A 144,179-nucleotide genomic window follows, 5' to 3' on the forward strand; every position below is an offset into this window, starting at 1 on the left:
GTTTTTGCACAAACAACTCCAGATAATCTGCACGCATCACTGTCAGCTCCTTCACTGGAAATAAATACTGTTTGACCATCGCAGGCAAAGCTCCGTTCACCTCCATTTTACAATCTCACAACCTTGACACATACGCTGAGCTGCTGAGTTTATTAGCTGAAACTATCGCGGTCTAATGCAAGAGCCCTGCAATAAAACATACCGACATTAAGGGTACAGCATTGAAACCGTCTTATTTTGAAGCTGTACCGATCCATGCAGCTGGATAACGTAAGGTAATTTGAGTGACTTGACCCTTTGACAAACACATGTGGAAATATCATAATAATGTGTGGCAAGAAACTTTGTTTATGTGGGTCTTTGCCGGTAGGAAAGTTCTAATGAAAGATTTTTCTAAAAACTGGAGGATCCTAAAGAATCTGCTGCTTGCTTTTTGACTTTATTTTTTTTAATAGTCCCCAAACTTTATTGAAACTAACATGCTGGAATATCCCTTACAGAGTAAGAATCCAATAAAATATATATGTGCTGTCACACAAAAGCATCAAACATGGTGTCATAATTGCATCAGCTTAATTGTGGAAGAGTTTGGAACTGGTACATCAAATGTAATTTTTTTCAGTTTGTATTCTTCATTAATGCCTCCTCTTGTCTATGTTCTTAATCTTTCACTGTTCTATCACTTTTATTGTCCACTAAGGTCCATATCTTAAAGCTTTACTAATTATTATTTTTCAGATTCTGTTTCAGGTTAATGTGTGACTACCTGCTTGCGTAGCCGCTGGCCGTTAGCATAGCATTAGCCACTGTAAGAGAAGCTTATTTGCTGATTTGTGTTTCTTGTTCAGTTGTTGCTGCTTGAGAGACATTTCAGAGATCACAGTGATGGCAGAGAGAGAGGAGGCTGCATCAGACCTGAAGTAGAGCATTTCATTTATCAGTAATTGGTCATTAAAAATGCTAATACCGATGATCTGAAAAATGCCAAATATCGGCCACGATAACTGGCCAGGCCGATAGTGGGTCTATCCCTAGTTTTTGTCCTTGGAACGATGAACTCCGCATTTCTACCAGGGTATGAACAGCAATAAAACATACTGACATAAAGGGGGCAATGTTGAAAACATCTTGAAGCTGCAACTGTCTGTGTGACTGGTTACTCTAAAGTAATTTGAATGACTTGAACCCAAATGGGAAGATACAACAAACAGATACAGAAATGTCATAATAATGTGTAGAAAGTGAGTGAAATGTGCTCCCATGACTGAGCAGTAATAGCAGCAGGGCCAGATAGGTAGAGAGGAAAAAATACCACAGGGAGCGTTGGGCAGATAGGCCATCTGGACCTCTGAGCCGACAGCCTGACATGTTCCAAGAGCAGCAAACGTGGAGCAAATTCGCTAAACAGTTCCCCCTCTTGAGATATGCAACACATTACAGAGGGAGCGTGGGGCCTGCAAGCAAGTGTCACCGTGAACAGAACGGTCGAACAGAGATCAATGCTCTGCTCTCTAAATTAATGAGGCTAATGTTGACGTGACAGCCTCGTCACCGCAGATCTGCGGGGACAGATTTCAGCGGGTGTGGATGGAGATGGGGAAGCAAGCTTATTAAATTACAGCGGGCAGCCAGGAAAATGCTTTATACACACTCAGAGCTGGAACGAACACAAGAAAAAAAATGATTAATGAATATTTTAATTTGACCAATTCATATTGCTCACCAATAAAGTCATTATTTTCATTATAAAACATACTGTTGAAAGTGAACAAAGAATACAGCTGCTTACTAAATATCAACAAATTCAAGGAAGGGGGTTTGGGGGTAGGGGGAAGCATAAATTTACAATAGAAAATTATCATTTTCCGGTGTAGAAAGATTATGTTTAAAGGTTCAAACAAACAATCCACAACTCAGTGTGTGTCTCAGATATAATTAAGAACTCAAATGAAACACAAGCACACGCAGAACCGGCAAACATCTGCAGTCTCCTCCAGGTGGAGAGACGTGCGGATTATTTTAAAGGAAGGTGAAGCGTGTTCTCAACAGAAATGTATAAAGCAGTGCTCGGAGTTATCTTTCGGACAGGATCTTCCTAACGAAGACCGTCGCTGCGAGATCATTTGTTCACAAAGACGTACACGTTTACGCACATGAAGAAAACAAAGAGAAAAGAAAAAGCAGATTCGTTAACAGAGAGCACTGCTGGACATGAGAGGAGTTGAGGCTTCTTTTTGATTTCTCGTGGATTTCATTTTAAGACAGCAAATCCTGGATTTTGTTCATGATGTGTTTGGGAGAGCCATATAGGATCCATTTGGCTCTTTTGGTATTTGGTGTTGAAAATGGCAGGAACACATATTTATAAAGTACAACATTAACAACATTATAATTTTCAGAAAATTACATTTTTACCTTCGATTAGAGTTTCTTTTCTCCCTTTTTTCCCTTTCGTTCTTTTTCTTTTGCTTCTGATTGCCCTTGTCTGACCTCCAAATCAAACTACATTAGTCGAGGTTTGATTGCAATTAGAAACAACTTAGAAAAACTCCTCCTTTTTTTGGAAAAAAATAAGCAAAGAAACAAACAAATAACTTCCACGAAGATAACTGACTTGGGCATAGTTTGCTTTTTCCTCTGGCGAATGTTTGACAAGCTTCAAACAATATTCCAGCTGCTGACTTCCACCAGATGATTCCTCTTTACTGACAGGTGCACAGAAACCCAGCCACTCATTTCAGAATGTTTCCGCTCCAGTGAGGCACATTTACACCATCATAGCCTTTGATTAGTCTTTCTTTTTTTTTTTTTTGCTTTAAAAAAATAAAATTAAAAAAAACATTGAAAAAAAAAACGATAGAAGATGGAATCGAAATATGCAAACCCACTTTAAATTATACACAGCTGTGTTAGCAGAGCGGTCAGAGCTACTTGTTCAGTGCATTTTCATTAATGATTCATTGCTCAGTTTTACACGTTTTTTTTTTTTAAGCCTCTTGAATTTGTACAATGCCTCGTTGTCCTCATGGAGACAATACACTATTATAGTCTATACAATAAGCTCCCATGTTGGTTATAATCATCCATTAGTTCTCATTAGTCTTCCTCCAGGGCTCTGCTGTTTCTGTGACGGTGTTTCCATGACCATCAGTGTCAGTGTTTGTGTGGTGATGAAGTGCAGCGAGATGCAGCAAAAGCCGATGACCAAAGACCACAGGCCAAAAAAAAAGACTTTATAAAACCTTAAGAAAAAAGAGGGGAAAAAAGACAGTATTATCTCCTCTGTGTCTTAGTCTGCGGTCGCCTTCGTTAGCATGGAGAACCATCGTAGATGTATCCTTGAATGTGAATTATGAGATTAGGATCCTGATGGGTGCTCTGCATATGTCTCTTTCCTCGATTCATTGCTGTACCCTCCAATAGCAGTTCCTTTTTGATGGGTTAATGGATGGTAGGCACGTCTCCTAGCCAGGCACCGGGTAAGGGGCGTGGACACGTATACTCATTCTGCAAGGATAGAAAAAAGAAGGGGGGGGGAGAGAGAAAACACAATGAAGTTAAAACCACTTAGCGGCTGCTCTGTGCCAGTTACAGAGGTGGTGGTTACAATGTAAAGTTAATTACAGTGCCCAGTGATTTGATAACAGTACAATGGGGCTGTGACAGTGCCAGCAAAGCAAATTAGGGTAAGCAATTAAGCAGATGATGAAATCCCATGTGCTTAGATTAGCTCAGGAAAGGCTGAGGTGGAGAGACTTCCCCTTATGTCTCACAGAGATTAAAAAAGAAAAGCCCAATATACAGAACTCTCACAAGTGTTCATTTAACATAAAATCTTAATTAAAGCTGAAATAGTCAAATAAAAAAAGTTAACATTCCTACCTGAAATTTATCACTGAACTTATGTGGAGTTTGCTACAGTTTTTCAAATTTGAGTCATCATGCAGTCAAGCATTCATGAACAGTCATGAACAAAAGTTTCCATATACTTTTAAAGACCATGTGTATCGCGGCTGTCTTGAGTTTCCAATGACTCACATAACTCTAAATTTTCTATGACGGAATCACTGAAAGCCATGAGTCTTTGTCACAAAAAACAATCAAAAAAATATAGATACAGAAATATTTCGTTAATTGTCCTTTGGCCATTTTTACCTCAACTAAGCACTTTTGGTAGCTGTCCACGAGCTTCTGCGCATATCTTTGACCCTCCTCTTGACAAAATTGATGCAATTACACTAAATTTGTTGGTTTTGTGACACAAACTTGTATCTTTATCACAGTCCACAGGTTCTTGATGGAGGTTAAGTCAGGACTTTGGAGACACCAGTGAAAACTCTTAATTCTTGACACATTTAGCCATTTCTTTGCCCCTTTTGACACGAGTTTTGGGTCATTGTCTTGTTTAAACCCCAACTGCCTCCAAGACCCAACCTTCTAAGTGATGATTTTGGATTTTCCTCAAGAACTTAGAAGTAATCCCCCTTTTTCTTTATTCCATTTACTTTGTGGAAAGCACCAGTTCCACTAGCATCAAAATGGCACAGAGCATGATACTGCCACCTCCATGCTTGACAGTAGGTTTGGTGTTCTTGGGGTTATGGGCCTCACCTTCTCTCCTCCAAACATTTCTCTGCTCATTGTTTCCAGATAGCTCAATTTTTGTGTAATGTGAGCACAGAACTTTCCTCCACAAAACCTTTTCTTTGTCCATATGACTAGTCGCAAACTTCAATTGAGCTTTAAAGTTCTACTTCTAGAGAAAGAACTTGCTTTTCCATGGCATCTTCTCAGCTCATGTTGATGTACAACACTGTGAACACTGACATCTGTGTTCCAACAGCTTTTAATTCATTGAAGACCTGCTTTTAGTGATTCTCTTGACCATCCTGAACAATTGTCTCAAAGCAGCAGGTGATAGTTTGCATTTACTTCGTGATCTTGGCAGTAACACAACTGTACCTGTGTACTCGTAAACAGTGGTTTGCGCAGATGATTTGGGGATCCGTAGCTGCTTTGACATGGCTCCAAATGACTTTCTTGACTTATTCAAGTCAATGATTGGCTTTTTCAGATTTGTACTTACTGTAGCTCCTTAGACTTTGTCATTGTAATGTTTGTGGCTGAGTCTAATTAAATTGTCTCAGAGGAGTCACCAGCTGTAGTCAATCATAATCAATCACAAGAATTTAAGAGGTCACTAAGAAAATTTGATTAACATAGCTTTCTACATCAAAACTGATATTTCAACTTCTGTGCGCATATTTTTGACTCAGCAGTCATATTTCCAGAAGATCTATAATAATTCAGACTTATAGGGGTCAATGGAAAACTCAAGGCTGCAATGCAATGCCTTTAAACTTTTGTTCACAACTGTAAATGTACAGCAATCAGTATTCAAAGCTATTTTAGTCAGTACAGTAGAACACTAAATGAGGATTTCAAATGAGCCAGCTTGCATGAAGAGCATTTTCTTCATTCATGCATAAAGCAATGCACAAAACAGGTGTTTGCATGTTTAATTTGTTTCCCAGCATAATGCACAATCTTTATATGCAGCATTGGCTTGAGGTAAACAGATTTGCTCCTGTCAGATTGAAAAAACCTGATTCACGAGAAAAGGCAAATTGGAAATCATCACAAGTGAATAATTTAGGACCTTTAAATGTCAGTGCTTTCCCACAGGTCAGGTCAAGCTTGTTGAGATGTTGTTGCAAATTAGCAAGAGATTTTGACATTTTACTCTCATTCAAGAGACGCAAGCTTTGAGCTGATCTCCAAAACCGAAAGCGGCAGAGGCACACTCAGCCCTCTTATCCAAGTTTGCCTCTGAGCATTTGTGCTCTGAAAACCCTCTACTTTACAACTTAACCTTTTAAAAGAGCCTATTGCGACTTGGCTACAGGTAAATCCACATTGCCTTTAATAACACAAATGCTCAGAGTTTTTGCCGGGCTAAGCAATTTTTCAAAGCTTTCAGACTCTGCTCGAAAATTATCCCAGCTCAACTTTTTTTTTCTTTTTCTGCTGCTCAAGCTGAGATTGTTGTCAGACTGAAGCAGATCTCTGTAACATAGGGGCTCAGACGAGTATGCCCTGAGCAGAACTTTGATTTAAACGTTATCAAACAGGCTGACAAGTCTTCACTCAACTCTTTATCTACCTCTCAGGTGGATGTGAGGGAAGTGAAGACAGCTGCACAAATTGTCATTCCTTGGACAATTTCAACAGAGCACGAAAACAGAAACAACTCGCAGAGAAAGCTCAGGTGCTGCTGCCAACCCATGTGCAGCAACACAGAGAGACAATAAGCTGAATTGCATCTGCACAGGCAGACACACACGCACACTTAAACACTGGGAAATCATCCAATGAGGTGGTTCAGAAAAAGCTAGTGCATCATCTGTACAGTAATTTCCCTCATCGCACATTGTAATCAATATTATAGATGCAATTTACCGCACTGCAACTGGTAATGGAGCATGTACTAGGAATGACAGTCTTGTTTATCTTGTATAACTATGGAGGTAAGAAAAACCCATCACATATGCAAAACATGGCAAGCTGTATGGACACAAGTGTTTTTTTTTTTTTCTATGCTACAATGCTACATGCTTTGAAAAAACCTCAATCAATCTGGCGAGTGGTCAGTTGCAGCCACATGCCTTCAAAGTCAAAGCGATTCCAGTCACATCTCTCACATCAATATTCAAAAGATGTTCTTCAACATATCTCACTGAATGACGGCAGGAGTACATTGCTTGTAAGACAGTAGCCACAGGACCGACTGCTGTGTGAGCCACATTATTACTTATTTGATGATAAACGCCCACAGTTTTCACAGCTAATCCAATGCTTGACATTTTTATAGCATTTCTTTTAGCTTTATTAGATCCAAAGCGCTTTGCATTTTGTTTCTTGTCGCACCGGCATCCCATCGGAGCAACTTGGCTTTGCTTTCTCTTGCAGAAAGTCGCTTCAGCATGTGGACAGGAAGAAACTGTAACTCAACATACAACTAGGGGAAAGCTCACTCTCCTACCTGAGCCACAGCCGCCTCCTTCTGGTATTGCTTCTTGTTGTTTCTCTAGTTTTGTTATTGTCATTATATACATCGCCATTCAAAAGTTTGGGGTCACTTAGAAATGTCCCTGTTTTGGAAAGAAAAGCTGTTTTTTTCAATGACGACAACATTAAATTAATTAGAAATCCAGTCTAGACATTGTTAATGTGGTAAATGACTGTTCTAGCTGGAAACGGATGATTTTTAATGGAATATCTCCATAGGGGTACAGAGGAAGATTTCCAGCAACCATCACTCCTGTGTTCTAATGTGTCTAATGCTACATTGTGTTAGCTAATGGTGTTGAAAGGCTAACTGATGATTAAAAAAAAAACTTGTGCAATTACGTTAGCACATGAATAAAAGTGTGAGATTTCATGGAAAACATGAAACTGTCTGGGTATAGTAGTTATAGTGTATAGTAGTTATTTCAGCACAGCTCCTTTTTTTTTTGCGTCACTGACATGGATGTCTGAGCAGTTGTTTGCAAAATTCATTATACCCCTTCAATGTGATTTGCTTCAAGTGTGTGTGCTTGGGTGAATGGAGATTATTGTAGTATGCTCTTCTGCTCACACCTCTTCAAACACGTGCATTTGCAAACAGCCATTAATCGCTTAATGGCTTCCGACCATAAACTAGAAACAGTATTTTCTTTTACAACCTCAAGGTCTGAATGGCTAAGGATGTTTTCTGTCCCCATACTCCACCAAACCCAATCACTTCTACTTTTGGAACAAGTAAGCGACCATTAGAAGACAACAATGAGGAAGCTTTGTCATTGGTCATCAGGGACACGGGCCTTTTTTCTGCAGATATTTTCTCAGAGATGCAGCTAAAACTCTGCTGCTTCTGTAAAGCTGTTTACCAGGACATTTGGAAGGCACATAGTAACAAGTAATATATATGAAGGAGTCCTTATTCTCTTCCACCTGCCTGAAACCTCCTCTAAAAGCACTGCTACTACTACCTCTTCCATAAAAACAACACATATGAGTAAGCAGAGAAGCTTTTCCTTTCTAATAGGTTCTTCACCTTCAGCCGATGTGGGAGTTCCGACAACCTGGCAAAGGCCCAGGATAAACTTGGCAAACTTTATGGTCAGGGGTCCTTCCCTCCCACCAGTGCAGAATGGCAAGACGTGGCAACAGTATAGCTGTTTATTTACTGTTTAGCATCGCGGAAAACCGACAGTATGTCGCTGTGCCACAAGGAATCACCTCTGCCTCCAAGCACATTCCAGCTATTCAAGCTGCCAAACTCAATGTCCAGAGACGTGCCAATAAGTAGCAGGTTATATCTTGAAAATATGAAACTGATTTGGAATTTTGGAATGAGAAAAAAGACGCATTTACCTCATGGACTTACGCCTACTATGTCTTTTGTAGATCTCTTTCCAACCCTTAACAAAACACCCTCTTATAAGTCACGTTTGCACTCTGCAGCTATTTGTTCAGAAAAGGAGACATGTGAAAGAAGCTGGCGTTGATCCTGGTGGTTTCAAACTTGACAACTTCCCCTTAATACTCAGAGATAACTTGGCTGATGTAGTAGCAGCTTTGTCAGCCCTCTTACACGTTTTCACAAGGGACAGGCTGGACATGTGGACCCTGGGACAGCCTCGAAAGCAGTGAAATCCTGAGAGGGATTGGCCTGTAAAGCTAGAACTGTCCCCTGTAGCAGTGTGCATTTCTGCAGAACCCCTGAAAGTTCCTGACACTGTTTGAAAGCTGTAAGGATTTAATGCTTATTAATGGAAGCCACATGTAGATTCTAGTACCCAAACAGTTGTAGATGATATTATTGATAAGTACGCTAGCCTAACCAAGTACCTCCTCTCTTAGCAACAACAAATTGAAATTGGAGATGTACAGTTATGGCGACGCAGCCCGCCAGCTTAGTTTCATTTGTGAGTAGAATTTGTGGTGTAACATTATCATTTTTTTATAACATCTATAAATTCAACAGATAATCTGCCTTATCGTACTTGAAGCAAGTAGCTATCGGAAGTCAAAAGGTTCCAAAATCAGCAGGCTGTTTCCTTGTGTAAAGACATATTTAACCAATACTTAATGTCTTCTGCTGCTATGTATATATTTGTTTATTTTACCAACTTCATTGTGCATCTTGGAACAAAAATGAAGGACCGGATGAATTATGTTGTATTGTTGTCTTACAATCAGCCTTTTAACCCAACAGATTTGGAGTTCTATTTTTTTAATCGTTTTAGTGTTGAGTTCAAAACTATCATGCTGTTTATTTTATGTGCAAACTGTGTCAGACATTTTGCTATAGCAGTCCTATGATTATTCGTGTATGTCTGGTACCACTAGGTTATTAGATAATGTTCTAAGTGTATGAACAACATATTAACACTGATCGTGCCACAACATTACCACTACTATGTATATACTGCTAATACAGTATCGCCCATCTCATCTCATGTTCACTGCTCAAATTTTATAATGAATACACTGTCAGTTGAATGTATGTGCTCCATATATCCTCCCTTTCATATTCACCTTGTGCTACCAAAACAGCTGTGATGCATTGGAAAATGGACTTCAGATGTATCCTGAAATGTCTGGCACCAGGATCTCACCAGCAGATCCTTTAGTTCCTGAAATCTGGAGACTTCGTAGGCCAAATCACTGCCTTAGGCTCTGTTGTGGTCCTTGAGCCATTCTTGTTTTTATGGTGTGGTAGAGCACATAAAGCGGCTCTAGGAGGCTGTTGCTGTTTGGTGAGTTTTGAGTTTGTTCTTTTTGAGGGGTTGTGCATGTTAGTGGCACATGCTAAAGTGACATCCACAGGAATGCCAGGACCAAACTTCAACAGTCTGTGGTTTAAATCTTAAGGAAAACTGGCATATATAGGTTTACAAAGAAGTTTGAAGAGATTCAGAATAAATAAGTAAATGAAAAATGAATAAAATGCTGAAACTCTAACCAAAGACATTCATAACATCAAAAAGCCAAAAAGTAACTCAAAAATGTTTAGTTTGGAATCACAAGCACTCCAATGTCTGGAGGGTTGTTATAAATAAGAGAAATAAGCAAAATTAAAAGTGGTTTCTGTGATTTTTTGAAGGTAGTTGCTTGAGGTACGGACCTGTACCCGTAGCCTGTGGCCTACGGATACGGCACTTTCCATTTGCCAATCAGATACATGAGATCTGGTCACGCAGCCCGATCTCACGAGGATTCGTGAAACTGTCACGTAAATTTTTGTTTCGGCTTCGTGCGCACCAACACGATTTCGTCATGTTTTTCGTGCCGCTCACCACGAAATGCACACCAATGTATTTTAAACGGCGGACTTTTCGTGCCACTCAGAACGTATTTCAAAAGAATGTGTGTATTATATTTTTAATGTAAAACCGCGGCGAATCCAACGCTATATTTTGCATGACATCGTCCCTAAACATAACCCTAATCATAATCCTAATCCATACACTTACCAATTTGCATAGGAATTTCAAGAATGTCCGGCGGCCGGCGGCCGCAAACGCGATCACACAAGCAGTATACGCCGATGGACAGCTTAGATCGTCATGAATCCGCCGGTATAAACCACTTTCAGATGTGATCACCACAGCGAAAAACATTTCGTGGTGAGCGGCACGAAAAACATGACGAAATCGTGTTGGTGCGCACGAAACCGAAACTAAAACTTACGTGACAGTTTCACGAATCCCCGTGAGACCGGGTTGGGTCACGTGACTCCCGGTAGACGCTAGAGGTACGGACCCGTAGCATCGGTACTACAGGTACGGACCCTAAACCTAACCCTAACACTAACCCTAACCTTTGCTTACCTTTCAACAGTTTGAGGTGGTTAACAGCTTCTTGACTCGCGAGACTCGTGTACGGGTCCGTATCTGATTGGCAAATGGAAAGTGCCGTATCCGTAGGCCACAGGCTACGGGTACGGGTCCGTATCTGTAGACACTACCTTTTTTGAAGTCTCTGTGTACAAACTGTTGGCACCTAATGTGAAATGGACCTGTGCTCTGGTGTTTGCTATATAAGCAGAAATGGAAATTTTACAGTGCAGTGACTCTAGGACAGAAGATCAGCTGAACATTTCTCTTCAAACAGGGTGCAAACTGAAAAAAAGGTGACTGTTCCTAGTAAGAATGGCATTATGCTGGCATTTTCACTGGCCTTTGTGCTTCCACTTTTCACAAAATTAGTGTTAGATTGTGCAACCGGTAATTTAAATACCGGATATCAGACTTAGCAGCTCAGACTTAAGTTTTGTTAAGCTGTAGCTTCAATTTTAATCAAATTTAAAGATAATTAACAAGAATAAATGTGAATTTAATGTGTGTTGTATACATTGTAGGAGTTGGTTGACCAGTTCACCAGTTGGTTGCCATTAAAGCACTGGAGAATAAGTGCAGCCAGTGCAGCATAATAACATGCGTGTTAAGCTGTATTTGTTGGAAAATATGTCAGAAACACTATGAAAAGATTGCATTTGTTTTAATGTCAAGTATTAGTTTGAAGATTGTAACAGTTGCCTCAATGCACCACACAAATCTGAAGTTGTCTGCTATTTTTAGTCTCTTCAGTGGGTGTTTAAGTCCATGTATTTAATTTCCTATGCTATGTCTGCTTTTTGCATTTTGCTTTCATGGATAAAGTTTTCCATCCTGGTGAATCATAGAAACATAGACTCAGATATTAAACCTCAGATATTTAGAGTTTTTTGTTCAGATTTGCCAGGTTTCACTCATGTTTTCCAAGTCTAAAATAAAAATGAGCATAAAGCAGGCAGATGGAAACAAACTTGAGACAACATAAAAGGTAATTTTCTGCAAAACTTGACATTTTCATGAATGCCATCTCAGTCAGTCCAAGCATTAAAATTATGTGACAGCCAGCCAGCGGCAAAAAATAAAAACAGCATCTCCACGGTTAGGAATATTAAGCCCTTGTTTTCTGTAAATTCTGGTGAATATGTTCCTTTTGCAGCAAGAAACCAGCATTGTGAGTTTAAGCTGACACATCTGTGAGGAAATGAATTCAAAAATCTCCGCTTCTTTTGAAAATCCAGGTGTTTCCTGGTGAAAAGCAGTATGATGTACTTTGATACAATTTTTGTGCACAACAAAAAGGCAATAAACATAATTGAAAGGAACATAATTATAAACCCCCCTGCTGTGGAGGCACATCAGAAAGGAGAAACATGCACTTTCAAGACAGAGTTCTGCTCTTTTCAAGAACACAGGTTGCATGTCCAGCGCCATCCCTCCTCTCATCCACCCCCTCTAACGCCTTTATGTGTTTTTAATTAGGGCTGCTAATTAGCATGGTGCAAACATGATGTAATTAGCTTGCTCTCAGTCAGGACATCTGGAAGTAACAAAGACATATGTCTGCCACTCTCAAAGGGATTACAAGCCTCTTACTCCACTCAGCGCTCCCAATTATTCCATTCTGATTCCCCACCCTGTTTGTGTGAAGTTGCGTGTTCCCTTGTTTCCCTCAAGGCCACGAAAAGAGAGGCACCGACATGATTGGATGTGTCAATTCTTTGTGAAAAATGAAGTTAATGAAACAATATTGTTTGAGCGGAAATCATTAACATATCAAGGTTTGCGGGTGAAATTAAGAACCCCCGCGTGAGCTCGGTGGCTGTTTCACATATGTCAGTGTAACAGGTCTAATCTCCACATAAGATACAGACAAAGAATGAAAAATGAAAGCATCACATTCAATTGTATTGTATTTTTACTGAAAGAAAAAAACAGCAATTAAACAAGGAAAGTCTTCCCGGGGAGCTGATGCCTGCATAAGCTCTTGATCTCCACAACACAGATACTTAAAACTTCTCTTCAGCTCCGACTGTCTCTCTGCCACACAAGCGCACACTCTGTCCTCTCATTATTTAAGACCAAGTGACATTCCTTGGTTAATAAATTGCAGTATTGATTCCCTTCCGTTTGAACATAGTGGTGCAAAAGCCACAGTGAGCAAAGATGTCTATAGAAACGTCTGTAGATGTTTGCTTGCTGTAATTGGGATTCTCCGTTTGATAACAAGGCAGTGCTCAGTGGAAAAATAAAAGGTAAAATAATGGACTCTGTGCTAATGGCCTGACAAAATCCATTCATTAAAGGCTTCTAATTTTGTTTTCGGCAAGGTCACTGCAGCCACGGCTGGCTATTAGCATAACATATTAATGACGCCATGCATGTATCATGGGACAATTCTATTATCTTAATTATCTTTTCATTTTGTTGTTTATCTTCCTAATGTGACTTGTGACTCAGTGGTTATTTCCACAAACATCTGGAAGGACAAAGACAGAGATTAATATACAAAATAATGCACTGAATATTTCTCTTGGTTTGTGCTTTTCCAGTTCTTTTTATATGCATAACTAACATGTACCCAGATTAATATTTGCGCTGAGAGCATGAATATATGAATATATAAATCTTGACAGCAAGTGCTGTATTTTTCCTCCAGTCATACTTTATGACTTAGAGTTAAAATGCCAACTTTGCAATGACAGCAATCTCAAATTTGCAGGCGACCGATACAGAAACAGAGATAACTGTGTGAATAAAATTCCACAAATGCATCATTATAGTGTTGGTAATCTGCATGTAACTGCTGGATGTAAAACTATATTAAAACAGTCTCTTATCCACTTACATCCAGCGTGATTTGCATTGAAAATAATGGAGGCATTATTGTGAAAAAAAAAAAAAAGTCTGATATACATAACCTTATGTCATTTTGCTGGATGACTTTATCTGAAGGGAAAAGAAATAAGTTTAAATGAGCTTAAGAAGGTTTACCCTTTAGTGCCTCCATTTCTTTAAGACAGCAAACTGTGTTTCATTAGAAGCGAGGATATACTGACCCACATCTAAGAGGGCCAGTGAGAGTAAGCTGCTCTTACATCATTTGAAGTTAAACAGAGCGATTTTCTGCGTGCATCCATTAGGCGAGACGCGCAAGCCGCGGTCTGGAGGTAGAGCTCAAAGATCTCCCCGAGGAAATCTGATCCAGTTGGTTGTGGCAAACTGATAAACTGAAGAGCCATTTCAATTACATTTAGCGACAAACTGCTCCATGAAACAACAAGACAACAAGTGGCGCGCATGTCACATCATCCAGATTTGTTTCTCAGAGCCACCCTGATTGTAACAACTCGTATTTACCTCAGAGAGGGTGTGATTATATCAAAGAAGATCGCCCGCCCTTTCCTCACCGCTCACAACTCACGAACTTTCCCTCTCTTGCATGCAGAGGCTCACTCCTCCTCCACCTCTTTTCCCTCATCACAAACTCAAGAAAGTACACTCTAGCTTCCTCTCTGTTTTTTTTTTTTTTTTTTACTATCTTACACTTGAAATTGTGAACTCTCTTCATTATCTCTACAGCGAAAGACATGGTAGTTTCAGCAAAAAAAATCCCTTTGTGTTCCTCCAATAGCTGTCCTTCAAATCTGCAGAACACCTAGAGATCAGCAGCAATTGAGCGAATTAGTTGCTTTTCAATTTATTCTTGTTTTTAAATTTTAGTTACAATTGAACTGTTGAGAGTCTGAGTAGTTTTTAGCTTTTTATTCCCAGCAGAAGCCCTTTCAGTTTCTGATTAGATCTGTTGTCAAGAACAGTTTGAACTCCATCGACAAGTATGCTGATGATGCTGTTGTGATATTTCAGATCAGCAACAATGATGACAGGACATACCTAGGAGAGGCAAGGGAGTGTAGTGCACTCTCTTTGTATGTCCTTAGCCTTGTCTAGTGTATCAGCGTATTGTTGTCATTGACCTTGTCGTATTGCTGTGCTCAGTAGTTGAATAGTTGCTTCAGCTCTACTCCACACTGCATTTGCGCATGTGAGGTATGCAGTAAATGCTGAATCTTGAATTCAAAGGTTTACGATTTATAGAATCGCTGAACACTTTTCTTTTTGGACAGTTTATTGATTTGCAAATTTAATCTAGGATGAATAAAAATGCTGATTTATCCGATATCCCATTTAATCCATGAGCTATAAGGGCAAAGTAGAAATATTTTGGGGGAAATTTCACAAATTTATTAAAAATCGTAAATCGAAATCTGCTATTTACAAGAAGGAGCATTCAGACATAAAATGACTTTCTGCTGTGTTCAGGTTCGCGTTGTTAATATTTAAGATGTGTACTTAACTGGAGTTTCACTGTGGCAAACTAAAAGGACTTAACATAGTTTAGAAAGGCACACAATCGAATATATAAGGTCCCATATTCACACTGTGAGTCTGGACAAAACCAAAGCCATAAAGTTCAAGGAACTCTTTGCAGACCAACATCATAAATGCGTGGAGAGGCAGAGATTGGGGCAAGGGTCTAGAACCATTTCTAAAGCTTTGAGTTTTTCGAGTGGCACAATGACTTCAGTAATTGTGAAATGTAAGAAGTTGGGAACAGTGAAGTATCCTCCTATAACTGGCTGTCAGAGTAAACTGAGAACCAACAAGAACTGCCTCGGTCATGTATGTGACCTGGAACCCCATAGTTACTCTAACAGAACTTCAGAAGTCCCCTGCAGAGATGGGAGAAGGTGCTGAAGTGTAAACCATCTCAGCAGCACTCAGTCAATTAGGCCCAGATGGCAATGCAGCCAGATGAAAGACACTTTGAATGCATGGCGTATGCCAGCCTTCAGTTGCTCAAATGACATTTAAAGGCCTTTGGGAGCACAGAAAATGACTATCTGATCTAATGAGTCAAAAATGAACTCTTCCGGCACACTTCCGAGCACTATGTCTAGTGGACACCACACATTACTCATCATACCTCATAAACTCATCTCTATGGTGAAGCATGGTGGTGGTAGCATCATGCCATGAGAATATTATAGGGACATAGACCCTGGTCAGAAATGAGAAAATAATCGATGCAACAGCTCACCTTTCAACACAACGGGATGAAAACATACAATCAGGCAAAACTCAAAAATAAACCTCACGAAACACCTGTGAAGAGACCTGAAGATAGCAGTTTACACATGCTTCAAATCTAATCTGACAGAACTTGGGAGAATCTGTCAGGAAGGAAGTGACACACTGCCATAGCTATACTACACACTGAATTTGGGACAAATCAGATGTCTCCCTGGTATAACTGTTTCAACATCTCAAGTGCTGAACATGTTTTGCACAGTTCTCTTGATGCGCAACCATTAGCCACAATTTTAAACTGACAGGTGAAGAGAATGAAATTGATCATCTTGTTACCATGCAGTATTCTGCTGCTGGGAAATCTTTGGTCGTGGCAATCATGTGGATGAATCATCTGTCTAAACATCACTTCAGACCGCTCCCAATCTGATACCTGATACCAAATGGACCCAAAGAATCTGCTGCAAAGATACACCTCCAGAGGTCCTGTGTCCATATTGGTGGCACAAGGAGGACCTTAACAATATCAAACAGGCGGTTTTGATGTGGTCAACTGATCATATTGTTTTCCTACACCCTTGCCATTGCCAAATGCAACCAGAAACAAAAGAATAATCATAAGACTGCTACAGCACAATCTCTGACAGCTGACAGCATTTTTCTCATAGAATATACAGCATTACATCGCCCAGCCCCTCTGCGCACTACGCCACTACTAAGACTGAATCTATGTTTGAATCAAGTTCTCCTTCTTTTCCTGCATGTCTTCTGAGGCTCTGCTGGAAACTGAGCAACGCAGGGTTCAGCTTTGGTCATGTTGGCTCCCTGCAGATCCTCAGATCTCAGCTCAGGACTTTCCCTCAGCTCTTTTATGCAACTCGCACTCAGCTTCTCCAACTGGGTTTCTATACTTCTTTCAATTAAAAAAACAAAAAAAACAACTGTCCTCCTTGAAGCGATTTTACTCTTACTTGAATGAGTTGTATCTGAATACAAAATAAAGCTGGTCAATATGTTTCAATTATTGATAGCTGCAAAAGCGATAAAAGAAGGTCGATGAATTTTACATTTGAAATAAACCGATGTGTTTCATGAACTGTGATGACTTAATGTATCAAATGGAAAATTAATCAAGGAAAGTGAAAGTCAGCCTGAATTAGACATCATGCGTTTCAATTCTCTGGTCAGAGACAGTTCAATTAATCAACATTTCATAAGCATGAATAACTCATTACCAAAGTCACACGAGGGAACAGTCTGTTCTGTCATTTCATGTATTAAAGGGCAAAACTGTGCAGTGGCAAGTCTTTTCAGTCCAGCGAAACATTTCGAAATCCCATGATGTGAGATATTGTAACTCGTGACACTGGCACATTAAATATTTTTATGTGGAAACAAAATATGTTCCTGTTGACGGACTGAAATCCAATTCAGGACCGTCTCGAAGCAATACAATGCATTTTAATATGATTGAGTGTGATAGAGATGTTGTAAACACTTTTATTATTCAATTATTTCATCTGGACAGTATTTTGGCCACTGTTTACAGGGGAGGGAGGTTTTTGGCATCAATGAGAAGGACGGACGTAAATTAAAATGGACTTTTTCATAATGTAACGATCAAGATAAAAACCTTTTTAGATGATTGATGGCATTTAGTTTGGACAGATATTGGTAGAGTCTCATTTTATAAGAGGTAAAACAGAAATAAGTCAACTCAAATTATGCCTTTAAAACAGGCCATTGTTTATCTGTACTATCATGCTGCTGTGGTTTATGTACTCTATACACATTGTCTTCTGTAATTGATTTTGGCCATGCTTGGAGAGTGTGGCGCACCATTTGGCCAGAGTTTTAGTCCAGACTAGCCTTTTTGTTCGTCAAGCTTGAGCAGATTTAGTTTGAAATAAAATGATGGATACGACATTAAAGTACCAAGTCTCAGCATTAATTTGAGTAGTTGTATAGAAGCAAGAAGAAACACTTTTTGGGCAGATTTTTAACCCATAGTTGCCAAAGTTTTCAAAGTTTAGAAGCTCAAAAGTAATTGGAAAAATCCATATGGAGTCAAACAAGTCATTTTAGTTGGTATTTTTTGGACTTTTTGTAGTTAGTGTCTGTAAATTATGGCCCACAAACGTGAGCAGACACTTTGTATTTTCTCCTCAGTGCAACCACCTTTAACTCTTGTTGCTGTGGAGCCTCTTTAGTCTGATCTCCAGTGAGTGGAATGCAGCTTAGTCGGGTTGGGCTCAGTTGACTGATTCAATTAGTCAAAGTTATTTACCTCTTCATGACATAGAGCTCTTTGGCGCATGTTTGCTGAATGATGACATGCCGTCCAATGAATTTTGATGCACTCGGGTGATTATGTACATACCTCTGCATTCGTCCTGTTACTGCCGTCACCGGCAAAATCATCAACAAATGCAACTGTGCCGGCTCCATTAAAAGCTATATGTGTCCAAGTCATAACAGACCTACCACTGCGTTTGACAGCCAAGGTGGGACAGTGCGCTTTGGGGTATGGGCTGTTTGTATGTTTTGTTTTGTTTTGTTTTGTTTATTTCAGCAAATTGCCAAAACTGTCCCGTTGACTCTAAATGATTGAGTGAATGACAACAATGCTATGCAACTTTTGGGTGCAGAAATCAGCAACTGTTTGGTACGTTCCATAAATCACATTTAAAGGTTATTATATGACAATTTTGTACTCAGAACTTCTTTCTAAACCAAAAAAAAAAAAAAAGAATAGGTACAGCTCTGGTTACTTTACAGGACTTTAATTCAACTTATGTCATCAATTATTGGCCCCAGTTTCCTCAGTACTTCCTTACACCGATGGAATAGCTACACCATTCCAAAGCTGGAATGCAAATAAACTCAATATGTGTTTGAGATCTGGTGAAAGTTGTGATTAAAGCTCGTGTCCGGAGTTTGAATCGCAGCGTCTCCCAAAACACTGTTGGTCCCTCCCTCCCTCTGATTTCGCCCCTTTATTTGTGCACGCGCGCAGTACCTAAGAGGAGTGCCCGGAGTGCTGCAGCATCTCGCCTGTTTTGCTGTTTTCCACTCCACATTTAGTAAATAATAAAGGAATTACATTAGAATTCTGTATTGAGTCTAACTTGTCCTAATACCAAAATAACATGAATCTGCTAGGACGAATGAGTAAAGTTTCAATATGTGATTACACTCGTGTATCCCTCTCGATGACGCTGTTTATCAAACTTAGTGCATTTACGCGTGTATATGTGTTACATTGTTTATTTATTTCTATCTAGAGTTCAGAATTGCATGACTCCTCTGACGAAGAGTATGTCCCAGACGTCCCAACATCTTCCTCCAGAGGTCGGGCATCTAAACGAAGCCGTCAGGCGGGCTATGGAGGCCGTGGTCGGGGAGCGACGCGAGCACCCCGAGACAAAAACGTCCTGCAGTCTCTTGGCCTGACAAGCCGTGGGATTGGTAACTTTTCTGGAAGTTGCTGATCCCTGAAGCTCTCTCCTCCACAAGCAAAACAAATGTGCGCGCGGTTGCGTAGTGCGTAGCTCGCCCACCTCTGCATGGGCTTGCTTGCTGTGCGCGTAACCGTTGATTGACAGCATGACAAAGCCGAAGCTCGAACTTGATTGGTCGGCAGCGACCGGCGCTTTTTGGAATAACATGGGGGTCTATGAGAGGAAGGTGGAGCTCAGGAATAAATTTTCATATCGCGTCATACTAACATTATATTATAGTATCGAACTAGACTAACACATTTAAGCTTTGTTAAACAATGATACATAAATTGAAAACAAACGGAAACTCCGGACACGAGCTTTAAGTGCAGGTGCATCCATTTATCTGAGACACATACATGAAATTTGCACCTTTCAAATATCTAAACAGTCTGAAGCATAAGAATGAAGTTCATATGAATGTCACTGAGCTGTTGTAAGTGGATCAGTCTGTATTCTTGAGGAAGGGACATAAATTGGAGCCAGTGAGGATTATAAGAATTTGGTCTCACTTGTAGTTTATAAATATAATTCATCCATGTGTTTTTGTAGCTTAGGGATAATTGTGAGCTAGTAAATCCTAGATTAACTGTCACTGTTGCAACTAAATCGCTATAGTGTGGAAGGTATTCCTCTAGGGGCAATTTTGGTCATTAGCAAACACAGTACGGGACACATTACCAGCACTTCTGGACGGGAGTGAAGTCGAGACTGATTGCAACACCTTGTGATCTGTGACGCATGTTTGACTCAGTAAAAATATATCAACGTAAATGTGACAAAGAAAAGTCATCTTGGCTTTCTCTCTCCGACTGAAGTGACTAATGTAATGGGGCCAAAATGTCAAATTTGTACCCATTCACGCCACCTTTTCAGGCAACAAGCCGTATCTACTCATCTCATTCATGTAATCCACCCTGGAGAAACAATTTTCTCACATATTGTGTTCAAGGCATTTGCATTTGAAGACAATGGTTGCAGATTATATAAAATCACAGGAGACCAGCCTCAGACTGAACATTGTCTCATTGCGTCGTATTTTCAGCGTTACTTTCCCTCCTCCAAATCTAAAACAGCTCTGACATTTTGATCAAAAGCCGGCTTGTCAAAAGATTTCTATTGGTTTGATAACAATCAGGGTAGGATTGTATCGGTTATTTTGAGAAACTGTCTACATATTTGACGCCATATAATTTTTGTCTCAGCACCGCAAAGGCAGACGTGTCAGTTCTCATGTTTTGTGTAACTGCGGGACAAACATCATGATCCCTTATTAGTTTCCAGGCTTCATCAAGACGATAAAACATGACATTGTAGCATTTGCATAATGCAAAAGAAGACAACAGTTGGGGCATACTATGGAAATATAAATGGATGCAAATATACTAAAAGTGTCTCTCTCTGAGTGCTTTTAATCTGACAACACACACACACACACACACACACACACACACACACACACACACACACACACACACACACACACACACACACACACACTTTTGTTTTTTGACTGCAGGCAAATCAAGTTTTCAGGATTTTCAGACCAAAAGCATGAGCATTTTTAATTATGTTTATTCTCTGACATTCTAAAGTGTCAAAGATGTGTTTTTCCATGTTTAATGTCTTTGCACATCAGTCGAAACCAACACATGTGACTGTTCTTCATGCAAATCCTGCTCACATGTTCCAGATCTGCTGTCACTGTCTGGTATAACAGGACTTGATGCCGAAGAAATGCCAAAGAGCTGCAGGAGATATTGTTTTCCTTTTCCTCCCCTTTCCACTGAATTGGCTGTTGACACATGCCACAGGGTGCAATAGTGCAATCAGTACTCCTCTTGCAACTACTCTTGACAGTGTCGTATTCAGCTGTTAATAACTGGCAGATGTAATGTGACATTTAAAAGAAAATTGAATGCAAATGATATCATGACCCAGAAAGTGATATGTTGAACTTTTCAAATGGTCTGCTATAAAACAAGAAAAGTAGTCAGAGAGCGCAGTACGACTCTAAGGCTGCTCAGTTGCTGTTTCATATCCGATGACTGTAATCTTGAAAAAATTCGTGGCAGGAATCACGGCACCATGGAATGTGGCCATCTAATATAGATGTACCCACAAACAGAGCACAGGCATGTGTTATGCATGTGTACGTTATGTACGGATACCAAATTGCGTGACCTAAATATGCAGCTGATGTCGGGAATTGTTGGAACTCGGAAACATCCCCACAATTTAATCAATTTGTTCTTTGTATCATTTCCAATTATAAGTCCTGATAAGTTTGCAGTGGTGGATTTGTAGTAGGGTCACAATCATGTGTAGCAGGCACCTGACAGAGCTTTCACTTGTCATAGTTACAGCGATGCCGTGCTGCTATCTTGCAATGACAAAGAAATCTTTAACAAATCCATGAAATCAAACCATGAACTGCATCACTGACAAAATCTAATCAATTGGTCCTTTTGCCATTTCTGACCTTCCTTGGAAATTTCATCTAAATTTGTTAATTCGCTTTCGAGTAATGTCACTAACAGACAGAGAGACAAAGCAATGGCAATCATCACATAACTCCACCGAAGCTCTGATTCCTTGGAGGGCATCACATTATTCCAGTTTATAGCGACAGAAAGTCTTTGCTCGTAATCTTAACTAGTAAATGTACAATTTATGCTAAAAAATGTTTTTCTAATCATGTTAGGTTTGTTTGTTTTGTTTCCAGGGCATTTCCACACATAAATGTCACCATTACAGTCCCGTGTTTGGCATATGCTACAACAATACAAGGCTTCATTAGCCTCTACAGTTTATGGGCTGTAAAGGTCATGATGGATTATCTCTTGAAGGGTTTCTCAGATCATTTTATCCAATAAACGATTATAATATGAGTGATAAATTAAAGGAAAAACCTGTGTGGAGGAACATGATGAATTCAGATGCTTCATTGCAGGTGCACTGTGTGGTAAAATTAAGCAATTAACCCCCAATCATGCTCCGTGGTGTGTATTAAAACTAATGAACAGGCCCGGCTGATTCTGCTTTTGTATCAAGATGGCGAGAGGGGAAATGATCCAAGAGACCTTGATGGAGGTTTCATCGTTGGGGCACTGATGGCAGGAGCTCAACTGGCTGGTGCTTCAATGAGAACAGCGACTAAAGCGGGGTTTTTCCTGCATACAGGAATTTTTTGGCAAACCTCTCAAAGAGGTTTTTGGCCAGCGCCAAAGGAAAATCACCAGCTCCAAAATTATAAGAATTAAGGATAAAAATATCAATTCAAATCCTCTCTGAATGTGTTCAATGGCAACTTCTCAAACAACTGTTGAACATGTAAAACATGAATTAAAATACGACGTGATCGACTCCCAGCAGTCGACTCCTCTCTCATCTACAGCCGCCGTGGTTTGCACATGAGGCTGGCAACGGATAAGTAACCTGAGCTGCATCATTTTGTTGTTTTGACTGGGTCTGAATGAGCTGTTGTGTGATATGTAATGGAATTCCAGCTTCACCGTTCAAATTCAGGCTCGACTGATGACTTTAGCAATAGCATTTAACTGAGTTTTACCAGCTAGATCAGTGGTGTTGAAGTCATTTTAGTTCCAAACCAGTCAAATCAGAGCATAATAACCCATAATAATAATTTCTCTTTTCTTTTAGTGCAAAAAGGTACATTCTGAAAATCTTTTTGCAAAACATTATGAACAAACTGATTTTTTAAAAGAAAAATTAGTGCAATTTCAACACTAGTATGCTTCAGTAAATCATTTATACATTGCAACTTACAGATCACAGTGTATCTACAAAGGCACAAAACATTTAGTCACAGATACCTGGAACTGAACAATATAGTATTTTACTTTATGATCAAAACAACTTTCTAGGAAATAGTTTAAACTTATGTACATTTCCATATCTGTGTAGTAACCCTGACCACCTGAACTGACACACCACATCATACAGACTAAAGTGGGAACTATTTAGGAAGAAGGTTCTGTTATCCCCCTGCCTTCTAAATGTATTGAATTTATACATAAAAAATACATAAAAGTTGTGGCAGTATAATGGACAATTTTAAAACACCTTTATAGAGAAATTGCAGTTAATGTGGTCTGTGTAATTTTTACACTTTGCAAAGTCAGCCTGTGGGCCGGATTGGACCCTCTGGTGAGCCGGTTTTGGCCTGCCGGCCGTATGTTTGACACCCTTGAGCTCGATCCTCATTTACTTTGCGATACAATTTCTCATCTATTACAACTTATTTACAGTAAAACTTTACTGCCATGAAAACGAAGTCTGTAGCAGTTTTACTTATAGTTTCACTCAATAACATTAAATGTAATCCAAATATAGAAAAAAACATTACCAGGCATTTTAGTTTTAGTTTAGTTGCTTCCGGCTGTTTGTAGGAGCCTTTCCTCTAAGTTCATTAAATACCTGCAGCAGCATCCATCTGAGTGTCTCCAAAGTGAGAAAGCTGTACACACACAAGCACACGGCACAACAGGATTGCTCTGGACAAAGCAACTAACGGCAAATTAAATCATCTACTTTTTTCACTTGAAACAGGTGAGCTGCCACACAGAGTTACAGTTTATTCGCTACAGTTGAATAATTTGTCCGTCGGTTTAGCGCTCAGCTTCATCTAGGACATTTTTTCTTCACTGTTCGCAAATGTCTCATCTGTTTAGACACTGAAGTCCAAATGCATTTTTCTGCCATTTTAGATGTTATATTAGGACAGTTCCATTTTAAAGCCTCACATCATTTCTTTTGCTGCAGGGACATTATTGTACATAAAAAATGCTTTCCATAACTACAAACAGTACAAAGTGTGACACCTCTAATCATTAAAGTAACTATGGCTGCCTGTTAGTAAAGAACACATATTGTACGGTGCTATAACTTTCTGTAAATAGATAAACTAGCACTACTCGTGTATTTTCAGTGCTTAGGAAACATTAAACAAACCAAAAATTAAAAATAAACAGATACAAGCTACGCAGTCAAAAGATCTGGGCTGAATATTCATTATTTACTTGGCGAATTACTGTTTTATGAGACGTTTACTGGTGAACTTTTTCCTTTCAAATACGCTGCAAATTCAAACAGGCTTCTTCTGCTGGTCTATTTAATACTTGTTTACCCAAATTACTATCAATTTTAACGACTATTAGGAATCAAAGTAAGCATTCTGTTATATTATGGTGTTATATAACCTTAAATCCATCCAATTTGTTTGTTTGTGTTAGTAGGATGGTGGAAACGATATTATCAACCATCATCCATCTCTTTCTATATTTATGTGAGATTTGAGCTGAATGCGTGTGGTTCGTCTCTTAACATGCAGACCAAAGTCATTTCCCCGGTGCTTTTATTTTCAGTAGCACAAAGGTTTAAGGTTGGTTTAGCACAATTTGTAACTGTCACACTGCAACTCTGCACAACCCTGCAGATACACGGTATATATATATATATATATATATATATATATATATATATATATATATATATATATATATAGTGCATAATGTATGACTTAAAAGTAAATTAGCAAATTGTGGTGAATATTTCAATATAAATGCAATTATAAGCAGAATTGTGAAGCCTGTCAGAGGTTTACAGACTCATTTAACTTTAGTGCTTGTTGTACTCATTTCCAAAATTGTTAGCAAAATGTATCATGGAAATACTTTCAAGCTAATTACATGGGTTCATCTTAGGCATTAAATCATAGAACTATTACATAGATTGCATAGATTTTCATCAAATAAGGTACCACAGGCTCACTGCCTTTACCAGTCATGCTCACCGTAGCGTGCAGCTCAATTGCTTGGCAGGAAAAAACCCTTTAAAATGACATCTGCGTTTATGCATCTATGGCACAGATGTCAGTAAACAGGGTCAGAAATAGTGGCTGACTGCACACATTTGATGGCCGTAATGCCAGTGCATTAGTGCAATATGTGAGGATAAACAAGTAGGACGTGTTTAGGGCGTCAGCGAGAACAGCCTGTCAACAATTACAAAGGTAGGGATGTTATGGTGCTGTTGCACTGCATAAGCCCCTCATCATAGAGATGAATGCACATTTGATCATTCAGTGGTGCACAAACCGTAGGTAGTGGTCTGCGGCTACATGGATAAAAATAAAGTAATATGATCCCATGAGTCATCTGTCACCATATTTTGAACAGGTGAGCAAGTACATATGCAGGCCTGAATGCTGAGAGCTACAGTGAAGGGATCCAGTGGCTTCTTTGTGCTGTGGGGACCATTTTGCTGGCAGGGTTTGGATCCATTAAGAGGGAAAGGTGACTGCAAGTCAGCACAACGCAGTTCAGGGTTATCACTTTTATCTTATGATTAAAACATTTCTATCCTGATGGGAGTGGTCTCTTCCACTCATAGGGCGCAGGGGGTCACTGAGTGGTTTGATAAGTGTGATAATGATGCAAATCTGCTATGGCCTTTACACAGTCAGATCTCAACCCAATTAAACACCTATTGGACCAACATGACGTCTACCAATATCATTCAAACACCAAATTGTGAGGATATCTTTTAGAAAAATTCTGTCCTATCCCTCCAGCAGGAATCCAGAGATTGGAGAATCTATGACAAGGGACACTGAAGGTGTTCTATTGGCCCAACACTTTACCTATACAGTTGGTTTTTCCCTGGAACAGCATGAAAAAAGCAAACTGGCAGAATAATCGGGACTGAACAACACTTCATCGTCAGTAACAGTGGACTTGTCCATTGCAAACTTGGAGAATCAATAACAGGGGATACTAAAGGTGTTCCATTGACCCAACACTTCACTTATACACTTGACCGTTCCCTTGAACAACCACATGGGACAAAAGTTTATAAACTGGCAAAATAATCAAGGCTGAACAACACTTCAGTATGGACTTGTCCATGACAAACTCAAAGAATCAACACCAAGGCACACCAATTTTGTCTTACTGGCCCAACACTTAACTGACCAGTAGTTATTTTTTTGTCTTGGGACAGGAACACTTAAAAAAGGCAATAAACTGGCAGAATAATCAGGGGCAAACAACACTTCATAGTAACAAAGAACTTGACAATCTTGGAAAATCAACATCAGGGCACACCTAAACATTTCACCTAAACACTGGATCATTCCCTTGAACAAGCACACATGCGACAAAAGTTTATAAACTGGCAAAATAATTATGTCTGAATAACACTTCATAGTTAGTTACAATGAACTTGTCCATGGCAAACTTGAAGAACCAACACCAAGTCACACTAAGGGGCCGTTTACACGAGAACCATCTTAACAGAAAATGCAAAAGTGGCGTCTTGTCATTTCACGTTTAGACGAGCGGTTTTGAAGGAAATCTGCGTATATACGGTGACTCTATAGTGTGTGGAATTCGATTGGATATGCATGTCAGGCAGCTGGGTGGCGCTGTGATAAAACTCCACCATGTCTACGCGCATGTGTACTATCTCCCTTTTCGCATCTCCGCTGCGGTAAATGTTCATGAATGGAATCTGTACAGATTCTGCACGTTTGTTGGTGCGACTCCTGTAGTGTACATAGAGCTGCCAGAGTTGCTTGAAGGTACGAAGGATGGAAATAATCACACATCTTTGTTTACTTCCTTGTACCGGCCGGCAAACCAAAGCACCGGTGCACGTATGTGACGTAATCGCATACGCGACGTGGTCAGATCTCAGCAAAGTTTTGCGTTTTGCTGTTTAGACGGAAACGTAACGGCGGAGAGTTTTCAACTTTTCCACTCTGGAGGCCGGTTTCAAATTTTTGCATTTTTAAGCCCCCAAAACGCTGTCCTCGTATAAACGATAGGGTGTTTTGTTGAAATATTTTGACGTTTTTACCTGCAAGCGTCCTCGTGTAAACGGCCCTAAATGTGTTCTATTGGCCCAACACATTGCTTAATTAGATTCAGTTCAGTTTTGTTTATATAGCAACATTTCACAATTTGTCATCTCATAGCACTTCATATAGTAAGATAAAGACTTTATGAATTATAAACATAGAACAGAGAACCTAACAGTCCAAAGTAGCCTTTGGATTTCATATGCTCAAACAATTACCAACAATGGGAAGGAACCAAAAAAAACCTGAAACACTCGATTTTTTTCACTTGAACAGAAACAGATGCGACAAAAAAAGTTTATAAACTGGTAAAATAATCAGATCTGAACAATACTGCATGGTTACCAACAAGCCCAAACTATCACTTAAGTGAGACACTTGGAAATCTTCCATCTGATGTATTATGACTTATAATGTCATATATGATGGCTAATTTTATCAATATGTTAATGTTTTTATAGTTTTACAGGTCATTTGGACAGTCATATTTGAACTTCATCTTCAATTTAACAATCTAGCTATTTATTCTCACCATTAGAGAATACATTTAACAAAACCATAATGTTTTAATGTATATTCTGTTCCATTCTCTTCATCCATACTGTACATACTAACATATCAAAGCAGCACTACATGTTGCCATAACAATCTGGTAATAGGCTAAATTGTATTTTGTTGTGTTGACACAAGCTGTGCATTTTGTATTTATATCAGCATATAAATAAGTCAGATGTGATTTATGACACACAGTAAAATATATCAGTGCACTTGCAATCCAATATGGGTTAATTATATATCGTATATTCTATAAGTCCTTTATGAGACAATACATGGTGAGCTCTTAGAAGGAAATATCTGAACATCTGCTTATAAATGCACTGTAATGCATTGCTGTTAATTGTATTTGTACTTTAATGTTTCTTTTAATCAGTAGCAGCGTACAAAGCATTACCACTGAGCCAGTTTTTATTACAGTAGACAAAGTATGTTTACAGAATTAACCAAATAGAGTACAACATTAGAAAATGTTTTGTCTGGTGTATTATGACTTACTGTATAATGTGATAAATTGTAAATTTCTCCAATAACTCAGTTTAGTTAGCCAATGAAATAATAATTTATACAATGACAATTTCAACGAATCCAAAGTGTGTCTTTAGACTCTTCAGTTCAAACTCCAAAGACATTCAGCTTTTACTGGCATAAACTGCAAATTGCCACATTGGCACAGCTGAAGCACGTGAAAGTTCAATTTTAACCTCAGAAATGACTAAGGCTAAAATTATATCAACATCTTCCGTTCAATATTTTAAACAATCACAAATTAACTGTCCTATTACTTTTCCATTATACACTGGTATGCTTTGATATAAATCACAAAATCGCAAAATTTACTTTATTGAGTGTTTCAGTTTGACATTGTTGCTCATGGTTACTGTTTGGAGGAGTTGCTGTTTTGCAACACACACCAAAATGTGTACTAGCTATGCTGCACAGCGCAAAAAAATTGGAAAATTCTAAATAAAGGCAGTAAAACTGTGAGTGTTTTGCTCACCTGTTGTTTCGTATCGGCCGGGATCCACATCACAAGATTTACAAATTTCATGTCATGTGACTCACAAATTCATTTTTTTTCGCTGTGCAAGTAAAAGCATGTAAAACCCAAAGCTATTTGGCTAGGTTCTGGAAAGATCATAGCCTGGGTTAAAATACACAAAACTCTGGTTGTTTTCTATATCGCCCAGGTGATAAGTCCTGTTCCAACAATAGCCCCTAAAAAAATTGAAGCATTCCACAATTTTACAGCCATATTTGTGAGAATAACCCATGCTTAGCCATCCGTTAATGTTGCTATTCCTCTTTTGTTTTGGACAGTGAGCTGTATTTTGCTCTAACCAATCATTCCAAAAGATATATTCATGAGTATATGTAGAAGGTACAGGAGCTGTTAATTTTAATTTTTAATTTAAGTTTTCAAGAAATATCCTGATTTTAGTCTTTAATTTGGCAGTTTTGATTCACACTGAATGCCAGAAACCGTATTATAGCTCATCTTTTGAAGAGTAACTGAATGTTCCCCTCATAAAATGGCATGTATTGTTGAATGTAAAAACTAGCAGGGGTCACCTTTAGTACAAAGGCAACTTAAGCTGACATTGTTCTGCTCTAGAAAAGGGTGTGGCCTCTATGGGTGGCTGCGGTTGTTGCCTGATTCTGGCAAATGAACATTTTGCCAATAGGGAACCATTAAAACATGTGGGATCTCCGCAAATGTCTCTGTTCCCTTCTGAAAAGCACACTGTAATAATTCAAACATGTAAGGAGGAAGAGGCAGAAACATTGTGAGATTAAAATTAACGTAACAAGAGGGCTAAAAAATAATTTAAAAAAATACAAAATAATAAAATAACAATAATATACACACACAAACAAAAAGATCAGCAAGTTATAGCAAAAAAAATCAAGGCAAGACAAAGAAGCAGATGGACAAAAGAGTAGTAGCAATACTATGTGGGTCCAATGGTTATGAATACCATAAAGAACTTGCATTGTGGCACAAACCAGACAGAGAAAACTATGGAATTAACAAGGACAAGCAATAGAATTACTGCCCATTGTGCAAATACGCACCAAGTCCGAACAAACAATAAATTCTGTTTTTCACAGCTGTATTGAATGCATATTGTTTTATATAACAGGCCTTGGAGCACAAAACAACAACCTGTGCCAAATAACATCATAAACCACACAAGACTGATTGTCAAAGTTATAAAAACCACATCAACTTCTGCTCTGAAGTATTGCTGAATGTTCTGCCTCTTTGGAAGAGGAGAGTGAAGTGTTTGGGGTCTTTATGTGACACTTTCAAGAAACGTTCAAAACTCATGAAGTGCAGTGGGTTTTGCAGATTGTCCCAGTCCTTCATATTTAGGGTAGTTGCTGGAAGCCCTCTGGGACCATGCTGCTTCTGCATGGCATGTTAACTTCCAACCTCATAGTGAAATACTATAAATAAATAGTATTTGAAATGTTGTGGTGCCTCCTTGTTCCTTGTTTTTATTTGAGCTGATGTCCTGTAGAACATTTTCCCATGTTGTCTAAAACTGAACTGGCTTACAGTTGGTGATAAAATTGCAAACGAGGAATCGAAGGGAAGTTTCAACATGACAAATGGCTTGATAGATTAAGAAGATGAATGTTACGCTATAAGGCTCCACCTAATGAGCTTTTTCTTTATCGATCATGATTAATCATGAAGAATCATGACAAAATCGCAGCCCTTTCCTTACCGACATGGGTTTCAGAAGAGTTCATTATGAGGGATCACAAGTTGATTAACAAGACTACAGTGGAGACAAATGCCAGTTCTGCTGCACAAATTCCTTTAAATTTACACACAGTAGCAGTTGGTTAGTCCACCACCTTGGTACAAGAGATAGACTGATTATTGATTTGGCTGATTACAGTAGCCAGTAAATGGCATTTTTCCAATTATTGGCATCAGCATTTTTATTGTCCAATTATTGATAAATTCAGTGTGTTACTTCAGATCTGATGGTACATCCTCTCTCTCTCTATGTGATTCATTCAGTGGTCTCAGAAATGTCTCTCAAAAACTGATCAAGATACACAAACCAGCAGATTAGCTCCTCTCACAGTGGCTAAGGCTAAGCTAACAGCAAGCAGCTAGGTTAGAAGGCAGTCACAGATTAACCTGAAACAGTCTGGAAAACAATAATTAATAATGCTTTGAGATGTGGATCACAGTGGGAAATAAAAGTGATAGAATAGAGACAGATTAAGAAATTAGAGAAGAACAGCAGGAGACAAACTGATCAATCCCAGTCGAGAGAATCCTAATTCAATCTCTCCTATTCTATATCACATATTCACTTATAGTCACTCTAAATAATGAAGACGTCTAGTTATGAATGACAGGTTTGCACTATCACATGCTTACACACCTTGCATATCAGTTCTAAATATTGGTTATCAGCCTTTCTTGACACTCAATAATAGGCATTGGTCCTGGAAAACCCATGATGGTTGATCCCTAGCACAGATTGAATTATTTCACCAGCTATTTTATGGACTGGTGTGAAATTTTGTATTGAAATTTATCTTCCAAAGAGAATTAAGCCTGCTGGATTTCTTGGTATCCTGGCTTTTCTTGTAGTGGCACCAGCTTGACATTCTTTGGTTTGAGGTATATTGGTAGTGGTATTAGCATAGCACTCAGACATTTATATTCCCTCAGTATAAATCTGATGATCCCTTAGAGTCTCCTGCAGCAGCATCAGATCAAAATCTCCCCAGGTTCAATAACTTGTTTTATGAAAGAAAACCTCAAAAAGCAAAGACATTCCGAACAGAATTAAGTGTAGTTTTTGCAAAAGCACGTCCTGAGCAAAGATGGAGGACAAGGTGAACATTATACCTGCAAAACAGCAACTGCACCCAACAGTCCAAAGTTCAGCTGAAGCTTATAGCAAAATTAAACAAGTATTTTCATCCAATGCAATGTCGCAAGGAAACACAGGAGAAACACAAATAGAGAATTCAAAGTGAGAGTAATGTCGGAGGATACCTCATTGATCTGGCAAAGTTGGAGAACTAAAGACTCATATTAGCTTTGGCTGAATTTAAAGTGGCTGATGTCTGCTATATATAATCTAGTCAGGACACAAGGAATTGCTTCATGGCCAGTATGGAGAGGAGTAGGTCTGCAACTAATGTTTTTCTCTTCGTTAATAGGCTATAAAACGTCAGAAAATGGTGAAACAGGGCAATTACAGTGTCGCAGAGCCAAGGTGACGTCTTCGCATCGACTGCTTTGCTATGCAGCCAGACAGAGCAGGAAGATAGGAAACCCAAAAGACTCTCTGTTTCCGACTTATCGTCTTGTGGGCTTGATCGTTTACAGCATCCGGGTGGGGCTGCAGGCTCAGAGTGCTCATGCAGTAGAAATGTCATTGTCTGGCTTGGTTCGCAAAGCTTTGACACTCACGAGAGACTTACATTTTCTCATCAGAAAACTCAACACCCTTCTCCCCACAGCTCAGCTTTGCACATTCATCTTAAAGTGTTTATTTTCCATCACACCTCAGTTTCCAAGTGGCAAGAAAATCTTCTCTGACAATTAGCTACAAGAGTTATCAAGAGAGTAAGAAATAGAAACACGAACAGCCTCTTGTCTGCACTCTTGATCGGCTACTCAGCCAATCATGCACGAATCTCTAGTTTCAGCACCCTTTTGCACGCATGTAAGTGCATTAGATGGTAGAGTGATCCGGATTAAGCCAGAGTGTGTGGTGCATGACATGCATGGACAATAATAGACAGGGTACCTCATATTAAAGTGTTTAAATAGTCAGTTTTGGGGGGGTTTGGTTACTGACTCCAGCTTAACCTCTGTGGCTGGTGGGATGCCGCAGGGATGATCTCTACTCGCCAGTCACCGATGAACAAGGCAAAGAAAAGAAGCAAAACCTCATGATTTAGAAGGTAGATTTGGGTAAAGTTCATTTTTGGTTGTAAATGATGAAGAATTAATCCAAAAAAAGTCACTTGTTAATGTTCAGTTGAGCTCTAAAAAGGACTGATTGATGCAGTATGTTTTGCAGGTTTTCTCCTGATTAGATCCTTGCTTGTGGTTTATCTGCTTTCAGATGCAGGTCGCTTTGGATAAAAGCGTCTGCTAATATATGTTATACAGTCCTGGGTTTGGACTAGTTTTTTTTATTGAAGTCCCTTTTCCGCCCTACAGGTTGTCTCCTTGTCTCAACATATACAGTATAATTGGAATCTGCATTGCTTTTTGAATATAACATCCATGAAATTTGCATTTACTAATTATCTTTTGATTATTGTAGTCTTATGATCATAACTACCAAGTCAGTGAAGAGGGGCTGTACAGGAATTATTTCATAACATCAGTTGGCTCATCAAAGAATGGTTTTAGCCATGCAGACTGCATTATCAACAGTGTAGTAGTAATAAAATCATATGCAGCACCTAAAAAAGGACTCACAAGTAGATATATATTAATTTTAAGACATCAAGTATACCTTTTTTGTAATTTCAAGTGATAAATCAAGGTTTCTTGGTGCCCTACAGGTTTATTATATTTAACATCAGTTCAAGAACAGCCAGAGACTTTTGTTGCACATCATTCTATAACTTTCCCATCATACTTGAATGCTCACATTACCCGAGAAACTGACAACAGCCACTGTTTGACAATTATTTCTCCGTCAATCCGTTAATTAACTAACAAACCTTTTGCTGCCTGTCTTGCGCATTTACTACAGTCTTCGTGTGCGGCAGCAAGAATGAACTTCCAGAGCCTGTGTAGGCTGCCGCGTTGTTCATTTTAATTACACTGATGCTGTGCAGTGTGGCAATGTCATGATACAGTGAGTTACAAACATCCCCGTTCCGTATCTGCACATTTTAGTGCATGTACCAGCTTTGCAGTTATTAAGACTGTGGCAAAGCAAGATGTTTGTGTGTTTTCGACAGAACAAGCGAAGGTGGGTGGGTTGATGCTACTGTTATCTGAGGATGAAGCTTACAGCCACTGCCAAAGCCTGTGGCAAGATGGGGGGGCAGGTAGAAGATTATAAAATTCAATTTAGGGCAAAAGAGGGGGTGGATCTTTTATATAAGGTGCCGCTGAGCTGTTTCCCCCCTTTTTTCAGTCTGAGACACAAACACACACTTTAAAAAATCTGCTGTAGAATCTTCTCCTTCTGTGTTTTTGTTGTGACATCCAGTAAAAACAAAAAAGAAAGAAAAAAGAAGAAGATCCCTATTTGTCTTAGCTGCAGGGCCAAAACCAGGCTACAGATGCTGCTAATAATACACGACTCACTGGGGTTTGTGTTGAGTGTGCAGGACTATATTTCTGCATGTGAGATAGGGAGGAGCGCCTGGGGTAAAGAGCCACGTTTACAACATTTCAGTAAGCATCATCATCCAGCACAACCTCGCCGGGAGTTCTTTTGAGGATGACCCGGCAATCGAGGGAAGAGGGCATGAAATTGCCCCTCTGAGATAGTTGAGAGGTTGTTGCATTGAAGAAGTGGAAATACTTCTACTACCGAGGGCTTTGCCGGCATTGTGGTCCAGAGCAGCTGCTTTAACGGGGGGCTCGCACGTTTAAACGACGATAGAAGAAGATGTGGGCTTTTTTCCCAGGTTTTTCTGTTTCGTCAACCACAAAAACACATCTATCTGGAGCTCATTAGCCCCCCGTTGGTATTAACAGCGACTCAGCTATCGGCTGACAGGAGCAGCTTGATCTCGCTCCCTCTTGAGCGTAAGACACTGGGAGTTTAAGAAGCGCATTAAAACAGACACAGAGAGCTTTCCATTGACCATAAAATGCTCCTTAATATTTCAATCTTTTAAAACTCTATCTTGCTCACGATCAGAGGAATGATGAATTTAATAATTTACGACCAGCGAGGATTTCATGATGCACGTATTAAAAGCTGTTTCGCCGCCTGCGAGGGGAGAATTTAGGAGGAAGGAGGGTGAGGGAGCAAATGACTTCACTGTAATCTGGAGTGTGAGACTTACTGTATATTTCGCTGAGATCTTTCTCTGTAGTGCATGCCTGCTTGCACTTAAGCTCTTAATGGTTCCTTAAAACTGATGAGGTAAAGGGGAGAGGGAGCGGAAAATGAAAGTGTTCTTCTAAATGGTTTTTGGAGGAATGCCTGTCAAGTGGAACGGGACTGGAGGGGGAAATTAGCCTGGGGGACATGCAAAGTGAGCGCTGTGGCTGGCTGTGTGACATCCCTCTCTCTTCAAAGCTGTCTGGGGGGGAGGTGGGGAGGTTGGAGGGCTGGGGTGACACTGCACAGTATCTCCCAGATGCAGGGAGTGCTTGAGGAAAAGACCACAGAGAGACAGTGAACTGGCAAATCTGTTTTCTTTTATTTTTTTTTTCCACCGCATCTCATGAGAGACAATGCCGATTTCGTACACTGTTTGTGCCACACAAGCATTTTCTACCCACTTACTGGTCCTTTAAAAGACACATGGGCTCTTATTGGATTTTACTCTGCCGTATTTTGCTGATTAAGGATGCTTGTGGTCTCTTTTCAAAGCCTATTATGAGCATTACACAACATAAAACAAATGTATTTCCAATTGTCTTTATGTTTCTCTCATGCCAGGTATAAACCCAACTCATTTTAATAAATTTCTACTAGGGATTGACAGATACAGGTTTTCCAGGGCTGATACCAATTATTGGTGCTCAAGAAAAGCCGATAACAGATTGTTTTCCAGACACTGTTTTAGGTTAATCTGTGGCTACCATCACTAGCCATTAGCATAACCTTAGCAACTGTGAGAGTAGCTGGTTTTCTGGGTTTTCAGTTTTTGCAGTTTCTGCTTGAGAGACATTTCTGAGACCACAGAGTGATGATAGACAGAAAAGTCTGCATCAGACCTGAAGTATTTATCAATAAACTGTAAATAATTTACAGATACTGATAATTCATGGCTCCAGACCGTGACCAAAATGGTTGCATTTGTGCCATTTTTTTGAGAGTGTGCCAGTTAAAATCTTAAGTGGTTGCATTGTACTTGTGCACAATGATCATTGAGCTGTATTGGTGTCGCTCCAACCAGCATAGGCAGCTACTGTTGTAACACATTGTAACACAATGTAGCATTAGAACACAGAAGTGATGGTTGCTGGAAATGGGCCTCTGTACTCCTAGTAGATATTCCATTAAAAATCAATTAGAATAGTCTTTTACCATATTAACAATGTCTGGACTGTATTTGTGCATAATGCTAGGGTCACCATACGTCCTCTTTTGCCCGGACATGTCCTCTTTTGAGAGGCTGTCCGGCCTGTCCGGCCGGCGTTTATAAGGTCCTTCAAATGTCCGGGTTTTTGATCATGCCTAGCTTGAGCGCGTCACAGACCAGTGTATTTATCATTCACGTTGAATGGTTTCTTTGGAAACACGCTCTGAGAGGCGGAGTTTGAGTCGAACCCCGGAACGTGTAATCATTCACAAAGCAGTACAGAGGCGCTCCACACTCACTCACTCCTCGCAGGCTGACAGGCAGGTAGGCACACTGCGAGAGAACGCTTGAACCGAAAGAAAATGCCGAAACGCAAATGTCATTTCACAGATGAAATGCGAAAAAAGTATCCCTGTTTTCGTCCGGGTCGTGTCAAATGGGAGGCAGAATGTACAGTCTGCAAAGCTGGGACTTATGTCTCTGTAGCTAATAAGAAAAGGAAAAAGACTTGAGGCATTGTTTCTATATTTTTTTCATTTGTCACTAGACACATTATTTTGAAGAATGGGCTAACTGAACATTGAAGAATAGGCTGCCTCTCTTTTTTCTTTTTGTTTAATATTTTGAGGCATTATTTCTATTTTTACATAATTGATAATTGGGAGGTTATTTTGAAGAATGGTACTCTACCTCACTTTTCCTATCTAAGGTGTAAGTGTCAGACTTAAGAGAGATGATTATTTCTTATTTTGTTAAACATCTGAATACATGTGTTCCTACACAACTTGAGTCAATAACTATTAAAGACTAGAGCATGCCATATTTGTATGTGACTGATTATATTGTTTAGGAGAATTGCTTTAAATTAAAATATATATAATTTATAAAGCAACCGTTTGTGAGTGTTTTGGGCTATTTTTCTGTATATCCAGGTAAAGTGTTCTTTTCTGGGGAATTCAGAATATCTATTTAACTGAGTTTGAAGCACAGAAAGCCCCCTGACCCACGGAAAACCCCTAAAAATGGGGGGGGACTGAAAATTTTTCGCACACGAGCTGGAAGTGTGTCCTCTTTTCAGAGAAACAGAATATGGTCACCCTACATAATGCTAGCTGCATTTTTTATAAAACTGCTTTTCTTTCAAAAATAAGGAATTTCTTAGTGACCCCAAACCTTTAAACGGGACTGTACATGCACGGTTCATAGAAAAGACCGTATGTAGAAAAAAATCATTTGGTTTCTTCTTGGACAAATATATTAGAACGCCCTAGCTTAACTGAGCACCGTAGCTACCAAGCAGCAGTTACAGCATCCTGCAATGTGGGGTGTTTAGGGAAAAAATTGTAGTGTCTGTCCATGAGAAAATGTTCAGTAGGTAATGCGTGCTGCCTGTGACAAGGTGGGAAGTGCGATCAAATAAGAAAGTTGGTCACACTGGTGCTACCAGTGAAATCGTTAGTCTGGAGCCCTGTAATTGGTAATGTGCCAAATATCTGTTGTGATAATCAGCCAGGCCAATCGGTCTTTCCCTAGTTTCTACACATACTACCCATGTCTGAATGCTGGTCTGGAGTTCTGTAAAAAAAAAATTGTGGCATTCCATAATCTATGTGCGTTACAGAAAAGCAAACCATTCAGTCTGAACATCAACATCTGTGGTCTTGGTTGCCTCAATGGTCGAGTTCAACTGTCAAGAATACTATACATACCTTGAATTCTGCTCTGAATTGGTGTAAAAGTTGCAATATGTGGAACATAATCTGTATAAATCTACTTCTGTCAGTTGTTTCACATCATAGCCGCAGAGAGCTGACTTGTGTGACTTGATTTTGTATATTTTAGAGCTAAATATTGTTCTCTCCAATCAATCTGTGGGTGTCTACATATTCGTTTGACAAGTTTCTGACTCAGGAAAAGGTGGGACAGCTTACACTTGTTGTGATTATGTTGCATTCACAGTATGACAGCAGAATAGAAGGGGGAAAAAAACAAGAAAACGCCTGTTTTTTGTCAATTCGACATGGTGTTGGTGCTGTAGACAGAAGGCATTGCCTAACTTATATTTATCGCTGTTTGTTAGGGATGAAAGGCAGTGATTTTCTGGACCATTATTGCTACTTTTTGGGTTTATAGAAACCGCATAACTGTATTTGCTTTTACAGTTATCAAATAAAACAGTGCAGTGGCTGGTTGTGAAAGTCCTTTCAGTCAGAGAAATATCACCTCGATACACATCAAGTCATCTAATTATAGATGCATTCGTCATTATTCAAATGTATTCATGGCATCATGGAATTTGAAAGTTGTGTTAGATGTACTGATGACAGCAATTATGTCCCTGAAACTGCGGGAAAGTTTGACAATGTTTTCACAGCAGACTGACTACCTTATGATACTGTTGACAGCTCCACAGTGTAGCTGCTCGAGCTGGCTTTCATACTATCTTCACAGAGTGACAGGATGAGCTGCTTCACAGCTCTGAATAATGCAAGTTCAGATTCAGAACTGTTTGATCAGCAAAAAGCAATGACGCGTTTAAATGTTCAGGTGGAAGATCTCGACAGCTACAGTCGCCAGCTGTTTGTCTTTTCCACCGGACAGCTGCAGGACTGATCTGCTAGATCTGCAATCTAGAGTTTTTTAAAAGAGATACATGAAATCAGCCACAACATTAAAACCGCCTTCCTTTAATAGCAACACCAAAATAGCTGTGACGTGTCAGGCCAAGGACACAGGACCTCTGGGGGTGTCTTGTGGTGTCTAGTGTTGGTTGTAGCCTTGGCGGATCAGGCTTGTCCCTGTACATCCCATGGAAGCTCAATCAGATTAGGACAGGGCAGTTTGAGGGTGTCATACGACTGCCATTAGGGAGGGTTGCTTCCACATGGGGAGTGTGCTAAATGTCCAGGATGATCAATGTCATTCACTTCACTCGTCAGTGGTTTTAATTATTCATATAGAAACCTCTCGCTGCAACTGAGCATCACAGGCACCTGCTCATGCGCGCATATCTGTCAAAACAGGAAGTCAAGCCAGATTTGAATTCATCACAACTCATTGATTTTCCAGTTATTACTTCACCAAAGAAGTAGTGTGACAGTCAGTGTTGGTTTGTCTGTTTGTCTGTTTGCAGCAGTACTCAAAAACAGATTTCAATGAAATTTTCGGGGAAAATCAGAAATGACACAAGTACCAAGAGATTAGATTTTGGCAGTGATGCAGTTTATAGTCTGGATCCATGGATTTGCTAAAGATTTCTGTATCACCGAGAGATAGCAGCACGGCGTCACTGTTACTATGACAACAGGTGAACACTATGTCAGCTACCTGCTGACGATCATAAGATTGCGATACTCTTGTTTGATTTGTTACAAATACCAGATATGTATCTGGTTTTTTTTTGTTGTTGTTTTTTTACAATTTTTTATCTGTATAGCACCTAATTTACTCAACTCAAATGTCTTTATTGTCATTGGACATATATACAATTAAAAAAAACAAAACATTACAACATATGTTATCTCAAGACACTTTACTTAGTAAGTTAAAAAGCAAAATTTATACATAGAAACCAACAAAACAAAAGTTTCCTCTGAAGTTCCTTTGGGCAAGCACTTGGTGACAGGTTGTTTTTACGCCAGAATACTAGTATTTCTATTACTTTATGCTTTATTATATGAAATTGCATTTTTCTAAGATGTGTTTACCATATGTAATCAATTTAAATCTAAGTATATTCCATGTTGCTGCATTTACATGGCTTCAGTTGCAGTGGTAGCTGGTGGTGAAATTTGTTGGGTGGGCTAACAAATGCATAATACCGATTAAATGGTTAACACAGCTGCAAAAGCAACATCACCTATGATACACACGGTTACATCAATTACAGGTACACTATACTTTTTTAGTGCTCTACATCAACACTCTCTCTCACTCACTCACTCTCTCACTCACACACACACACGCACACACACACACACCACTACAAAATGTGTTCCAACTGCAACGACTGCCCACAGATAGCCTGCTGCAACTGTCTTATTACAACTGTTTGGCGACATGTAGTGCAAAACACGCCTTCAGTACAACAGATGACCTCAGCAAAAACAATTTGTCACAGTCCTTTAACAGGTCAACATGGGCCTACCTTATTTGAAAAGAAGCTCACATCGACGGCCGATGTCATCCCAGTCTCTTAACTTCCAGCTTTTCCTCCAAAGACATTGAGGAAAATGAACATGAAAGCAAATAATCCACCTCGTCCATGCTAACGCCCGCCATAGCTTAACCTTTTCTCGCTGCGTCAAAGGCCTGTGGGCTGACTGAAGTTAGCCCAAATGATCAGTAAATCACGGGGGCGGGACATGACACCTGTCAATCACTTACAAGAACAAAACGAATGAAAGCGGACTGCATCTGCTGGGGCTGTAAAAAATAAGCCCATTTAGAGATATTCTATGTTTTTCTTTTGACTGATTGGTGCTGTTCCTACCTTTGTTTTCACCTAAACTTAAAACAATCTGTTGTAAGTTATTTGAAAAATATTTTTTTCTTTTTTGTGTTGGCCTGGAAGGGCTTAGCCCTGTTAGCCCATTTATACCAGCCGTCCCTGTTCAGTTGTATAACTTTATTATTTTGTAAATGCAAATAGATTTATTATTATGTTTATAAGTGTTTGCCAGACTTCACAATTCTGTCTCTAATTACATTTCAAGTATATTTCCCTTACTCATGCATGATTTATTTTTAGTTATGTATCCAGAATTTATACAAGGTTGTGAGTTACACACTGATAAATTAATCTGGCATTTCTGTGCACCTGGAAATAAAAGCACCACAGGAATGATTTTATATAAATTTCAAGCGTTTTTTTTCACCTAGTAGTTTGATGTAATGTTGTATTGACATTCAGCTGAACAGATGGATTCCGTATTGTGATGTATTTAATTCAACATGGTCAGAAAGATCCAGCAGACATTTTCTACTAGTTCAACTGGTTGGAAACTGACTGTAATATGGTGGCAGCAGAGAAGCATGAGGTATCTCCTACGTGTATAGATATATATGGACTTTTAAGGTAGGAAAACATTAGTCACACACTTTTAGTCATAAAACAAACGGCCACTCTTTATTTTTGGATGGTGATTCTTCTGCAGTGAGACAGAAATACTGGTTTACACTTTACCTCTGCAGCATGTTACAACAGTGTGTATTTTGTAAATTAAAATTGCAAGTTTGGCTTTCACAATTGCACTCAAATCACTATTTAGATGTAAAAACAATAAATCACTGATCATAGCATATACAACATAAGCAAATAGACATGTAGTCTTCCTTCCAGTTAGCTGATTATGTTAGTATTGGGTTTAAATGAGTGAATAGCTTTTATGCTATAAAATCCCCACAATTCCAATATGAGACACCTGCTCACATTCATATTATGTACAATGTGATGTAAACGTGGCATTCGTGAATGGATTTTGGTGAACCAGCCTCAACTTGAACAGGAGCCTAATTAGCTTGAGTAAATGATGACAAATGTTTGGATTTGCAGGGGCTGTTAATTTTCGACTTTCTTGCCCCAAAAACTGCAGGATCGAAGAGAACGAGATGGAAAACCACATCCTGCTGGGCTCTGACATCCTTCTGTGCCAGTCTATACAATACTGTACTGAATTCTTGCCATTGCCGTGTAAATATGTTATATTGGCTTTTGTTCCTCCGCATTGCCATCCACAGGGACTGCTGGCGCTGCACAGAGCCATAATGAAAGGCACAGCCAGCTGTGCCGACCAGCAAGATGGCACTTTCATCAAACTGAACCGGGCTGACGCCAGCTTCTCAATTATTAAACGCCTGAAATAAGCAACAGTGTCAAATCCCCCCCCCTAAAACAAACTACTGCAGACGCCCGTCAGTGATGTTGAAGCGTGATTGTTCTTGAGATGATGAGATTTGGATTATAGTTATATAGGGAGACAATATGCTGTCGCTGATTGCTACAGAAATATTTGCAGTGTTCGAGGCGAGAATCAGAACAACGCTTTTGTTTTGTCACAAACTGCAGTCAAGCTGTGACTAAAGCACAAGACTGCACCGGCCCTTTCTTTCCAAACTGATTATACATTAATGATGGGTTTAGAACATATTTTATTTCTATATTTTCCTTTAAAAAGACACCAAGCATATCCTCATAATACGTTTTACCCTGTAACAAAGCAGCAGCCTTAGCTGCTTTGCACTTCTTTATCAGTTTTCTTACATGGTTGATGTTTTTATCCAAGTCCCAGAAGGCTTGTGAGGTGGAAGTGGGTAATTAAGAGAGTCACAACAGTAAGTTACCCTACATTCCTCTCTACAGTGGAAAGAACATCCTCTCCAAGCCAATGCTTATGCACCATGGAGGTCTCCATACTAGAGATCTGGCAGAAGTGTCTTCGGTTTGGTTTTCATTCACAACACACAGAAGCCCCAGATTTGCTTATTCTGTGAAAGCGTTCAGCTGCATTTTCTGAAGAGTAGCTCAGCACGGGTCAGAGGTGAGGAATGCTCAGGGATCCAGTTTTCTGTTTACAAAACCAAAAGGTATGACCTTTTTATATGTGTTTTTGGATGACAGTGAAGCTCTGTGGCATCCGCTCAGTCAAACCATGACTCATCATCAAAACCGACTTTTCCTTTGCAGACATAACAAGCTTCAGGGAAAAAGAAATCAGAACTTCTCCGCCCTGCCATGAAGACACATAGTGCAAGTGAAACTGAATAACTACTGAAGGGGAAATTGCTGGGTTTAATAGAGGACCAAAAACCATATGGATGAAAAGCATCCTAATTGGGTTTAGATTTAACGTCGGTTTTGCCTCTTAACTGCTGCCGGACTGCACCTTTTGAAGTGCTCCTTCCCTCAGAGAGCACCGAGAACACACTCCCATCCACTGATTGCTTGATTAGCTGCACACCTTGTGAAATCCTGCACATACAGATTCCCAGCACAAATTGCGGGTTCTCGTACAAAATCATGTGCGTGAGCCAGGACTAAGAACACATATTGCAACCTCATAAATCTACTGAATCTGAAAATACACCTCTTTACTATTGCCTGTTAGATTTCCCTGTACATAACCCATGTGATCAAAACTTATCACACGAATACTACTGTAATGTTGAAGGCTTACCAAGAAAGTGAACCGACCGCATCTTGACTGTCAGCCTTTCCTTCTGAGTGCAGTGCATGAGGAAAGTTGCAGGCTAAACAGTGAGTAGGAGCTTGAGAATCATTTCACAATTGAAGTAAAAAGGTAAGAGCTGGAAGTGCTCCATTGTCAATATCAAGAGATTTATGGCTTACACAGAACGCACTGACTTGGTTGGCTCGCTTTATATTCACCTGACCGTCCCACTGCAGTAATGCTGACTTTTCCCACAGCGAAAACTTTATGCATGCTGTACATAATCAATTATTCTTTCTTTTTTTTATTTATTTTACTATGGCAAATGAAAGACTGCAGCAAGGTACATTAACAATATTAATTTACTCATACAAAATCTATAATTTAGGAAAGTCGTTTATTATATAATACAGGGTTTTAATTGAATGCAGCATATCACAGGGAATTCTTGCTGTTCGGTTAAACTGTCTCCAACTGTTTGCAAATCTTTTCCTGAGTGTCACTTGAGTAATATACCGCAGCTTCACATTAATAAGATAATAAAATTCCAAGCACAAAGTTAACAAGGAGAATAAATTATAGTTAAGAATGCAGATTTCAGGATTTTAAACACTGAAGTAGAGGCTGCGAAGCTAATATGACTTAATTCAAGCAGAAGAGACACTTGACACAAGCTTAAATCTCCTTTATGTTTAATTTTCCCTTTTTGTTTTGCCTTTTTTCATGTATTTATAGACGCATATTTTGCAAATAAAAGGTTTTAAATAATTTTTCAGCTATATTAACCTGTTAAAAGGGTGTTGTTCTTGCCACAGTCGCCTTAGGGCTTGCTCTGGGGATTCAGGCATATGGGTTCTGAAAAGTGTCTTGAGACCATTTGACCTGTAATTGGCGCTATATTAAAAAAGACTGAATTGAATTGAATTATATTGTATCCACTGGTGAATAAATCACACAGCCATTGTTTTAAACAAGAAATTAAACCAGCTTTCATCGGGGTGATTGTGATTATCCTGCTTTACAAATTAACTTTTTGTCATAGCAAAGGGATCCACATCATAAGCTTTGGGATTATAGAATGTCCTCCCCTCTGTGCCGAACTGTACAGAAACTCCCCAAGTGAGGAAACTTGCACTGAAGGGCAGTTATAGGGCAAAGATGCACATGGCCATTCTGATCACAGACCTCAGATTCTTAAATGGATGTACAACTTGTGATATATTCCACTTTTATATCTAATAAAGGGTTCTCAAGTAGAACTCACTTTGCCCTGTGAAAGAAAAATCTAATTCTGACTCAAGCAATGCAACTCACTGACCCTTGGCAATTATTCATTAATTGATAATGCAAAAATCTACATTGGAGACATCAAATTCTTTAAGCAACATTAATGTATTAGTCTTCAAACCTTCCCACAACACACAATCCAAGCAAATTTTTGTAAAACACGTGAGCCATGCCATGCTAATGTGCAGTGGTGTCAACAAATCGGTTAGACAATGTCCAATTATTGTTGGTCTCTTCGGGTCAAAATACCATGAAGATCATTTCCAAATGTGTCACACTGAAACCAAATTTAGACAACAAATAACACAGAGATAACTGTCGTGTGAAAGAACTATAATTAAATCCACACTCAATTAACTTCTGTGAACACAAATGTCTGTATTGTATTATTGTTCTAATGCGGTCTGCTGAACCCGTGTTGTAGATTTCTTCTCCTCGATCAGATTAGTTGTTTTCTATTTTCCACTTTGGGGTTCCATTTAAAAGTAAAATTTTAGAATAATTGGACACATCTAACTTTTGAAGTCAAGCGTGTTATGAATGAAGAGTCGAGGGTGCTTAACTGTGATTCAAAAGTGTTTTTTTTAACAGGGCATAAGGGATTTACCTCTCTGTTGAGCCTTGTATTTTGATTTTGAGTTTGTATTTTTAGGGCTGTGGCGCTGAATCATACCTCACACTCCCTGGAGCCAGAAATTGTGCAAGTGCAGGAACCAGTGCCATTGCCTAGCACCTCCAATGCTTCTGGTGTGGCAGCAGGGTTGTAGCTCATGTAATACTCTTGGAGCTGGGAGCTGAGGTTCTGCTCTGGCTCTGGACTCTTTTTGCGACGCTTCCGTCCCACCATGGACCGCTGCTGCAGCAACCTGGTTGCACCTGGGTAGCGCCGCCACAGCACATAGATAATTGTCAAGATTAGGGACATGGTGAAGAAGAGTGCCACGCTGCCCACCACCACTTTGTGCAGAGTCATGTGCTCCATCTCAGGAGGCGGCAATTGAGTGGGTCGAGGGCGAACCACTGAGTCTCTAGGGTCTTTGCTCATATGCCCCGGATAGGTAGGATGGGGAATAGGCCGAGGTCTGAATGGCGGGATAGGACCAAAGGTGTTCGTTGGCGGCAGAGGTGGAGATCCGCTAGTCGGGGCAAAGGTTGGTTCAGCAGTGGCTTCAGAAATGAGCTCCGACATTGGGGAGGGTGTTTCAGTCAGAATGTAATCAGTTTCCTCACAAATACCATGGGTCCTCGTGGCTTCCATGATTTTCTCCCCCTGGAGATACTTTGGGCTGCTGCATATCATAGTGGTGTCCTTACTGCCCCGAAAATTTCTCAACCATGCAACAAGGGGGCAAATGCCTGTTCCACAATCCCACATATTGCCAGCAAGGCTAATGGAGGTCAGCGAGATCCATGCTGACACTGCCTCTTGAGACACATTGGACAGTTTGTTGGATTCCAGGTTTAGGACTTGAAGGTTGGGCAAGCAGTGGAACACGGCGGGATCCAGTGTCTGGATTTCATTTCCAGACAGGTCAAGTTTCTGAAGTGTATACCAAGTCCATGGAAGGCCCTGGTTGACCACCCTAATGCGATTCCACTGCAGGTAGAGTGATCTCAGATTGGCTAAACGTGGAAACAGAAAAAAGTTGATCCGTGAGAACTGGTTATGTTCCAGATGCAACTCCATCAGCTTCTGTAGCCCCAAAAAGGTGGTGCGAGTGAGAGCCTTGATTCGATTGTAGCCCAAATCTAGAAACTCCAAACTTCGGCACTCCAGGAATGCCCGAATTGGGATGTTGGAGAGACCATTTGAGCGTAGGTGAAGGTTTTGTAGTTTTCGTAGCCCATGGAATTGACCTGGCTGCAGGATTTCCAATTTGTTGTAGGACAAGTCCAGACTGCGAAGGTTGGGAATTCCATGGAATGTCGAATTATGTAGAGATGTGATCCTGTTGGAGCTCAGTATTAGCTCTTTAAGCCTGCGGACCCCCTGGAATGCTCGACTATCAACAGCTGAGATCTGATTGTGGTCTAAGTATATCCAGAGAAGCTGGCTGAGGTGAGCAAACTGATATGGTAGCAGGGTGTGCAGTTCATTGTAGCGCAGAGAGAGGCCCTGACAACCAACTGAGATGTTTTCTGGTACATCTAAAAATCCAGATGAGTCGCAATGGACAGTTTTTCCTTCACATCGGCAAAAATTGGGGCAGGTGCGCTCTCCAAAGCTGAATAAGAGTGGTGCTCGCAAGAGGAGGAGCAGAGGGAAGAGAAGGTGTGTCAATCGCCCATCACTCAGCAATGGACCTGTAAGGCAAAACAAGAGAGAAAGAAAGAAGGCTTTAAGGAACTGATTGAAGATCAACATACATATTAAGAATTATTTTCAGTCAAACAAAAAGGATTCAACAGATTTACATTGCAAGGAATTATTTCAACTTTACTTTGTTAAAGAGTACCAGAAGGGTTGAATCAAATAGATGGAAAAGCTTCATGAAAAACAAGAAAAAGTAGAACTCAAAGGCCACTGCATGTACTGAAAAAAGCCTAACTGTGAAATTTGCTGTAATAGAAGATAGAGATTTCAGTATTTTGTTCCTACAATGTTCAATGAAAAATTACTAATCAGCATCATCTCACAAGGGACAGTGTGTCTTTTCTTCTTATCATCACCAACAATGGTGAGGACCATATGTTCAGAGCTCAAATTTGGGAAAGATAATCTTGCAAATACTGACTTTAATAACCTCCACACTAATGCACATGGAACAACTGCTGCATCCTAACAGTTGTTACCCATCTCTTTCATTTGCTATGGCTGCTTTAGTCCTGAAGCACTACAGCGAGAAGCTCTACCATACATCTTTGCATCCTTTCTCGTCTTCCCATCACACAGGTCACGACACTGGTTTGCACTAAAGTGAACTTATTGAGATGTAGCTCTCTTCATGCACATTAATATTCTGCACACAGTCTTCTCATGAATGCTGACCATCTGGGTAAACATCCTACACATCTGTTAAGGTTAAAAACCTGGGAGACTCACTGCTTGATTGTAGAGCACCTACATTTCAATAGATGGTGACAAAGGATTTTCTTTTTAGTTTTGAAGGTTTGCCACTATTTGCAAAAACCAAAATGACCCTGAGGTGATTTGAAAAACAAACTCAGACACATTATTTTTGTAAAGGAAAATCATCCAAAAATCTGCTTTAACTATGAGATAAGCTTTCAGCTTTCACTCTGCTTACACTGCACCTTTTTCTCAGAAATGCAAAGAAAGAATTCACAGTTTTCTATGAACTGTTATGATATATGTCTGCATTTAATACAAAAAGGCAGGAGTAACAGCAACGACATAATCCCAAAGATTTAAGTTGCAAGGACTTCAACCTTTAAGCATTTTTTTGGTCAAATTTTGAAAAATATACAGTACCTTCCTCAAAAAACAGTTTCTAGGATTTCATGCCCCTCCACTTCAGATTTATTCTGTCAAAAAAAGACATTCTATGTATGGTTTAGACTATAGTGTTAGGTGTCTCAGGACTTGAGCTCCACACTTTATCAAAGCAACCTGCAGATATCTATTTTGGATGTTGTCCTGTTCGTTACATCGAACAAATCACATTGTGTCACTCTATGCCGATGACACAGTCCTATGCTGTGATAATCAGTCTATCAAACCAGTCTTTGCTCAACTGAAGCTCGGGGCTGACAATATCATGTATTAAACTTGTTAACCACGCCTGACGTGTACGTCAGTGGGGTTACTGCATTCGCTTATCTGGCTGGCTGGGTAAGTATGTATGTGTGTGTATGTCCGTTCAGATATCTCTGCAAGTGCTAAAGTCAGGATAATCAAACTTGGCACTGAAGATCGTTCTAAGGTCCCCTGCTCAGTTGTGGAGTTAGAGGTCAGCAGATCAAGATCAAGGTCATTCTCTACATACACTGAGTGCATTTATAAGCCACACATATTTGAATGATAGGGCCATTGGGCGTGGTTCTGCCATCTACTGAGGGCTCGTCTAGTTGTAAATGCAGGTTTTTCTTTTCAAACAGCGGCAACAGAATACTACTAACTACTAATCTTTGCTGTCAATCTTGAATGGAGCCTCTATTGCACTAGACTATGAATATAAATATCTTGTTGTTTGGATCAATGGTGACCTTAACCTCCATGCAAATGCAATGTCTGTCAGATTTTCCAAGCTGCTCTTGGACCTTGGTCTGTTTTTATACATAGTCCTACATTTTTTTTGGACAGCACAGTAAGACAACCATGCAGACAAGGATTTTTAAGGCCAAAGAGAGCAATAGTCTTTTCTGTCGCTTGATGTAAACACCTTCAAATTCAAGCTGACAGCCAGACCTTTAACATTACAGGCATGTTTGATTTTAGATTCTACATGCTGTGGTACAAAGTAGCATGGTAAAAGATATGTCACTGTTGTAATACATTCTGACAACACCATATGTCAAGGGACACATCAAGGGCTCAGCCTGCTCGGCCTAAGGACATTCATATCTCACAACAAAGCTCCATTCATGTCTTAGTGCATCGCCTCAACTGTCTACTCTCATATTAAGCGGCAGATTTGACAAACCATTGAGTAAACTGTTTGGGATTACTGCAGTACGGTAATTCCATTGTAAACACATTTTTACAGTGTATTTTAATATTTTTATGACATTATTAGATGGAATTTGACAGGCCCTCGCGTCTTCTGTTTAGCTTTTTTTTTTCCTTTCCGCATAACAAGTGTTTTTTTTTTTCTTTTTAAGTGTAGTTTTCCACAAGCTTAAGGCTACAGATCTTCTCATGTATTATGCATACACAAAGAATACCTTCACCTATCTCCTCTCACACGGGTTGCTAAAAATGAGACAGCACATATTGACACAGCAAGGAAATCATATTCATCACATTAGCATTAAACATTAGCATTAATTCATGCATGTCTAAATATGACTTATGAACAGTTGACTTAATGTCGGCTTCCCACAGAACTGTGCTCAGATGGAGATGATTGCAGGTAGGACACACACATTTGGACTGCTACACTAGTGAGGACCCACAATGTGTTCTTTAGCAAAATTCAAAGGAGCCGAAAGTGAATAATGTCCACTTCCAGTGTACGTTTTCTCTTTTTCTCTACAATTTTTCAAGTTTAAAAAGATCCCCTTTATCACAATGCAAGCTCAGAGGTCTTTTCCACACATACACACATACATATATGTATATCAGGGTCCAAAATGAGAACAACTCCTCACAAGATCAGAAATAAAGGAACACACACACACTCTGATTTGGTTTGTACATGTGTAGGAAGGCAGTGTTTGACTTTGGACAAGGTTTGGAAAGTAACAGCGATCGAATGACCTGAATACCAAAACAGAAACGCATCATATTACTGGTAGGATGAGCAACTCTGTATACATGAGTTTGGGGGAAAGGTATTGCTTTCCGGAACATATCGAACAGACAGATTGGACAGAAAATTGTAAAGGTATGTAGACAGAGGCAGGCTATAATGATGATCTGTGAATTGAAAATGCAAGTCATGTGCTGTGGATTAAAATCACCTTAAATATATTAACACTGACAATTCCCCAGAAAGCTGCAGATGAATAGTATATAAACCACTGTATAATGACTCTTGCAACTGTTCATTACTCGCTTAAATATGTAGTGGAGCTTTAATATAAAGTGAAGTTCCAGGACAGCTGCATTATGTGTTCAGTAAATCACTTGTTATTTCTGTGTGCTGAACTACTCTTGTGAGCTGCCAGCTAACAAAAATAAACTTGTAGAAAATCCCTGCCTTGCGTGCCATATGGTAGGCAGAAAGCATTATTATGCATCATTATAACACGACTTGGAGGTTGTCACACGGCACAGTGACAATTTCATGCTAAAATGGGTGGCAAACATGCACTGTCTCACATGATCTGCAGTCACAGACCGCCGAATGTCATTCTGCTACATGTTGGTAACAGCGTGTAGTTCTTGACTGTCTTATGCTGGAAAGGATACTTTAGCAGCGGTTGGATGTTTGTGCACAGTGTTTAGCAACTCCTGCTGTTGTCTTCCTTACAGGACTCGCGTGATGGCAAAACTAGAACAGCATGCAAAGATTGATATGTAACTTGGTCTGGTGGCTTACATTACACTACTTCATTGCAGTTGCATGTGATCAACTGGTGGTAATTTACGTGTGCCATCAATTACAGTGTAAGCACCAGAGCCTATAGCACCACTGCACAATCCGACTGGCTCTGCTTTAATGACAGTTCTCTAGTGGCTACTGGAAAGCACTCAAAAAAACCTATACACACCTCCTCGGAGGCAGCATAAATCTAAGTGTGTTATTTGAAAGAAATGTCAAGGAGTTACTCATCTGCGTCTGAATGGCGGAGAGATAAACAATCTTGGGCGACTTTTCTTTCAAGGTATCTAGTTTCAGTATTTCTTCCAACTTTCTATCAATATATAATGAGCCCTGTGACTGGTAATGGAAAGGAAATATATACACTACCTTTCAAAAGTTTGGGTCACTGAGAAGTGTTCTTATTTAGGAAAGAAAAGCATTTTTTTTTAAAGAAGATAACAATAAATTAATCTGAAATATAGTCTAGACATAGTTAATGTAGTAAATTACTATTCAAGCTGGAAATGGCTGATTTTTATTGGAATGTCTACATGGGGTACAGAGGAACATTTCCAGCAACCATCACTTCTGTGTTCTAATTTATTTATTTGGTACATTTTAATGCTACATTGTGTTAGCTAATGGTGTTGAAAGGCTAACTGATGATTAGAAAACCCTTGTGCAATTATGTTAGCACATGAAAAAAAATGTGAGTTTTCATGGTAAACATGAAATTGCCTGGATGATGCCAAATTTTTGAAAGGTAGTGTATGTATATAGTATATTACAGATATAACCAACTAAATAGCAACCACAAAGACAGCCAAAAAAATGGGACATTTTCAGGAATGAAAGTTTCCATGAATATGCCAGAACGGGGGGGAAAAAAAGGTTGAGCAGCAGAAGGGGACAAAAGGGAATAGAGGTGAACGAGGTCTGTACAGCAGTGAGTGCACGAAAATGTATGATGACACACACAATGTGAAAATGTGCGCTATAAATAAATCCCGCGAATCCGCCGAGCAAAAGATTCACTGCCGCTTCCATCACCTCCAATAACGACTCTGTGAACTCGCCAAGCATCCATCGCACTACACACAACCATCACTTTTCCCTAAATGATAATCCCGTTGGAGCATTTCAAAGGTCTGTTGTGAAGCCTCGGGGGGAAATTCCACTATGTTATATCACTAAAAACTACATTTGGGATTTTGCCTGCATGTGCCCCCGAAAAGAAAACAGATGGGGCTTACTCAGACATATTTCGGATGGTAGAAAAATCTCCAGGCTGTATTGCCACAGCCACAACGCTCTGCCACTGGCTCATTGACGCCTCCGCTTGACAGCATCTTTAATTAGCGTACATTGGTTGCAGCATGGATTTCTGCATAGACAGAACAGTAATAAAAAACCCACCGGACATGTGTACACTGGCTTCCCATGGGAAGCCCTACACGGCAGAATGAGGAGAGATATTTACTGAGAACAGACTGATTAACCGATCACTACGTGTGCTGTTACGTGGAAGCAACACACACTGTTAAGCATTATACACAAAGCTACACTGTGAGAGAATACCACATCACCAGAAAATACACAAAAATTTAAACGATGTCTGTCTTGATGTCATTCACTGAAAAGTGGCAGAATTTGGATGAAGCAAAAACCGATTCGATGAAAAACGTTAACCATGAATAACATACAGCAACCACAGCTCAGGCAGGCGTTGCTATTTAATCTGTTCCTCCACAGCGCAGATCCGATCTAAAACGGTAAGCTACACACATCTGTTTACCTGCTCTGTCTTCTTAGTAGAGCGTGGCCAATCGCAGCCAGAGGCTTTTGGAGATTGCATATCTCGCAGAAGTTAAATCTTGGAGATTTGAACAACACCAGCGCAGTAGAGCAACGCCAAAGTTGAAGTTAGTGCAGTTATCACAAAAGTAAATCTTCACAACTCTCAAGTGTGTTCAGCGCCAGATATTTTAGAGCACGAATAAAGAGCAGTGGAAGGACTTTGATTTGAGTGTGTGGCCAGCAAGTGGCATCATTTGAGGCAATTCATCAGATTCTGTACAAAGCCATAAAAAGAAGTCTGTACAGCTCTGTTCACATATGTAGTAGAAAAGTGGCTAAAGTGTGAAACTGGTGCAATCAATGACAATAAATATAAACTGCTGACCTTTTTTTCTGCATGTTGAAAATGAGAGAAATGGCTAACTAAAAATATTCTTTCAAAAGAAGAATTAAAACAAAATTTATTTCAGTTTTGACCAAAAAATAAGAAATGAATGATAATGTTAAAAATGGATGAATGGACAAATGAGCTATTCACTGTTTCAGTGCAAAATCTTATTAACCTTCAGAGTTTCAAAACCATCTGTGGGTTTGAAAGGCATGTTATCTTCAAAGAAAATCACTAAATTTATACCGTTGTAGAGCTGGAAACTAAAAAGAATAGAAAGAATTGTCAGATTTTTACCTTCCCAGCGGTCTAATCCACTGTGAAGTGCTGTTCCATCAGGAAATGTAATCAAATCTAAGCTTAAAATCCCAATATTTTATCATATTCACTTTATTCTACATGTCTCATTTAAGAATTCTTTAAAAAAAAAATTGACTGTTCTTAGTCACCACATTCTGTAAAGAACAGAAAGTTTTGCACTTTACAGTGCAACCTGGAAGTGATGAGTGACCAGCCATCAAAAGATAGAAAACTTTGAGACTAAACTGAACTGCAGGCTGTGTTATTTACTGAGCAACTAAGAGACAAGTAAAGAAACAAATTTAGTATTTAAGTAGTAAAATAAACATTTTTTCCACTTTGATATCATCTAGGCGTAGCTGGAAAAAACTAGGCCCAGATGTTGATTCTAAGTTCTTTCAATTTTTGTAGGATAAATATTGAAACTAACTCAACTTTCTTTCCATTTTTCTCTTTTTTTCCCCTCTTCTATGCTGCAGTGAAGACATTTCCGAGTTCTCTCTATTTCAAGTCAAGGCTGTGCTGTTTCATAAAGGTCCTGGATATATTGCAGCAAAAAATGAGCCCACAATGAGTTAAAACATGACAGGACCAGAAAACCCCTAGAAACTGTGACCTGCATGTGTCTGTGGATTTGCACAATGTATTTAATCACTTGAGCTGTTGCACGACTTTTAAGAAGTATCTTTCATTCAGTTATGTCCTGTTTTTGTCTCTAATGCTGTTTATCTGCAAAATAACTGAGACAGACTACAAAAAACATGGAAAACATGCCAACTTTTAAACAGCAGATAAGCTGGCGTCATTAATTGAAAACTTAATCATCAGCTGTGTGTAGCTTTCAGTCTGATGCTTTTTGTGTAGCCACGAGAACGAATGAGCGACTTCCAAGATTAATGTCAGCAGTCAATAAGCTAGCTCATCCTCTAGATGTTCTCTGAGGAAATATCTCCACTCTGTTGGATGTTTTACCTTTTGTTCTCAAAATAAAGCCAGACATTGGACAATATTTTGGTGAACAAACGAATGAGCCAAGTTTTCCGAGTGATTTTCTGCTCTGCAGCAGAAAGAGAGTCGGTAGCTTTAGTGAGGAGAGTCGGTCTGCTGTATTGCTGCAGAGCAGAGTGACTCTGACACTGTGTGAGAGAAGTAAACAGGCGCCTTTTTCCACTAAGTTTGTGATAGATGAGAATGAAACCTGTAACCATGAGGAATGCACTCAATAAAGATGGTGACAGCTGGAGTCTCACACTGCGCAGAGGGCAGAAAGACTAACAACACATGACAAAAATGCTCAAAAGTTTCTCAGTCACTAAAACCAGAATGTCTTTTGTGTTTGTTACATCCCAGCTCAGCCAAAGTTAACAGAGGCAACACAAAGTCATTTGTTTTTGGTTGAGTAAAGTTCTTTATTGCTTGGTAATTTAATAAATAAAGCCAGGGGGCAGCTGAATGTTTGAGAGAATTTGTGCAATGCTCCCTATTAAAGCTAAAACAAAGGCAGCAGCACTCCTATGCCTGGTGTGTTTCACAAAAAACAACTAATCGTGTTTGTACGACTGTGCAGAATGGAAGCCTGGCCCCATTCCCAGACAGTTGAACGAGCGCCTCGGTACAACAACTAGGGTCAAGATACTAGTACCGGCTAACAACGAGCAGAAAAACACAGTGGCGAGTTGCCCAATATAACTCAGAGCCACCCTGAGTGGTGTCAGTTGTGAGTTTGAACAGGGCGATGACAGCAGTACAGGTTGCCTGATTGTGGAGCTGGATCCTCCAGTTAGAGTCAAGCATTGCCAGGAAGCAGAGTGAGCAAGTAAAAAGAGACAACGATGGACGGGGGACTGCACAACAGAATCGAAATACAAGGAAAACAATGAGAAGTGCTCGGAAATGGTAATAGCCAAAATTTTAATATCAATTTTCCAGGACAGAAAGTGCCAAAATAAAAACTGAATTAATTTGGATTAGGTTTCATTATTACAAGTTTTGTGACAACTCCAACCTGATTGTGAGATTTCCTGTTGGTAAAACCCTATGTATTGCACTTCAGTGGACTAGTGCTCTAAGTGATCATAAAAATGGATTAGATTTATATAGCGCTTTTCTATTAAGGCATACTTAAAGCGCGTACAATGGATCCATTATTCATTTGCTCACACATTCTCACTCTGGTGGTGGTAAACTACATTTGTAGCCACAACTGCCCTGGGGCAGACTGCGTGGCTGCCAATCCGCGCCTATGGCCCCTCCGACCACCACCAACAGTCAAACACATTCATACTCCAGTGTGAGTAGCAGCACTGGAGGCAAGGTGGGTGAAGTGTCTTGCCCATGGACACAACAGCACATGACTAGGACAGAGCGGGATTGAACCACCGACCCTTCGATCATTGGACGACCCCCCACAGCAGCGTGATAATGTATCATTGTCAGTTGAAGCAAACTGGAGCAGATTTGCAGTTTCTCTTTTCTTTCTATGCAGCAATAAATGCTTCAATTTGCATCTAAAAAGATGCAATTGAAAACAATAAATATCAATTAAAGAACCATTTCTGTCTTCCTGCATCCCTGGAGCCCAACTACTCCACTGACTGGGAGTAGTTTGCTGAAAGTTGGAATTTACGCGCTAAATTTCTTTGGATTAATACAGTTTTTGTAACACCAGGATTGTGAGGCTGCAGTTCCTCTTGGTAAAACCCTGTGCATTGCATTTTAGTGGTGTGGTGCTCTTAGTGAAGATGTATAGTTGTAACTTAAAGCAAACTGGGGCAGATTTGCAGTTTCTTTATTCTGTCATAAATTCTGCAACACAATTTGCATCTAAAAAAAAGTGCAACTGCAGACAATAAATATCAATTAAAGAACAAGTTCAGTGTTCAGGCAGCTCCGGAGCTCAACTACACCCCTGACTAGGAGTAGTTTGTTCAGAGTCGGACTCAAATCTACATATGGCATTTATTTGGATTAAATACAGTTTTTGTGCCACTCTTAAACTAGGATTGTGAGGCTGATTTAAGCTGTAGGTCCTGTTGGTAAAACCCTATGTATTGCACTTCAGTGCAATGGTGCACTTAGTGAAGATGTATAGCTGTAACTTGAAGTAAACTAGGGCAGATTTGCTGTTTCTTTTTTCTTCCCATGCAGCAATAAATGCTTCAACGCAATTTGCATCTACAAAAAAGAAGAAAAAAAGGCTATTGCAAACAATAAATATCAATTAAAGAACAACTTCTGTGTTCCAGCATCCCCGGAGTTCAACTACTCCCCTGACTAGGAGTAGTTTGCTGAAAGTTGGACTCAAATTTACACACTAAATGTCAACTAAAATGGGCTTTTCAAATACAGCAGCAAAAGTATAATACCCTAAGATACATCTTTCCCCCAATTACCTCACCTATAAGGTCAGGTTCCCATGGAAACCATTGCAAAATCCCATAAAAGTGAAACTCCTTCCCCCTCCTGCCCCCTCAGGACAGAGCGGGTTCTGGCAGACCCAGCAGAGTCAGCTGTCGTCTTCCCTGGCGGCGCGACAAGTTGATATTTCATTTGAATGCACGGTGCTCTGAGCACTGATGCAAAGGCTATTACCCAGAGTGCCCAAGTGGCTTGGCCAACAGTGCTAAGGCCGAGCGCCGGGGCACTTCAAAGAAATGAAAAGTGTGCAAGAAAACAAAATATATCTACTATTTCTTATTAAATGGTCTACTGTAGCACAGGTTATACACATTAAATTGAAAAGGGTGTGCCATGGCAGCTTTTAAAGGTTATTGACTAGCGGAAAAGTAAGATCAACTTTTTAGATTACGAGATTTATTGCATCCATGCTTCTTTCTTTCCCTTATACATTTTGTGCTACATGTTTGACTGAGCGTATGCCTTTTCTCCGGCTTCCTTCTCTGTATCAGCTCTCTTAAAAAATGCATGCAAGCTTAAAATTAACAAGTGTTACCCAGCTTAAAACCTCAGTCTGGTTTCAAACCACCTCCCGCCTCCTGCTTCACTTCCACAGCTCTCCTGCTTCCCTGACACCGGGACCCAGGGGTTTTAAAAGTGTGTGATGTGCGATCGAGCTAAGGCAAGCAAAATTCCAGGGCACTACAGCATGTGTGATATATTACATTATTGAGTGTGTTCACTCAGATTTAAGGCACATAAAATTAAAAATACTTTCAAGGCACAGAAGTACGTGACATATTACCAGTCACGGGGGCCCATCATGCAACTTTGATTAATTGGACACACTGGCATTACAATATTGAAATGAAGTACCTTTTACACACTTTAAACCCATTATTTTACGCCCATTAATTTGAAAATTGGAGTCCGCCGTAATTCCAACTCGCAGCAAAAGCAAGAAGCAGTAAAAAACAGCTGATTTACGATAAAAGCTTATTTTACTACTAGTGGAGCTGCACATACATGCGGGGATGGGAGGAGGAAGCAGCCGGTGCTAAATACACATCGCACTGCACATCAGGAGCAAGATATATGGAAAAGTGCGGCTTAGCGGGTTAATATCATCGCAGTAATGGCAAAATACAGCTTAAATGGAGCAGCATCCATTAAAAATTGAAATGAAATGAGCAGTCAATTTTATTAACACAATTATTCTGTCTGGATTTGTGGAGAACGGAGTAACCAGGGGTCTGGCAAGTCCACGTCCTGCTCGAGCAGAACAGTGAACGAGGGTAATGAAGACAGACAGAGCTGCGACTGCTGGGACCCTGATTGGAAAAAGACAGAAGCATGCAAGAGTTTGGACTAATTGAGAAAAATTATGTGTAACTCCTGCAACCAGCACACAGAAAAATGAGCCTGTCTTCCACTTTTATGCTATACACTTAGTGTTTGTGCAGCTACCGCTCCCAAACTCCTAAATTTAGCTTTTCTGTGTAAAGTTCTCTTGGTCTTTCAGATGTTGTCTTGACTCCTACAGTCCCCCCAAATTGCAAAAGCTTTAATAACATTCCATACAATGGAAATTGCAAGTCAGACGCACTTAGATATCCTCTTGTAACCTTTTCTCGCTTCGCAGGCATCAATTACATTCATTTGCAGGTCAGTTGCTCATAGTGGCCCCTGGTTGTTGTGAATTATCACAACTTCACAGCAGTCCCGGAATGAATCAAGCTCAGGAACTGTCTGCTGGCAATTATTGACAATTCTTAACCTGCTTTACAACTCCTAATGGGACTTAACATGATGTATGACACATTAATGTTTTCTTTAAAAAGGAAAATTTTGCCTTGTGTGTACCCCGGAGGTGCTGCCTTTATTTCTTTTCGCTATCAAAATCCAAAATATGTGATTTTTGCTTTCTTGGGAGACTAAACATTTGCACACATCTGTAAAGTATCACTGCTTAAAAGATCTAATGCTATGACTAGGAGTATCGATTTGCTAATTCTAAGCGTAACCAGTCCAGATCAATGACATTTGCCAACATATGCCGTATAGAATTCTTATTTATTCACAAGAGAAACTGCCTGTAACAAACGTTGCCTTCTCGCTGCAAAAGCAGTGCCGCACTGCTGGTCGCCGTGTCTATTGATCGGAGCGTCTATCATTCTCATTTATGCCACAGCCACTGAGGACTGTTGATTGTGAGCAGCCAGCAGGTGTAGATTTACTTTCAGTCGGAGGACAGTATAACCAGACGGCCACAGATGATGCGGGTGTTTGTTTCTACAGCTAAATGAACGTGCAAGTATTGAAATGTCGGTAAAGACTTAACCACTGAGGCTTAGCTGAAGGGCTCTTAGCTAATTGTTCTAATTAACAGTTTCACAGGGACAGCCAGGCAAGGTTTATTTCAAACGAGTTTGTGTTACATTCAAACCTGCGTTATTAGCAACCACTTTGTGCGCCACAAACCTTTCAACATAGTTGCATCGATCGGAGCAGGATGTGCTTCTGTACCGATAAAAGAAGGTCTTCCACCAACTTTCAGAGTTTGCGGTGTTTCTATAGAGATCTGTAGCAAAGAGTGTTCTGGTGGCTTGCTTGATTTTTTTCACAAGTTTGTGCATGTTAGCATCCAAATACAACCTTTTTTTGTCTTAATCTTTACGAACATATCACCATTTTTAAACATATGGGTGACTCAGAAAATTATAAAGAAAAATCAGAAAACAAAGATAAGATTGTCAATATCTGACATAGTCTTATATTCATATATATATTTAGATGATTGGATCTAGAATCCCATCCACAAGTCCCACCATTTGAATATTCATCAATGACAGATCAACAGACAGTAGACAAATAGACCTATATGCCTACCTATCCATCCATTCAAGATATAGAAAGACAGATTTCTCTGTCAACTATCATCAATGGGAAAAGACTGATGGATAGATAATATGCATATGTATTCATCAATGTAAGTATTAGTCTTTCCATCTGTGATAGATGGATGAGGATGAATAGATTGATAGATGTATGGATATCTACTATAGTTAAACCTAGAAACAGTATCTTCATAGAGTGTATGTAGAATTACATTGAAATAATTGGTTTTAAATCGACTTTTGTAATCATCGCTCCTCATTTCTGCTAAATTCTGTGGAGTCTTAGCCAACAAGAATGAACAGCAGGTCCTAGAAACAAGCTTTAATGCGTAGCAGAGCTGTACATGCTGCTTGTATAGAAGCAGGATTATTCTAACTCAGTTATTTTTGAAATTATTTCACCAAAACCTGTTGCGCCCCACTCTCCTCAACCAGCTAGCACTAGAAAGACAAAAAATGAGGACTTTAGCTTCATGAGCTGCAGTGAAACTAGCAGCCTGTGGGTCCAAGGGGCCGCTGGAGGGGATCGCAGAAAGCAAATGTAACCGAAACCCGCCAAAAAATAAAGAAATTAAGAGCAGCTTCCAGTAGAGTGTGACAGGGAACAACAAAGTGCAACAGAAGGCCAACAACTGTGAATGTGTGTGACATACAGATTGTGGCAGGGAGGAAGAGGAAGGTAGCCTCTGAAGAAAAATCACTACAACATTATCTCAGCTTGAGTGAAGAGTGCTGCTAACATTAGCAGGCATGGGTGCCGTTTTGTATTGTAATCTGAGTACGTGCAGTACTTTAAAGCAATCAGGAAACATTTCAAAGCGTTAAATCTTTATGCACAGCTGTGTGAAGCATAAGGAGTTGCTTAGAAATGGACACAGTGGGAAGACTGAACAACACTCACGTTTACCAACATATATTGATGAAAAACTGCTTTAAAATTGCATTACATGAGTAAACGAGCAAAGGTCAGATTGAAATTGAATACATCTGGCATTTAGTTGGCAGTGGTGCCCCATCTACAGAGGCCTCGTTGATTAAAAGCACTATCTTTTTGTACAGTAACTTTAAATTTTCTTGGTGAAAAATGCTTCTGATGGCAGCTTCTGTCTACAACCTTTGATATTTTAATAATTTATTACTATGTTAGTTTTTTTTTAATCCGTCAGTCAGTTGTTCCACTACAAAGTCCTCAAGAACTTGAGGTAACATGTTTAGCTTTCTCCAAGCAGCTGCTAAAGCATTGAGGATACTCAATTAATAAAGATATGAAATAAAGTACAGCACCTGGAACTGCATGAGGTCATCGTTTTACTCTCCTCTGCTGCACTAATTACTAAATCACCTCCATAGTTTCGACTGTTACTCATTTACACATTTCACCAAAGCGTCCTGGCGAAGACAGAACTCAAAGGCAATCTGCCGTCTCAGAAAAGTCACAACCTTGCGCGGCCTATTTGTGAAAACCCACAGATTCTGCTTTTCAAGGGTGTAAAACGTAATTTGCAAAGAGGGGAGACCTTTAAAAAGGCTAATTGGTTATTTTGAATGTCAACATTTTTCCAAGAGCAGGTTTTGTGTGGCCATGAAAGCCACCCGCTGTGGAGAAAGGCAGCCTTAATGAGAAGTGTTGGATGGGAGTCCACTTGGAAATGTGACTTTTTAGATGAGTTCCAGCCAGCCCAATATGGTCTGGTGCCTACAGTTTTTCCTCTCAGCCGGAGCTTGCTGGCCCTGATACTGGAGCCTCATGAATATCCATAAGCATACATCTGTTTATGCATCACTTTTGTTCCTTTTTTTCTTTTTAGAGCAGACAATCACTAAAGTGACATATGCACTGTCTGACAAACTGGAAATAATAGCTGGAAATGTGCGAGATGTCAGGGCACTACTTCATAGCCCCATTAATTATCTGTTAGCTGCAATGTTTTGATCTGACATGATGTTGTGCCTTTGCCAAGATCCATGAGAGATGAGAAACTGCAAGAATACATAATTAAAGTTATGAAACAGCGTGCAGATCTTTTCCTCCACACTGATATCTGCTGTTTTATCCGGCTAATGTAGTCTTTATCTCTCCTAGACGTTGGCAGGAACTTTATAGCTACAGGCAAACAGAATGCTTTTACGGCCTAAAAAAATGATTAAAGCACGATGTAATGTGATGTCATTTAAGGAGTCTGAGGTCTGCCTTTAAGTTGTATTATTTTATTTTTAAGAATCAACTTTTAAAGGACAATCTTCGCTGCCTCAAGCTGCATCGATCTGAATGAGCCAGACGGTTTGCTTCAGCAACACTTACACCCAATAAATCAGCCGCATCACAAAGTCTTCAACCTTTTACACCCACAGCGCTTAACATCCCAACTGTCAAAAAAAAGACAGCTGAAACTCTTCACAATACCGCACAAGTGAGGAGTAGTTCACATTGGTTCGGTTCTGTGGGCTCACACACACACACACACACACACACATGCACACACACGTGCACAAGTTATTGGTTTAGGAATCCGTGCAGGCAGGCAGAGAGCTACAATGATCAATACAAGCGCTGATGTCAAAAGATCAGCACAAACAGAAGCGCTTTAAGCTGGCCACTGTGAAGCCAGCCCGCTGTAAATGCTCAGGACTTGACATCATGCGTGAAAGGGCGTGCGGTTTCCTGGTAATCAGTAAAGGTCAGAGGCATCGTCTGCTATTTCTGTCCAAGACCATGAAAAAACCATTTCTCTTCTAATCAGAATGCACCGCTGCCTGTGATTAGCCAGTCCCGATGTGCACCGGAGTCCCTTTAACTGTCTCTGTCGCATCAACTATCTCATTTCACCTTGAGAAATCTATTAGTTGTTTGAACTCTGGATTCCAATCAGTACTTCGGAACTTACTGCGAAATAAGATGTGCAGGGAAAATATTGCAGAAAGCAGAATATAAGACATCTATTCTCACATTCCTCATAAATTTTTTCTTTCACTTGCAGATACAACAGGGAGACTTCTGGCACAAATACTTTAAAATAAAAGCACAGACTCCACAAATGGAAGTGAATTAAAAAAAAAAGAAAAACATAAGGCATGATGCCTGCATAAATTTTGATCCAAATATCCCTTCAGCTTTGAACCTTCTTCTCACGTTGTTTTTGACTTTTTTTTGAGTTTCTTCTCCCTAAATAAATTTGCCCCCCGACCCCCCACCCTCCCATGTCCCTAAAGGGGTTCACAGACTTTATCCAAAGAAGCTGTGCTCATCAGACTAAAAAATAAATAATGAAAGCTTTGGTCATTTGTTTAAAGGCCCTGAAAACCTCATTTCTAAATCAGCTCCTTTCTATGAGCAATGAGCTCCTACATGGATTAACATTTATTTTCTTTTTTTGGCAAAGTTAGTCCAGTTGAGATTCTTTTACAGCAGATATTTCCTCTTTTGAGCTTTCTTACTAGCTTCAAGTTGACGAGATGCTGCTGTAAAAATGTCAGTGTCACATACTTTTGGAGTATTCAAATCAGAATATGTTGACAGTTGCTTATGCATGCCAGGATTCTTCAGATGCAAAATAGTTTCTTAAAGAATTCACATTTCTTAGCAACTCAGAGCTGTAACTGTGTGAGATTGGCGGTTAGATCCCCGGTCACCCCACGTCAAGGTGTCAAGATCCGTAACCCAAAGTGTGTTTGTGTAAACACTGTGAAGCACTTAGAAAGACGCCATGTATTTAAGTTACACATGTATAGCTTGGGCTGCACAATGACTTGGTTGTTAGCACTTTCGCCTTGCAGCTAGAAGGTCCCCGGTTGATGTCCCCACCTTCCCGGAATCGGCGTTTGCATGTTGTCCCTGTGCATGAGTGGGTATTCTCTGGGTATTCTGGCTTCCCCCTTAAAGTCCAAAATATTTGCTCAGGTTAATTGGTAACTCTAAATTGTCTGTAGGTGTGAATGTGGGAATGGTTGTTTGTGTGTGTGGCCCTGTGATAGATGGGTGACCTGGTCCCTAAGTCAGCTGGGATAGGCTCCAGCGCCCCCGTGACCCTAGTGAGGATTTAGCGGTGTGTAAATGATGGATGGATGTGTAAAATGAAGTGCAAACCGTTTGTCCAAATTCTGTTTAGGTGCAACATAATCGCTGGCTGCAGTTACGTTCCAATGATCGCTTCCATGAAGTGCTTTGTGAGTTTCATCCACATTCACGTCTGTTTTTAGTCCGAAATATTACCGTGGTTTGGAGCTTACAGGATCACTGAGGTCTTAGTTGAATGCTCTTAATGCTCTCATCTCCAGAACCCCCTCATTTCATCACATCGCCCCCATCCTACAGCAACTCCACTGGCTCACTGTCAAATCCAGAACAGAATTGAAAATCCTCCATCCACAACCTTTCCCCTCCGTATCTGTCTGGCTGTCTTCACATTGCCTCCTCCACCCGCTTTCTCAGATCCTCTTCCTCCATCCACTTCACAGTGCCCTCCACCTGCCTCAGCACCACGGGGAGCAGGGCTTTTAGCCGCTCTGCTGCCAAACTCTGGAAATCACTTCCACCGGACATTCAAAATATCGACTCTCTGTCTCTCGTCAAATCCAGACTCAGAACTTATCTTTTCAAGAAGATTTATTTTCTCAGCCTCTTTCTTGATGAATGTTTTTTTATCGCTTTGTATTTTAAAAATATCTTTATGTATGGCTTTTATCTGTGCTGTTGTATTTGTTTTTCCTGTAAAGTGACCTTGGGTGTCAAGAAAGGTGCTTCCAAATAATATTATTATTGTTATTAAATTCAAACAGACTCCTGCATGCTGTCGAACTCAAAAGTTAATTAATCGTTGCAGCGTTCTGCTGCTCGAGATTTGTTAGGCAAATATGTTGTTAGTAGCTGAGCGCAAATGAAAACAAATCTTAACCTTGGCGAGTAGCTCCTTAAAAAGTTGAATGTTGTTGTAGTATCAACAAGTAGTTTATCAAAATAAGGTAATCTGGGAGCAAGAAATACAGCCTCGATGACTAAGGTATTGAATAGTTTAGTATTAGCTCATTTTCTCATGGCACTGAGGAAAAACCAAATCCCGTTATATACATTTTTATAACAGTTATATTTCTTTTTGAACTTTTTTGCTGTTGGAATTTAGCATTTTGAGCGTCAAACTGAAGGTAGTAATAGCAAAAGACAAAACTTGTTCCTTTTCTCACCACTAATATTTACAGTTACAAGAAATGATTTCAAATTTGAAGGTTTTAAGATTTCAGGGACTTTTGACAAATCAACTGTTTCAGTTTTTCAACCAAGTGACCTCTTGTGGCCGTTTGAATGCAGGCACTAATTGGTGATTGGGGTTACAATCGGGTAACTGCTGTTGGTTTTTCTCATCCATGACCCAGATGAATCCCTGAATCTCAACCAGATCATTTTAGTTGCAGATTAGGGACCGATCGGAAAACACTCTGTCATCAGCATTTTTTAGAAGGCTTTAATAAATGATCCTTTCTATTGTCAAGGCTGGTGAGCTTGCAAATAAGGCACATAAAAGGCCAAAAAATGATCAAAAAGCCAGCTTAATCAAATGTATGAAACCATGACAACCACATGCAGGCTTGTAGTGCACCTCAGGGATGCAAAAAAGAAAAAAAAAAACACACCACACAACCATGTGCCTTTTCTTTTTCCTTTGTGCAAGCTCAGCTCCGGGTGTTTACCGCCAGACTCTGTTCGCAGTTTTGTGTCTCTGCCCATATTTCACCGCACGAGTTCAACGTGCAGGACGGACACATTGTTCGGTGGAAGTCATTCACAGCCCAAGTCATTTTGGAATTTGGAAAGAACAGAAAGCAAAAAGAACTCGGAACAGGTGCTGCTTGCTGCTGCTGCTGTTCAAGATAGTCCAAAACTCTGCACGACAAAAACACTTTAAATCGATGACCCGGAGGAGCCAATCAGACGCTGCGATGTCAGAGTGGATGGTAGTGGAGTGAATATTCCTAAAATACAGCAAAAAATAGCTGATGGGGGACTCTGAGTCAGGCTCAGAGTGAGGAGACATTCCTCACGCTGACAGAATAAAAGGATTATTCTGTCAGCGTGAGGAATGTTGGTGTTGACGGCTTTAAAAGCAGGTGCAGCCATTGAGATTGTTAAAGGTTAGTTTCTTGTCTTTTGCATGGATGTGGAAAAACCAAATCACCGTGAATCCACCAGGAGCAGCAACACGTTCTAATCTGCAGGATACAGACACCTAAAAGGTATTTGCTGCATTTGATCTAATTAAAACTTGGCAGCACTACTGTGATAATGAATTTATGAAGCCGCGAAATCCCCACCACATAACGGTGCTGGAGGAAAAAGTTAGTAGTTTTGTGCCAGCGGTGACCTATAAACAACACTGGATCTCCTAATTATTTGCACTATTATAAACTCCAAGACCTGAAAAGAAAAGAAAAAAAAAACAACTGTGTCCACAGGTGGCTTCTTTTGGTTCTATGGAAAGAGAAATTCAGCTCAGATTTTGGAGAAAAGTGCTCCGTGGACTAATTAGTGTCTTTGTCTGCTCTGAGAAACTGATGGATTATTGAGTAAATGGAACGTTATTTGAGCCTAATTGCCCCTGTTGCTCTCGTGTAAGCAGTTCAGCACCAGCTGACAAGCGTGTTTGGACCATTGCAGTGAATCCTGCCTCACCTTTTCCCTGCAAATTACTTTCAATCAAGCGGAGAAAAAAAACCAAACTGCACCTCTGTTGTGTTGTTTGTCGTTGTGGGAAGCTGTGATGAATATGGCATCGTAAACAGATGATTCAGATTCATCGTGGTTGGGTTGATAGCCAGGATCTTAAAAGAACTACACCGCTACATTGCTTGGTGCAAGATTTGAATGCAAATTAGGAGGCAACCAACACAAAAATGCAGCCATTTTTAACATCATTACACCATTAATAAAGCAAAAACACCACAGAACTCCCCTCTTCCAGCGCCTCTAATGGGTTTTCCTCTATTTTCTATCAATGCTAATGAAATATTGTGATGTTGTGACTAGCCACTTGGGTGAAAAATGCATTTATGGGCATTATTAACACTTAACCAGAGCTAATAATCGGTTATTTAACAATATTCCTCCAGATCTAATCAGCTGATAGCTTCCTGCATGGATGATTAATCAAGCTGGTGGCAAGTTTCACTGTGGAGACAACTTCTGTTTTATTTAATCAGCCTGCATAAGAAGAAAACAAGGTGATTTGGGTGAGGATGGGGAAGGATGAGGCGAGGGAGCTTCAATCGGAAGTGTGGATATCCCTCCAAAAAAACAAAAACAAAAACAATCCATCCACTTATTTTTGGGTTACAGTAATTGTGATGACATAATTAAAACTGTAATAGTTTGTGCTCATTAGCCGCACTAAGCTGCTCATTACTTGGGAAAATGCCACAATCCTGCACAGATGTGTGGGCTGCATGCATCCCTCCAGCCTGTGGCAGCTTTCCACTGGATTTAGGAATGATAATAATAATAAAAAGAACAGGAGGCTTCAATCCAAGAAGTAAGAAATGAAGACAAACAAGATGAATCATGAGGTGCAGATTAGAAACAAACGCTTTTTTTTCTCTCTTCTCTGCACCACCACATACTGCTGTGTGCGCGCGCATGCGTGTGCGTGCCTAGGTATGAATAATAGTCCTTCAGCGAGATATTCAACAAACAAAAGTTGCACTGGGAAAGACAGAAGGACGCGAAACATGCTGCGGATTTTTTTTTCTTCTTTCCCAATCAGACCGCTTGCATCCATCCAGTGACACCCACGGTGCGTTTTCAGCAGCACAAGCAGATGCACAAAAAAAAAAAAAAGAAAGAGGAATGACTGAAGCTGCGGAACGCAAAAAAAAGCCCTGAAACAGCGAGGAGAAGTGTGGGTTTGTGAGGCTGAGCAGTTGGATTTCGCTCTGGAGCAACCACAGTCAGTAAAATGGAGGAGGTGATAGGCAGTGTGGGATGAGACTGGAGGTGCCCAGAGCTGTCAGGAGAAGGAAGGGGTGGAGGGGGCCACGGGATGGAGTCAAAACATGTCAAAGCTCTGGAGGGTGATGAAGGAGACACATGAGGAGGAGGAGAGGAAGGCCAGTGAGGGGGGAAATAAGACACATTTCACCACATTTCGACCATTTCTGCTCAGGTTCAAATGCCCCAAAAACTTGCCATTTCAGCCCGAATATCAAGGACAGAGACTCATTCTGCCACATCGACTGAGTCCGGTTTTGGCTCTCCATCACTTCCACAGCATAAAGGTGAGCGCATCGCTGTCCTCTCCTCGATATTCACAAGCAAACGAACACTCCCGGCGTCAGGAAATTCACGAAAAGAGACAGAAATAACCCATATTCTAAGAGAAAATATGCCAAAAGTAGTGTTTCATTGTGGAGACCGCTGCGCAAAGAGCATCCGCAAAAGATTTCTCTCTTTTTTTGCGTTTGTTGGAAGTAATTCTCTCCACACACTCGCAGATGGCGGCAGTCAGACCTCCACTTACTTACCCATGTTGTCTCATCGGTCCGTTCCCTCCGTCCTCCGTAGCGCAATCCGCCGCACAGATCACGACTTCCCCTCCGTGTCGCCTGATTTTTCTCACCCACTACCTGGGAGAGCCGTGGAGATGTTCGCGCCTCTCACGCCACGGGTGACTCACCTGCCTTCATTCTTTAATAGAAAAACAAAGCAAACAACAACAAAAAAAAAACTGTCTCTGGATTATAAAAAGCTCTTAAAGTTTGCGCCCATGCTCCTTGACGCAGCGCAACTTTTCCAAATCTGGCACAAATAACCGCACCATCAAGCCCCTCCAAGTTGGAACGCCTGGATCTACAGGGTTCTCTCAGCCCTTAGAGAACCATATTGTCGGGAACAGGTGCCCCTGGACGCACGCAGGCGAAAAGAAAACAACAGTAAAAAGTTAAAGAGAAGGAGGAGGGGGATCGGTGGAAGGCAGGAAGGCTGCTGTCCTCTGCGCAAAACATCCAGCGGAGCGCAATACGCAGGGATCACAGGCGGTGAGCGCACTGTCGGGGGATCCTGTGCGGTGCAACTGGCGAGGAGCAGGTCTGCGTGTGCGCGCCCGGCTGCGCGGCGAGGAGGGAACGTGTGCGTGCAGGCGCGGGCATGTGGGAGAAAGCGAAAGAGAGGAGAGAGAGGGAGAGGAGAGCCGGTGCAGTGTTAACAGCTGCAGGCAGATTTGGTCAAATGCGAGATTTTTTTCTCTCTTTTTTTTTTTTTTTTTTTGGTTTTCTTGTTAATGCCCTTCAATCTTCATCAGCAGCAACATAAACAAACCCGTGCACCAGGATCTGTCTCATTCTTTTCTCCCCCACCACCACTTCCTGTTAGTCTATTATGCAGGTGTTGTGGAGGATATGCTGAGGGCTATATGTGGTCATCATTATAGCATGAGTGGGTAGCAGCCTGCCTGATCCCACCTGGTGTTTCATAATTATTGCAGATAGGGAGGCTCAACACCAGAGAGCGAAGATGTTCCTTGAAAAGTTTTTTTTAACCCTTAGATGCAGAGTGATTGGACCCTACACTTTTCCATAAGTGGCTCAAAAATGACCCCTATAGGAATCAGTGTGTTTTCATGTCATTTTTTGTCATTTTGGTTAAAAATAATCATTTATGTTATTGTTTGTATTATATTTTTGTCAACACAAGGATGATTTCATGCCTGAAACATGTTTATTTTTCACTTAATAACAGATTTTGAACATTTTGGTGATTAAAGAAAGAAGAATGACAATAGAAGAAAGTCAGCATTCATTTTGCTGACATTTTTCCACTTTTCCTCCAGCAATTGCTGCTCTCCATCCCTCCACGTTTGTGCACTTCATCACTCTTGTATCATTTTATCAATGATAAAGAGCGTGGGGTAGCAATACAAATATTACAATTTCTTTCAAAGTATAAAAGGTAACTGAAAAATTTAAATTGAATGATATCAAAACATGATTTTTGAGGAATAGCTGGAAAATGAAGTGATGGAAACTTTTCATTACGAAGATATTGTAAGAAAACGACCTCACCGTGTCATTTTTGACCCAGTTATGCATCTACGGGTTAGAATAATAGCAAAATCATCTTGCTCGGTGGTTCGCACTGTCGCCTTGCAGGTAGAAGATCCCTGGTTCGCGTCCCGACCTTCCCAGGATTTTTCTGCAGGGAGTTTGCATGTTCTCCCTGTGCATGCGTGGGCTTTCTCAAGGTGCTCTGGCTTCCTCCCGCAGTGCATAAACATGCTCAGGTTATTTTAGAATTACCGACTCTAAATTGCCCACAGGTGTGAATGTGAGTGTGATTGTTTGTCTGTATATGTAGCCCTGTGATAGACTGTGCCCTGCCTTCGCTCTAAGTCAGCTGGGACAGACTCCAGCCTCCCAAGACCCTAATGAGGATTAAGCATTGTATTGATAATGGATGTTTGCATTATTTGTTTGTCCACACAAAAATGGTTTCATATTTGAAATATGTTTATTATTGACTTAATAACAGACTTTTGAATATTTGGATATTTGAAAAAGAAGAATATGACACAGTACAGCAACAGAAGAATGCAAAGACCCATTTTGTTGACATTTTTCCACTCTTTTCCTCCAGAGGGATGGAAAGCTGTTGCTGCTTTCCGTCCCTCCACTGCATCACCTCTTGTATGTTATTATCAGTGATAAAGAGCTTTGGATAGTACAAATGTTACAATTTCCTCAAAAGCATAAAAGATGGCATGATATCAAAAACTTGTTTTTTTTTAAGAATAACTGAAATATGGAAATGATAAAACCTTTTTATTACAAAGATATTGCAAGGTCATTTTTGACCTACTTATGGATCTAAGGGCTAAACAAAAATAAATTAATATCATCCTGAATAAGGCACATTTCAGTGTCCAAGCTAAGAGGCAAATTATTTTGTCGAACATTTTGCAATTTTTTTGTATGATTAGAAATAGCTACTTACATTTTGTTTCAATGATGTTTCTCTCCAGTTTGAATTTCGTCCCTGGCCCATAACAATCCCAAATATTTGATCCAGTCCCACCTTCTTTGCTCACTTTATATCAACTTCCAGGACGGTGTTTAGCATACGTGCTGCATTATACAAGATCCAGACATGAGATTTAAAAGAGGACGATAGATTGTAAACTCTACATAAAATGTGCCCTGTTATCAGAAAGCATCTCCCGCCCGACGTGACTTGAAGTTTCGTCTCCTCACACTATTTTGTGACCTACTGAAAGTTTTATAACAGCGTGACATTGAAAGTGTGGCGTTCAAAGCGAGCGACTTGAAAACGCTTCAGTCTTCAGTTGGGCTTCGCATTAAGAAGAAAATTCAAACTTCTGGGACTCTCCTGGAAGCATTTCAACACCTTGTGCTTTGAAATTATTTGACTTTTTTTTCTCATGTATCCTGATTTATTTTATAAACTCTTCTGCTACTCGCCGGACAGGCTGTTCACCAGAGGGCCGATTGTTTAAAATTATCTCCTTTAGAGTCTCATATGTTGTCTTCTTCTTTATTATTGTAATTATTTGATTTTAATCCCTTCTGCTCCCAAGTTTCTGAAGCATCATGCAACATTCACAAAGAACAGATACGTACAAACTGTGCAGCATGTTTTCCAACCTAACTGGCTGTTTGTTTCTGCTGAGGGCAAAACAGCTGCACTATCCGACTATGTGTGGTCAAACTGACAGCACCACAGTAACCTTTTATGGGTCAGAGCTCCTTTCAGTGCTGGACCAGGTCAGTTTTTTTGGGGAGCTAACAGCAGTGCCTCTATTTTCCTGGATGGATTTCACCAAACAAGCTGACCGTGGTGTCCTGAAATTTTCCCCCCACAGGTACAACCTTTCAGCTCACTTGAGACCAGCAGTGAAAAGAGACATAAAATTCATTTAACAAGCGCAGGATGCAGCCTGTTTGGATGACTCGACATCACCTGGAGTCACAGTCACGAGGAGGCGGGTCGGCAGATCAGCGGCGCTTTGGAGGAGGGCTCGAGTGCAACAAAGCATGGTGTCAGCAGAGACATCAGCTGAATAGAGGCAAGAAAAGGAGGTAGACCACCGTGACAGAGGGGAGCAGTGATAGCACAGGGGGGAAGGATGCCTCAGGAGTTGGCAGACAAGGGGGGAGATTTTCATTAGTTAATGCTGCACATGGGAGACTGCTGGAAGCAGTGATTAATATTGCATTGTCTCACTTGTTTTTTTTTGGGAGGACTGTCCTCTCAAGAAAACAAACACCGGTATTTCATCAAAGTAAAGGGAAAACCTGAAACCTTGAACCCAAAAGTGAGGTAATCTGGTTTCTCTCAGCATGGTTTGGCTCCACTTAGAGGGAAGGTTCACTGTAGATCAGCACAAAGTTCGAAGTTATGGCCTTTATCATGAGGTAGCTGGTGGATATGTGAAGAGGCAGCTGTTTAGTGTCAAGTTCACCATGTCAAAAGTCTGTTTCTGCTGTTTCCAAACAGTCAAAAAAGTCCTCTTTTGCAGGTTTAGAGTCTTCACAAACACCGGTATTTTATCAAAGTTAAAGGAAAACCTGAACCCTTGAACCTAAAAGTGAGGTAATCTGGTTTCTTGTGGCATGGTGTGGCTCCACTTAGAGGGAAGGTTCCCTGCAAATTAGTGCAACGTTCTAAATTATCGCCTTTATCATGTGATGATTGTTGGATGTAAGAAGAGGCAGTTGTTTGATATCAGGTTCACCATATCAAAAGTATGTTTCTGCTGCTTCCAAATGGTCAAAAAAAGTTCTTTTTTTGCAGGTTTAGGGTGAGAGTATCTTCGCAAATGTCACCATTTTATCAAATGAAAAGGAAAAAAATGAATCCATGACCTCTTATTTGCTGCAGGTGGCACTCTGTTGGCATGGTTTGGGTCCATTTAGGGGGAATTTTCACTGCAAATCAATATGAAATTCTTCACCTTTATCATATGACAAAGCATTTCTATCCTTATGGGAATCCATGGCTTGATGAAAAGGATGTAAATTGCGTGCTTTGGACTTCATAGTCACTGGATCTCAATTGAAATGGGTGATTTTGAATCGATGTGTTAGACAGGCTTCTCCACCATCGTCATCATCAAAATGCCAACTGACGCAAACGCTTTTGGACAAAATGGTGTTGGTCCCTCCAGTAGAGCTCCAGAGACTTGGAGAATCAATGCCACGGTGTATTGAAGATGTTCTGGTGTTTTTTCTGACAGGATATAACCCTCTAGAGGATATACTGTTTGCCACCTTACAGCAGGCAGTTACAGTAAACAACTAACTTGTGAACAAAGTAACTTTCTATAGAACCATCAGGAGGCTAGAAAAATGCCTTTAAATGATTGAATATGCTATTTTGAACCAGTTTATTTCTGCTGCCCCTGGTGGTGAAAAACAATTGTTGCATGTTTAAGATAAGTAGGTAGTCACTGCCATGGTGGCAAAAAGAGCAAACTGGAAAAGATTAGGATACAGTTTCTGATGTGGCTAAAAGCAACCAGCACTGGCATGCATTAAACAGGAAACGGTGGCTCTTTGACAGGTGTTTTTGTGGACCTACCATCCTCCCCCATCTCTTTATGCACTTCTACAACAATGCTGCTCTAATTTCTCCATTGCTCTTTATAGAAGTGGGTCATGACTCCTATGGCCACGAGGAGCCTTCATCGCTTAGCTGTAAACATACAATATGTTGGTGTTCAAAATATTAATGAAACGTCTTACTTTTCTTGTAAAGACCGTTTTGAGAGAAACACTAAATGAAAAAATTGCAGGTCAGTTTCCAAGGATATGTCCATAAGGTTTGAAGGACTTATTGAGCCATGAGTGGAGCTTTGGTTGTATTTATTCCCGTGTCTGAATCTTTTACAACTAGATCATTTCAAAGGAAGTGAATGGAGTTTTCTTCATCTGCTGTTTAAAGCACTGAAAAAGAGAAATTTTTGTTCCTGTGAGCGCCACCCACACACATTAATTATTTCCATTTCATTAAGGTGGTATAAAAATATTTTCAAAGACGATATCTCAATACCTGGGCAAATGATTGTCAAATTATCTGGCTAAACACTGTAGGTGAGTTCAAAAATATGGTTTAAAATTCAAGATTTACATGCACCAAAGTAAGAAAAGCATCTGGTTTAGTGTTTCTCCACGCTTGAGTATTCTTTGCAAGAAAAAATAACTGTTTCCTACTGTGATCGTATACATTAACATAATTGTGAAAGTCTTGCCAATGAATTCCTAAAATGTGTATGAAAGTGGATTGTGATGAGGGATTTCAAAATGGGTAATTGCAGAGTTTAATTTTGTTGAGACTGTTGCACCACTTTATCACTTCCCTGTATGGATACATCTCCACTACTATTCAAACGTTTGGGGTCACCCAGACAATTTCATGTTTTCCATGAAAACTCACACTTTTATCCATGTGCTAACATAACTGCACAAAGGTTTTCTAATCATCAATGAGCCTTTCAGCACCATTAGATAACACAATGTAGCATTAGAACACAGGAGTGATGGTTGCTGGAAATGTTCCTCTGTACCCCTATGGAGATAATCCATTAAAAATCAGCCCTTTCCAGCTAGAATAGTCATTTACCACATCAAAAATGCTTAGACTGTATTTCTGATTAATTTAAGGTCATCTTCATTGACAAACAAAAAAGATTTTGTCTCAAAAACAAGGAAATTTCTAAATTTCTAAGTGACCCCAAACTTTTGAACAGTAGTGTGTGTGTGAAAATATTTTGCACAAAATTAACTTTTAATAGTGCAAGGGCTCACAAACACCTTCAAAGTTCATGCCATGTTTGTGTGTACGATGAAACCATATATTTAAAAGCCACAATATTAAAACTTGTGACAGGTGAAGTGAATAGCATTGTTTGTGTCATTACAATGGCACCTGTGAATGCACGAACGACAAGTTAGCAGTCAGCTCTTGAGGTTGTTGTGTTGGAAATAGGAAAAATGTACAGTGTTAAGATCTGAGAGGCTTTGACATTGTCGAATTGTGATGGCTAGATAAGTGGGTCTCAACATTTTAGAAATGACAGGTCTTTGACGGTATGCACAGGTTAGTACTTACTAAAAGCGATCCAAGGAAGGACTAACTTCTAGGTGAATTGCTGAAAAAGTCACAGATGCCCAAGACTCATTGATGCATGCTGGAAATTAAGGCTGAAGAGCTGATGTAGCACAAAGAGCTCAATGCAGCTACCATAGACATGAATGAATCATGCTTCCTTTTCACATCATGTGGACAGCCAGTTGTGTGTGCATCGTTTTCTTGGATTTGGAAGCTGTATGATGCTCTGGGCAATGTTCTGTCAAGAAACCATTTATGTTGATGTTACCTCGACATGTGTACTGCCTACGTAAGCACTTGTTGCAGACTGCGGCAACAATAATCTCTCATGGCAGCGGTCTCTTTGCCGCACTGCAAACATTGTAAAAGACTTGTTTGAGGAACATGATTAAGAGTTCAAAGTGTTAACTTGGCCTCCAGATTCCTCACAACTCAGTGTGATTGAACACGTCTGAAGTGTGAATGCTCCAGCTCGCAAGTCCAAGATTTTGTGCCTGACATCTCAAGACACATTCAGAGGTCTTTTGGACTGTATCCCACGATTGGTCAGAACTGTTTTGGCAGCACAAAGGAAATTTATAGCACATTTGACAAGTGGTTTTAAAGTTGTGGCAGGTTAGTGTATAGCATAGGATGGGTTCTTCTCCTCCTAAAAGTATTTTCTCTGAGGTAATGTTTCTACAAAAACACCTCATGTTCCCTTAAAGGTTAAAAGAAAGTTCATTGGACATAAAGAGAATGGCAAGAAACAGGGTTTTTCTGTCGCACTGTGTTTGTGTTTTTTCTTCTTTTTTTCTTTGAGGATTAAAGTGGGCATCAGATTTCTCCAGATTTTTTGGTGCTCCGTGGTTTTTGATGTGATTAGGATAAGGATCTGTGCGTGATTCCGCTGTTGAATCAGTTGTAAGTTCAAGTCAGTGGTGAAAACTTTTTGTCATATCTAGGACAACACTCTTGTACTGTGAATAACAAATGTTAAATGTCTCAACTAGGCAGCCATCTTTCTTTATCACATCACCCGGGCTGTTGTGAGCCATTACTGTCTAAAAATTATCATGAGAGTCCTCACTCTGAACAAGAGAGGCCTGAGGGACATTTTCATTTTTAATGCACAATCCATACTTTAAACCTGTTTTCATTTGTTGCATTTTAAATCGAGTCTGGATGTAAACTGTATTTTTAGGCCATTGTAGTTGTGTAATTTTTCAAATATTGCACAAAAAACCCAGATTAGGTGAGATAACATTGGTGGATTTTTAGCTCAGCTGCAGCAGAGGGTGATAAAACAATATTTTCAGCTCTCTGAAGCATCAGACATGTGCTTTCAGTCCCTCGCAATCAAAAAGCGAGAACTAGTTTCTCGACTTTCCACCAACATTCAACAGGGAGAGACTCTTTGTTCAAGAGGCAGAGATAAGAGCATCGGGAGCTGACAATTCTGTGCAGCCACCAGACACGGCATGATCGCTGACATGCCCCCGTGTTCATCAGCCAGTTGACTCCCTGGGAGCATTTATATTTGCACTCTCCCATTCTTTTGATTGAGTGCTGCTAGATCATAACAGTTTCCTGCAGAAAATGTCAGAAATCAATAACTGAAGAAGAGGTGAAAAGGGAAGGCCGTGGAGTAAAGGCTGCACTAAAGGAGCAAATCGGAAGATGTCATTTGTTGGAATCAGTTAAGTGAAAATTTGAAAACTTCAAGTGGCAGTCTGTCATTTTGCATCGTATGTATATATAGCTAGTTAGCATATTAGCATGTGGCAGATTTACTGTCCATCTCGCTCACTTTGCCCCTTTACCTCACATTTCCCCTGTGCATGAGCTTAAATGTGCATCGGACATGCTGGAATAGAGTTACAGTCATGAAAAAAGGTTTGCTTACACTTGTAAAGATTCTGTATTTTATGATAAAAAAAATAAACTATCATGCATTTTGATTCTTTCATATTGGTCTTACTGAAATCAGGTACAATCTGTTGGGTGAAAAATATGCATACAGCAACTTGAATTGTCAGTTTTGGTGATGTGGAAAGCTGTGTTAATCTAATTCCCTTAGCAGCATGGCCTCTTTACTTCTCATGAGTGATTCCGATTGACTACAGCTGGTGACTCATCCAAGGCAATTTAATTAGGGCCAATTTGATACACAAAACAAAGTTTCAGAGCCAACAGTGTATCCCTTAAGGGTCAAGCAATATGTTTGCATGTGAATACTGATACTGATTATGTGTAATTTAGGAGACTTATGGATTTATGCGACAGATATACATGTGGAGTAAAAAATACCATTTTGTATTAAAATTTAAACAAGTCAAAGTCCGATACCACACTTCTTTAAAATTCCTTTTATTTATGTGTTAAAATAGAACTTTTCAGCATTTATTTTTCAGTACTGATAGACTGGTAGATTAGATAGCAGTGGGCCAGAGACGACAGAGTGGTGACTACAGATAGAGACAAAAATGACTTTATTTTATCTGAAATCAGCCGAATATCGAATCCTATAATGGGCTACGTTGATAAGCGGTCAGCATCAAATGTATCAACATTTTTTTTCACTTAATTTTTTATAGAACACACCACACAAATGGCAGACAACGTGCAGGAGATGCATTACACGACACCATTTTACCAGGAAATGCTTTCTTCTGACAATAGTACCTCAGAAACACAATCCTTGTACCACTTCTGCCTTGAAAGCATGGTGACTTTAGCAGCATACTTTATGGCTCATACATAAAGAAGGATACCAAAACAAGTGCAATACAATACATCAATCAAAGTGAATCAAAATATAGAAAAAGAGGTGACTAAAGTTCTTTATTATCGGTGATCATCTTTCAATAAACCCATCTGCGTCCAACCATCTTGCTGTGATTTTCTCCATGATAAAGATGTTTTTCACCCCATCCCTGTATTGTGTTATGTCACTGCGCTTTCAACAAGAAAACATTTCAATGTCATTTTCTTTGCAAGTACAAATAAAATTCTCAGAGAGAAAGTGATTGGGTCTGTGTCTATCATGAATATCAGATTTCTTTACAGCGCACACACAGAATAGATTGCAGACCATGAGGAGATATTCACTGTGTTTGACAAAAACTGTACTGGATTAGAATCAGTATTCTACCTATGTCATACAGGTAGTTATGATTTTCAAGGCAAACATTTGTTGCAAATAATTATTAGGTTTGCTATTAAATAATTGGGTTTGTCTACAAAATGTGAATGAAAAAACACCTTTATCCAAGATCAAGTCTTCAACAGTCCCAAATCCAAAGATATACAATTAATAGTGATACATGAGCAAGTCTCCACATACAAATGTGCTTTTTTTTGCGTGAAAAATAACACATATGATAAGTAGATTTCCTAAAAATTGCCATTTATTCATATTTCCATCAGTAGATGTTACAATCCAGCATCTAGGGTCAACCGGGAAGACAACAAAACCAGGTGTTCTTAGTGTTCTTTTTAATAAGCTGCAGTCAATTCCAGCCATTTTCAGTACAAAAAAATCGCTAATATTCTATTTGTAAATAAAAATATGACGAGAAATACAGGGAATATTGGACGCGCATCGCGAGGTGCATTTCCTTGAAAACGACCTATTCGTGGAGTATATACCGACTTCAGGACATGTTTTGGAAAAAATAGTTTACTGGCTTGTTTCGTCTGGATGTCCAAGGTTGGATTATGGCTGTTTTTTGTGGAATATTTTCATCTGTGTGTAATAATGAACCCGGAAATGTGAGTCGCGCTGTGTACGTTGAAGCCGTGTATAGAGAACGGATGGATGAATATTCGTTGTTTGTCGGACAAATGTGTTTATATTACCTGCTGTGGTGATCACATCTGAAAGTGGTTTATATCGGCGGATTCATGAGAATCTAAGCTTTCCATCGGCGTATAGTGTTTGTATAATCGCATTTGCAGTTTCAGACATTTAAGGAAATGCTTACGCAGATCTCAAAGCGTCCCGCGGGCAAGACACTGAAGCTTAACGGGTTAAGCAATTTATTGCTTAGTGGCATATTTTCGCGAACTGGTGGGTGTTGTTAAATCAAAGAAACAAATAAAACCAAAGGCTTACAGAGTTTTTAAATGTAAAAATATGATATTGATTTACAGTATTATAATTATTGACCAACAATCATAGGTGAGAGCCAGTGGTTCAACCTAACCCCGGCCTTCTGGCTCAACTAACCCCACTGCCTCATCCAGGCAGTTTAGAGTTAACGTCATGCTAACAGTTTATCCTCACATTGTAGCTCATCAATGCACTAACACGTGTGATATTGTTTCAGATGTCTCAGTGATTGTTCAGAAACAGCTCTCATGAAACCATAAACATGAAAAATTTACTTTAAACAGCAAAAAATTGTTTTGTTAACTAAAATGTGAATGTGCTCCTTCTCTTCACTGGGAGAGTAGAACGGATACCTCTTGAAAAAACTGTCCATGATTTTCTATAAACAACTAAACTCAACTAATCCACAGGCTCATCTTACCCCACTTTCCCCTCAAGTCCATGCAAACGCTCTCCTCACTTAGAGCCACCACAAAAGACAGAATCCATCCAGCCACTGAGGGCTGTAAGGTTTCAGAACTACTCAAATGTTACATGATAACACTGAACAGAGACTGGTGTTGAAAAATTACAACGTTTAGTTTTGTCCAGATTAATCAAGGCTTGAAAGATGTGCTCCAGTTGTTCACAGGAGCCTTTAGTGGTTGCCTGGAAACCTCGGTGAAAACACAGCTTTAGGAAAACACTGCATCCAACTGAAATAGTTAGCTTGCAACTCCCTGTAAAATCTGTCAGTTTCACTTTTTAGTTGGCATACATATTAAACACAAGAGGTACAACATGTTAATTAGTGACATTTAAACTGCTAGTATTGTTGGGTGCCTAAATGTTGAACTTGCACTTCTTTGGACACTTTAAAGTCACAGATTTTCATGACTAATGAAATGTTTTAAATTGTTTCTGTAAATGAAATATACACGTCTCACCTGAGCGTCTTCAGTTTTGCTCACTGCAGAATCCCCAGCTCTTTAAATATGTAAGATACCTGGTCTTTGTCATATGTTTTTAAGTCTACATATGTGATGAGCTGGCTGTAGCTCTGTTTGGCATGTCACCACATTAGCTCTGCATATCACCAGCTTTCAATTACAGTGCGCGAGACACAGAATCCTGCTGGTATTCTATCCGACATGATAATTACATTCGTCTGGTTTCCGAAGTCTATTGTCGGCCTTATTAGAGGGCTTAAATTAAAGGGATCCACAGCTGTAACAGTGTGAACACCGCTGTCCACACATTTCCATGCCATTATTTTACAATATTAGCATTCTGAGGCTTGAAGTGTGAGTCTGAAGTAGCAAAAGTTCAAGAACTAAACAATAAAAACGAAGAGAAAAATAACGCATCTGAACAGTGGAGCTAATTTGAACCAATCCTTAAGGATATTGAAGGTAATGTCTGCACTTGTTGTTTATTCATAAAGAAGGACAAAAGCAGCAAATGGCTAATTCCAAGAAATTACCTTAAACGGCAAATGAAACCAAAGTTAATTAATGCAAAGTGGTCTGATCATTTTGTGACTTTAACCTCAATCTTGGCATTTTTTAATGCTGCAGAATGTAAATGAAATCCCTTTCAGTGTAATCACTAAAAAGACTGGTCCACCCATATTAATTCATTTCTATTAATATGCTTCTTCCTGCTGCAGATTTTAGTCGAACAAAATAATTCCTGTGTTCGATACTGATGCCCAGCTTTTAATTTTACTGTTGTCAGCTTGTTGTTTTTCACACATTCAAGGCTGTCAGTGTGGATCACACATTGTTCTACACCAGTCAACCACAACATTAAAATTACTGGTAGGTGAAGTGAACAATATCGATAATTCCGCCACAGTACAATGTTCTGCCAGAACAACCTTGGGTCATGAAGACAAAGAAGGAAGTCTTTTCTCTTCTTTTTCAGCAGACAGGTGCACCAGAGACAGATGAACATATCCAAAAAGTTTCAAACTGACTTCTGCACAGTGTCTAATTTGCAAAACCTCGGGTCCTGACATTCACGTGACTGTTACATGTACAGATTTCAACCCATTTTCAAAATCCAGTTTAACCCTTGATTGCAGTTGTGTTTCCACTGTTGTTCAAAGTTTGGCGCCACCCAGACAATTTCATGTTTTTCATGAAAATTCACACTTTTATTCATGTGTTAACATAACTGCACAAGGGTTTTCTAATCATCAATGAGCCTTTCAGCACCATTAGCTAACACAATGTAGCATTAGAACACAGGAGTGATGGTTGCTGGAAATGTTCCTCTGTACCCCTATGGAGATATTCCATTAAAAATCATCTGTTTCCAGCTAGAATAGTCATTTACCGCATTAACAATGTCGAGACTGTATTTCTGATTAATTTAATGTTAACTTCATTGAAAAAAAAGTTTTTCTTTCAAAAATAAAGACATTTCAAAGTGATCCCAAACTTTTGAACGGTTGTGTATGTAGAGAACACAATGTTATATTACATGAAACAAAATCGAGGTTAGGATCAAATTTTAGCCTGACGATGGGTGAAACTGCTAATCCTGACAGCATGTATTATTTTTTGAATTAGTTTAGACACACAAGCCAAGGCTCTGGGCCTAATATGTTCCTTGACCAGATTAAACAAAGCATGTTAAATCTGACAAATTGTAAACATGCGTGTCAATTATTCAACATTATAAGCGGAGGTCAATGAAGCAGATAAGGTCACATTAGCATAACAATCCAGCACTCGTCCTCTCCACTGAAGTTTTATCAATACACAGCACTGAGAGCCCAAGATATTTCAGTGCGTGATCTCAAATTGGTGTATAATATGATTTTTCAAAGCAAACATATGAATGAAATGCTGGTATTCCATCACATGTACATGCACATCATGTATCTAATTGAATGGTTTGTTGTAAACTCAGCTAACATTTCTTTTTAGACTCTTGGAAGCAGGTGAAAAGCAGCACAGAGCTCAAGCTGATTTAAACTGTATGTTCCTACATAGCCATGACTGAGGGGAAATGAGACAGTAAACCAACCAGCCGTTAATAGGCTGTGCCGGTGGGCTCTGTCCAGACCGGTAAGTCAGATCTCAAGAGGCCAAATTGACGGATGTACCAGGAGAGGTTGTCCACCTTGGGGAAGAGGAGGCTGTCACGAGCTAAGAATCAGGAATAATGTTGATGAACACACTCTGCTAACTGGTTACCGACTCTATGCCTTTTGCTAAAGGTTAAAAAGGACACTGATGCTCTCTGTCATTGATTGCCAGTGTCCTCGATCCTGAATCCGCCAATCAGTTTTATACACATTCAACAATTTTTCTTATTTTTGCCTGCAGAAGAGCCAGTGCTACTGCCATGCATCTAAAAACTGTACAGAGGGGGTACCAAAGTCCCAAAGGGGAGTTCTTTGGCCTGGTGTGACCTTTCCTGGAAGAGAACAAGAACTGCATTTCAGGGAATGGAAAAGACATATTAAAAGAGATATTTTACTCTGAAACTGTTACATATATATAAGCTATGTTGCATCTGTAGTCCACTTTGCTAATTTTTCACACAATACAACTTTGAGAAGCCTGAAAGGACAAATTAATTGGATCTTTACTCTATCAAAAACATACACTACCATTCAAAAAATTTGGAATCACTTGGAAATGTCTTTAGTTTTGAAAGAAAAGCTTTTTTTTTCAATGAAGATAACATTAAATTAACCAGAAATACAGTCTAGACATTGTTAATGTAGTAAATGACTATTCTAGCTGCAAACAGCTGATTTTTAATGGAATATCTCCATAGAGGTACAGAGGATCATTTCCAGCAACCATCACTCCTGTGTTCTAATCAGGCGAGAACTAACCGTGACGTCACCCGTTAGTTTCAACGCCGAGAAAATGAAGCCCGGATTTTGCTACTTCCTGGTCGCCATTTTGGCTTTTTTGGAGCCAGTGATGTAAAAAGCGTCATCAAACAGGCTGGACCGGAGAGTAACTCGGGGCAGGACCAGTCATTGGGACGGTCAATCAAGTATAGCCACGCCCCCTAGCTCCGCCAACTTTAACGATTTATTTAAAATTCAGTATTGATTTATTTTAAGATCGGCCACCTGATCTCTCATTTTGACCATGAAAACTAACGGGAAAAAAATCTTGAGCTGTAGAAAATCAGTCTATTAAATTTATTTTTTTCCAAAAATGAATTGGGGTCTATGGAGCAAAAGCTTTTTGGAGCCAACCCTAGCAGACGGCGTGATATTGCAAGTTTTTGACACTTCCGGGTGGGCTTCAATTCTGGAGCCAGATACTACGTCCATCTTTATATACAGTCTATGGTTCTAATACTACATTGTGTTAGCTAGTGGTGTTGAAAGGCTAACTGATCATTAGAAAACTCTTGTGCAATTATTTTGGCACAGGAATAAAAGTGTGAGTTTTCATGGAAAACATGAAATTGTCAGGGTAAAAAGCAGAGTTTTTAAAAAAAAAAACTCAATATCAATATCTATATTTTCCTTATTTGTAAACCTGGCTGCTAAGACATACTGCAGAACCATGGAAGCACTTTCAGAAAATCACTCAAACTTCTCCAGATCAACAGATTAGTATGTGCACTTTTATTTGCGGTGATTTATAGACAGCACTGAGCAGTGGTATTGGATTTGGCAGGCTGATAAAGAACAGGAAAGTCCGAGTTCAAGGCCAAATTATTTCTGAGGTCATTGACTACTGTCACTTTTTTTATTTTCAGGAATTTGAGCCTTTATTGTGGAGTAGTTTAAGAAAAACAGAAAAGCTAGGGGAGAAGAGAGAGGAAGGACATGCAAATCAATCTATGGCTACCGCATTGCCACTTATTCATGGGTCACCGGTTAACCAGTTGAGCATCTGGAATACTGACTACTGCCATCTTTACCCCACTGAAACACAGTAGTTGTCGCTAGACCTTAAGTCTTAAAGTTCCCTTCTGGCCATTGATTTAACCCCTAACAACTTGTCTTTAAGTATCAAGTTATGATTTTTTATTTATTTTTTCTCCATTGAAATAATTCCTTCCCACCTTGACATGGCATAGATGTAAATATACATTATTGCTTGATCTACGTCTAGGCCTTGATCTTGGTCCTCGTAGTCCCTGTGTCTCTCTGCACTTTGTTTTCACGAGTTAACCTACAACTCTGCTCAAACATAAACTACTTTACACAACACAGTGGAAAGTTGTACTGTTAATAAGTACTGTTGTGAACAAAAGTTGATATACTCTTGTAAAGACCATGTATATCATGCCATTCTTGAGTTTCTAATGACTCCTACAACTCTGAATTTTCTGTGATATAAGCACAGCATTGAAAGCATTAAAATCCATGTGTCTTTGTCATAAAGACACTCTTTCATTTTAGTTCTTTAATACATTTATTTTAGGTCTTTGGGAAATGTGACAAAATCTGTTGGGTTAAACATATCCATACATGCAATGCTAATAATTGGTAAAATGTCCTTTTGCCATTTTAACCTCAATTAGGCACTTTTAATATTAGCCACAGGCTTTGGGTTGTTTCTTTGACCCCTTCTTTTGACAGAATTCAAGCAGTTCAACATACTTAAGCATGAAACAAATTCTGAAGAAGAAGAATTATACAGAAAGCCCCAACCAGGATTGTGTCTTTTGGTGGAGTCCATGTTTCTGAAACTGTCATTGGTACACTACAGGTTCAAGGATGGAAATGCTAAGCCATCTTACTGACTCCTTATGTTGTCCATTATATGTCTTCCGACATATAAAAACACCATATGGACATGTGTCAACAAGGTACAAAAACATAATTTTCACCAGTGTAGCTATTTAAGAGGGTTGAGCATCAATATACCAGTTACCAGGTTCTTTCTTGAACATAAAGGACCGATAAGATGTCATTCTCAAGGTGACCATTAGATAAACTGGCGTTTGAGACTATTTGCTGGGCAGCAGACCATAAAGAAAGCTGGAAAACCAGCCAAACACAGGAAGGATTGCAATCTTGGCTTAGACCAGAGAACTGCTTGCTCGGTTGGTTAATCTGGACACGGCCCTTGAAAGCTTGTTCGGCAACATTAGCAAACATGACCTGAAAAGACTGGAAAGCATGCCAGCCACATGTGTTGCGCGGTCAAAGTCGGTGTTACGTTTGCCTGCCAGGCTCCCAAGATATTAACACAAATGTGTGCAAAGAGGCGTCACTAAGGCTCTTGGCTGCATGTGTGTGGCATGGCTTTATCTGCCACCATGCAAAATATATTACAAAGAAAGGCAACGGAAACCTGCAGAAACCTGACACTTCATGTCAGATGGGAAGGAAAGACCTGGGACCTCATCCCAACAGACGGACATGATGAAATTGGAATGAATGGCTGAGGAACCATCTATTCATTCGCTATATATACTTGTCCTTTAGCGGATTGCTGGAGGGGGTTTACCTCATGAGGCAGCTGGATTCCTGAGATTCGTGGAATCCCAAGCACAAAAGAATCCACCGTGCCAGGCTTCAGGCTATGCATTTGTGGCAGATACACAGTCAGCATGCTATGAGCAACTGCTGGCAGAATTAGACAGGTTTTCATGTGAGTTAGTTTGTGACAGACAGTGATTGACAAATGCTTTCCAGTGGCGAATTCTCAGTTGCCAACCATCTGACTCTTCAGGGTAAGAGGGGACAGGAATTTATCCCAGCTGAAAGGCGACAAAACATTTTATTGTTCTAGGATTACGTTTCCACTTGTTCCGAACTCGGCTATTTCGTGTTTGTGTGGAGAGCCATTATCCAGGTCTGTCTGAAGAACAACCACCAGTAATATAAGATGCTTGAGAGAAAGTCAGTGACATCTTACTCTTCTTCCTTCACAACATGTGCACTCAGGGATTTCTTGTTAATAGCCAATTACACGTCCTTCTCAGCTGAAGCATGGACTCGAGACACTCACAGACCTATAGTATGTCTCAAAATGAGGTAGATGCAACAAACTGACTGAGGAAATGTGAAGAGAAATGATTGCAAGTTAAGTATTTTTCCCATCTTGAAAATCTACAAGGTTGCTACAGCGGCTCTATAAGTAGGGAGCTTGTGTCAGCAGACAGCCATGTTGTGCAATTCATATCTGCATCCTGGTCTGAAGTGATCAGTACCGAGACAAAAACAGAGCCTGTCAATGACTGGTTGGGGTAACTAGGGGCAAGGCAAACAGTGCACACCATGCAATGAAAAAAAACAGGCAAAACTACCTAACACTGGATAAACTGGCTGGTTAGATAACAACAGATGTGCTGTAATTGTGAAGGCTTTTTCATATTATAGCCTTTTGTTCACCAAAAAATGTGGATCTGGATGTCAGGTCTTTGCCAACAGAGAATGATGGCTCATGTAATCTTTTAAAAACATGATGCCATTTGTGTAGGCTTACATAGTGAGCATAAATTCGTGGGATACCAGTATTTTCCTGAGGGGGTTTCTTGGGCTCGTATTTATCTCATCAAGCACTTGGTGTTCATAGCAACAAACCAGCCATCATGCATTCGATATCTTGTGTGAAATGATCCTTCTTACTGTGAAAGCTGTGATCTAAGACTATTTTTGGGCTGCATTTTTCTTCTTTGTTTTTTTTGTTTGTTTGTTTGTTTCTTCCTTAAGTCTGAACAAGGAGAGACGGATCATATTGTCTTTCCTCTGGTAGTTATACGTTTTATGGGAGAGTGCTTCTAATGGATCCTTGGTGCCTCGCCAGTCAGTTCCAATCTATTCTAGCATTTTACTGCCCTTTCTTGCAGTGAATATTCCAACAATGTTGCTAACTTGAAATGGAAATGAGATTTTAGCATCACTATAGATTAAACATTTGAATCCAGTTGAACATATGAAGAATTTAACATGTTTACCACCGTTAAGAGAGTGAACCCAAAGAAACCTGGCCAAATAATAATGCTGCGGGTGAGTTTGGACTGAAAGACAGAAGAGGAGGTATAGAGGATCAGACAGATTAAATGTGTATTTAAGAATAGATGGAAGCTATTACCCAGGACTTTACTTTAAAAAAAAAAAAACCTTTAAAAACAAAACCAAACACACAGACGTTAAGGTCAGCCCACGTTGAAATGCTACCCTGGCTAGATCCGCTCTACCATAAAATGTTTTCATTTTACACAAGTCAATCCATGCAGATTTATAATGGTAGCATTTATTTTTAGTGCAGCGAGGATTTGTGCCTGATGTGTAGCACAGATGAAAAATATCTTTGATTCAAGTCTGCACCTTGCATAAAACACGTTCTCTGAGAGTCGGAGAGCACAGACCAGAACTGACTGTTCAAAATGAAAAATGTGCATCAGAGTCTGAGGAGTGGAAAGGAATATAAGAGTCAAACACAAAAGCAAACAGGTAAGACCCTAGACTGTGAGATGGAAAAGCTTCTCAGGTCAAAGACTGCTGGAAGTATTTAACAATACTTTTCTGCCCTTGAGAGAATCACTGACAATATTCCATTTTTCTGGTAGAAATACATCTGAGACATAATAAATAAATAAATTGGTGCTTTGCTAGTTGCCACAATAATAATACTAATGCTACTGTGCAGAGGTAGAGAAAAGATTTCAAGGAACATTTTTATAGAGATCCAGTCATATTTAATGGACTGGTATTAGCAAATAAATCCGACATTTTCTTTACTTTGTGCTACTGTGTGATCCGTCTCCGTCTCTAGCTGTGTTGTTCTCCTTAATGAAAGCCTCACGCTAGACTGCATTTCACTGCACGAGAGTGAATATGAAAAATTATTTGTCACAGCAGTGATTGACTCAGACAGTAACAAATCTGTTATTTCTCCTCATTCAGCAAAGATCAGCAGACAAAACACTCAAGATGCAGGAGCTCGTTTAAGTGGTGATTGCAGCTTTCATTGCATTAACTGATCAATTTTGCATATACGACAATCAACCACATTAAAACCACCTGTGAAAGGTCCCATTGAGTTACCTAAACAGCTCTGATCCATCACACATGTACCTGACAAGTTCTGGTGCATCTCAGGAATGCTTTACTAGGAGATCTTCTGAATTTGGAGGCTTGGTCGATGCTTTGGGCTCTTGGTCATGTTCCTCGAGGCAGTGTTTGTAATTTTTGTGATTCATTTTACAACTTCTGCTACCACACCGCAGTCACTGTAACTCTGGATTGAGATTTGGGAAGTTATTTGAGGCAGAGGTGTGTTTTCAGTGCTGTTTAACCATCTGTAAGAAGGATTGCACGAAAAGTTTGGAGACTGGGTGAATGCCTCGGGCTCTTGGTTGTGTTCCTCGAGCAATTCCTGAGCAGTACTTGTGGCACCTACCTACTTGTGGCAAAAGTAGGTGCAGAAGGGAATGGACAACTCCCTGTTGAGTAGTGGGGAGTTGTTTCTCGCTGAGGCAGAGGTATGTTTTCAGGATTTCTTCATCTGTAAGTGGGATTGCAGAAAAATCTTACCAATTTCCTGCTATTTGTTCAAAACCAGGCAAATTTTCATGAAACTTTCAGAGTGTGTTTTCTCTTTTTCCCTACATTTTGTCAAGTTTAAAAAAGATCCCCTTTATGGCAATGCATGCTTTGGTTAGAAGGGACCAATGTGGACCTGTATTATTATCTAAGCAACAAATCCTTCAACTCTATGATTCCTGATACTGGACTGAGACTGGATGTTACAACCTCTTGCAAACATTTTTATAATTTGCTTTAGTTTCATACGTGAGTGAGTTAAAATTAGAGTGGTCTAACCCACAAAAAAATCCAAACTGAGTTTATATAATTTCTGAAATATCTTGTGATTTAGATTTTAGTGGAAAAGTGGTTACAGTTTTACTTTGAATGTTAGACCATTCTTTTTCAGTTCACTTTATTCCACTTCATAATGAGAAAGCATGTTTGAGGTGTTGTCTTAATGACTACATCTGTCCAAAGCCCACATTGAGCAGAGAAGAAGGTGGAGTGAAGCCAGATAAAATTTGTTTTGGATCTGATCACTTTCCTTAAAATGGTCAGATAGGGGAATTGGTGAATGCCTCTCAGTGCCCTTCCAGTTACTTTAAAAAGCAACAGTGGCTCCATGACTGTATTCCGCACTATGATGGTCAAACTTTGCGATTATGTCTGCAAAGGAGAAATATTGGCATGTCTGTTGAACCATGGATGGGAACCCCTACGGATCGCTGATCAATCCTCGGTTCATTACAGCACTAATCAGCGGGGTTTGCCCTGCCGGGGGAGGCCAATGCTGTCAGGAAGTGTTACCATGTGGGGGTGTGCTTGATCTGCAGCAGTGTTTAGGTGGGTGGTAACATGTCAAAGTACCATCCACAAGAAGGATAGAACCCAGTATTTCCCTGCAGAACGTTGCAGAGTAACAAGATGATCACCGTCATCCAGTGGTTTTAATTTTGTGGATCATCAGTGCAGCAGTTCTTGGAGTTGCAATAAGGTTTTCTGCTCAATCTATTTTTCTGTCTAATCATTTGCCCCTAATTAAAGGCAACTAGAAGTGTAACTTGCTAGAAGAACAGAGAAAGTGTCAGAAAAGGTTGTAAAACATATTCATCAGTGACATATACATTCGTACGTCTATTCTGCAGATTCCTGACAAGATTTTTTTTTTTGAGGATAAAGAATGAAGGACTTCCTTTTCAGCAAACTGATGAAACAGAGAACCTGTAGCCTAGTGTACTTTATTCTGAGCTGCAGATGAAGTTTGGCTTTTTCAATTTGTACAATTTCATACAGGTTAATCTTAATAGAATCTCCCCCGTGTGTGTGTGTGTGTGTGTGTGTGTGTGTGTGTGTGTGTGTGTGTGTGTGTGTGTGTGTGTGTGTGTGTGTGTGTGTGTGTGTGTGTGTAGTGTGTGTTGGAAACAGCTGAGACGGAGAGAAACGGGGAAAGACAAAGAGAAAAGAAGCTACCTCTCATCAATCTAGCAGACAGTCATCAATGTTCATTTGTATGGTGCTCCAATGGCAAATGGCCTGAGTGTGTTTAGCTATAGAGCAAACACAGCCGAACAGAAAGGCTGCAGGAGATTCAGCTAAATAGCCACCCATTTATTTTCAGACCTGTATTTTTTTTTAATGTTGTGAAAATAGCAGCGTTTACGATCCGAATAGAGGCATGCATGATCGGATTCACCGCAGACTGCTGCACATACATGCAAACGGGAGTCTAAGTTAAGGCTGCTCCTCGTTTTGCTCTGCTTTTTAGTGGGTGTCCAGCTCATGATGTAAAGGCATAAGCTGCAGATTTGGTTGCTAGGTTGCAGAGTCATGAACGAATAGAAGGGAAGCAGCAACAAAGAGAGCAGCAGAAAAGATTCATTTAAAAAAAGCAAACAAAAAACTGTGTTTTCCGATAAAAACTGATCTTCTACTGTTACTGCATCGGGGCCCAGTGTCTGCGCGCTAAATGTCCTCTTATGTCTAAATGCATTACGTTTACTGGAGGGACAGTATGTGTCACCTAAACTACAACACATTTATTGTAAAATACTGTGTACAAATTTTAGGTATTAGACGATTATGCTATCTCCTATACTTAAATGTTTTTGATCAGTTAAGGTTGTTTTATCCGATTTGAAATTTAGGATTTTAACATTTCTTCTGTTTGAGGTGACTTATTATAGGTTCTTTTTGGGGGGATTTTATGCCTTGTACAGTTGTAGATCCACAAGTGGGAGGTTTGTCATGTGAAGTCAAAGCGAGGGATGCTACCCTGAAAAAACTCAGAATCTTACCAAGTCTGTTTGTCTTATTTTTAGTCAAAATGTCTCATCCCACTTGATTTAAGATAAATTCACTTAAGTGACATTTCAGCAAGTTGGAGGGACTGGTTTTAAGACTATGCATCTTAAATATCTTGTTTAGTCAAACAATCTTGAAATGATCTTGTTTTGAGTTGAGTTTGACAAGAGAACCCAAAATAAGTTGAACCCTCGTGTCGTCCTGCGGGTCAAATTGACCTGGTTTAAAGTGGAAAAATGTGGAAAAATATATATTTTCACAGTGAAAACTTCCAAATTTTTGAACATTTTTTGGTGGAAAAAAAGAAATGTTTAAAAAAAAGTTTCTTTAAGAACATTCAGAAAATAATTAACCAAAATCCAGTGAATTTGCTGGATTTTGGTTGGAAGATTTATATTCATTTTTTGAAAATATTTACAATTTTTAGATTTTTTAATTTTTTATTCTTATATCTTGCCAAATTTGGGATTTAAAAAAAAATAAAACTTTTAGAGGAAAATTTAAAGGATTTTTCTTCCCAAAGAGTTTGCAAATTTTTTTTATAAATTTGGGGATTTTTTTTGCTTTTTTTTTTTTTTTTCAGACAGAGAACAATATTTTTTGGTGCCGTAAATGAGGACAACAGGAGGGTTAAGACACCTAAGCTTGACAATCCTGGTAAATTATAATTTAAAATAAGTTTTCCCTGCTAATTTTAAGATCTCAATATTCTAAATATCATATCTTGTTTCAAGAAATCATACCAAGCCATTTTCACTTGTTCTGTTGGCAGATTTTTTCACTTAGTTCAAGGTAAAAGTTCCTTGAAAGAAGTTTTATTTCTTGTTTTGAGAGGGACATTTTTTCCAGTGATCTCTACAGCTTTGCTCTGAATCTGCATACACTGGAGCTATGCTTGCATTGGATTTCAGCTTTCTGCTCTGTATTTAAATGTCTTGTCCTGCTGTCCTGCTTTATGCCTTGTTCAGGTTTCATGCTGAAATTATGAGTTTGTCTCTACAGAAAAGTTTGCAGTATCACACAAAGCATCATCTCTGAGCTGAAGATTTTGAAATGATGGCTTTAAGCGGTGTAAATGCTTCAGTTTTGGAGATCATCCAATCCGAAAAGGCAAAGCCTAGATTTAAGTCAGCTTTTCTCTTGTTTATTGCACACAGCTTTCTCATTTGGTTGCACCTCTCACCTTGTCACAGGCAAAACACATTACTTGCCAAACATTTTCTTATGGATAAAACTCGATAAAGGACCCACATTGCAGGCTGTGGTAGCTGCTGCTTGGTGGCTGTTGTCCTCAGACAGATGTGTAACCAAAAATTATTTTAAAACGAGTTAAACGACAGCGTTCTAATATCAAATTTTGTTGTTTTTGTTTGACGTGGTCTTTTCTATGAGCGGACAAAACAGTGCATGTGTGTATGTCGGTAAAAGTAAGTAAAATTTATTGATATAGCACCTTCCACAGATACAGAAGTGCTTTACAATACCAAAACAAAGACCAAATCAAAAATAATAACTAGAAAAGCACTGAGAGAGTGCAGTACTCTGCCAAGGCTGCTCAGTCATTGTATCATTTCTGACGCATTAATTCTAATAATTTGTGGATCCAGGCTATAAGCTGCATCACTGCCAATATCTAACCAATCCTTGTGTCATTTCTGACATTCCCTGAAAATTTCATCAAAATCCATTAATCCATTTTGGAGTAATGTTGCTAACAGAGGGACAGACAGTACTCCGCCAAGGCTGCTCAGTTGTTGTGTGAGTTCCGACAGATGAGATCTTTAAAACATTTCTGGTCCACAGCGGTTGATTCGTAGTAGGATTGCAATCATGTGGTTGTCAGCAGGCAGCTGATGTAGTGTTCACTTGTAGTAACCGTGCCGCTATCTCGCAATGATACTGGAATCTTTACCAAATCTGTGGATCCAAACTAAAAGCCACATCACTGCCAAAGTCTAATCAGTTGGTCCTTTTTGTCATTTATGACCTCCCCTGAAAGTTTAATCTCAATCCGTTAGTCCGCTTCTGAGTAATGTTGCGAACAGACAAACCCACACTGATTGTCTCATAACTCTGACGCATTTTGTGGCAGAGTAATAAAACAGACCAGCTGCAGGTCAACCAAATAAAAAGCCTGTCTAAATAAAAATGTTTTCAGCTGCCTCATTAAAGCTTCGCGGGAGATGATCGAGCTCAGCTGTAGAGAAAGAGCATTCCACAGCTTTGTTGCGAGAGCTTGGAAAGCACAGTTGCCATGGGTTTTACATTTTTATGGGACAATAAGTAAATTTATTGGCCTGACCTGAGAACTGAGGGTGTAAGGGTGAAGGAGGTCAACAATATACCAGTGTGTTTGGCCGCGCAAAGCCTCAAAAGTATTTTAAAATGAACCATGCTCCATATTCCACCAAAAGACTGCATTTTTAAGCCTAAATACCACAGTACATCAGAGTTATAAAGGTGCTATTTTTCACCGCTGTGGTAAACACAGTAGCAGTCTGCAACATCAATAAAGCTTAATGGTCATAATGCACGGGCACAGTGGGACCACTTGAAATTTTAACTCATACACTCTCAAAAAACATTGCAAATACAAACATTTTGGTTGCAGTCTGGTGAATAAAATCTTTATACATTATTTGTGACAGCATCCTCTCTCCACACTCAGTGTTTAATACATTTTCCAACTTAAGCCAGGCTAAGCATTTATACACAACCTCTGTCTGCAATCAACTAACAGGTCGGCGGGGTGTCCACAGACAGGAACCACACCGTTCCTTCATGCCATCAACAGACCTCAGCCCCCTACCGCATGTCAGCGCTACAGCTTTGTCAGAAAAACTGGAGAGGCTGCATGCTCACATGGTTCAAACTGTGGCTACAATACCGCTCTCTCCTTTTGTGTACTTTTCTTTAAAGGAGTGTAGTCTTTACATCATTAGAAAAAGAACAAAGCCTCCACCTCTGGAATATTGTTTAGAAGTGGGATGTGGAAAGAAAGTGCTGTGCAGTGTTTTCAGGCTCCACATGAGCCCACGTGTGGATAAACCCGTCACATTTTGTACATGAACTCCCACGAGGCAACTGTAAAGTGAATGACTGCTTGATGTGGATTATGCTCAGTTGCAACATTAAATAAACAGAATGAGCAACATACAGAGCTATAAATGAATCAAGTGTCAGGTGCATGTAAGAAAAAACGGTAGACAAACAGTGTGATGGTCAGGAGGAGACATTAGAAAATTTGCAATATTTCACAGTTAAAATGCTGATTCATGTGCATTCTCGCCTAATGTCATTGTTTACTTGTGTTTTTCCATCTTTAGAAGGTCACTAAACACATTGACTTCCAGACTTCTCAGTCCTCACAGTAAATGCACAGTTTACTGGTTTGTTTGCATTGGCTAATTCGATGTCATACCTTTTGTCCAGCACGGTGAACCTGTGGTGGCTGCAACATGACAAGTAATGTGACCCAGACGGCCTCAGATTAATCCGAGTCAGGGTGCATTTGATCTTTTCTTCTTTCTTTTTCTCCAGGATTCCTCCAGCCGTACATGCTTTGCACTTAGATTTAAATTTATGAGCACCGTGAGAGGTGTTTGATAAGCCTGCAAATTGCTGTTAAGGGTGCAGACTGTTGTCGTTCCAATTTTCCTCTTTAGCAGGTTATGTGCAAAGACTGCAGATGTAAATAACTCCTGTCACAGTCACTCTGAAATGCAAAAAAGTGTCTCTAAATAAGATCTGATGCCGGATTGTTTTGATGCGCGCGCCACATGTCTGGAAAGTAATGGCGCATGAGTCATCTACCATTACTTTCCAGACATGTGAATGCGGCATGACGGCAAAGTTTTTCGCCTTGAACTTGAAATACTAATTGAAGAGAAGACACTTAACTGCGTGCCTGTGTTATTCCGCCAGGGAGAAGAATGTATTTCAATAAAAAGAACCTGATGTTGTCACACAAAGGGACTCGTAACTGAATTACTCATTAGGAAAAGAAAAAAAATAAGTATGGGAGATTTTTAATGCTTTTGTGTCAAGACTATTTCTGTGCAGAAAGAAAGCTTTCTAAGTATAAGCTTTGCTGCAATTACTGGCCAGTAGACTGAGACTGCTTCTTGGAGCCATTATGTTGCGAAAACATCTCCTTATTGTTGTTCTTTGGTAAAGTTAGGATGCATTGTTCGAATAGTGTTGGGGTTCCACCCAGAATTCATTTATATTTCCATCCATCTATCCATTGTCTGTACACTGCTTAATCCTCATTAAGGTTGCGGGGGTGCTGGAGTCTGGACAGGTCACCAGTCTATTGCAGGACTACACAAAGAGACAGACAATCACACTGGCATTCACATCCACGGACAGTTTAGAATTACATGTTTTTGGACTGTGGGAGTACACCAGAGTACCTGGAGAACACCCACGCATGCGCAAGGAGAGCATTCAAACTCCATGTAGAAAGATCTCGGGAAGGCTGGAATTGGAACCAGGGATCTTCTCGCGGCAAGGCGAAAGTGCAAACCACCAAGCCTCTGTGCAGCCTCATGTAAATTAATTTTTTATTTATTTGTTTGACCTTCATTTTAACAGGTAAAAATGTTTGAGAACCAGTTCTCATTTGCAAACACGACCTGGGCAAGAGGTGCCAGCGGGAACAAATACACATTTAAACCACAAATGCAAATAGACACCGACATATCGCAAAACTAAACAGGTCAACAAGTAAGAAGCATAGAAGCATATACATGTAAGTGACAAAAAAATGTGCATGAGGTGTAGGAAAGTGTGTGCGTATGTGTATGTATGTGTGTAAGTAAGGTCCAAAAAGATCAGCAGGAGCAACAGTCAACTACAATCTGTTGGAGGTTAAGCTTGAAGGTGGTGAGTGGAGTCAAAGTTGCAAGTTCGAGAGTGTTTTGTAAGATGTCCCGGTCATTAGCTGCTGCAAAGTGAAAGGAGTTACGGCCAAAAATAGACGTTCTGGAGATGATGAGCGTGATGTATTCACTAGACCTAGTGTGATATGAATTATGGGCGAGGTGAGGCAGAGAAGATAGGTAGGGAGGCGTTTTGCCCAAAACTGACTTGTTTTTTTTTTTTATCAGGTTTATCATCAAATCTGCAAAAGAAAATGCAACTTCATATGCATTTTCACCCACTATTAATATACAGTTATTAGGAGTTGGATGCCCTGTGATAAATAGTCGGTGGTCCTCAGGTGCCAATAAACCAACTTTCTTTGTTCCAAATGTCCATCATTTTCAGTTTTCATGTGCAAAATGAAAATGCACCTCTGAACAGGTGAATCAAAGGCAGACAAACAAACAACTTCCACTGCTGAAGTGGTCAATTCGAAGAAATACTTAAAGACTGTTGTATTTACATCATTAAAAAAGAACAAAGCCTCAACCTCTGGAATATTATTTAGAAGTGGGGTATGGAAAGAAAATGCTGTGCAGCGTTTTCAAGCTCCGTATGAGCCCAAGTGTGGATAAACCCATCAGATTTTGTACATTTTGTAGCTCCCACAAGACAACAGTAACGTCTTACATGAATGTTATTAGGAGTTGGGTGTCCTGTGATAAATAGTTGGTGGTCTTCAGGTGCCATTAAACCAACTTCATTTGTTCCAAATTTTCACCATTTTCAGTTCACATGTGCAAAATGAAAATGCACCTATGGACAGGTGAACTGAACACAGAAAAAGTATTTCTACCGCCAAAGGGGTCAATCTGAACAAATACTTAAAGAGTCTACTAGGTGAATGCAAGGCCGATAAAGAAAGTATTTCTACTGCCGAAGAGGTGAGTTTGCTGTGATCCATCATCTGCTTGGGGTATTCAAATAACTTTCCCATTGCTTTCTTCTACATATTTTCTGTTTCTAACAAAGAATACCTTATGATAAATATTACATGAGGCCAAACACTGCATTTTGAGCAGTGCTGCTTTGCTTCCATTTGTCAATGCAGTACCTCAGCATGGTCCTTTAGAAAATGTAGACAAACACCATTTGACCTTTTGCTGCTTAAAAAGGGACCCCATATTCTCTAGCAAATGTAACAGCGGTGTGTCAGGACAGCAGGGACCCAGATGCAGAATGAGACCAGCAACAGTTTATGGTGATTTATTGAAAAATGCAAACAGAAGCTTACACCAAAGATGGCAGGTTGGCGGGTAGTCTGACAGGGACACAAAATCAGACAGCAAGCATGGATCAAAGGAAGTAAGTCATGTAGGACAAAACAAGGGTGACTTGACAAAAGACGCAAAGTAATTCTGGCCAGGGAAAATATGTGGCTACTGACTTTCACTTGAGGCTTTAACTCAACCAGCTTTGTACAATTTTGCATGAGGTGCATGAGATGATTGTAGAACGGCCAATGCAAACAATGAAGTGAAGGAGGGAGATGGTTTGGCAAAAAGTTGCTGTCAAGGTAAATGAGTAAGTTATACTAACTTTGGCTTATGTATACAGTTAGATCATGACTACATTATTAGTAGATAGACAGTATTAGATGTGCGTTCAAAATCAAGATGGTGGATATCTTACCATGATTGGAATAACTGGAATACATTTACTGTTAATTGGTAAAAAATTATATGTTTGGCACTTTCCTTGTTTTACATTCATTCATCTCCAACATCTCAATAGCCAGTACTGAATGTGGGAACAAATGAATGAAAAGAAGACTCTTTTTTTTTTTTTTTTTTTTTTTTACAGATGTGTAAGTAGCCTATAATGACATGTGACATTTATTTGTCAGAACAGATGCTGATCTGTAGATATTGTTTGCTTTTCCATTAGAACATAGAATTACGATTGCCTCTGCTGCTGTTGGGGAACTTCAATCTGAGGACCTCACAACTGCAGAGGAACCAGCATTGAGCTGCAACTGCAGCTGCAAACAGAGAGAACAGAGAGAGGTGACCTCATCAGAATCAGGTATTGCCTATACGTTCCCCCAACAGGTATCAGACTCTCAGTGGTAAAGGGAAAATAAAGGTAAGTGTATATCTTTAAGTGAGTGGAGAAACTACATCCTTGCTAGACCATCAAACCTCAGGATGTCCGAAGTTTACGTGCACATCTTATCGAATTCTTTCTACTGGCATGTCGAGGGAGTGCACATCACCTTTTGACACCACTGATGTGCAATTGGGTGCATACTTCCGCTTAGGCGGAGGACTGTAGTTGAGTAGGTAGTAATTTAGTGCGTCCCAGGACACGTTTGTGTGCAAAAACTGCTAAAAAAATGTAGTCATATGCTGTACAGATCCCCTCAGAGTCGGTCTGAGTGATTGGATTTCCACACATCCTCGATACATCTAAGGTGCAGTCACACCTGTTCTTAGAGCTTTCTGCTTGTTATTAGATCACCCAAGAAACATGCTAACAGCAGGTTTAAAAAAGGCCACAGTTAGAGCAGAGAAGACCGATGACAGGAGCAGAATAAAAAAGAAAAAAAGATAAGCAAAACACTGTCAAGTAAAAATATCCACCTCTGTCAGGTAACTGTATTTTTTTCTATTAATGGGAGATTGTTGCCAATATATAATGTGTAGCAGATAAATTCATTGTGGTGTCTTATGAGAAAAGCTCTCATTTACCTAGTGTTACACTTTCTGTTAAAGATTTTGTGTGCTATAAACAAGATCATTGTTACAATCAAACATTTCTAAACTGTCATATCTCCTTAGTTGTAATTGTTGATTTTTTTTTCTTTTCAGCAGTGCCACTGTTCTAGCAGCTGTTCTTTGATACATAGCTTTACATTTTGTTTTTGTCATCTCTGTTTCCAGTTCCCCCAGGTTACAGTTAGTGTTTAATCTGCATATGCTGCACTGGCATGGAGTGTTAATAAAGGAAGAAACACAAAGCTGCAGTGAGCAGCAGCACACATTTGTATTCTGCGCCATTTCTGGATATGTTTTCTATTTCAGGCAGCTTTAACTTCATTGTTTTTAGTGTTGTTGCAAGAGGAGATATCGCGGAGACCCCCAAAGGATGTCAGCCACATGAAAAAATAAACACAGCATTCTTAGCATATCAACGAGAAAAGGAAAGGAAAGCAAATGGGAGAATATGATACATGATGTTTTTAATTTCTTCCATGCGGATGAGCGTGTATGCCTTTTCAGAGTACTTTTCAAATGCTGCTGGTAATGATTTCTGATAATAACGATGGTTAAGTGGCTCTTCATGAGCAAGAGTACCCATTGGTTGCCATGGCCAACATTGGAACCCATTCTGCATCGAAATGATCTTGAATATAGAAGTGGGTGAACTTATGGTAGTTTCTTTACTCTTGTCATTTTGTGTCAGCCTCACACCTCACGCCAGTGTCCATTAACACACATTATTACTATTCTGTGAATTGTGACCTTTAAAGAAGCACTCAAAGACCAAGCAAAGGAGTTTTTTAAAAAAATTTTGTACTGCTGCTGCAATCTCTCCAGGTAAACACAGAAATCCACTTTAGAGGTGCAAAAGTATGACCTGAACCTGTCTTTCCCTTCCTGAGACAATGAAGTCTGTGGCTCTTTTCATTTCTTCTCACCTGAATTTTTCTGTACTTTCTCCTTAGCCTCATCTGAACTCTTTTCCCATCTTACTGACTTACCTGCCAGTAACAAGTGGATTGGTGGGGAAGCAGAGTATGTATGTAAACTAGTAAGTAAATGACATAGATAGATAGATAGATAGATAGATAGATAGATAGATAGATAGATAGATAGATAGATAGATAGATAGATAGATAGATAGATAGATGTTTTGAGGAAAGTCAAGGTATCCAGTAAAGACAAGACAGAAGGTACGAAACCAAAAGAGTTTGCAAATTGACGTGCAAGTTGTGGCGGTCAAAGAAACGGCGTAAGATGCCATCTAAAATGCTGGTATTTACAGATGTGTGCAAAGAATGGTTAGTATTTACAATGACGTTCAAATTAATATTATTTACAAAAAATATAGAGTATTATAAGAGTACAGAATGCAATGAATAGTGTATTATGAGGTAGAAAAGGTTCAATGTGACAACAGAAACCAATAATGAGTATATAAGAGGGGTGTGGTGCATGGGTCCTGGTGGACTCAGTAATATTGGTTTATTGATGGCAGAAGTTGTAGAAAATGTGACAGTATGAGTTGATTTATTACAAATCACTTTGTCTCTGTCAACAACAGTGTGCACTGACTATTTATTCCACTTTACAAATATGTACACTTTGAAAATGCTAAAAAATCGAATTGGTTCTACTATGTCAATAAATGACTGTGTGTGTGTGTAACAGCAAAAAAGTAACTTGGACCGTTTGGTGTTGCTTTAGGAGAGCTCATACAAAAATAGAGATCCAAAGTTTATTGCAAAAAATGTGCGCATAATAGATTGAAATATTTATTTTAAACTCTTGCCGCTTGTAACTCTGGTAACAAGCATCATAGAGCAGAATCCCATGTGAAGGTAGGCGATGAGGACTGGACCTCCTGGAGTCCAGATGCTGCTGGTGATGGAACAAAGTTAACAGCTTGCCGATGGAGTCACAATGAATTTAAAGAATGAGGTCTAGGGGTTGACTGGTCCAGAGAGTGCAGGCTGATACACCATGGGACAAAGAAGAGACACAGACAATGAGAGTAAAGGGATTTTGATGTTACAGGGGAATGAAAGTGACGAAGAAAATAGAGCAGCAGAAATCTCCCTTATTCACCTGCTGAGCTTATGCATAAGCTTCATTTGTCAGACCATTTTCCACCAAACCAAAGTTGGTTGTGATTTTGTCTCCATTTTCCCACAATTTAAAGATTTCTGTTAACTGCAGAACTAATATGAATGTAGGATGCTGCTGATAGTTAGTGCTGTCCATCAACACAAGGTTATATAATGGTATACACACTACCGTTCAAAAGTTTGGGGTCACTTAGAAATGTCCTTATTTTTAAAAGAAAAGCAGTTTTTTTCAATGAAGATAACATTAAATGAGCTAGAAATACACTCCAGACATTGTTAATGTGGTAAATGACTATTCTAGCTGGAAACGACTGATTTTTAATGGAATATCTCCATAGGGGTACAGAGGAACATTTCCAGCAACCATCACTCCTGTGTTCTAATGCTACATTGTTAGATAATGGTGTTGAAAGGCTCATTGACGATGAGAAAACCAAAGTGCAGTTATGTTAGCACATGAATAAAAGTGTGAGTTTTCATGGAAAACATGAAATTGACTGGGTGACCCCAAACTTTTGAACCATAATGTATATAGTTTGATCTTCTAAGATTAGATTGTATGTCTTTTTTTTCAGCTGAATATAATTACAGTGGTATGTTAATCCTCATGGGTCAGTCCGTGTGATTTCCAGTAACAAAGTTGCCCTAATTTCTTAGGTTTTGTTCGAATTTTACTGATTTGTCATAGGAGAGACATCTTATAACTTGTGTTTCCACCCTCAAAAAACATCTTACCAGGGAAACCATTGGAAATCTGCGACTTTACCCTCTTATTCTGCTGCTATTCATCCTTGTCATTGGTGAATCAGCCACCACTTGCAGTCATACACAGGGGCTGCGTCATTCAAGTGGCCTCCATCTGATGATCTGTGTTTGCTGCCAGTAGTTCATGTTCTGTCATCCATCCCAGATCCAAGTACCATGCGGAGGGGAAGACAATACAAACTGGACACGCAGACCAACAGAGACACTGAAATGGCTTTAGTGGGCTTTGTTTTTGCAAATGAGTGAAATGAATCCAAAATCCATTGAGGGATAAGGACTCTTGCATTCATTTCTGTTGGTGATCTTTGCACATTATTGATGCTTATCTTTTTTGTTATGGCACTTACAGATATTATGTGTTTCAATAAACATGAGATTTATTGGGTTGTGTGCTAAATTACCAGCTTCAACATTCAGTAAAAGCTTCATGTGTTGTTAAATTTCAATCGGAAGACAAAATGGAACCAGTGTATAACTTAATAATGACTATACCCAGATGCTAAAACAATGGAACCTTGTTTTGCCAGGAATCAAACCCTACTTATCTCAGAGGCCTCAAAAGTTGGTGAAAGGTCGACCAAAAATTGTATTTTTAGCAGGAAATATGGAAGCATCTACATATATACACTAACAGGAACTATTTGAGGCTACCAGAATACTGTTCCCACTGAAAAATGTTGCACTATTTCCCATTTTCAGGGGCTAATAATTAAACATGTGGCTTCTGGAGGAGCTTTTCAGTCATTTAGAACTGATGGCACCATTTTTGTCTGTCTCCTGAACAAACTCCTTGACTATGGGAGTTATTTTTCTGTAGATATTAAACCCTTAAAAAGCAACAAGTCCTCAAATTCATACGACCACATCGGTCGTATGTAGCGTGCACCGGAATACGACCCATGAGAGCGTATTTACGTTAGCGCCCCTACGGGGAAAAGGAACGCATTACGAGATTTAATTCAAGAAACGGCTTTTCCCTCGCGAAACCGCTTTTTCCTCACTCTCCCAGCACGGGTTTAGGGTTATGGTTAGGGTTAGGGTGAGGGAGAGGGATAGTGTTAGATAAAAGTTTGTTCATGGTGACGTTTCACCTGCGACACCAGAGTGTCGATATTTACTCAAGCGCCAGAGTTCGCATAGTCAAAACGTAACACTCGGTCATAATACGGGCGAGGACAGACGACCTATGTGGTCGTTTTTGGTTTGAGGACAGGCTGTTAAAAAGCCCTGTCAGAGTTTTTTGAGGGGAAACAACAAAAACACAAAAAATTCCCAAGTTGGAAAACATATTGAAACTTGAAAATCAATCAGAATGTTTTACAGAACTTAGTTATGAGTCCCAGATGGTGCGGCAACATATTTTCTGATTTCTGTCTGAACTGACACCAACTGCCCATTGCGTGTTGTTTTGTCAGACAGAATCCACATATCAGGGGACTTGTGTCACATGATTGCTTCATTAATTTTAAATGCGGCAGCTCTGACTGTTGGACTCCACATGTTGGTGCAGACTGTGGCAAACAGCACTGGTTTATCCATGTGTTACTTGACTTCTTTATTTTATTTTATGCTGAGTCTTGGCTGCACAGAGGCTCTGTGGTAAACACTGTTGGCTCACAGCTAGTAGATACCCGGTTCTCGTCCAGGCCTGGGATCTTTCTGCACTGAGTTTGCATGTTCTCCCTGTGTAGCATGGGTTTTCTCCAGGCACTCCAGCTTCCTCCCTCAGTCCAAAAACATTCTGAGGTTAAGTGATAATTCTAAATTCTTTGTAGGTGTGAATGTGAGATTGCGTGTTTGTCTCTAAGTGTAGCCCTGTGTTTGACTGGTGACCTGTCCAGGGTGTCCCCTGCCTTCGCCCTAAGTCAGCTGGAATAGACTCCAGCTCCCTCATGACTCTAATGAGGATTAAGCTGACTATAGAAAATGGATTGATGGATTATATTGAGTCTTGGATTCTGTTTAGACTGCTGACAAATACTAAGTACGTCCACTAATAACATTAATAAGCAGGACAGTGTCTTTTTTTTCCGGCTTTGCATTCCTACAAACATGTCTTCTTACTTGTCACTATGGGTTATGAAGTGCAGACTAATGGGTAAAAAAAGCCACATTTATCCATTTGATAACATGAAATTTACAGCACAAAGTGAAAAGCTCAGTTAAACCACGCAAAGTTAAGTTGCGATGCGATGCGATGCGATGCGATGCGATGCGATGCGATGCGATGCGATGCGATGCGAGGCGAGGCGAGGCGAGGCGAGGTGAGGCGGGGCGAGGCGAGGCGGGGCGAGGCAAGGCGGGGCGAGGCGATACTTTACTGATCCCTCACCGGTTAAATCCACATGTTCCAGCAGCTAGATACAGATTAGACAGAAAGAAGCACGAGAATTATAAAAACAGGACTGAAAAGATGAAGATATAATGATAAAAAAAGCCTCACACAGTATACCAGGCGTGATGAATCTACATATGGATATGTACAATGTACATTGTACATTGTGACATAGTGGAATTTACATATGGATAAGTACAGTTATTATATGGTGAGTTTACATATGGATGTGTACACATACGACATGATGAAATTACAAATACGCATACAGTAAATGTTACTGCAGTCATAAAGTGTTATTGACAGAAAACACCATTGGTTAATATGATATTATTATGCATGAAGAGGTGTAAGAGAAGAGAGAACAAGTATATAGAAAGGATTTTAATACTTTCTGAAGTGGGAGTAAATCCCAGTCCTACGTTGCTATCTGGTCTCAGAGTGGATATTTCCCAGCAGGAACTCACCTGAATCACAGGTACCGTCAGACAGCAGCCATATCACACCATCGCTGTTTGACCCCATTGGTACAACTGGACATCCACAATGCAGTTAAGCCTGCATTGATTGCTTGACTCACAGTGGAGTTCCACCTCGGCGGGACGTTGGATTCCCGCTGGCTCCGTGTGATTGGTGCTCAGTGGAGTCTGTTAGCGGAGGTGGTGAGCAGGACTTCTATCAAACACACTCCACTCTGCATCAGTAGCCCCACTGACCAGGCTTTCAGCACATGTTGACTGTGAAGACGGAGGTTGTGTAAATATATATATATATATATAAAAAAGCAAAGCAGCCACGAATACAGTATGTGGATGTACTGCGGCACAGATGGCACCTCTCATGTAATATCCAACAGGGCTGCTTCATTTGTCTTCAAACAACAATAATATTGTCGGTATTTAATGGTATGTTTCATCAGTTCATCAGAAAAAAACACACTGAATATGGGATTTCAATATTTCTGCGGTATCCTCGAGCCTTCCATGTTGTTCAGAATGATATTTTTTGACAGTGAAATGAAATTTAATTGGCAGCAACTGGAACCGCAACTTCTTTGAATGCACTTTCAGAAAATATTCATCTTTGCCTGCTTTGAAAACCCATCCTCTGATCTTGGAGCAGTGCATCAAAAAATAAATAAATATATATATATAAATATATATGCACACTGCTTTACAGAGCAAGTGCACAATGCTGCCAGGTGATAAACAACGCAGAGGTTAGACAGATGTTTTCCACCAACGATCGCTGTTCTTCTGGTCTGGAAACACTGCGAGTGATGCTGCGCTGAGTTCACACTCTGTGTGTGGGAGGAAGCACGAGTGGGTTTCTGATTATAACCAGAGGGAAGACAGCTTGCATAGATGACGCTCATTATTCTAAATATCCCTGTTTTTGTGTGAGTGTCTGCTGACGGTTCGCGGGTGGAGCGGCAGTTAATTGTGAAGTTGTGAACTCCCTGCAGGCATATTTCCAGTACACTCTGTGGCCATGGTTCAACGTTCAACCGTCAACTAAATGTGCGTTACCTTTCCTCATTGCCCTCGATGTGATTCATTCATGTGTGTCTGAGAGCAGTGCTGCTTTTCTTTTGTTTTTTGGATTTTTTTTTTTTAATTTCCCTGGCTAACAGAATGAGCAGGAATGACAGAGTTGCCTTTGGCTCACAAGCATAAACCATTAATGGCATCACATACTGCAGGGGTAAGTGGATTTCTAGACCAGACACCCGGCAGCAGAAAACTCCCAGCCTGCCCATGCATCAGTATCGGTGTCTGTGAGGAAAAGTGAACTCCTAACTGCTCTTCCAGTCATGTGACAGTGGACAAGATAAGCAGGCATTGATTTTTCGCCCCTTGACACTGGCTGAAAGGGAAATCCTGCCCCTGATATAATTGCACTAATACGACATACATTATTCAGGCTGAACTGACCCCGTAAACTGTCTTCGTGCTCGTTTTCCGACGTCTTTGAGGCGAACCCAACACCACAATGAAATGCCTTACATAGAGGTGTGCTCCAGTTTCAAGCTGCTTTACATTGGCATTATTCAGCTGGTACTTCCTGTTCATTGTCTTAAAAAAAAATACTTTGCTTTCCAATTTACAATTCAAGGATCCCTTCAGTGTTTTTATTCATAAATAAAGTATGCACACGGTGCTGAGAACCAGCCTGCTGTGTATTCTCTGTTGTTAATCTGGATAAATATATTTCCGTGTACACTTTGGAGAGATACTTAGCATTCAATTCATTTCCCTCTATTTCTGAGGATGAGAATCCCAGCACTGACACAGATCAGACACATGGCAATTTCATGCAATGCATTAATTTATTCATAGATCAGCTATAGAGGTTTAGGTCTTGTTTTTTTGCTCTTGCCAGCAAATACTTGTATACATACATAGATACAGCACATGTGGTGATTCGTCTCACAAAGCTGTCGTATTTTCATCACATCTGAAATGCAGCAACTTTATTTTATAGCCAGACTGGTGGACAAGAACTTCGTCCCTGAAGGAGTTCACAGAGTTTGTTTTTTTCTTTGGGAGCTCATTGTGGAAACTGTGATGCAATTTAGAGCTTTAACTGTTCTTTGTCTTTTCAGCACAAGAGAGGAAACTGGGAACAAAGCAGCGCTGCAGAAATGTGACAAATAAATTCGGCAGTTGTTTTCAGTCAGTGCAAACAATTGCATAGTGTCGGAAATTGACAGTGTTTTTGAAAACATGGCTTTACAGTATCATTGCACCAGCACATTAACATTGTTTCACTATCTCCCCTGTGATTGTGAATCTACTTAACAAATCTTCCTTAAGGTAGACCGCAGGTTTCTGTCACTTGCTTTGGCAAGTTAAATCTGCATGAAGTGAACTGAAAGTGCAGTAACAATCGTCAATTTCAGCTAAAACTGGACTGCTCCATCTGCACGGTTGAATAAAACTCAGCTATGTACGATGAAATTTCATTGTGGGCTGAATTATTAATCAAAACCCAGCTCTGTAAAGCTTCACTACATAATAGCTGCACATTTGTCCCTTTGTCAAGTGTTTTGTTTGTTGTTGTTCCCCCTTCCTTTTGTCACTAAATCCACACAGAGCTAATGCACACACACATGGAAATCAACCTCATTGTTATCAGAGAGCTTCTGCGAGGGCAGCCGCTGATGGTCTGTTGGCATCAGGTATGGAAGGTGAGGAGCTGCAGCTGATTGATAAAGAGCACACTGATCAGTGTGGAAAAAACCTCTAAGCTTGTTATAAATGGAATATTTTTAAACTCGAAAACAAGTAGGGAAAAAGAGAAAACATACACTGTAAATGTCATTTACAGACAGAGGTGGCCAGTGGAATCATGTCCAGTGTGAAGTCCATGTGGGTACAGAATGATCTTGATTTTAAAAAGAAATTATTTCATTTCTTCTACATAAAATTTAAAAAGGACTTCCATCACGGTCCCATGTGGGAATATAATACAAAAAAGGTGCATAAAGTAAAGATTACAAGGAAACAAGAATAAAGCCACAATCAGAGTAGTTTTCCTGACTCCGTGGACCAATTGACCAAAAGGTTGAAAAAGTCCTGCTTTTTTCTTGCCTATATCTGCATCTTTCACTGTGCCTACTTTCTTCTTAATGCAGGTCTCCAGACTAACTTTTTCACTTGTAACACCGGTGCAACCGACTTTCTCATTTGGTCACACCTCCCACCTTGTCACAGGCAAACCACATCACTTACTGAACATCTGCTTATCGATGCACACATTTACCAATATCCCCTAAACGCCCCACATTGTAGCGGCGCACAGACAGGTGTGCAACCAGAAAAGACCTTGAAAAGAGTTAAACTAGGGCGTTCTAATGCCAGATTAGTCTGATCATCAGGTGTGTCTGTGTCAGATCTCTTTGTCTTCCTCTTCCTTCATTTTCCTTTTCTACAATCAGCTACATTTGACTATCTTTTTGAACACACATGATCTAAGCAGCTTGATTTATGCACCAGGTAGTGACAGACTGACAGAGCCACCAAAGTTATAAAAGTAATACAGCAACACCAAAACAGCTTAATGATCATCATTCCCGCGCATGAATGTGACCAGTGACCACTTTTCAAATCATATACTCTCAAAAAAAGTCACAAATGTGACCATTTGGTTGCAGCCTGGAGCCCTACATAAACAGCGAGCCATCCCTCCATACGTGTACAATATACAATTAACCAATATACATGCAGATTATTTTTGCACTAAGAACAGTTTTCTCTGCTTTTTGCACTATACTTACACTCTAGGAATTTTTTTTTTGCACTACTGTGTTTATATATTCTTTTTTAGATGTGTAAATATCAGTATATATATTTTAATCTTTATTACAACATTTTTTATCATTTTTTTCTCTTCTTCTTTCTTCAGTTCTTTTATTATTCTCTTTCTTAGAGTTTCCTTGTATGTTGTGTACGTACTTGGCCATTAAAGCCGATTCTGATTAATGACGTAAATCCCTGATATTAGTTCATGACATGATCAGATGGTTGTAAATGAGCACCAACACTGACCATATTTTCTATCCTGTGTACTGGTCAGAAGGACCAAATCCACATTTAGTAATGTTTCACTGTGAAAAATGTCAACAACCATTTGCAGAAGCCTAAAAATAAAAATGGTGTATGAATGTCTCCAGTGATGCGTACTGAAACAGCCTAATGGTGCCCACATAAGAATGATTCCAAACTGCTGTCACTCAAATGTGTCACATTTCAAATACATTTTTCCACCCAACTTCTTAATTTGCTGGTGCGATTCTGTATTTAAAGGACATTGTCTGCAAAAGCAACAATTTTGGAGATTTGATATGACAGGTTTCTGTATTGCAGTTTTTTCTGTTGTCAGTCTGAGCAGGTAAAAAGAAGATATCATGCATTTCCACGCACTAATCAGGACTTACTATGAAACTGTTGCAAACATAATGCGCTGAGGAGTTTGTTTCTTGATTTTAATTGGTGTCTGTGGTTTAGAGAAACACTTTCCTCAAGTTTGCAGGACTTCAAGAGTAAAAATCATCCTGATAGCGTATCAGGATTAGGTCCTCTACTTGGCCTTTCCAGCCCAAAAAGCAAAACAACAAGGTTCAGGAAGCTGCGTTGGTGGGAGGCATGCTGAGTCAGAGGTCATATCTTGATGCAGGGAAAAGGATTAAGGAGGGATTTTACAACTCTTTTAAAGTTATCACAGCAGTGATCATAATCGGTTTCCTTGTGCTGACCGCTTGGTAAGCAGAAGGAAGATGGTGTTCCATGCACATATCTTATTGGCCCACTGGATGAGGATGCATTGGATTCCAGCAGAATTAAACCAGTTTCAGTTTTTTTTGACCCAGCTGTGTTGGCAAGCAAAGTCACCAGATTGGCTGGATTTAATGAATGAGTTGCTCTCAACACGACTGACACTCACATAATCTTACCAATGTGTGCTAACCTAATATTAGTATTTTTTTGTCTGTTTTTTCCAGGTTTATGCTTCATTTTATCATTTTCTACTTCCTATCGCTGTTGGTTTGATAGTTTCCATGAGATTCAAAGTTGATTTTTGGTTGTTTAAAGTCAACACGAGAATCAAACGTGCAGTAATTTATACTTCATGCTGCTGATACCACACTAATCAGCCATTTAAATCTTGGCATTAGGTGCTAAAGAAGATGCATATTACTATACAAGGATAATATTATTCACTGCTCAAAAACCACTGATTACAGCATTGCTAATATTCTTAATATCCACACTCAACAGAATAATTTCCTTCAGCAGAGAAAGTTTCCTGCATTGGTTCTTTGTAAAACTGGCATCAGTGATGATACTGTGATTATGCTTGTTATGTAATAAATATTACTGTATGTCATTACTGGGCCCTTCTGCTCTGAGCAGGTTGGGATTAAGACGTGAATGCTGATGCTATTCAAATGATCGCCTTCGGATCTGAACACATCAGAAAACTAGTGGCCTTCCTTCTAATTAAATGTTTCAGCCGAGCAGCTTCCATCGCTGGATCTCCGGATATATAGCTGACGTTTTTACCAGGCCACTTAGGAATATTTGTGCCCCACGGCAGCTTGGCTCTTCAGCAGTGACGCCATTTAGACTCCAGCAACTAGCGGAACGTTCTGCTCTTTGACAGCGCAACGCCGCCACGTGATGTTTCGCTTTTGACTCATTGGCCTTGTTGTGATGTTTATATTGAAGATAATTTATACTCAGAATCTCAGGAGTGCACTAATCTCTTGTAATTATGAGTCTTCAGTCAATGCTGTCAGAGAACTGCCATCACAGACTTTTAAAACAAAGCATTGTATTCGTGTAGCAATCCAACGTTTGTGATTTGAAACGGGGCTCTTTTTCACTTAAACTGATCTCCGTTCATTACAGCAAACGAATCACAAGAGAGCAGAACTTAGCAGATAAATGAGAAAAAATATTTACACAGTGTACAAGAGCAATAAAATTAAATGAAGAAATTACACAGTGTCAGAAATGAAAAAACAAACAGATGTTTAAGTTCAGTAATGAAGGCCAAGGATGCATTATGAAATCATGGAAAGCCAATAAAAATACTAATTCAGAACACTGACTTAGTGTTGCTGTTGCCACTGAGCTACACTCACCAGAACGAGGCAGTTTGCAGGTTTTATCATACTTCTAGTGGTCTGGTCGTCTTTCTTACCTTTGTTACAGACAAAGTTACAAATGCATGACCTTGCAGACGAAGAATCAGTATTGATCCTCCGTCTTGTTTGACTGAGACCCACCAGATTCTAAGCTTTCACTTTTTCTCACTATCCCAAGTCAAAGAATCTATATATAACAAAACTAGTACAGTTTTAGTTGCTATATGAAAAAAGCTAGAATAGTTGATGAGCATCTACAGAAAAGTCACATAGGTTAATGTACAAAAGAATCATAAAAAAAACAGATGCAATGGCTCAAAGAAGCAAGGAACAAAAAGACTAGCAAACAAGAAACACCACAATCTGGAGTCAGCTCAGACATATTGGAAGTGCTAACTGGATCATCCTTCTAAAGGTGGAGTTTAAAGTTTTGAACCCACACCCAAATCCATCTTTGGAAATGAGTGAATTTTGCTTTTTGTAGGTTCACGTTCATGAAGTCGTCAGCTTGAAAATTCCTCCCTTATCAATTTACACCAAAAAAAGAATCCTCAGGACCATTGATAAAGTTTAACTGTTTCCTGTAACTCACACAGAGTCAAACTACTGTGTATAAAAAACAATTTCCATTTCCAAAGTTTTCAAAGTAAGGGAAGAAAAAGGGCAAAAAGCCATGTCTCCATTTTTAATGAACATCCTTTAACTCCCTAACCCAGGAAGCTGCTAAAGTTGCTGGGAAGCATTGATCACAACCTCCCATTTTTACATATTGCAAAATGAAATTAGGGCTGGGACTTAATACATTAATTTCTATTAATTAATTATAGAACAAAATAACCCATTAAAACAAATAAGGCATTGACATTTCCCGATTCTCAGTTCCCTAATTTCCGGCACACCAGTAACACTGATGCACACTCCAGCCGGTAGGTGGCGGTAATGAACTTAAAGTCTGTCTTTCAGGCGTGAAGAAAATGCACAGGATGCACTGAGTGATGTTAGCACACAAGAAAGTGTGGTGAACAGCGATGGAAGAAGAGGCCATGAGACCGAGACCAAGAAACATGTTACTGTTAGCACCAGCGCTAACGTTAGCTACGATGGTCCTGGTACTGACAAACGGGGTAGCCATCCCAGAATAGACCACTTTTCAAGACACTGAAAGCGCTTGAGTTTACAAAAAGCCTTAAAATGTTTAATATAATTGCTGTAATTGCACTTTGAGTTTGCAGTAATCTGTGAATGTAGTAGACTGATGAAAAATGCAGGTACATTTAAATGAAACATTAACATTTAAGTTCACATACATGTCTTTTCATTGATTTACCTGTCAAAACTTTGGTTATTGTATCAAACACTATTTGAAAAAAATGCAATCTTACGATTAATTAATTATGAAGCCTATAATTAATTCGTTTTTTTAATCATGTCATACCACTAAATTATATACATGAAATTGTCAAAATTTTATGTCATCCACATATCCTAAGTGCAAGAAACAAAGTTATGTTCACCTCTCTAAATCAATGTAAATGGCCCTTGTTGTACCCTGAGCTTAAATCATTGCATTTTAATCAAATTAAAAGCACAAAATTGATTTTATTATAAGCACAAATCACATAGTTCCCCATCATCTTGACTCACTAGATATACACACGTGGACAAAATTGTTGGTACCCCTCAGTTAAAGAAGGAAAAACCCACAATTCTCACTGAAATCACTTGAAACTCACAAAAGTAACAATAAATAAAAATTTATTGAAAATTAAATAATCAAAAACAGCCATTACTTTTGAATTGTTGATTAACATAATTATTTAAAAAACAAACTAATGAAACAGGCCTGGACAAAAATGATGGTACCTCTATAAAAGATTGAAAACTATTTGACCAGAGTGACATGATTAACTCAGGTGTGTCATTTAATTGACATCACAGGTGTTTCCAAACTCATAATCAGTCAGTCTGCCTATTTAAAGGGAGACAAGTAGTCACCCTGCTGTTTGGTGAAAAGGTGTGTACCACACTGAACATGGACAACAGAAAGCGAAGGAGAGAATTGTCCCAGGACATCCGAAAAAAAATTATAGACAAACATCTTAAAGGTAAAGGCTATAAGACCATCTCTAAACAGCTTGAAGTTCCTGTGACAACAGTGGCTCATATTATTCAGAAGTTCAAGACCCACGGGACAGTAGCCAACCTCCCTGGACGTGGCCGCAAGAGGAAAATTGATGACAAATTGAAGAGACGGATCGTTGGAATTGTATCCAAAGAGCCCAGAGCAACCTCCAAAGAAATTAAAGGTGAACTCCAAGGCCAAGGTACATCAGTGTCAGATCGCACCATTCGTCGTTGTTTGAGCCAAAGTGGACTTCATGGGAGACGACCAAGGAGGACACCACTGCTGAAAAAAACTCATAAAAAAGCGAGACTGGAATTTGCAAAAATGCATGTTGACAAGCCACAAAGCTTCTGGGAGAATGTCCTTTGGACAGATGAGACCAAACTGGAGCTTTTTGGTAAGGCACATCAACTCTATGTTCATAGACTCAAAAACCAAGCATACGAAGAAAAGAACACTGTCCCTACGGTGAAACATGGAGGAGGCTCAGTAATGTTTTGGGGCTGCTTTGCTGCATCTGGCACAGGGTGTCTTGAAAGTGTGCAAGGTACGATGAAATCTGAAGACTATCAAGGCATTCTGGAGAGAAATGTGCTGCCTAGTGTCAGAAAGCTTGGTCTCAGTCGCAGGTCATGGGTCTTCCAACAGGACAACGATCCAAAACACACAGCCAAAAACACCCAAGAATGGCTGAGAGAAAAGCGTTGGACTATTCTAAAGTGGCCTTCTATGAGCCCAGATCTGAATCCCATTGAACTTATGTGGAAGGAGCTGAAACATGCCATTTGGAGAAGACACCCATCAAACCTGAGACAACTGGAGCTGTTTGCTCATGAGGAGTGGGCCAAAATACCTGTTGACAGCTGCAGAACGCTCATTGACAAATACAGAAATCGTTTAATTGCAGTGATTGCCTCAAAAGGTTGTGCAACAAAATATTAAGTTATGGGTACCATCATTTTTGTCCAGCCCTGTTTCATTAGTTTGTTTTTTTTAAATAATTATGTTAATCAACAATTCAAAAGTGATGGCTGATTTTGATTATTTAATTTTCAATAAATTTTTATTTATTGTTACTTTTGTGAGTTTCAAGTGATTTCAGTGAGAATTGTGGGTTTTTCCTTCTTTAACTGAGGGGTACCAACAATTTTGTCCACGTGTGTAGATTGTTGGTATAAATCTGCATTTCCACTATAAACGAGGTATCCTTCAGTACAGGAAAGAACAACCGCTTCTGGGCTAGCAACCTACCATGGTGAAAAGAGCAAAGTTTGCACCAGTTTGGGATCATGTAGTAAAGCAGCCCTGCGAGTTTTTTTTAGTGAGTTATTCATTATAATTACACTGCATGGCTTTCCTGCCTGCAAACATTTCACCAAAACAGTCCTTCCCATCACAATTTTGCAGGTACATTGTTTTTATTTTTTGATTTATTACTGTATTAGCACTGCCCAATTCGCCCGTTATTGGTTTAAAGAAATACAAACAAACCCAAGCGTTGTTTTTTTCTCCAATAGCAGAATTGTAATGGTGTGCAGTCAGATCATTCTTTTCTGCAGAATGGCCTGTTGAAGCAAAACTAGTCATCCAGAAATCTCACAGTTCACAAACAGTTAAAGTCTTGGGAGTTAAGACAGGGTTTCCATCACTATTTCAAGATCTACAGCACAGGCAAAAGGAAAGGTCAAAGGTCAAGTGTTTCGGACTTCATCAAATCTTTCTCTCCGTGTAAAAATGGGCGTACTCTTCATCCCTTTCATGGAGAAGATTGGGCCTTTTGATATGTCAAGGTCTCAGAGATTACAGTTGAAAGTCTCAGTGCAATGTTACCATCTGATTCTTCTGGTGAAACTCTCAGAAATTGTTAAAGTCGCAAAGTTGTGACATTTCAACGTTACCTTTTCCACCTGATTCTGGTCTCACAGCATACAAATGGAGTTTTGTCATAAGTTTCCGCTCTAAATAATGAATTAATGAAACTTTGAACTCATAAATTTGAACATGAACTACTTTTTGTCCAGAGTTTGGGGACAGTGGGGGGATTACATCATGACATGCCCAGTTTTCTTGAAAAATCTTATCTCTTCGTTGCCATGCTCAGCGTTGATAAGAACAAGCCTGCATGTCCCTTCTGTGTCCCGTTTCAGTATGCAAGTGTGTCTGAGATGAACACACAAAAGGATTTTTGTAATTTTGATATTCTCAAGATTGTTATCTTCTGTTCTGCATATTATACAGTCTGAATAACAGCCTATAGCTGTTTTACAGAATTAGATATTTAAATCACTTTTTCATGTACGAGATATTCTGGGCTTTGGCTGCCTCTAATTCTGATTATACATGCTTCGTGGTGCTTTAACTCTAGTGTTTCAAAACAACACCCCGGAAACTATGAAAGCAGAGTTTTATCTATATAAAGCAAGTACCAGCCCTGAAAGTTACAGGAAAATCTTGTTTTGTCCTCCTAATATTAATTATTTACAGACAACTCTTCGTCTCTGTTCCTGTCAAGAAACAGAAAACAAATTCCTGCTAAACAAACTTGAAAAACACGATTTAATTAACAGAATGCTCTGGTTGATGTCGTATGACTTTACTGCCTGACATCCCTAGAAGTTCACAATTTGCTCCTTTTGCCGTTATGCAAATTTTCTTTCTACTGACGAGTGCAATTAAGCCAAAGTTACTGTAAAAGTCAGTAAAAGGGGCAGCATTGTTGGTGAACCAAGGCAACATATATGTCAGAGCAGTTCTTCAGCAGGGAAGTGTGTGAACTCAGCTGTGACAAGTTTCATTAAGAACTTTCCTACTACACCTCCTAGTTTTTCATTCCATGTCAGAAACATCTCAGAAAGCTGCCCGGCCTCGTGTATTTCTGTATAAATGTTTTTGTACGTCTATTACGATGAACACACCAAATGTTACGTAAGCTGTTGTGTATTTTCAAAACACTTGCTTCACTGCTTTAGCGAGAATGTCACACTCATTTTCAATCTTCAGTTTGTGGTGCCATTTGCTGGGCAGCTCTCTCCAGAGCTACCACTCTCAACACAAACTTCACACTGATGGAAATTCACATTAAAATGAGCAACGCACAGTGTTGGGCACGTTACTTTAAAAAAGTAATTAGATATAGTTACTCGTTACTTCTCCAAAAAAGTAACTGAGTTAGTAATTGAGTTACTCTACTATGAAAGTAACTAGTTACCAGGGAAAGTAATCATTACATTACTTTTTCTTCTTTCTGCATGGCGGATCTGCCCCTCCTCTCCTTGGTATTTTTCTGAAGGAGTCTGAATCAACTGTTGACATCGGCAGTATGTTTTCAACAACATAACGGCCTATCAGTTCGTTAAGTTCCATCTGTGTCACAAGTTTCTGTGGAGCTGGGGCAGAAAAATCCAGCTTTGGCTGCTTGGACGGCGTGGCTCCGTGTCCTTCGTTAGCGGAGCTCCCGTTAACAGCACCTGGCTTGCCATCATTAGTGGGGTCAACGGTGTTTTTAGCCAGTAGCGTAGTAGAAGCGTGTGCAGTCGAGAGGTGCTTCATTAAATTTGAGTTGCTTGTATTGGACGTTGACAAACTCTTTACTCTGGGACGACATAATGTATACTCAACATGTACATTTTTGCCTTTTACCTCGATGAGGTTGAAGTAGTGTCTGTATTTCCATCTTGAAAACGCCGTCTTTCCTCTCAACTCCGGACTCGCCATCTCATCATAGTTTGTGTGTGTATGTGTGATGCTGGGTTTGTGTGTAAAGCAGCACCCGCCCACCTGATGTCTCTGGTTGGCTGAACATGAAATCTTACTCTACCTTAGCCAGTCATCATTACGAAGGCAGTTATCGCGCCCCTCCCTTCCAACCATCACCAAAGGAGGAAAAAAAAGATGAGTCGGATGACAGCTTCAATAAAGTACCGCATAAACGGCATGTTGGTAACAGTAACGGCGTTGTAACGGTAGAGAAAGTAATCAGTTAGATTACCCGTTACTGAATAAAGTAACGCCGTTAGTAACGGCATTTATTTTAACGCCGTTATTCCCATCACTGGCAATGCACGAATGTAAAGTACATGGTATGAGAGGAGACATATTTAAGATAGTGTCCAATGGGATGCATGGTCATGAAACTTGAAAAGATACAAGCTGAAGAGTCTTTATACCTTCAGTTCTTTGTAGCTTTTGAAGCATTTCTGAAACAATCTCAACTAAAACCTACTTAACAGTTGAAATATCTGTAAAAATCCAAGATTGTAACCACTGCCAGTGGATTGTTTTCATCTAAAGCTGTTGCTTTAAAGTCCCCACTAGAGAAACTGCAAAGTACATCATGAGCGATTGTCTCGAAAACACATAGCATTACATGCGTTTTTCAGTATAAAAAACCCCCAAAGAACCAATTCTGTCTTCTTCAGTTTTTACATTTCAAACATGTATGGATGAATTGCTCCAATATTCTAACTTGCACAATGTAGAGTAGTTTCAGGATGTTTCAGTAGAGTCACAGGTGAACAGGTGTGCTAGAGTTGCAACAAGTGTAAATGGGTGGGCAAAGAAAGGCAGGGACTTCAAAGAGTCACACAATCCAAAAGTAGTAAGTAAAAGTAAGCTGTTTTAAGGCAAGAAAGTATTATATTCATGGAAAAAAAAATTGATGTAAATGTAAATGAATCGAAACTGTCCTCTGCTGGATTGTTTTCTCGACAGCTGTTCAGCCTCAGGGACATTTGGTTTCTCGAAGAGCTGCTCTTTGAGTCTCTTTCAGGCTCCACGTCTCCGAATAGCAATACAGACTTACTGAAAAACAAAAGAGTGCTGGGTCTCTAACTCATTAGTATTGTTGCATTTGTCACATGGTGTTGGTGTTTTAAATGTTTTCCATTACCATATTTACTCCCTGAGGTCTAAATTGCCTCTATCTTTGTGCAACTGCTGCCCCAGTGGTCTAACGGATAAGGCACTCAACCTTTGTGAGTTCAAGTCTCATCAGGGGTTTGTGCTGGCTTCCAAACTTCCTCATCCACTCCCTTTTGAGTAGTTTTGTAGCATTCGAGGAGAGTCGTAGGTGAACAGGTGTACAACAATGTAGCAAAGTGGAAAGACTGGGTGGTGAAAGAGGCAAGAGGTTCATCTAATTTCAGTCTTCCTGCCTGTGTTCTGCTTATCAATCTGCATGTACAATCGTACAGGACATCTAAATTCCTAAAATGAAGGGTGGATTGAGTGAAGAAGCACAGCTGTATCCTCGTGTCTTTCACTCGTTCCTGCACTCGTGACATTAAAAAAAGTGACACAACTAGAATATAAAAACTAGTCCATGAACAAGACTGATAAATGTATGTATTGTATATACATACACTATCAGTCAAATGTTTTGACATTTTTGACTGGTAGTGTATATGCAGAATATATTGATGTGTATATATATATATATATATATATATATATATGTATATATTGACTTATATATAAGTCAATCATAATATATGTCGCTCTTTAGTTGTACAGGAAGGGGTGGGTGAAGAAAAGGTTGTGTTCTGGAAATCAGTCTTTGTGCACAAAGGACGTCTCGATTCCTAAAATGCATCTTGAAGGCCAAGGATTGAAGAGCTATGAGTGAGGGTGAATTGTGTTATGGCCCCTGGTGGTCGTGTGGTTTTCCTTTTGGTGGTGGATTCTGTATAGCCTCAGCGTGGGAAGATGTTTTGTGCAGACATTTGGTTTTAGCTGGCTGAAGAGCTCTGGACCCCATCTGGCATGTGTCATTTTGGTTGATTCGCCTGGAGCTCCAGTCCTGCATTCTGGCCCTTTGACTTGTATCTACTCTCAGATGCACATCACTTTAGATAAAAGCATTTGCTAAAAGAAATAGCTGAAATTGTAGAATAGGGTGAGAAGCTTGGACATCTGGTCGGGGCTCGGAGTAGAGTCGCTGCTCCTTCACATTGACAGTAGCCAGTTCGAGTGGTTGCGACATCTGATTTGGATGTCTCCAGGGACTTGCTTTGGAAGTTTTTCGAGCACATCTGCCTGGGACGACACCATGAAGTAAACCCAGAACCCACTGGAGGGATTATGTATCCTATCTGGTGTGGGAATGCAATGGGGTCTCCAAGGAAGAACTGAAAAGTGTTGTTGTTTGGGGGTGGACAGCTGGGATGGCCTACTTCGCCTGCTGCCTCTGTGGCCCAACTCCAGATAAGCAGAAGAAAACGGATGGATGTATGGAGATTACAAGGGTGCCTCTCGTTGTCTTCGCATTTCATGCAAATATACAGCTTCTGTTGGGAGCTGTGCAACTATGAAGTTGCTCATTGTCCCTCCTGTTCTGTTTACTGTACTTATTTAGAAAAGGTTACTTGCTCTCAGGCACTGGTTTGTTCAGTTAATCTTTACACTTGCTCCAATGTGTTAATTACTTTTTGTTAGCCAGGTTTGTTGCTACTGTGTCTTTAAATTTGGTTAAGGAATTTGGTTGGTTTGTTTTGTTATTTTGTTCTAGCAGGTTTTGTAACCCACCAGCCCTGTTTTCCTTGTGGTATAATATCCTATTCTTTAGGTAATTATGTCACTAAACAAATTGCGTTATCTAACCAAGAATGCTTGCTTTCTTATCTTTCTAACTGACCCGAGACAGCTGGGTTGTGACAAATTGGTATATCTTTGACAAATGCTTTTCTGCACCGGTGACATTTTAAAAAACAAACAAACATGACACTCAGCTGGAATATATGAACCATGTGGGAAGCAGAAGTGACAGATGTGTGTTTATTATAAACATCACTCAATCATAATATATATTACTTTATATTTGTACTTTTTGTGTGTGCCATGAGTCTTTTTTATGCTTGTTATGCATCAGTACACCTGAGGTCCATGTGGATCAAGGGGAATATCCATCCATCCATTCTCTATACACCACTTAATCCTCATTAGGGTCGCAGGGGGGCTGGAGCCTATCTCAGCTGACTTGGGGCGAAGGCTGGGGACAACCTGGACAGGTTGCCAGTCTGTCACGGGGCTACATATACAGACAAATTATCACACTCGCATTCACACCTACAGGCAGTTTAGACCTCAGCACATTTTTTTGGACTGTGGAAGGAAGCCAGAGTACCTGGAGAAAACCCACTCATGACATGTGCATGTCATGTGCAATGAATGCATGTAATTGTGCAGTGGAATGAAAGTGTCATCTACAGTAAGGTCAAACATTGTGTGCTTTTTTAAAGTTGACATTGTTTTGCGAACTGATGATTTAAGTGTTTTCCTTTGGACCCATTTTTCCACCATAAACATCATCCTACTATCACTGGGTCTGCTCGGACCCCAATGGCAAAGAGGGCAGTTTCAATCAAAAGGACCATAAATATGCTATTCTACTATGAATGATTAATGTCTCCTTACTTTGTACCATCAGAGGTATAAAGGGACATGTTAATTCCATTTCCTGCACATGATTCTGCACCAAAAATCACAGTATAAAAGTTATGAAATGTTGTGTTACTCTCATTTCAATTTTTCTTGAATAAAAACATCATAAGTCACCCAAGTTTCATTGTTTCTTTCCTATTTCTATCTACAGATGACACACATTTTAAGAAAATGTATATTGAGAGGATATGGACAGGTACAGAAATGTGAAACAGATGAAATACTACAAGGGTCCAACTGGAACCTAAGTGAACAGATCACATGTACTGATGAAGGTTGGAGAGAAAGTTTGTGGTTTTGCAAAATGGTAACAGTTCAGCTTTAATTGAAGGGTCTTGAGGATAGAAGATGTCATATGTTTAACAGACTGCAGAGCCCCTTGAGGATATATTCATGATTTGTGATGTCGGACTGTTGGGCTCATGGTTACATAACAGGCATAATAGAAAGCTTTATGCAGATCTGTGACTAAAGGGAAACGCTAGTATCTTTCATGACCATTCATCCACAAACCAGAACTCTGGACATTTACGTTATAGCCTTGTGCAATAAAGGTCTCTTGAACTGCCGAAGGTCCTGTGCGTAGATTGTGGGTTCAAGAATTATTCAAGATGTACACTACCATTCAATAGTTTGGAGTCACTTGGAAATGTCCTTATTTTTAAAGGAAAAAGATTTTTTTCCCCAAAGAAGGTGACATTAAATGAATCAGAAATACAGTCTAGACATTGTTACTCTGGTAAATAACTATTCTAGCTGGAAATGGTTAAGTTTTTTAATTAACTTTTAATTTAATTTTCTAATGGAATGTCTACATAGCGGTACAGAGGCCCACTTCCAGCAAACATCTCTCCTGTGTTCTAATGCTACATCGTGTTAGCGAATTCAGTTGAAAGGTTAATTGATGATTGGAAAGCCCTTTTGCAATTATGTTAGCACATGAATACGTTTTCATTGAAAACATGAAATTGTCTGGGTGACCCCAAACTTTTGAACAGTAGTGTATATCAGGCTAGACTGAATCTTGCAATAAGGTTGTTCTAGATACATACGAACTTACTGTAATATACTGATACCTGGAAACCTTCAAATTTCATCAATGAGAAATAAACTTTCAGTTTTACCCTTGATTTAAATGGATGGTATTTGTGGCGCTGGAGAGGTTAGTAGTTCTGATTGCAAATGATATACACACACAGAAGAAGCATTATTAAAGCTTAATTTGACATTGGCACAGTAGTAAAATATACCTGCATTAGTAATATCTTTAAAGTTCAGACTAAATTACCTTGACATGAAACACATTGAGGCAGCAGGACTGAATGTTCAGAGTTTAAAGCAAATTGGACAAAAATGGAATAATGAACATGAACATTAGCATTCAGCGGAACCGTCGCCTACATGGACGGCTTTGCCAGGTGGAAGATTATGCATAAAAAGGACCGAGCATCGTCCCATCTACTAATACTTAAATGCAGTCTCCATTGTTGTTATTCCGACCTGCAACTTTCCCAAAAAAAATCTAAAGTCTCCGGATGTTTTAAACTCCATTGTGACAGAATCAAGAAAGTGTATCTTCAAGGACGAATGTCAACATACAAGTTTTAGAAGATGGCGAGCTGGATCCCACCCAAAATTTATGATCACATTTAACCAGATGGAATTTTAAATATGCTCCCAAAAGCATGATGGATCATAGAATAAAAAAGAAAGGAAAAATATAAAGGAAAAGGAGGTTGGATTTTGACTTTCAAATATGTAAGGGAGACAACACACAAAAAAAGCCACTTCTTATTTTCTGGGACCTTTTAAAGTCATATCTGAGACTCTATAGCACAGCGGAGTGGAAAAAACAATGTGCATTGTTAGGTGTTTTCTGCAGTGGTTGAGTTCTATTTATATATCGGGTGGGCTGACACATGCCTGCCAGTTTGGATGAGAGGTCCTGCGACTCATGTAAAACTCCTCCCTGGAGGAATCCTGCATTTAAACTTTTAGAGGGCTCAGCCTTTTCACCCCCATGTGACATTTCAGAAAAATAAAATATTACTTGATGCCCTGGAGTGGAGCACAAATTCTGTGAACGAAGCCAGGGATGCTACAGTGAACAATTAAGTACATTTGAATTCATTGCATTTCATGTACGCTCACAGTCCCTAATGTTCTAACGGATCTCGTCATATCCTAATTTGTACATCCCATGGATTAACATGAAAAACGGACACTCTTGATTAAAATACTTGATTCTGAGCATTTTTCCTCTCATGACCTCTTTGTGGATCCATTTAATCAGCAGCTTTTACCACTACAGGTTCGTGCATCCAACAAGATAATGAATCATTAGTGCATTATTTTTGAAAAACATGCATTCACACACTAGGAGACAGTGATACGTTAAAGAAATTGTGGTAAAATAAGAAGCTGATGTGTACATTAAATCAGTCATCTGGCTGTTATAACGCATGACTTGAAACGCTAATTAAGTCACATGTACAGTGCAAGCGTTGCATGTTATCATACCATCTGGACAATATAAAGCATGTAATTTGAAGGAGCACTTCCTCTTATATAATTACATGATATATAGAGCTGCAGTTTGCTTTTCTCCAGTGTCTTTTGCTGTCTGCACGTATCTTGTGTCTCAAGCACGCCACACTTTACAAGACGGCAGTGCACATCCAGGTTTATGCTCAGCAGCAACGATTTCCATTCAGCATATTAGCACAAACACAGGACATTCCGTATTATGGGATGACCTCCATGTTCCAAGAGCTGTTTTCAAATATTCTTGTGTATAAGCAAACATCTGTACATCCATCTTGTTCATAAAAGGTTCCCTGAGATACCATTAAGCTGAGGAGAAGAGAGTTCTCAAGAATGAAGCCTTTTTGTGAAACATAGCACGGATGAATGTAACAGCCACATATACATATTTTTCTTGTAAATGTGTAAGAGGTGTGTTGATTCACAGTGAGGAATGCATTAGCTTTACCATAAAAGCTGTAAAAGAGTGAGATGTGAGTGTTTTTTTTTCTTTTTTTCCCTGGCCTATTCTTTTCTACTTTCCTGTGTCTGGTTTTATAACATGTCATAAGGAAAAGGAGCAACAGGTTTATGAAAGGATCCTAGTTTGGGCTAAAAATATATCCAAGCAAACAGTAACCACAAGGTTCCTGTTGGTTTTTAGGTCGGTAGGACGATGAATCCCACCACAACAATGGCGTAAGAGTCTCATCTTTTTACTTGGCTGGTATCTTCTGTCACAGACTCACATTCTGTCCTGTCAGGCTCCTAGACATGGTCAGAATCATGTCTCTCTGACAGACATTTTCAAGCTGTCTCATTCGCAACAGCTGTAATTGTCAGCAGTTTGATAGATTTTCTTGCAGGTTAATTTCTCATGGTAAAAATGACTGGAGATGCTTTGAACGTGTTTTCGAGCATCAGGAAATTTTGGTACCACTAAACTGCATTCTCAATTACGCCTTGAGAGGAATGTATTTTCTGCCAAATTACACTTGTTTGCAGTGTATCACAAATACATTTCAAATCAATGGATCTTTTCAGCAAACCATTTGTCACATATTTGATGCGGTGGAACCTATCCCCTGGAAAACCAGAAAATAGAGAAGAAGCTTGATACTGTATGTGAAGTGAAAGGATTGTGTTTTATCCCAGACTCTGACATTTTTCCTAACCATAGCTGTGTAAAAGTGTCTAACATACTGTAGTATTTTCCAAACCATGTCTTTTTATGCCTTATCTTGACAAGAAAGAGAATGAAAACTAAAATTATATAATCAAAAAAGCAACACCTTAATTTTCGCAAGGCGCAAATTCTTTCGTTCTAGATAAAAGCCACTTTGCTGGTTTGTTCCTACAACCAAAGCCTTTCTCTTAATTTGGACTATGTTGTGAAAGTATAATTGCCATCGAAATAAGGAGAAATTTTGACTTTTCAAAACTAAACCGAATATTGACTTAAATCTGGGTTAATGTGGTAATTTCCCCAAAATGGCATTCCTATACGACTAAACCACGTTCTCAATTGTGTTTTGAGGGAAACATTTCTTGCCAGATTCTGTTTTTTGTGACATATTGCAAATACATTTCAAGTCAATATCCAGGGGTGGCTGGTATAAATGGGCTAACAGGGCTAAGCCCTCCCAGGCCAACACAAAAAAGATGAGAAAATTATTTTTTTTAAATAACTTACAACAGATTGTTTTAAGTTTAGGTGAAAAAAGGTAGCAACAGCACCAATCAGTCAAAAGAAAAACATAGAATATCTCTAAATTGAATTATTTTTTACAGCCCCAGCAGATGCAGTCCGCTTTCATTCGTTTTGTTCTTGTAAGTGATTGACAGGTGTCATGTCCCACCCCCGTAATTTACTGATCATTTGGGCTAACTTCAGTCAGCCCACAGGCCTTTGACGCAGCGAGAAAAGGTTAAGCTATGGTGGGCGTTAGCATGAACGAGGTGGATTATTTGCTTTCATGTCCATTTTCCTCAATGTCTTTGGAGGAAAAGCTGGAAGTTAAGAGACTGGGATCACATCGGCCGTCGATGTGAGCTTCTTTTCAAATAAGGTAGGCCCATGTTGACCTGTTAAAGGACTGTGACACCTTGTTTTTGCTGAGGTCATCTGTTGTACTGAAGGCGTGTTTTGCACTACATGTCGCCAAACAGTTGTAATAAGACAGTTGCAGCAGGCTATCTGTGGGCAGTCGTTGCAGTTGGAACACGTTTTGTAGTGGTGTGTGTGTGTGTGTGTGTGTGTGTGTGTGTGTGTGTGTGTGTGTGTGTGTGTGTGTGTGTGTGTGTGTGTGTGTGTGTGTGTGTGTGTGAGTGAGTGAGAGAGAGTGTTGATGTAGAGCGCTAAAAAAGTATAGTGTACCTGTAATTGATGTAACTGTGTGTATCATAGGTGATGTTGCTTTTGCAGCTGTGTTAACCATTTAATCGGTATTATGCATTTGTTAGCCCATCCAACAAATTTCACCACCAGCCGCCACTGTCAATATCATCATTTCCAACTAGAAAATGAGTGAAAACCAAAAGACAACCAAACTTAATTGTGGCACTGAAGATCGCTCGTCCATCACACAACTGTGGACTTCTGGGTAAAGGTCCGGGTTTTGGTTTACACAAATCTGCAACCCTGCAATCCTGGACTTTTTTACTCTTTCAAAATGGCTGCCTTAACACCTTTAGGTAACAAATTATGTTCATTTCATAAGAAAATGATGTTTCAGTATTTAAGGATAAGGTTTCGTCGTATAGGAACATGATTTTGTGTAGAAATGGCTGCCCTGATAACCGATAAAATGGAGGAGAAACTTCAGATGTGACAAGGTTGCATTTTAACTAGTGGTGGGACGCAATTTTTAAAAAAAATCTAATTAATTAGAGGCTTTGTAATTAATTAATCACAATTAACCGCATTTTTGTCAAAGAGCAATATTTGACACAAAAAGCAAAGTTTTTCGATTCAAATATATTTTGGTTGACGACTGAATCGATGAATGCACATATATGTGAACTTAAACAACAAACATGTTTGTTTCATTTATATTTATCCGTGCATTTTTCAATTACTGCAAACTCAAAGTCCAATTATAGCTATTATATTCAAAATTTTAAGACTTTTTCTCAACTCAAGCACTTTCAATTCCTTGAAAAGTGGTCTATGGTGGGATAGCTACAGTACATCACTTGTTGGTACCAGTACTGTCGTAGCTAACGTTAGCTCTGGTACTAACAGCATCAAGTTTTGCATTGATGTGATATTGTCAGCTTTAAGTGCTGTGGTGATAAGAAAACTGTTCCTTGCACAATTTGCATACAGCCACGCTTTTATCCAAGCTACCATCGGGAACTTTTTTAAAAGAAAACTTTCCGCCCAACAAGCCAAGCAATGTGGTCTCATCTTCCATTACTGTTCACCAAACTTTACTGTGTGCTGACATCACTCAATGCATCCTGTGCATCTTCTTCATGGCTGGCAAACAGACTTTAGGTGCATTACCGCCACCTACAGGGCAGCAGCATTGCATCAGTGTTACCAGTGAGACAGAAGTTAGTGAACTGAGTAATGCGTTATTTTTTCTGTAACTAATTAATCAAAAAATTAACATGTTAAAGTCCAAACCCAAACTCCGGTGTTTTTCACAAGCCTTACCGCAGAATTTTTGTTCCTAAATCTGACCAAAAAAACGAGTGAAAAGGAAACTTGATCCCACACTGGCAGTCTTGAAAGTTGACCGTACGTAATCTTTGTGGCTCTTTTAAACTGGAAGCCTTGGTTAATATGTCTGTTTAAGAGCAAAACTATTGATGTTTCTTTCAAACTTAAATGAAAAGGCAGTTAAATGTACAGAAATACGAATTTCTGGAGACAGGGTTGGTGAGGAAAACCAGCAGAAACCACACAGCTGGGCAGAAATTATATATTCATGCAATTAAATATAATAAAGACACTCACTTGAGTAGTGAAATCTTGACTCAGTATATACAGTATATATACAAGTAGCAATAACATTATAGATAGCATACAAAATTAGTTCTCTCTAGTGCACCCCTGAGGTTGCAGTTTTTAAGGCGGTATTTGTGGCACCCCACAGCAGAATGATATTCAAAACACGAATGATTTTGGGATTATTACAGCAGCGATCAAAATGACAAGCTTGTCCCCTGGGTAGAATTAAACAAGTGGTCTTTGGATCTGTTTGCTTTGCTATGCTCAGCTTGCTAATCACAACTCACCCCGAAATAAAACAGCCTGTTGTTTTCCATTTAGTCGACGCTTTGGAATTATTTATTTTTTTTGTCATCGTGTGTGGTGAGTCATGGTAAGTTTGCCGTGCTTCTCAGATGAGAATGTGGAGTCAGGATAATGGATGTGAGTTTTCTTACATCCTTCCTGAACTCCTCATTCAAATTTTAAGCAGTCATTTTCTCTATAATAACCTGTTTTGCTCTGTATAGGTGCAACAAGCAATGCCTTGGATTCCTTTTTAAATCTGCTTATTGTACCCATTGCGTGTCGCTCTGACAGCGAACAAAGCTTGCTCTCTTTGCTAATGCAACGTTTTGGAAAATTATAGAGTGAAACACAGTATTGTTATCACCCTCTATTCATTGAATTTCACTCACTACAGCCAGACGCCATCCCTCCATTTCTCTCTGCTTCTATTATTTTTCAATTCAGTTTTAGGCAAACAAGCAGTATTTCCTAAATGGGAGGTCAATCCCACCCATGCTCTGACACTGGCTACACTTTGAAGAGTTTGACTAAAATCTGCAGCAACTGAGCTAGAAAGAAAAATATCTGCCTAAACTTCAAGAGCAACCTTGGGGATGCCCCAGACTGCAACACATTTAATGGCTTTTTGGGTACAGTGAAGCCCAAAATTAATCATACCCATGTCAAATTTCAATTTATTGAGATTGTTTTTCTTCTTCAGTAGGCTTCTTCTGGCTGGAAATGATACACGCATGTGAAAAAAAACATGCTAAGATGAATTTGAATAGTATCTGCTTTTTTTAGGATTTCACTGAATATGCCATGTCCAAAATTATTCATAATTTTCGCCAAGTTTTTGAGGAATTGCATTTTCTGTTCCCTACCAAATGGTCCTGCTAATTTCTACCATATTCTAGGGCATTTTAATACTCTGTTCAGTTGTCGGTTGATTCCAAGTCATGGTTACAACTGAAGTGCTTATTAAGGTCACTTTTAATGTCCATCACAGAGAGAGTTATGCATCGCGGCTATTCACAAAATGAAAAAAGACTTTAAAGCTACACATGTGGACAAAATTGTTGGTACCCCTCAGTTAAAGAAGGAAAAACCCACAATTCTCACTGAAATCACTTGAAACTCACAAAAGTAACAATAAATAAAAATGTATTGAAAATTAAATAATCAAAATCAGCCATCACTTTTGAATTGTTTATTAACATAATTATTTAAAAAACAAACTAATGAAATAGGGCTGGACAAAAATGATGGTACCCATAACTTAATATTTTGTTGCACAACCTTTTGAGGCAATCACTGCAATTAAACGATTTCTGTATTTGTCAATGAGCGTTCTGCAGCTGTCAACAGGTATTTTGGCCCACTCCTCATGAGCAAACAGCTCCAGTTGTCTCAGGTTTGATGGGTGTCTTCTCCAAATGGCATGTTTCAGCTCCTTCCACATATGTTCAATGGGATTCAGATCTGGGCTCATAGAAGGCCACTTTAGAATAGTCCAACGCTTTTCTCTCAGCCATTCTTGGGTGTTTTTGGCTGTGTGTTTTGGATCGTTGTCCTGTTGGAAGACCCATGACCTGCGACTGAGACCAAGCTTTCTGACACTAGGCAGCACATTTCTCTCCAGAATGCCTTGATAGTCTTCAGATTTCATCTTACCTTGCACACTTTCAAGACACCCTGTGCCAGATGCAGCAAAGCAGCCCCAAAACATTACTGAGCCTCCTCCATGTTTCACCGTAGGGACAGTGTTCTTTTCTTCGTATGCTTGGTTTTTGAGTCTATGAACATAGAGTTGATGTGCCTTACCAAAAAGCTCCAGTTTGGTCTCATCTGTCCAAAGGACATTCTCCCAGAAGCTTTGTGGCTTGTCAACATGCATTTTTGCAAATTCCAGTCTGGCTTTTTTATGAGTTTTTTTCAGCAGTGGTGTCCTCCTTGGTCGTCTCCCATGAAGTCCACTTTGGCTCAAACAACGACGAATGGTGCGATCTGACACTGATGTACCTTGGCCTTGGAGTTCACCTTTAATTTCTTTGGAGGTTGCTCTGGGCTCTTTGGATACAATTCCAACGATCCGTCTCTTCAATTTGTCATCAATTTTCCTCTTGCGGCCACGTCCAGGGAGGTTGGCTACTGTCCCGTGGGTCTTGAACTTCTGAATAATATGAGCCACTGTTGTCACAGGAACTTCAAGCTGTTTAGAGATGGTCTTATAGCCTTTACCTTTAAGATGTTTGTCTATAATTTTTTTTCGGATGTCCTGGGACAATTCTCTCCTTCGCTTTCTGTTGTCCATGTTCAGTGTGGTACACACCTTTTCACCAAACAGCAGGGTGACTACTTGTCTCCCTTTAAATAGGCAGACTGACTGATTACGAGTTTGGAAACACCTGTGATGTCAATTAAATGACACACCTGAGTTAATCATGTCACTCTGGTCAAATAGTTTTCAATCTTTTATAGAGGTACCATCATTTTTGTCCAGGCCTGTTTTATTAGTTTGTTTTTTTAAATAATTATGTTAATCAACAATTCAAAAGTAATGGCTGTTTTTGATTATTTAATTTTCAATAAATTTTTATTTATTGTTACTTTTGTGAGTTTCAAGTGATTTCAGTGAGAATTGTGGGTTTTTCCTTCTTTAACTGAGGGGTACCAACAATTTTGTCCATGTGTGTATATCCAAGTGTTTTCAAGTGCAAGTGGCCACAGTGTAAAGCACAATCAAAAAGTACAAGGAGATTCATGAAAAGAAAAATGTGTGAAATTGTCATGGTCTTTGGCTTTTATTTGCATTTTCTGTGTCTCTTTAAAGTACCTTTTCCTTATGTGTCGTTTTACTTCCTCCCTTTATCCGTTTCCCTGCTTTTTTGATCGACCTCATCAGTTTCACTGACCGTGTCTTTTCTCCATGAGCACTTTTTGGTGTATCAATAGTCTATGTTAAAGTAAAGCTTTAATGGGGATTCGAAACAAATGAAAACCTACCAAACAGATAAATTGCAGCAGGTCAGACCCAGTAACACTTTTGACATGACAAAAGTCTGAACTGCATACGGTCATAATAAATCACAGGCAACTGCAAATTATTGTGTACTGACACAGGGCATTGCTATATATGATCGACGTCATGACGGTCTCATGCATGTGGCATCCATCGTGTACAGAACAGATTTTATCCATGGGCAATTACATTTTGAAACTCAAAGGAGTAACCCTCATGGATACTTCCGGACAACTGCTCTTTTGACCAAACATGGGGCAGTGCAACATTAGTATGTGCACATGTGGACTTTTGTTGTTCTTTCTGTTTATTACTCCACCAAGGACCACCTCATTAGATTTTGACAGGGATGCGGCTTGTAGGCTGGATCCACAGATTTGTTAAGGATTTCGATTGTGAGATCGCATTATGGTGTCACTGTAACCATGACAACAAGTGAACGCTACATCACCTGCCTGCTGAGGATTGCATGATTGCGATCCTACTACAAATCCACCTGCGGATGTATCGGAAATAATGCAAGGAACAAATGACTAAATTGTGGGGATGTTTCTGAGTCCCATCAATTCCTGCTGCCTGCTACATATTTAGATCACGGGATTCAGTGTCCGTACATAACGTACACATGCATAACACACACCTGTGCTCAGCACAAGGTCATTTTCATTGTGGGTACATCTATATTAAGTGGCCATCTATGTTTTCGTGATTTCTGATCATCAATGACTAAATAAAAAAAACTGCATTTCTACAAAAATATACTGCATTTCTGATAATGCCATATAAGGGAATGAACAGCCTTTGCAGAGTACTGTGCTCTTTGAGTGTTTTTCTTGTTACTTTTGTTACATCATGCAAATTGCATATTTGTATTTTTTAAGTGCAGTATGGGGAGATGCTCCCACCAACTGAACAATTTTGTGTACAATGACAATAAAGTCTAGTCTAGTCTATTCTTTTTTGTTCCGCCCAGAACCGTAGCAGAGTTATGTAATGATCGATTGGTTTGTCTGTTTGTCTGTTCACAACATTACTCAAAAATAGACTACAGGGGGTTCTCTGTTTACAACGTCACTGACCTACGGCGTTTCATTGTTACGTCGGAACTGACACCAACAGCCGAATCCAAATTTCTTGTATGTTGTGTATGTACATGACCATTAAAGCTGATTCTGATTTTAGATGAGTTTTCTTTAGTGATCTCTTGAACTTTTAGTTTGTATTTTACCTGAATACCAGCTGCCTTTTGTTTACTCCCCTGCCAGCCTGTTAATGATATGTTGTGTAAGTCTTATTAAAGTTTATATCGGGTCCTGCTTCTTTATCAATCCATGGTCAGAAGTCAAAGTCTGCTGATCAGAATGACCGTACAAGAGGCTAAGAAGAACCCTCAGTTCTCCAACAATGCCTTCATGAGGAATTTGAGCACTTCTGGTAGCAACAGCTCAAAACAGACATTCCAGCAGACACTGAACAAGGCTGCTCCATTGACACTCACCACAAAGGATTCCAATTCTCCAAGACAGAAACACAAAGAGCCTCAGCAACCTTTTGCAAAAGAAAAAAGAAAGAAGAAGAAGCAAACTCCAGTTCTGATATTAGTATTCCATTCTGTGTTTGGATGAAATGAAAATGGAGTTGTTTGAACACAAGGGCATGGCTTTTGTTTGCTCAAAGGAGGGAGACACAAGCAGACACAAGATGGACTTGAAAGTGCTGTCCGGGCCAGGCAACCTTGCCAAAAGAAGTGTCATCGTGAGTGGTCTGGATGAAGACTTCCAGCAGTCTGCAAAATAACTTCCCCTGACACAATCATTTAAAACATTAGAGCCAAAACAGACAATATAGCCATTTTGGACCCATCAGAGTCCAGACTAGAATCCTCTTGAGAATCTTTGGGGGAACTGTAGAGCAGAGTGATGGCAAGAAGCTCTTTCAACCTCAAAGACCTGGTGATTGTCACAACAGAGGAGGGCAACATCGCAGTGGAGACATGCGAAAAGCTTGTTAGCAATTATAAGCATTTGATTGATGTGGTGGCAAATAAATGGGGTGCCATTAATTACTGAGCGTGGCACTTTCAGTAAAGATGTGGACAAAAAAAAGAAAAAAAGAATGAAAATGTGTCATTAACATCTCTAGCACATGGCCTACAGTCTGTCCACCATTGCAAATGAACCGAGTCCCACTGAGAGCTGCTCAGAGGTCTGTTTGCAGGCCAGAGCTGCTCAGAGCTCATGTGTTTTACATAATGATTAGTAGTATGATGGATATCAGAAATTGCTTGCCCCATTTCCAGGATTCTCAGGTAGCCCCGTCTGCTGTTATCAATCATAGATGACATTTGCCGTTGTATATTAATGTGCTGAAGCTTCATCACTGGGTTCCCTGCGGTGATTGATGCAGCAGATTGTCCTCATATCCCCCCTCCACCATCACCACCACCACCACCACCACAGAATACCAGATGAATAGAAGATCTTCTCCAAGACTCACTGTGACACAGTCTTGTATCAGCGGGCAGTTTTTTCCACTTAATGACAGCCAGTGATAAGCCTGTTTACACATTGATAATAAATGCTTTTTCCCCCCTCCCCTCCTGCTCTCCTCTCCAGCCTTAGCTGCAGTAATATATTTTTTTGCGTTTCTTTTGTGTTTCTCTGCTGCTGAGTCATTACCTAGTTCTTCCTGAGAGAGCACCTCATTTTTTCCCGCATCTACTTTCACAAGTCAACTCCGTCTTTTGAAAATTATTGCAGCCTACGTTAATGCAGTGTCGCAGTTTATTAAGTGTATAAGTCAGGTTATTTTGTGACTGACATTTTTCATACATTAGTTGTGTTTTTAGAATATATGCATGATCATTTTCTACAGAGGTGCAATCTTTGTTTTCAATATTGATGATTTTTCCAATATTTGACCAATTATTTTGTCAAAAACTGTCATCTTCATGTTGCTTTTATCTGATCAACAGTTTAATACCCCAAAATATTCAATTCATCATGATAGAAAAGCCAAAAACAGCCTATCATCACTTTGAAAAAAGGTCTAACTGCCACCCGTTTGCCATTTTCCTTGGTAAATGGCTTTAGCTCATAATTTTTTCAAATCAAAACTGTCATGATTATTTTGTCATGATGCGACTACTCCACAAACCATTTCTTTCTGCTCCGTATCTGTCCCTGCTGGATTAAAATGTTCACTCCCATCTGTCTGATGTGAATCCTGGGTTAGCCCGGCTAAGGATGCTCCCGGTAAGTTTGTCATTGTTTGCTTTTTTGAAGACAGCTAAGGAGGATGCCCTGATGTTCAACTTGTCTGCTGAGACAATTCCCTGGGCCACTGGACTGATAAAAAATTCACTTTCAAAGTCCAAACAGGAAATGTAGTGAACAGCTGCACCAATGCAGGGCCAGCTTTCCTACGGTTGGTAGACAGAAAGCTGAGGAGGCAATTTCCCCCTCTCCCTTATTCTTTTCTTTATGCTTTTATGAGTATACAGACTCACTGCACATTTAAGCCGTCAACAACTCAGCCTTTAAATGTAACGAGTAAAACCATAGCGCATGTCTTCATCCATTAAATGGAAATGCTGTCTCATTTTCGGCAGACTTTGTTTACTTATGAAGCTTCTTCTCTAAAAAAAATGTTTTCACAGTTCATGTCACCATTTGAGTGGAAGGAAAATGATCACCGCAGTGGTGGATAGTATTTTTGTTTTATTAATTCAGCACTAACAAAAGATTCAATAAGCTCCCAAAACTTTAAAGTTATAAAGATTGCAAACTCATAGTTTAGTCTTTGTTCTGGAGTTCTTCATGACATCTTGCACATAACTCAACCTGGCACAGCTGCTTTTTGTGTCTCCTATATTATCCAATGCCTGCTGCTGTCGGCGTACTCTGTTGTATGTTGTACCATGTTCATATTGACTATTTTTGACTTTGAAAATGCTTTTTTTCAAGGAAACTGAGCCTCGGAGTCTGTCATTGTTTATTTTGATCGGGTATTCCCTGGAGGAAATCCAAAACCGTTTTAATAACTGTATTTTTGAACTGTTTGAACACTCAACAACCCATGAAAGTGCAACAGTTAGCCAGGATAGCCTCCAAACTAGTTTGTGGGTGCATGTTTGTGCAGTGTTTGTGTTTACTTTCATTGCATGTCCCCGAGGGTTTCGTCTCCCAGTCGGTTCAGTATTTTATTCTCCACCTGAGCCTCCTTGTCCTTTTTGCACTTCACATCTTTCTGCTGTTGCGTCTCAAGGTAATAAGAACCAAGAAGATGCAAAGTGTGAGTGAGGTTGAGGATGGTAGTGGTTGTGGAATACATTTTTGTGGATTTCTGTGCAGAGCAGTTGCACACAGAAAGTACACACAAATATGTTAAATACAAACCACCAACTCACAGGGTTTGAATAGCTGAAATGGTATAATATGCTTTGAGGATGTGTTTTCTTTTTCTGTCTAAAAGGATTTCAAATTCAAATTTCTTTCACTTTCTTCTGCCTGTATCTTACAGCTTGGACCAAGCTGTTGTCACATGAACCTGCGTATGGAACTTTATTCAGCCTCCTTTGCTGAATCACCATATGGCCATCTGTTATCACGTGACTAAAGCTGTTTTTTTGTTTTCTTGTTTCTGTGGGGGTTTTTTTAGTTTTTGCTGCCCATCTATGTAGTCAGACAACTTTGCATTTGAAACTACATTTGCATAAATCAGCAACAGTCACCATCCCACCATCTGCGCCACTGTTTGTGATTAGAGAAACACAACAGATTGGGAACTGAAGCACACATTATCTTTTTAAATTCCAGCTAATGTCTCAAAATCAAATCAAAGAAGAGACCCAACATAGCTATTCCCACCAAAACCTGACATGCAAAGGTCAAAACTGGTCAGTTTGACTAGCAATCCAATTATGGGATCTTAAGACAAATGATTAGGTTTGTAAGGTCAAGTCAAGATTGTGTGAAACTTCCTATTTACTTGCTGGAATGGATCGATGCTCTTTGGATGGTCGGAGCTGGTCTGGATGATATATATTAGGAAATAGTTTATGTAATGTGGCTGAAATTCATCAAAGTTTTTGATGTATTTCTTTTTTATTAAGGTGTATGTTTAGCAAAAAAAAAAAGAGGCAATAAAAGACCAGTTAAAAGAAATTTAACAGTCAAGGTTGTATCCACTTCAAGTCTTGTATCGTATGATTGTTTCTCAACTCATGCATTGACTGCAGTGCAAGAAAATAGTACACCTTAAATGCTGCCAGTTGCTGCCAGCAGCCTTTAAGCAACACCATGAATTAACCTATTTATTCTACTGAGCTAGCATTAGCTAGTAAATATGAAAAGGCAGCATGGCGCCTCATTCATCATTCACACTTCTGATGGTGTCTTTATTTGTGTTTCATTTGCAAAGAGCCATTACATGGCAACCTCTTAAACTCTGCATCCACAGAGTCTGCGGGATGTGAAAGCTTACTTAGCCATGTTTTCATAGTTCGGCCTGTTAGTTGTGCTTGACCTGTGACTACACAGCACTTTTCCCCAGAATGGACGTTTCAGATGTTCGACACACGCAAGCAAATGGATTCATTCAATACAAAAACAACTTGCTGTGCTGCTCAGTGTCACAGTAATTAAAACCTGTTACATCTGTGATGTTTTTTAATACTACTTAGCTAGATGCTTGACTTATAATATTCTCAACAAAATGAAAATACTCACAGGAACAGTGCTCATAAAACTAAACGGTACTCTCTATTGGTGCACTCTGGTACTTTAAGAAACAGCCTCTGGTTAGTTTAACTCTTTGGTATGGACTGAAATATCTCAACTTCTATTGAATTGATTGCCATGACATTTTATACAGATAGTCACAGGTCCCATAAGATGAATCAGAGCAGTTATTCTCTGCATTGCCATCATAGTCTCTTTGCCAGTCCATGATATAGAACCTAATGGTCTGGCTGCACCACACTATCATTCTCCTATAGCGGCAGAAAATGCTGTGGCTTGTTTGTACTTCTTTAAATCAACCACATTCATAGTGCACGTGGCTAAGTGAAGGATGCAACTTTGGTGTCCCCTTAAGATAGAGACAGGTGGACTACTTGTGGTGGAGGGGGTCCAGCTTTAGAGATGGACTAATTATCAGCCTTGCCGATAATTTATAGAGATATTTTGCATTTTTCCAGTAATCAGGTATCAGTATTTTTATTGACCAATTGCTGATAATTTAAATGTGCTGCTTCAGGTTTGATGCAACCTCCTCTCTCTGTCTGTCATCACTCTGTGATCTCAGAAATGTATTTCAAGCAAAAACTGAACTGGAAACACAAGCCGTTGCCACAAACCAGGAATAGCTTCTATCACAGTAGCTAAGTTAGAGCTACAGACTGGAAGAGAGTCTGGAAAACAATAATTAATAATATTTTAAGATATAGACAGAGGCATAACTGCAGGAGACAAACTGAACTAGCTCAGTCAATCTGACATAAGCAGAAGAGAGCGTCACAATTTAATCAGCCTTATTTCTATATTTCACATAATCAGTCATAGTACCACTATTAATGGAGAAGCCTAGTTATGAATGACAGGTTCTCTGCTATCACATGTTGTTGAAACATTACATTTACTCCAAATCGGCTCCAAATAGCGCTTATCAGACTTTCTGGATTACCAATAATTGGCATCAGTGCAAATAAACCCCATATTGGTCAATCCCTATCAAGCACTGCGATAAAAATGGATAATCCACCTCAAAAAACTAAGAAAGCTGCTTCAAGGCATGCTCAAAATCCTCAGCAAAACTTGAAATTTTCAGTGTGGCAGTTTGGAGGCTGTTGTGAAGAATATAGGTAGTGGAAAGAAGGACAAAGCAGAATGAAAAAAGTAGTGGGTTTTACCTGATCCCAGTGAGTCACATCAGCACCACCAAGTAGTCAGCAATCGTGGTTTTGAGTGGAGTGTCCCAAAAAGAAGCTAAGAAACTGTCACCGCACTTTGCTCTCCATCACTTTCTGTTTTGGCTAATCATTCACTCCCAATTTCCTTATCAGCACTATCATCCAATGTTCCCAAACAGCCTGGAGCGAAGATTATTTAAGTTTAAGTTTTATATTGTTCATGTGAATGTGTTTAAATTTTGTACGATGACCTTGAGTGTTTTGAAAGGTGCCTATGAATAAGTGTATTATTATTATTATTTGAATTTGTTGCAGTGTTTTCGATGGGTGGATGGATGGATGGATGGATGGACGGATGGGTGGATGGATGGATGGACGGATGGATGGATGGATGGATGGATGGATGGATGGATGGATGGAATGGAATGGAAGACATTCAAGAGCAAAAAGCTTTTATCTTCCACCTTCATATAATGTCCCCTTATTGAACAACTATTGGATGCATTGCTGGAAAATCGGTCCTCATGTTCCCTTCTCGGATGCATATCTTTGACGATCTACTGACTGATCTGACTGCCTCCAGCACCTACCTTACATTTACATTGAATCATTTTGCAGACTTATCTGGAAAAACAATTTTGTTGAAATACTAGCATGCTACGCCAAGATAGCACAAAAATGAAGAATCTTATTGGCATTGCCATGATGTTAACCTTGTAGTTCAAAGGCCCTCTGTGTCTGAGTATAATTTCAGAGACGTCTGGGGAGTTTTACTGCTGTTCTTTAGTGCAACTGCTGAGAAAATTGCATGTGTTTGGCTGGTGAAGTACAGCACCAGTTATTTCAGCTCTACTGGAAGATGAGTGTGACTGTACATAGCCTTTATTGTGACACATCAAAGCGTCTTAAGCCAAATCTGAATTATCGTGTTATTTTTCAGGAGCTTTCACATACCCCCTCTAAATATTTTATTTCACCAATTATTATTTTACAAGTGACACTACCTTAAGCAGTTCTCCACTTTCCATCTTTAAAAAAAAATGTTTTGGGAGAGGATTAACATTTTATTTTTTTTCCCTCCTTCCTTGTGTTGGTGTTTCAGGATTTGTTTCATTATTTTCCCCCTCAAGCTCTCGTTGGATCATTTTTTTATCCATTTTTTGGTGATTTTAAAAAATATGTTCTGCCTCTCTGTAAACCCAAGATGCATTAAAGTAAAATCTTCATATTAAAAATGACCAAATATGGTTTGATTCAAGCTCCGTCCCTGTTGATTCCCTTTGATGTGTGTTTTATTTTTAAATTTGCTGAATTAGAATGAAGATATAATCAAAATGGGCTTCCAAAATTGTTTAGATGTTGTAGATAGTCAAACAGTTTTGACATTCTTTCGCTTTACAGAAATGAAAAGGTCAATAAAGTGCATAGATAAATGAAAGTAGAACATAAAAGATGTTTCACGCTGGGTGGAAATGTTGGATTTCCACCATCCTCATGTTCATTTTTTTGCTCTTCACATGTGCTTGTTAGGCACCAATGAAATCCTCACTGGTTGCTTCCCAAAATATTAAATAATACACCAGTCCGTGCAAAAACAGACTGAACATGAAGTGTTTTCATTTTACTGAATCTAAATTTCAGTTGTTAGCCTATTGCAGGGACTGAGTCAACATCCATGTCACTGACTACACCCAGTTCACACCGAGTCATACACACAGTGTCACATTAAGTCATAGCATACGCATTACTGTGATAACTTCAGGTGTTTCTTCTCATTAACGTATGATAATGACATGTCAGTGGTGTCCAGCCTTTCATCCAGAGCCTAATAATGGTCTGTGTGATGGGGTAGAGAGAAACCATGGAAGCGAGAGTGACAGAAGTTTCTCGGATAACAAGCTGTTCTCATTCCACCTAATGAGACTGAAGATCAACCTGTCATTCTTAATATAACACCAGCAAATGAATGCAGTCACACACTCACACACACACACACACACACACTTTTACTTTTTTCAGTAACAACAACATGGCCAAGAAAACACTATTTAAACTTGTGGGGACCGAAATGAGGTCCCCACAAGTGACATAGTTTTTGGTTTTCCTACAGTTGCGGGGACATTTGGTCCCCACAATATAGCAGAAACATGGGCACACACACACACAGACACACACACACACACACACACACACACACAGACACACACTTCAGCTTCACACATGTTGGCATTAAAGTGAAATGGGACAACCATATGAAGCACATATTATGGAAATTACTGAGTTTCTGTTACTCCCTTTAAAACAGAGCCTACAGATAAAGGTGTTATATTGTAAAATCTACATTTTCGAGTAATTTCCTTGATTTTACTGAATGAAAAAATGCTAAGATATGGAGAAATTGAATATGCACCTTCCGGTTCCAGATAGGTGCCTCATGATCTTCGCTGAACCTCCTCAGGGACTCACAGGCCTTCTGTTCTCTTTGCTGCTGAAGTGTTTGGTGTTATCATGGCAAAAATCTAAACAGCTCTCCAAGGCCCTCAGAAAAAAAAAGAAAAAAAAGGTTGTGGATGCCTTTGAGAGTTGGGAGGGATTTCAAAAGACCTACAAATTATGTGAAATAAATCGTTCCACTGCGAGGAAAATCACCTATAAGTGGTGTAGATCTCCGGTGGCTGTGAGGTGGTTCAGGACTGACTCCAGGAAACTCAAGTCTCCAAGAAACTGAAAATTTTATTACAGGATCTGCAGGTAACTCTGCAACTGTTGGCATCAAAGTGCATCTACAATTACACTTTACACACTGGCATCGATGCCATGCCAGGAAAAACAAAGCTTTTTTAATTAAATCAAAACTAAAGTATTATCAATTTTTAATAAAAGAGCAGATCTTCGGGAATAGCGTGCTCTGGATAGAGACTCAAAGATTGACATGTTTGGTGCACACTAAGGAAAGCTTTTCAAGAAAAGAACCTCAAAAGCAACTGTGACGCACACCGGTGGAAATATTGTGGTTTGAGGCTGCTTTGCCGCCTCGGGGACTGAGAAGCTCACAGTCACTGGTTCCTATGAATTCTTCATCATATCAAACAGCGACTGAAGGTAATGTGAGGCCATCTCTCCGAAACATGAAGTTGAACTGGAAATGGACCTTTGAACAGGATAATGATTGAACGCAAACAAGGAAATCCACCGAGAAGTAGATCAAAAAGATGAAACGGAGGGTTACGAAATGACCAACTCAAGGCCAGATTTGAATCTCTTTGAAACGTTGTAGAAGGGATTGAAATCAAAGAACATGCAAGAAAACATTCAAACATCAATATGTAGGAGTCAGACAGGAGCGGACAGTTACACAAAATACCTACATGATGATGTTTCTGCAAAAGGGGCAAGAACTGGTTATACATTAAAGAAGAATATAACATCTATTCATATTTATGTTGGATAAATGTGCAACTTTTATTGGTAGTCACTGTTTTGAAGAGGATCAAACAGTAGCTGGTCCAAATATGTAAAAGAAATACTTACTTTTTCACAACTGTACATGATATGACAAACACATAGATCCTTTTAAATGTTATTTCTTCAGAAAACAGACAGTTTTTGCAGATTGGTTTAAAACTATGCCATCTAACCTAGGCATTTGACGAGTTTAGGAAGCAAAAAAGTCCTCAGCTTTCAGAATTTTGGTGGTATAAATTTAACAGAAATCAATGACAAAATGCAATTTAAGGCCATTTTAGTGATCACCACATTGATCCACATTAGTAATTTTTTTTAAAGGAATTGCTGTGAAATTTGGGTTTTTATCAACCACTACTTGTCCAGTGATAATACAAAATCCCTGAACACTGATCCTGGCATTGCTCACATGAATCGCTGCTCTATCAGTGTCACTTCTCCTGACATCAGTAAACCTTACGCTCAACCTAAGCCATCTGAGTCTCCAGTGTGTCTGAGTGTTATGGCGGATGCCAGAGGCTCAGTAGAAGGAAATGAGAGAGCGAGAGGAATAGTTTTCAAATGCTTTATTTACAGACTCAGGGAAAACACATATGCCCCAAAAAACGGAACCGGAACTGCCGATCCAAACTCGAGGGTTACTAAGAAACTAAACCTAAAACACCTCTAGAGGATAGGAAGGCAATAATCAAGACAAAACCTAAACTATGGTTAACCCACTATTGGTATCACCAAGGCAGGAAAACAACTAAGGAAGCCCGAAAAAACTCAACTCAAAACAACCAGTAATTCTGCACTGAAAGCCCCACAAAGCTCTAACCTAACTGACCCACAAGAGGAGAGCTGACGTACCCTGCTATACTATTTAAACAATAAGTATAACCTACGTCTGGTCACTCTAGGGCTGGAGAACCTTACTGAACCTAGAAGAGGGAGGGAGGAATGTCCATAGTGAAACCCATCTCCTCTTCGTTCTTCCCGGAGAGCCTCCTTCCAGCTGACGAGCGCGAAGATGCTAAGTATGGCGTTTGGAACTAGGCAGGAGGAGAGGAGGGAACCGATGGAACCGGACACTCCAGATGGCGAAGACGATGTTATCCTGGTGGCAACTGACGATAGGAAGTTCCACAATCAAACAGAATCCAAGAGGGAACCGGAGGACCAGATAGCAAACCAGAGAACCAGAGGAATCAGGAAACCACAGGCAGGCAGAGGTCAGCACTAAACACAGGAAAACAGAATTACTGGCAGAACAAAAAATTGACAGTTCGGCTCACAACACCAACTGTTGGACGAAGACGGTCCGGCATCAAACCACGACTGAGCGTTGTCTTTACAGGACTCCGCAGCAGCTGATTAGCTGACCCCCACCTGCCTACGAACCACTGATTAGAGATGAGGAACACCTGGAACTCACATCAGCGCCACACACACCTGTAAGGGAGAGAGAGCAAGACCAAGGGAGGAAAGAGTCCTGCCACAGCTCACAGCTCATGAGTCTGCTTCCTCATTCTCTCGCTGAACTTCTTCAGTGCTAATGATGTTCCAATCAGACTCCGCAATAATTTATGTGTTCTTTCCAAATGTACAATCATTAGAGCACTGTTTCTCCAAATTAAGATCGTCAGCCAGTTAAATATGGTAACTACTAAATCTCAGCTTGGTAACGTTTTCACTGGGAACACGCTGACATGCCGACATTGGCATAAGGCGCCATTGTGCGCTGAGGTTCCCCGTGGAGTTGCTGACCACTCGTCGCAGTATAGAGAAACGCCTTTATGAGCGAGACCCCGCGAACATGCTGGCAACACTATGCACATTCCCTCAGCTCGTTTCATATTCTGCCAGCCGACAGTTGGTGGTGCAGCGACGCGCCGGCGAAAGGCTGCAGCGAGATAAAAAAAACGTATGCTACCATTCATCGTGCACTACTTGAAATGGGCTAGTTAGAAAAGCTGTTTTATGAGGAAGGAAATGTGTACATCCTGTCAGTCTAGTCACCAGACACAATGAGCCACAAAGAGCCATCAGTTATTGATAAAAATATGATCCGCACTGTTTTGTTATCGTGTCCATTTCTCACTTGTGTCATAACCCTTCTTTATTCAAGTCTTAGAAATTGACTGTTTTCCGCTCAGGCTGTGTAGTGATTGAACAGCTTTGAAAGAAAATGGAAAACTTTTCCTTCAGTTCTGAAACAAGCAGAAGCAGTTTCATCTGTTTTCCTTTCTGCCTTCTGTCTCTTCACATCTTCTGCCTTTTAATTCTCCCCCTGTCATGGTGGGTTGATGGGAAGCCCCCTTTCCCCCACGTTTTCCTCCAGTCATCGATGTCCTCGTCGTCTGTCTCCCCTTCACTGTTGGAGAGCGCTGTACTATATTCACCACTTCAGTTTAATTCACACTGCAGCTCAAACTCCACAATAGCACTTTCCACGGAGGGGGGGAGGGCACGTAGGAGGATGATTGTGCGCGCGTGTGTGGGTGTGTGTGCGCTTACATGCATTAATGTGCCTGTATTTATGAGGATTGAGGACATCTCCTCAATCCACATCCATCCACACACACACACACACACACACACACACACACACACACACACACACACACACACACACACACACACACACACACACACACACACACACACACACACACACACACACACACACACACACACACAAGAAAAAAAAGAAGAAGAAATCCGTCCACATACAGAGGCTAGAGCTGGTGAAAGCCACTGACAGGCAGCGTGTCAGTGCAGCATCTTTTTTGTTTTGGCAACGCTGTATTTGAGGCTGCTGCTGTGCATCAGCCAAGCGCTGCACAGTGCAGCCATGGAAACTCTGTCAAAACCAAATTTTTTCTCCTCTGGCAGCTAAAACAGCATGCAGCCTGAAACCATAGCTTTGCCATTTGTAGAAGTTAGATGGTAAGAGCAGAAACAACTGGCTAATTAAGTAAGGATCCCTGTATGGCTATCTAATGTAAACCCTATAACTAGGAAAAGATGCATTAGTGTATGGATGAATTAACAGGCACAGAGATGGAGCTAAGATATGACAGACGGATGCATTTGTAAAGTGCATGTACATCTTTAAAATCCAAGCATTTTCTATTATTATGTGTGATGTAGTTTTTGAATAATTGCTCAGGCTCTGACATTTTTAGTTAAACTGTTGCTCCGCATATTGTATGCCACTGAGCTGCTCTCAGCCGTCCCTCTGCACCCATGAATATCCTAATGAATACGGCTGTCTGTTCTCAGGAGAAAGCACCCACTGTTTCCTTCCATCTCAGAGGAGGAGGCAAGGTGCTGCTACTGGCTCTCTAATACCCGCCATAGAATATAGAGCACTACAAAGTTATCTCCGAGGGATTAATGCACTTCAAGAACCCATTAATGGAAGGTACAAGTTTAAACTGAGGCAAGCAAATAGCCAAGAGGTAAACAAGATGTAAATTCCGACTTGTTCTTTTGTGGTGTTAATTAAATCATGTGTTTTGAGGAAAGGATTAATGTCGCACTTCAGGCCAGAGAAATGGCAAAACAGAAGTAGGAAAATATACCATATGAGGTGAGAGCCGAGTGAAAAATGTCAGGAAATGCATGGCTGATCAAAGAATGCAAGATAAAAGGGAGTAGTGAATCAAACCCCGGTGGTTCTGGGAGAGATGTTGCTCCAAGTAAGGAATCTTGTGGTCTTGTTTACCAGCGAGGGCACGATGGAGCTCCAGATTAACGGGGCGGATTGGTGCTGCAGTCATGCAAGAGCAAGGCCGTTCAGCCGAACATCTTAATTAACCAGTCCATCTGCTTTCCAACCCCTCAATTATAGCCACATAGTTTGTGTAGTGACCAACAGCATGAAGAAAGAGCGACAAGTGGTCGAATTGAGGTTTCTATGCCGGGGATCTGTGTGGACAGACATCTGGAAGGAGTAGAGGGGTGGTTTTTGATGTTCAAAGCAGCGGGAGTCACCTTCAGATGCATTTGTGCTGTTGAGTTTCTTATTTTAATGCATCATCCCACGGGTCCCATAAAGTTGTGCTCATAAATTTACATACCCTGGCAGAAATTGTACAATACAGTGCCTTGTGAAAGTATTTGACCCCCTTGAACTTTTCAACCTTTCACCACATTTCAGGCTTCAAACATAAAGATATAAAATTTTAATTTTTTGTCAAGAATCAACAACAAGTGGGACACAATCGTGAAGTGGAAGGAAATTTATTGGATATTTTAAACTTTTTTAACAAATAAAAACCTGAAAAGTGGGGCGTGCAATATTATTCGGCCCCCTTGCATTAATACTTTGTAGCGCCACCTTTTGCTGCAATTACAGCTGCAAGTCGCTTGGGGTATGTCTCTATCAGTTTTGCACATCGAGAGACTGAAATTCTTCCTTTCAAAACAGCTCAAGCTCAGTGAGGTTGGATGGAGAGCGTTTGTGAACAGCAGTCTTCAGCTCTGCCCACAGATTCTCGATTGGATTCAGGTCTGGACTTTGACTTGGCCATTC

At 39.7% G+C, this 144,179-nt stretch overlaps 1 protein-coding gene across 2 annotated transcripts; it reads right to left on the minus strand.

Annotated features, from left to right (window-relative positions):
• Window positions 1-1,679: 1,679 nt before the first annotated feature.
• Window positions 1,680-68,618, minus strand: lrrtm4l1 (leucine rich repeat transmembrane neuronal 4 like 1). Of its 2 annotated transcripts, none has more exons than XR_002596316.2 (3): window positions 68,017-68,618; window positions 45,192-46,888; window positions 1,680-3,507 (listed from the first exon to the last, which is right to left on the minus strand). XR_002596316.2 is itself a non-coding variant. In XM_022208096.2 (3 exons), exons 1-3 carry the CDS (start codon window positions 68,018-68,020, stop codon window positions 3,442-3,444), a joined length of 1,701 nt encoding a protein of 566 aa, XP_022063788.1. In that variant the 5' UTR covers window positions 68,021-68,616; the 3' UTR covers window positions 1,680-3,441. The 2 variants fall into 2 exon arrangements, 1 of the variants encoding a protein (XP_022063788.1); XM_022208096.2 differs by having other exon boundaries at window positions 45,258-46,888; window positions 68,017-68,616.
• Between the last annotated feature and the right edge of the window lie 75,561 nt (window positions 68,619-144,179).

Source organism: Acanthochromis polyacanthus, chromosome 18, assembly GCF_021347895.1.
Source record: "Acanthochromis polyacanthus isolate Apoly-LR-REF ecotype Palm Island chromosome 18, KAUST_Apoly_ChrSc, whole genome shotgun sequence".
NCBI classification, from domain to species: domain Eukaryota; kingdom Metazoa; phylum Chordata; class Actinopteri; family Pomacentridae; genus Acanthochromis; species Acanthochromis polyacanthus.

What these genes read in the sequence shown, in the direction of transcription:
- lrrtm4l1 (XM_022208096.2), bottom strand. An exon ending in CTGGCTCCAGGGAGTGTGAG is followed by an intron (nt 3,508 to 45,257) that starts GTATGATTCAGC and finishes CTATCCTTGCAG; the next exon opens with AATGAGTATACGTGTCCACG.